This window comes from Porites lutea, chromosome 12 (assembly GCF_958299795.1).
Source record: "Porites lutea chromosome 12, jaPorLute2.1, whole genome shotgun sequence".
Taxonomy (NCBI): Eukaryota; Metazoa; Cnidaria; class Anthozoa; order Scleractinia; family Poritidae; genus Porites; species Porites lutea.
Genome location: NC_133212.1, coordinates 3359292 through 3483012, shown reverse-complemented (window position 1 = coordinate 3483012; position 123721 = coordinate 3359292). Strand labels below are relative to the sequence as shown.

General features: G+C 38.5%; 8 protein-coding genes and 3 long non-coding RNA genes across 13 annotated transcripts in view; 10 read left to right on the top strand and 1 right to left on the bottom strand.

Annotated features, from left to right (window-relative positions):
• LOC140921564 (coiled-coil domain-containing protein 152-like) overlaps window positions 1-525 on the top strand; it is a 10946-nt gene extending 10421 nt beyond the window's left edge. Inside the window, exon 8 of the mRNA XM_073371566.1 lies at window positions 1-525. This exon is cut by the window's left edge and continues 92 nt beyond it. Coding sequence (XP_073227667.1) covers window positions 1-31 — 31 coding nt within the window. The 3' untranslated portion in view covers window positions 32-525.
• Window positions 526-4029: 3504 nt separating this feature from the next.
• On the top strand, window positions 4030-13068 carry LOC140921365 (uncharacterized). Its single transcript, XM_073371365.1, has 9 exons — window positions 4030-4091; window positions 4191-4282; window positions 4425-4602; window positions 6823-6972; window positions 7605-7844; window positions 8407-8553; window positions 9759-10013; window positions 10846-10998; window positions 12824-13068. Exons 1-9 carry the CDS (start codon window positions 4049-4051, stop codon window positions 12826-12828), a joined length of 1263 nt encoding a protein of 420 aa, XP_073227466.1. The 5' UTR covers window positions 4030-4048; the 3' UTR covers window positions 12829-13068.
• A 2035-nt stretch (window positions 13069-15103) lies between these two features.
• On the top strand, window positions 15104-19471 carry LOC140921911 (E3 ubiquitin-protein ligase TRIM45-like). Its single transcript, XM_073371908.1, has 5 exons — window positions 15104-15566; window positions 16121-16468; window positions 16594-16721; window positions 18891-18980; window positions 19349-19471. The coding sequence occupies exons 1-5, from the start codon at window positions 15104-15106 to the stop codon at window positions 19469-19471; spliced, it is 1152 nt and encodes a 383-aa protein (XP_073228009.1).
• Window positions 19472-21449: 1978 nt separating this feature from the next.
• LOC140921363 (uncharacterized) lies at window positions 21450-31190 on the top strand. Its single transcript, XM_073371364.1, has 10 exons — window positions 21450-21516; window positions 22054-22119; window positions 22219-22310; window positions 22413-22590; window positions 24858-25007; window positions 25626-25865; window positions 26484-26630; window positions 27839-28093; window positions 28944-29096; window positions 30936-31190. The coding sequence occupies exons 2-10, from the start codon at window positions 22077-22079 to the stop codon at window positions 30938-30940; spliced, it is 1263 nt and encodes a 420-aa protein (XP_073227465.1). The 5' UTR covers window positions 21450-21516; window positions 22054-22076; the 3' UTR covers window positions 30941-31190.
• Window positions 31191-33210: 2020 nt separating this feature from the next.
• On the top strand, window positions 33211-36168 carry LOC140921910 (E3 ubiquitin-protein ligase TRIM71-like). Its single transcript, XM_073371907.1, has 5 exons — window positions 33211-33664; window positions 34219-34707; window positions 35107-35365; window positions 35752-36088; window positions 36151-36168. The coding sequence occupies exons 1-5, from the start codon at window positions 33211-33213 to the stop codon at window positions 36166-36168; spliced, it is 1557 nt and encodes a 518-aa protein (XP_073228008.1).
• A 2216-nt stretch (window positions 36169-38384) lies between these two features.
• LOC140921253 (uncharacterized) lies at window positions 38385-46588 on the bottom strand. 2 transcript variants are annotated; one of them, XM_073371237.1, is made up of 4 exons: window positions 46135-46588; window positions 42694-42756; window positions 40826-40933; window positions 38385-40684 (listed from the first exon to the last, which is right to left on the bottom strand). In XM_073371237.1, exons 1-4 carry the CDS (start codon window positions 46515-46517, stop codon window positions 40492-40494), a joined length of 747 nt encoding a protein of 248 aa, XP_073227338.1. In that variant the 5' UTR covers window positions 46518-46588; the 3' UTR covers window positions 38385-40491. The 2 variants fall into 2 exon arrangements, with proteins under 2 accessions (XP_073227338.1, XP_073227339.1); XM_073371238.1 differs by having other exon boundaries at window positions 40826-40930.
• A 140-nt stretch (window positions 46589-46728) lies between these two features.
• On the top strand, window positions 46729-62597 carry LOC140921685 (general transcription factor 3C polypeptide 3-like). Its single transcript, XM_073371692.1, has 21 exons — window positions 46729-46953; window positions 47945-48379; window positions 49390-49466; window positions 50078-50195; window positions 50492-50601; window positions 51133-51195; window positions 51404-51491; window positions 51878-51936; window positions 53341-53580; window positions 54072-54156; window positions 55400-55461; window positions 56047-56224; window positions 56725-56840; window positions 57646-57775; window positions 58193-58279; window positions 58422-58489; window positions 58906-59269; window positions 60062-60186; window positions 60914-61001; window positions 61838-61929; window positions 62252-62597. The coding sequence occupies exons 1-21, from the start codon at window positions 46743-46745 to the stop codon at window positions 62366-62368; spliced, it is 2913 nt and encodes a 970-aa protein (XP_073227793.1). The 5' UTR covers window positions 46729-46742; the 3' UTR covers window positions 62369-62597.
• A 9749-nt stretch (window positions 62598-72346) lies between these two features.
• Window positions 72347-75982, top strand: LOC140922105 (uncharacterized). 2 transcript variants are annotated; one of them, XR_012164075.1, is made up of 3 exons: window positions 72347-72406; window positions 74907-75171; window positions 75814-75982. It is a non-coding gene; the product is annotated as an uncharacterized lncRNA (long non-coding RNA). The 2 variants fall into 2 exon arrangements; XR_012164074.1 differs by lacking the exon at window positions 72347-72406 and having other exon boundaries at window positions 74905-75171.
• Window positions 75983-84300: 8318 nt separating this feature from the next.
• On the top strand, window positions 84301-86669 carry LOC140921633 (uncharacterized). Its single transcript, XR_012164030.1, has 3 exons — window positions 84301-84428; window positions 85064-85271; window positions 86478-86669. It is a non-coding gene; the product is annotated as an uncharacterized lncRNA (long non-coding RNA).
• Window positions 86670-96827: 10158 nt separating this feature from the next.
• On the top strand, window positions 96828-98983 carry LOC140921713 (uncharacterized). Its single transcript, XR_012164035.1, has 3 exons — window positions 96828-96933; window positions 98016-98218; window positions 98751-98983. It is a non-coding gene; the product is annotated as an uncharacterized lncRNA (long non-coding RNA).
• Window positions 98984-117583: 18600 nt separating this feature from the next.
• LOC140921306 (PR domain zinc finger protein 14-like) overlaps window positions 117584-123721 on the top strand; it is a 7006-nt gene continuing 868 nt past the window's right edge. Inside the window, exons 1-5 of the mRNA XM_073371300.1 lie at window positions 117584-117709; window positions 120886-121048; window positions 121934-122211; window positions 122797-123064; window positions 123571-123721. The exon at window positions 123571-123721 is cut by the window's right edge and continues 868 nt beyond it. Of these exons, the coding sequence (XP_073227401.1) occupies window positions 120904-121048; window positions 121934-122211; window positions 122797-123064; window positions 123571-123721 (842 nt within the window). The 5' untranslated portion in view covers window positions 117584-117709; window positions 120886-120903. The remainder of the gene's footprint in view (window positions 117710-120885; window positions 121049-121933; window positions 122212-122796; window positions 123065-123570) is intronic.

The following is a 123721-nucleotide window of genomic DNA, read 5'->3' as shown; positions in this document are numbered from 1 at the left end:
GACCCCTGTGGCAAAAAGAAAAAGATTTTAGCTTAATTTTCTAGTTGTTAAGAAAAACTATTACAGAGACTTGAATGGATTTCTTGATACCCTGAAAAAATGTATAATACGTTCTTCCCTGCCCCAAAACGAGTGTTGCTTGAGAATCAAGTATGAATCAAACAGGTGGTGGGTGGATCTACAAAACAGACTGATGTTTAAAAAGGGGGGATTATTTCAGAATTGATGGCGTGTCCCTTCCTCTTATCAAACAAATCGGGTAAAAACACATTTTTCAAGGCTATAAGCCGATTTACATCTCAACGCATTGTTCAGGCCTTATTGAATGTTTGCGCGCGTAATAGTTAAGGAACAATTAATGGACAGATCTAGAGATGAAGTGGGCACAGAACATGACACTTCTCTTTTTCCATATAATGCTATATTTTACCTGAGTCTTTTTCATGAAAGATTAGTCGTTCATTTCCTGACGATTTCACTTAATGTTAAATGATAGTTACGGAAATAAATTATAAATGGACATGACTTACGGCCAGTGTGTTCGATCGACTTGTGATACAAAGCTTCCTGTTTGCTTTTTATTATAGAGCGGTTTTCATTTGAGAGTCGAAAAGTAATTGGTTTTGCATTTTCTACACGGTGCGATTGGCTTAAAAGATTCGCGCCACCTTTTCATCCAATCAGAAGTAAAACCAAAGCCAATTGTGACGCGCTCGCATGCATTTTCCCGCGCTTTGCGTCAGCCACATGTAATTACTTGGAGTTTTGATTGGTTCAATGTATTGTCTGTGTTCTATCTGATTGGCCAGAGTAATTACTTTGGTTTTGGTTTTACGACACTCAAACGAAAACCACTCTAATTAGGGAAGGACCATTATAGAAAGTTATAGGAGGGCGGGCAAAGTACAAAGAGGAAAATTCCTACAAGGGAAAATAAATGAAAAAAATCCATACACGTAGAGTAGCCCTGAAATATTTTTGCACTGGCCTAAAAAATAAAGTTCAAAATTTGCCCCTCCTCCCCCTAACTTTTCTAATGGCCCGTCCCCTAAGTTAGAGGTGGTATAAATGCCATAACACTGAGAACAGTCTTCGTTGTCTCCTTAGACAATGAACGTAGCACCCTTGGTTTCTCTTCTACAAGGTGTACTGAATTGGGTATCGGGGAAATAATACCAGAAGTAGCCCTGTGATGGATTATTTCCACGCGGACTTACAATTGTGTGCTTCATCACTTTAATGAAACGGAATAAGGTCGACCGTATAGGCTTCTAGCGTTTTCCAGAAAAGCGTAATTTTTTAGCTGCACTCGAATGTCACAGTTGTAGTGACTTGGCAAAGCAATGATCAAAAGAGATATTGCCGGGTCTAAAATTATATGAGATCGTTTTGTTCCTTTCAATATACTTCTCGCCAGTGCTAATTCCAATGGTCTAGTACAGAAGTTAATTATTTCCTTCCTAATTTTTCAGTCACCCAAAACGAGAACGTGGGTGACACTGAAAGCGGAGTGAAAAAGCTATGTTTTGTAGCTTACAAGAGGGAAAAACATAAAGTCAGTTTAATAATTGAATAGATTGAATACGGTATGAGAGAACACACAAAGAGGAGGTTCTGTCTTTACAATTCAAACAGCTAGGACTATCCCATTCTATTGATAAATTGTTTCCTATAATTTGCCTGAAAAAAAAAAAAACTTCCATACAATCAAATCATTACCGGTTGTTTTCCGTAATTGCAGTTTTGAGCTTATCAAATCATCTCAGTCCCAATTTCAGTGATTAAAATGTCTCAAGATGGACTTAATTAAATTTTATATGAAAACTCCTAGATTTTTAAAGTGCCTAAACCATTAGTTTCGCATTTTGTTGTTGTTGTTGTTGTTGTTGTTGTTAATAGTAGAGGGTCTCAATGGGGTGGTAGCTTTTACGGTTATCGGCTAAAATTTTGGCTCTTTTACGGCTATCGGTTAATTTTTTTCAGTTACGGTTAACGAAAAAGTTAAAAATTAACTTCTTTTGTTTCAAAAAGTTAAATATTAAGTCTTCGGATCATCTCGGGATGAAATAAGCTATTCTTTTGAAAAAATGTCAATAGTCAATTTAAAAATAATCTTTGTGAAAAAGCAAAAGCAGACACGCAAACGCCCAACTCAAGGCCGGGGCGCGACATTCATTTAACAGAAATGGCCGTTTTCACACTAAAGAAGGATTATTCGTGTGAGACGGGTTATCCGTTTGATGATTCGCGTCAGATAGGTGATACGTCTTAATTTGGCAATGGAATAGTTTTAATTTTGAATAAACAATCCGCCTGACTTTTGAAGACAGGATTATCCGTTCCAGATAGCCTGTGTACAGCCGCCCCCTCCCCTCAGAAAGAAATCGGAGAAGGGGTGTCTGTGGGGAGGGCACGACTGTACACAGGCTAGTCTCAGACGGATGATCCATTTTTAGGGTCTAGTGTGAAAACGGCCAATAACAAAATTCCCGTGTCCAGTGTTTTTAATGATAGCGAAGGACTGTACGGAACGACTGTCTTGCCGTTGCCTTGTCCGTGGGCCGCATTATTATTCTGCGCGACTGATGCCTTTCGGGTCATGTGGTCCGAGCGAGTTCGCCACTGAAATGCCTTGACCGAGATTGCGTGGGAAGACGCCGAACAGGGACTAGGCATGGCGATGTCTACCGTAGCGTCCGAGAAAAACAGGGAAATGTTGTTTATCGGCAACGTGTTTTACAAACATCTAACATCTCTGCGTGTTGTTTCACTAGTGTTTCGAGGGCACGACCTCCTGAAAATTGCAAATATTAATCCCCAGCAGGAAGCCACACTTTCGCTATGGAAAAAATTAGTTCCCCAAGAAAGCGCCGGAAATGGAGCCTAGGTCTTGGTTAACACCTAAAAGGCGCTTCGCATAACGTACGCACGGAGTCACACTAACCGGGAAATAAAAATCGCAACCATAGGTTAGCACCTTCCTTAAAAGTAGCAAATCTAGGGAACACTTTCTTTTACGGTTAACTCTTTTTTACGCTATTTACGGCTAACGGTTAAATTTTTTTAATTTTTACGGCTATCGGCTAAATTTTTGGCCGTTTTACGCCTATCGGTTAACCCCATTGAGACCCTCATAGTAGCCTATATTCAATTTACTAGGTGGAAGTGGAAAAATTTTGAGAAGGAGAAAACATTGCTCAAATTGGCAAGTGCAACATGTCATTGAAAAATTGCCCTATTTACCTTTGAACAAGGCATTTCTAAGTCATTATGATATCATACACAAACAATCTTTGTGAAAACGTGGGATTTAATTTAACTTTCGGAAATTTGAAGATAAAAATCTACTTTACTGAAATAAATCTTATTCATACTTCCCTTCAGAGATTTCATATAAAGCAAAGTTCTCTTTTACTTTCATTCAGCACACACTCGGTTTGGCTTTTTTACCTCGACAGAGCTGTGCTTTTTCTTGGTGCAGTTTTTGAGGTAACGTGTATACCTTTTTTAGTTTTAGAGTTGTTGATATCTATCGGTTTTGAAAATCAGGCCCGGGAAAATGTTTGTTAACGATACGTAAATCAAAAGTTAAATCAATCCTTATCCTAGCAAAAACCTGGCCAAAACCGAAAGCTTTCCAGAAATACATAATTTTTCTTTCAAACTAAAAAAATATTCTATTTCTGACTGCGATCAGGAATAGAGCTAAGAATTTTAACCTTTATCTGTAAATTTTCATCGATTCTGTTTAACTCAATAAATTGGCATATCTTTTGTTCCTTTTGATTGTGGCAAGTTAAACATAGTTTTAAAAAAAGTATTTAGAGTGTTTTCTGTTTCTATTTTGTTCATTAACTCAAAATTGAATTCACGTTAACGTCGTTAACCTACGTTAGAAAATTATTAGCATGCCCCTTAATGCTGAATCGACTTTATGGGCACTTTTTCGTCTTTTGCCACTTTATCTTGGCCTTTTACTCTAATAAAAGTTGCTTCATTTTGTTCACGACTCGTATTTTGCACAGGTGCTGCTTTCCGAAAAAAAAAAATGAAAACGTTTGTTGCTGTCGTTTCTTGGCTCTCACTATGCAGTAAGTAAACCATGATATTTGTCAAACGTAGAGATAATTCATAAACTGGCGGGGTATCACGTTATTTGCTCAGTCATAAATACTAATTTTCTCTTGTAGGCTTTTTGGTGAATTATGCTCTAGCGTCAAATCTTTGTCGAGGTAGCTGTAGCGTTGACCTAGAGACAAAAGGATGCTACATTGACAAGAAGGTACGTTTTGCACACTGCTATCATTAATATAATGCATGTTTTTCACTATCACTTGTGTGCTTATTTAAATTCCAGATGAATCACTCCTCTTCGTGTTTGATATGTTTCTTATAAATGCTTATTGCCTTTCTACAATTCCTAGGGGGCCGGACGAGCTCTGCCCGACTATATCTACAACGAACGCGATCCTTCCACGGCCACCTACGGTGGAAGAAGAATTGAATGGAAAAACTGGAATCACTATTTTCCTGGATTCATCTGCCGCTGTGCTGAAAAGGCTAAACAGCGTGGGTATGACTTGATCGGTGTGCAGTTCTATGGTAAGAACACTAAATTTTAACCCTTTAATATAAAGATTTTAGTTTTTGTTTGTAACCGGTACAAATTTGCTGTTAAAAATAGTGCGGGAAGGTGTTAAAATATCAAGCAAATTCATCTTCGGTGATCATGTTCATAGTTCTAGTGAACATCCTGTTTTATAACGCATTGATCATACAAGGACAAATTTGATGCCCCCGGGGGACTCCCATATGAAAGGGGGCGGGGATGCTCGTCGTCTCGCTTAGTGGTGTAATTTTCCGATTTTGGTCTCACCTAGGGTGTTCTGGGCAAAACGCCATATATTTAACCGTAAAGGTCTCTTTTAGGGTTAAAACAACGTATGGGTACTTAAAAGTATTTGGTAAATATGTCTTTGCCATCATAAGAAGTCGCCGTATTATTTATTTGTCTGTGTTTTAAAATGGTCTCCTTTAGGGGTCAAAAAAAGTTTGGGCCACGCCCAGACTGATCTCCTTCAGGGTTTTAATTCAAAATGTCCGACTACTATCCCCGCCCCTTTCATATGGGAGTCCCCCGGCCTTAAGTTAAGGGGGAAAGTGAACTATAGCACAAAGTGGACACCAAACTGAGTGAAATACAAAAATATATCTCTTAAAAAAGTAAAACCATTGTTATTCAAGTAACAGAAATCGCAAGAAGACACGTAGTGAGGAGAAAAATGTTGAGCAAAAAACAGGCAGATAGATGTTTCGTTGAGTTGACGCTCATCTTTGAAACAATAGTCCGATAGCCATTGTAATCAACTGTGCAAAATTTTTCGTTGGAATTGACGGTTGGTTTATAAAAACATGACATAATTTTGCCATTATTTTTAACGGGTTACTATTTAGCGTAAATTAGATATTAGGCCTTTGACATAACAACTTCCCCCCTTTCCTCACAGTGAAAAATTATATTACGCGTCCAGGACTTATATAACCATTAGGGAGCTTAAGAAATGAAGACGTCGACGCCAAAACAACAACTTTGCACGTGCATCACACTTTGTTGTCGATTTCTTTGCCGTCGCTGCACGACTAGAAGGTGAAGGTGCCTAATTTCACATTTTGTCGAGGACGGAAACAAGAGACAACAACTTTCCTTTTCTTTTCCTGAACTTTGGTACGGTCCTTCATATAATTAGAATTCAACTCCACAAATATTTGCTAACATTTGACGAATTAAACGAGATGGAATAAGCGCGATAAAGTTTGAAACAGCGCGAATTCACTTTTAAAGTGACGTTTTCGTAGTCGTTGCCGTTAGTGACCAATGGTCCCTTTGCGCGAAACGGTCACATGGGACAAGAAACACCTGGATTGCTAACGACGCAGTGGGGCAAGAAATTAAAAACAAAGAGATGACATCATTCAAATAGCTAATATCCTTTCTTTTCAAGGTACCACTGCGTTGTTTACCTTCCAGCAAGGTGTTTTTTGTACCATGTGACCGTCTCTTGCGAAGGGCCTATTGACCATTTTTGCGCCTAGACTGGATCGGTGGGATGTCGAATTGTATTGTATGCTGTCCCTGAGGGGCTACGCACGCGTGTGGTCTATAAATTTTCGTGTGCAAGTTGTAATGCTTGTTATGTTGGTGAAACCAGCCGATACTTCTCCACACGAGTGCGCGAGCACTTACTTTCAGACAGGTCTTCGAACGTTTTTAAACATCTGCAGGGTTCAGAGCTTTGTAGAGCATCCTGCACACCGGATTGCTTCGAGATCCTAGACTCTGCAGCCACTAAGTACCAAGTGAAGCTTAAGGAATCCATGTTTATAAAATGGGAGAAGCCCGATCTCAACCAGCAGGTGAAACACATTAACCTGACTCTCTCCCTGTAAAGAACTAAGCGTCACTCATTTAACTTTGTTTTAGTACGCAATATTGACAACGCAATGTAACGAACTTTGTAAGATCGCGCGCGCTTTAAATTCAACGGCGATTTCAAAATATGTAACACTGAAGATGACGGATGTACCGTCGAAACATGTCTGGAAAATTAAAGAAAGTTGTTATGTTTATACGACTATCTATATTGTGGGATTGTTTTGAGACGTCATCTTTTTCAAGATTGCGCAGGAAAGGCAGGTCAAAGTTTGTCCCTCGAAACAGTCCCATAGTGCCATTCAACACAACATGGACTCAGTCTCCCTAGTTTCAAGTAAACCCTCAAATTGGCCAAATTATGACTTACGTTTTTTTGTAATAATTGACAGGAGAGTGTTGGGCAGGACACAAAGGGACAGATGATTATTCACAATACGGACTGGATTACAGTGGCTGCATTGAAGATGACTATCAACCCTGCACTAAGAATTCTCGTTACTGCGTCGGAAAGCATTTTCGCAATATGGTCTTTCAAATTGGTATGTTTTATTTTGAGATTTCAAACTTGACTTTCTGATCTATTTATATATCTTCCAATACAGCAACCGCTTTGAGGTTCACTTGACAGAGTGGATATGAAAGGGTTTTCGTCATGTTTCTTTCGCTTCTTGCACTAGAATTTTCTTTACAATACTTGTGAGTTAAGAAGAAATGAAAAATATGAGAATGAGCTTAAGTAAAAGCCTTCATTTCGACACGATTAAAAAAAAAATGAAATAAAAAATGAACAAAAAAACAGCAAGCTGATGTGGTAGTGTTACTGGAAAGACAAAATACTAATAAAAAATTTTAATGTGCTTCTCCACGGGCAGTCTTAGTCACAATAAAAAAAATACAGCGGAGCTGGTGTGGCGGTGTTATGTGAAGCATATAAAAATGCTAATAAAAAGTGCCTCTCTGTGGTTCCTGGAACTGTAGTGACATTGAAAAAGACGGGCATAGATATGACCTCTCGACCAATCAAAACTTGAGGAAATAAAAATAATTTTAATGATAATTTTTTCATTATCAATATCATCATCATTGTCATCATCATCATCATCATCGTCATCATCATCATCAACATCATCATCATCAACATCATTGTTGTTATTATCATTCTCTATTGCAGTGGATACCAGTTGCCCTGGGATCTCCTTTGAAAGGGTTGGTTGCTACAAAGATGCACACAGACAAACGCAGAGACCTTTGCCAGATTACCTCTTCAACGATCGCGATAAATGGATTCAGAACTGGAGCGGAAAGTCGATCGACTGGAGAAACTGGGATGTGTACGTTCCTCAGTTCGCTTGTAGATGCGCCCATACAGCTAAGGCCAAGAACTTCACTTACTTTGGCATGCAGTTTTACGGTAAATTTCAGTTGGTCAAAAGGGTAAATATACACTTAAAATGTAGACTGTAAATTGTAAAAACATCTTACGGTCTGCTCTATTCCGTCAGGTATTTTCAGGGATAATTAAATTGGTTGGGGGACCCTGGCTGACAGTCCGCTTGTTTGCGTAGTTTACAAAAGTATATGTGCAAGGGCTGTAAGACTGGGCCTATGGTTTATCATCCTTGTCCGAGAAGATTAGAAATAGAATCCCGCTATAGAAGGATTAGCCTGAGAAACCAGCCGACATTTGGCCACGGCACCAGTGGGTTTCCCGGCGAAATGACGTCTGAGCAACGAACGCAGAAATTCCTATTGACGCTGATGACGTGTCACTACCCAGATCTGGGTGACACGTCATAAGTATGGAATTTCTGCAGTCTGTCCTCAGTTGTCAGAAACCAGTGATGGCGTCGCAAAATGTCGCGGGCTGTCTTCTCAGGCTATAGAGAGAACTTTTAAGCCAATCAGATTACGGAATTCGTATGCCAGTGGGGTTGTACTAGATGTAATGGTCATAAAGTGTGTCTTTCTTGCAGGAGAGTGCTGGAGTGGTCAAAATGGAGAATCGACCTACTCCCGAGACGGCCCCAGTTCAAGCTGTGTTGACAAATGCCACTCATCCTGCAAGCAATACAGAAAGTTTTGCTCTGGCACGCATTTTGCTAATTTTGTCTACAGACTCAGTAAGAAATTAGACTTCTTGCAGTCCGCATTTTCGCTTATAATCCGTCCATTTCTTATCCCAGCCAGCATGACTGCAAACAACGACGCATGAAGTAACTTTGAAAAGAAAAAAAGAGACTGCTTGCCAGTGGCGGGGCCCGAGAGGCCCACCGGCCCCCCTGTTTTTAGACTAAACTTAGGCACAAAGCTCGAAAAAAATTTTTTGGAGACCGCACACCCCTTACCTTAAGGTCTGGGGCCGGTTTCTCGAATGTCCCGGTAACTTTTCGGGCCCGAAATCAAATCTTCAAATCGAAATATAAAGAGTAAGAGCGCGGGTCCTGGCTAGCAACTACTCCATTTTGTTTCATTAACTGATAGTTTTATCATGTTAGATGCAAAACTATTGAAACCTCTATCTTTCATGTAAACAACAACAGCTTTGCGGGCCCCGTTAAATTATCGGGACTTTCGAGAAACGGGCCCTTGGATCCGGCACTGCTTACAGCCTAGTAAGAAATATATTCAGTAAATAAACTGCCCTGAGATTGTAGTACCTCAAGACTTCACATAACTGGAATTAATCAACATTCTCAGGTCAATGAAGTCACGGCTTGTGCTCTTTCTGGTCGTCCAGCCTAAATTGACGTTACACGGCGTAGCGTTTTCTGGTCTTAATGGTCCTCTCTCTTATGTTAAAGGCGGTCTGTCACAATATTCTGAGTCGTCATGTTTTGCTATAGAGCGCTTTCACTCACGTGGCCAGCATCTGTACAAATTTTTTGGAACAAAAGAAAGCGTTTGTATAAGAAAAGAATTCATCTCCCATGGGATCGCTTGGTACACCAACATGGCCGACGTTTCATTGTTTTGGAACACCAATATGGCCGCCGTGATGTCATGTGAAAACGCTCTATAGCTACTTACACAGTAACCTCAGGGGATCTATTTGAATTAATGAAGAATCTTGACCAAAGAAGCGATGGCAACTCGAAAGGATTTAAGGAAGGAGCCAATGGCTGGGCACTCATATTCTCGACATTTTTTCCTTTACATTTAGACATGGATCTAGTACGTGTTCATCTATCAACCTCATCCCCAGGGCTTTTCCCTCAAAAAATTGAGGCAAAAGCCCTGGGGACGAGGTTGGTTCATCAATCTATCCATTTCTATTTATTTGGCCTTATCATAACAGCCATTATTTTCAATTCTCTACTTCTGTCAGAGCCAAAGGTCATAAACGGAGAAGACGAAACCTGCGATGTGAGTAAAACTCCAATTGGTTGCTACAACGAAAACCCAAAAAAACCTGCTCTCCCTAAAGTTTTCTACAACGAAGCCGACCCGGGAAAGCCAAACTTTGGAGGAAGCCTTCTACAATGGAGTAACTATTTCAAAGCTGATTTTAAAAAGTTCGTGTGCAAGTGTGCCCGTCTGGCGAAATCGTACAGATGGGGATATTTTGGAGTCAGGGAAACTGGTAGGTCAAAGGCGACTGATCATGAATATTGGGTCTGTACAAGAGAGAATAGGGAGATTAGGGAGTTTTACGCAACGACGACGGCGACGACAACGAGAACGGCAACTCGCTTATTCCATCTCGTTTAATTCGTACAAATGTTGGCAAATTTTTTTGGAGTTGACTTCTAAAGGACTGTATCAAGGTTTACGAAAAGAAAAAGAAAGTTATTGTCATGTGTTCTCGTCCTCGACAAAACGTGAAATTAGGCACTTTCACGTTGTAGTCGTGCAACGACTGCAGAGAAATGTACAAAAAAGGATGATGCCCGTGCAAAGTTGTTGTTTTGCTAATATAAATCCTTTTTGCCGTTCTCCTTGCGGTTGCCGTCATTGTTGCTTAAGCTCCCTATAATAATGAGATAGGGAAGAAAACGCCCTTGAAAACTGTAAATGTCACCAAAGTTATACTTAGATCAATTAAATGCTTGAAATTAACCGAGAGTTGGTTTCTGGAGAGGTCTGCAAACTTTTATTCAGTGTTGTCAGGAGAGAATTCAACGGTCGCCATTACAATATTCTGCATTGTTTACTTTGGGGCAGACGCGCGTGTACTTGAATTGATGACGTTTCAAATTTAATTAGTTAAGTAATTTTCATATATGGCAAGGGGTTGAGCCTCCTGACTGAGCCTCCCGTACAAAAACTTCGTTTTAACGGGTAATCCCGCGGGCTGGGGTATCTGACCTTTTCGTCATATGAGTGGTCCTTTTCCAAAACGGGAAAATAAATAGTGATCGCGAAAAGTGTCTGCTAGCGATTTACGTTATTTTTGTGAATACTTCTACCTACAGGTTTGTGTGTGAGTAACCCAAGTAACCCATCGAATTACGATAAGTACGGCAAGTGCACAGCAGGCCCACACACCTATGTTTGCCCGGTTTTAAATGGAATATGCGGAGCATTGGATGACAGTGCAAACTACATTTACCGAATAGATGATCTAGGTATGCAATAGACTTTAGTCAACTAAACCATAGAAAGTCTGACATTTTTGTCAATTGTAACACAGGAGGTTTATGTTCAAATTACGTTTTCGTTTCGGCCTTAACCGTGCATGCACACTACACCATAGCATTCTAATCAAGTTCCGGTCAATAAAGACTTTTTCGTTTATTCAATCCAAATGGAAATTGTTGCATTTTGAGAGGCTTTTACAGTTTTAGATTGTTAATCGCAATAAGTACGGAGGTTTTAGCACAAGAAGGAAACTCCAGAACTGAGTACTCAGAGTTTGACCATTTACCTGTTTTTGAACGTTTGATGTCAGATGGCCATCCTGTTATGTATTGATTGTCTTGTAATACATCTTACCAAAGGTTTTCCTTCCTCAGCTAACAATAACAACCCTCACGCCGACTCTCTTTCATCCCGCGTCTGGGCTAGCAAGCTAAAAAGATCCTCCCAGATTAAAAAGTGTTCAATTGTTTGTTTTATAACCTTACACCGTAATTTTTAGGGAGTTATTATAACTCCAAAAATGGAGTAAAAATTTTAGGTACAGGATAACCCCTTTTTGGGGGTTATTTTAACTCCTAATTTAACTCCGAATTTGGGTCATTTTTACTCCTGAAAAAGAGTTCTTTTTACTCCCAGTCTGGAGTTAAAATAACTCCGAAATGGGGTTACTTTTACTCCTTACATGGGTTGTTTTTACTCTTTTTGGAGTTAATTTAGGTAAGCTAGCTGAAACTGTTATTTGACTTTTCCATCAATTTAAAATAGCTTATTGAATGTCTCAAAATGTCCGAACCAACCAATTACTGCAATTACGGGATCAATTTAGGCTTCTGGGAAACTCCCCACCTACCCCTCCCCTAAGCTAACAAAATGTTGGCTTAGGGGAGGGGTAGGCGGGGAGTTTCCCAGAAACCTACGTCGATCCCAATTACGATAGCGTCCCAAGTATCCCGAAGGTGAAAAGAAACTGCTTACCTACACGATTCAGGAGAAACTGCAGCCTATTCCAAGGCTTCGCTCAAGATAGGAGCAACAACCTAGCTGCATGGCAATTACCTACGCGCTCAAAAGAGAGAACGGGGAAGATAGAGAGCGCGGCAAGAACTGGTGGGAGAAACTTGAGGCCCGGGGGGGGGAACCCCGTATATGAAGGGGATGGGGATGCTTGTAGTCTCGCTTAGGGGTGTAAATTTCGGATTTTGGTCTCACTTAGGGTGTTCTTGACAAAACGCCATCATATTTAGCCGTGAAGGTCTCGTTTAAGGTTGCACGCAAAAAAATATAAAAATATATATTTGATAAGTATATTTATAATTCGTTTTATCCACTCCATTCATATAAATCCAAGTTTTCTCATTTGTCTGTGTTTTAACATGGTCTCTTTTAGGGGTCAAAAAAAGCTTGGGCCACGCCCAGATCGGTCTCCTTTAGGGGTTTAATTCCAAATTTCCGACGAGTATCCCCACCCCTTTCATATGCGGAGTCCCCCCGGGACTTGATGGCATTGGGTGGAATGCCAAGCCTGCAAAACCTGACCATGTCTAATCGATGACAAGTTTCGTTCATTTCGCTACCCTGTTTAAGACAAACAAATTATCTTAAATCACTTCAAACTCACTGAAGTGTATAATTTCTCCGTTTTACCATGACACATAATCTTTGATGCCATTTCTAAGATTAAAAGGATATGCTAGAAATAATCTGTTGCCATTATCATCACCATAATCATTATCGTTATCTTTATTGGTATCGCTATCGTTATCGTAATCATAACCATTTTCTTTCCATTTGTTTTATGAACCGAAACTCCAGTTTGAGGCCAAAGCTGAGGCACCCAAAGAAGATCCCATCACTCAAGAGTAAGGATGAACAACAGTCTCATACAGGAAAAAAAAAAGAGATTCTAATTTGACTTCGAAGTTCTAGGTTATAAATCGAGTATTTTAAGTTAAAGATGTAAAAGTGGCGGGAGCCCACAGGGGATCAGTCTATGAAACCGTCAAATATAATGTATGTAACTTTTAAAATAAGCAACAGCTATTAAAAAAAACAGTACTTTCCTGTCTAAATCATTCGTTTGTTGATATCATTTGTATCAATAGAGAGGAGAACACTGTACCCAGGGTGCCAGACGCTTTTCATGCGCGGTTTCCGTTGGCGGTCAAGTCTTAAAAAGTGACCCGCCCGAAAGATGTTGGCTTTTTTGGATTCGCCGCTCGTGTCTTCGGACTTCGGCCGAAGACGTGTCGGCTTGTGGCCAACGAAGCTCCTCGTCGCACGCGAGATAACCTCTTGTACCCGGGGTAGGAGAGGTGCGACGTCACTGAGTTCCCAATTGCTATTTCATCCCGCTTCTTGCCTTTTCCCTTACTACAGAGCCTGTTCCCAGGCTACATATATCGCCTACCTCAATCCGCTTGCTAGAAGCACGTTGTCGCTTAAAATTATCTAAATCCTAGACTACAAGTAGCCCCATAGTTTTCCTCAGGGATAGTAGGGCGACGGAAACGCAAGCGCGCGTGAAATCACCCTACTATCCCTGAGGGAAAATGGGGACTACTCGTAGTCTATATAAATCCATCCGTTAGGAACTACAGGCCAACACGTGATTGAATAGAAAATTAAACTGACTGCTTTATTAGCTGCTTAGAAACATGTAAATGACACACTGCAAATGTAGAAGAAGGCGCAGGTGGGAACAAATGAAGGAGATCAAGACGGATTGCAACTGGGGTTTTTGAAACTGTCCAGCACTAACCGTTTTTCAAAGTCAATCTCTCTTTTCTAAGTGACTTGGGATTAATCGAACGTTTGAGTTACCTCAGAGGGCTTCTCATGACAAGTAATTTCAGCACATGATTTTAAGTTAATTTCCGCAGCGAGAAACGGCGATAAATTGGAAAACTAGATAAAACTGGGGACGGTCGGGAAACAACCATTCTTGAGAAAATAAAACCAAGGTTACCATGGATATTGAAGGTTTTCATGCAGCCGCTAAGCTTAATTATTAACGGGAAAACAAGGGGGTAGCGATGAACGCTAAAGAACCTATAATATTGCACGTGCTATAGATGAGCCTACAGGCTGAACTATAGCTTTACAAGTTCCATTTTAGCAAGCCATCCCAGCAGACTTATCAACTTTTTTTTTGTTCAAAAGTCAGCTGAAAAGATTATATGGTCATGTGAAAAAATATGGACTTTATCACGTGTTACTTTCCCAAGCCTTCTTGGAACAATTAAAGCTTTTGACCTTTTAAAGTGTCATCAAAAGACTGCTGACATATACGCCAAAGTTACTGTATTTGAAAATATGCATATGGCCAATTTACAGAGTCGGTACACAACTGAAGCCAACTGCCGCGTCCCGTGAAAGCCTCTCGACCAATTCCCATAGGCGACAACATAATCACAAACTACAAAAGCGATGCTCTTTGTTTTTGGTCGGTTTGGCGTCTAAACGACTTAATTTAAATGTTTGCAGTTATTGATTGCCGTTGTTCAGTTATTTGATTTTCGTGGCTGTCACACGAGCGTACTAAACTCTGCAAAACCGAGAATAACTTGAACTTTCCACTGGAAGGAGATCGGAGCGTCGAAAGGTGAGTTGTAGCTGATTGTGACTGATTGCCTACCGAACAAGTAAGCCTCGTTTTTGGGCCTTATTGGAAATGTTTCAGAAAATGTTGTCATAATTTGTGGGTGCATCAAACAAAGAAATTCATAAAAAATGTCAACAGGTTGGACAGCCACAAGAAAGAGTAGGAGTTACATTGTTTGTAATAGGATTACTTTACATTTCTGACGGATCAAACAGCTAGATCTCCGTCTGTATTTTACAATTTTCAATTAATCAAATTCTTATTTTAGCAATATCTGCCTATTCCTGAGAACCGTCTTCTTCACAAGTCTCATTCTTAGCCAGTAACCGGAGAATTTTTTGGGAATTTTTTTTTCACATTTCAGAACCACAAGAAAACTCCTCAGCCGAAATTGTTGGCTTGATTTTTAAGAAGAGCCTCTAGCAATTGGAGAGCTAAACTGTGTGGACATTGATCGGCAGAACTGCTTTGGTCTGTCTGATTAACGCAGCATGTTCGTCGAAGAAGTAGACGCAAATACAGCGGAGCAAGACGATGTGGTTTCCAACATCAAAACGAATCTAACCTGTCAAAGTTGCGACAAACTGTTCTTGGATCCGCGAATTCTGCCTTGCCTGCATACATTCTATACATTCTGTTGCCAGTGTATTGAATCCTTTGTGCGAAACCGACCCATGAAGGACAAAATACTCAAATGTCCGACTTGTCAACTGGAAACGGGGCTGGATAGTCGCTCCGCCGTGAGAAAGCTTCCCGCGAATTCTCTTCTTGTTTCACTTCTTGATTTGCTGCTTATTCAACAAGGTGAAACTGTTAGGTGCGACATCTGCGACGATAGCGAGGAGGCATCAGCTCGTGTCCGTTGTAAGGAATGTTCGGTTTACTTGTGCGAGCTCCACGAGGAGGCTCACAAGAGAGCGAGGGATACAAAACAACATGTGCTTCTCTCATTGGGTAAGTTAAAGTTTTCCCTCTCAACTAGAATGACAATTTACCTATTTTGGCAAAATTACATACTGCATGAAATAATAAATCAAGAACAATACAGGCAAAACAAAGAAACAAAATTTGGAATCCGATCCTGTTTTAAACGAACTGCACTTTAGTGGTCAAATACTTTTAACAAGGAACAAAATTCAATTCGTGAAGAGCGTTTCACAACAATTTTGCCTAGGCCCTAGTCCTCATTATACCGCGCGGCCTATTCGTTTTGAGTCACGTGGTCCGAGCGAACGTCTTGTATTCTTCGATTTGAAGGTTTTGAGAAACTCCGTATGGAACTACATGTAATTATAGATAGAGGCAATTAAAAGTACAATTATGACGCTGCGGGGAGGGGTTGGGGGTGGTGGGACGTAGAAAGCACCAGGGGGCACTGCAACGTCTTTTCTGGGACAGTCAAAATTCACCAGCCAGAATTAAACCGAAAGCTCAAGGATCCGAGACTGGTGACAATCCGCACTATCTAGTGTGCCACTTGTCTTGATCAACTGCAATTTATTCAACAGATCACTTGAAAAGCATGTCTCTCAGAGAACTTAACCGCCCGACTTACTGCTCAGCCCACACGGATGAGAAACTAGCTCTATTCTGCGACACCTGCAATGTGAGTATCTGCCGTAACTGCGCCCTTGGCGATCATAAACAACACGACACTCAGTTCCTTGAGGACGCCTACTCCAAACTTCGACCACGACTTTCAGAGCTGCTTGACCAAACAAAGAGTGTTTGCATCAAGGTGGAAAATGCCATTCCCATGTTGGATTGGAGGTTAGCACGAGTCAACTTGAAGGCTGATGGTGTCTTGAGAGATATTGAAGAGAGCATCAGTGCGAAGATTAAAGCTTTAGAACAACGTAGAAAGGAGCTACGATCCACGGTGGAACTGATAAGGATAAACAGAAAAACTATTTTGGAAATGCAGAAGAAAAAACTAGAGGCATCCCGGGATACCTTTTCCCTAGGGATGCCTTTTCCCTAGGCAGAAGAGAAATTACAGAATTACAAAAGTCCTTACAAGAGAAAGCAGATGAAGTGCGACAATTGCAGAAGCAATTGGTTGACACAAATCATGCTAACCACACAGAAATAGTCAAGATGCGTTTAGAGGTGAACGCGTGTAAAGAAGTTGCCCCACAGGTGACCCAGGCTCTTTGATAGCACCACAGTACAGTTCTAGAAAAATTACAGTGTTTGTATGGGGTAAAATATTCCGACAGAATATGAATTGCAATAACTGAGACGAATGTGAAAGGCATGTGCACCAGTAAACAAAGAACTAGCACTATTAACATATTTAGCGATTAATGCTGCCGTAACACGCCGACTTCTTGTCAATACAACTGAACGTTCTATCAATCAAATGTGTGAACCATCGTGAGTTTCGTGACACCTCTCTTTGAATTTGGTCCTGTTGTACAAATGCCACGGTAAGAGCCAAAATTCACTTATATCTTTTGCTCGTTATAAGTTTTGTTAACCCTTCTTCTTTGTTATTTCCTTTGCACTTATAACCTTGCCCTATTGATGTTTGATAGACTCTCTGAGGACCAGCGCCAGGTGCTGAATATAGTTCGAGAGGGACACAATGTCTTTATAACAGGTCAGGGTGGTACGGGGAAATCGTTTTTTGGTTATGTAAATATATAAAGAGCTGACGAGATCGGGAAAGCGCAAGGCGATCATTTGTTCAAGTGGAATCGCAGGAGCCATATAGTGATGGGCATGCATCCACTGTCCACTCGTTCTGCGGACTAAAAACAGCCGAGCTGCCTTGGTTTAAGGGGTTAAGAGGTCAGTTTCAAACAGTATACTGTAGTTTCTGAAAACGCCAATAACATAAACTGTTTAATCTGGGACGAAGTTTCAATGTCTAGCCGGAGAATTTTGGAAGTCGTTAATCACATACAAATCGAAATCTCCCGAGGTATGAAAAATTGTGGGTCCTGTTCCGAACTTAATGGATGATGGACAATTCATGTTTCGGTCTCCTGTGCTAATCGCGCTAGTTCTTTGTTTACTGGTGCACATGCCTTTCACATTCGTCTCAGTTATCGCAATTCATATTCTGTCGGAATTTTCTGTATAATTTTTCACATTATTTTGTAAGCTTCACCCGTTTATTTACGATCGTTTCGCTCGAGAGTTCACAGTTCAACCTTGTTTTTAGCCCGCTTTGTAAGTATTTAGCGTTGTTATTTCATAGTTTCATTACTGTTATTTGCATTCCTTAGTAAAAGAAATGGGGTGCCTTGTAACTTGGCAGACTATTCTGTTTTATTTAATTTTTGTAGCCATTTAAATTTAGGCGCATGTGCGGGGTTTGCTCTGGCGAATTGTGATTGGCTAGGAAGAACAATTGCCTTCTATCAAGTATTTTTCCAGCAGGGGAGGGTGGCGTTGGGCAAATGATGTATCGGTCCCCAGAAAGGTCACCCCAGGACTCCCGGGATGGAATTTTTTTGTAGAGTGCCCAGGCCTCATTTTCTTGGCCGCGCGTTGATTCGGCGAGCATATTCTAAAAGCTCGGTCTGTTTGGATTATATCCTTCGAGTTTGTCAAAGTCTGTGGGATTCATTTCTCTATCTGGGAAAGCTTCACTGGTTTCTATATTTGTTTCTATATATTGTTTATTTTACCGTTGGAGTTCGAATTTCGTGGAAAAAGTTCTGAAAGTTGTGTTGAATGAGAGCGAAAATGGCATCTCGTGTCTCCTACCTTGTATATTATTATTGTATAAACATGATAAAGAGTGAATTTGAACAAATTAATGCAAATTATCACGAAACTTCGTTGGAGCAATAAGGACAACAACAACTAACTGCAGAGTAAGTGTCATTGATCTTTATTTAGTATTTCCTAGAAATTTTAGGATGATATTTTTACCCCATACAAACACTGTAATTTTACTAGAACCGTACTGTGGTACTATCACAGAGCCTGGGTTACCTGTGGTTTCCCCTTGACTTTTACTTTGTTCTCGACATCCTTTTTTTGTCTGTTCCCGAATTCAAATTTTATTCTAATCAGTATTTTGGTTAGAAGTGTGTGTTTGAATATCCCAATCTTAACGGCTCAATCCACCACTGAACTTAAACTGCCACTGAGGTCTTCATAACGGCCGTAATAGACTATCGTGGAACCGAAGGCATGCTTGCTATATAGTTTCTTATAGTTTGGATAGTATTTGCAAGGTAAAACCCAAAAATAGATAGCTGTTCAAAGGTCCTCAAGCAAAGGACTTAAAGTATCATCAAGCATGTAATTTTCACGTTTTAGTATGACGCAAAACTATTGACGCTCCAAAGAAGCAACGCAAAGGCTCAGGGAGGTCAAACGTCTAATGCCAACAGCGACATATTTAGAAAGGTAACCATGTAAAAGCTATCGTCCTTTACTATGTTCAGAAGATATAGTTCCTCGCGAAGAGGGGCCAAAGGCCTGGCGAAGAGTGTTTTCTTATATTCATACTGTTGGTCTATTACAGGCTCAAGCTAGGCTCACGAGGTTGTGTGATAAACGTATTTTTAGTTCATACTTTGAAGAGGCCAATAATACTGGGGAATTTAGGCATAAAGGGTGAAAGAGAGGAGAGGTTCTCTCTACCTTTTATTTTCTCCACGCATGTCCAAGAGATAAAGTAGGGTGGGCCGGGGGAAAAATTGGTTTCCTAATCTATGTACAACAAATCTCCGTTTACAGTTATATATTTTCATCGTGTATTTTTTTTTGAACAGAAACTCCAGTCTGCCAAAGCTGAAGCGCAAAAGGAGATCACATCACTCAAGAGCAAGGTTTCAGAATTGGAGCGAAAGCTTTCAGCTCAACAGACCACCGTGGCAAAAAGAAAAAGATTTTAGCTTTTCTAGTTATTAAGAAAAACTATTACAGAGACTTGAATGGATTTCTTGACACCCTGAAAAACTGTGTAATATGTTCTTCCCTGCCCCAAAACGAGTGTTGCTGGAGAATCAAGTATGAATCAAACAGGTGGCGGATGGATCTACAAGACAGATTGATATTTAAAAACGTGGAATTATTTCAAAATTGATGGCGTGTCCCTTCCTCTTTTCAAACAAATCGGGTAAAAAACACATTTTTCAAGGCTGTAAACCGATTTAAATCTTAACGTATTGTTCAGGCCTTATTGAATGTTTGCACGCGTAATAGTTAAGGAACAATTAATGGACAGATCTAGAGATGAAGTGGGCACAGAACATGACACTTCTCTTTTTCCATATAATGCTATATTTTACCTGAGTCTTTTTCATGAAAGATTAGTCGTTCATTTCCTGACGATTTCACTTAATGTTAAATGATAGTTACGGAAATAAATTATAAATGGACATGACTTACGGCCAGTGTGTTCGATCGACTTGTGATACAAAGCTTCCTGTTTGCTTTTTATTATAATTAGGGAAGGACCATTATAGAAAGTTATGGGAGGACGGGCAAAGTACAAAGAGGAAAATTCCTACAAGGGAAAATAAATGAAAAAAATCCATGCACGTAGAGTAGCCCTGAAATATTTTTGCACTGGCCTAAAAAATAAAGCTCAAAATTTGCCCTTCCTCCCCCTAACTTTTCTAATGGCCCGTCCCCTAGGTTAGAGGTTGTATAAATGCCATAACACTGAGAACAGTCTTCGTTGTCTCCTTAGACAATGAACGTTGCACCACTTGGTTTCTCTTCTACAAGGTGTACTGAATTGGGTATCGGGGAAATACTACCAGAAGTAGCCCTGTGATGGACAATTTCCACGCGGACTTACAATTGTGTGCTTCATCACTTTAATGAAACGGAATAAGCTCGACCGTATAGGCTTCAGCTTTTTCCAGAAAAGCGTAATTTTTTAGCTGCACTCGAATGTCACAGTTGTAGTGACTTGGCAAAGCAATGATCAAAAGAGATATTGCCGGGTCTAAAATTATATGAGATCGTTTTGTTCCTTTCAATATACTTCTCGCCAGTGCTAATTCCAATGGTCTAGTACAGAAGTTAATTATTTCCTTCCTAATTTTTCAGTCACCCAAAACGAGAACGTGGGTGACACTGAAAGCGGAGTGAAAAAGCTATGTTTTGTAGCTTACAAGAGGGAAAAACATAAAGTCAGTTTAATAATTGAATAGATTGAATAGGGTATGAGAGAACACACAAAGAGGAGGTTCTGTCTTTACAATTCAAACAGCTAGGACTATCCCATTCTATTGATAAATTGTTTCCTATAATTTGCTTGAAAAAAACTTCCATACAATCAAACCATTACCGGTTGTTTTCCGTAAGTGCAGTTTTGAGCTTATCAAAACCCCTCCCAATTTCAGTGATTAAAATGTCTTATGATGGACTTAAAAAATATAAATGAAAACTCCTAGATTTTTAAATTTTTCCATAATTGCAGTTTTGAGCTTATCAAATCATCTCAGTCCCAGTTTCAGTGATTAAAATGTCTCAAGATGGACTTAATTAAATTTTATATGAAAACTCCTAGATTTTTAAAGTGCCTAAACCATTAGTTTCGCATTTTGTTGTTGTTGTTGTTGTTGTTGTTAATAGTAGCCTATATTCAATTTGCTAGGTGGAAGTGGAAAAATTTTGAGAAGGAGAAAACATTGCTCAAATTGGCAAGTGCAACATGTCATTGAAAAATTGCCCTATTTACTTTTGAACAAGGCATTTCTAAGTCATTATGATATCATACACAAACAATCTTTGTGAAAACGTGGGATTTAATTTAACTTTCGGAAATTTGAAGATAAAAATCTACTTTACTGAAATAAATCTTATTCATACTTCCCTTCAGAGATTTCATATAAAGCAAAGTTCTCTTTTACTTTCATTCAGCACACACTCGGTTTGGCTTTTTTACCTCGACAGAGCTGTGCTTTTTCTTGGTGAAGTTTTTGAGGTAACGTGTATACCTTTTTTAGTTTTAGAGTTGTTGATATCTATCGGTTTTGAAAATCAGGCCCGGGAAAATGTTTGTTAACGATACGTAAATCAAAAGTTAAATCAATCCTTATCCTAGCAAAAACCTGGCCAAAACCGAAAGCTTTCCAGAAATACATAATTTTTCTTTCAAACTAAAAAAATATTCTATTTCTGACTGCGATCAGGAATAGAGCTAAGAATTTTAACCTTTATCTGTAAATTTTCATCGATTCTGTTTAACTCAATAAATTGGCATTTCTTTTGTTCCTTTTGATTGTGGCAAGTTAAACATAGTTTTAAAAAAAGTATTTAGAGTGTTTTCTGTTTCTATTTTGTTCATTAACTCAAAATTGAATTTCACGTTAACGTCGTTAACCTACGTTAGAAAATTATTAGCATGCCCCTTAATGCTGAATTGACTTTATGGGCACTTTTTCGTCTTTTGCCACTTTATCTTGGCCTTTTACTCTAATAAAAGTTGCTTCATTTTGTTCACGACTCGTATTTTGCACAGGTGCTGCTTTCCGAAAAAAAAAAATGAAAACGTTTGTTGCTGTCGTTTCTTGGCTCTCACTATGCAGTAAGTAAACCATGATATTTGTCAAACGTAGAGATAATTCATAAACTGGCGGGGTATCACGTTATTTGCTCAGTCATAAATACTAATTTTCTCTTGTAGGCTTTTTGGTGAATTATGCTCTAGCGTTAAATCTTTGTCGGGGTAGCTGCAGCGTTGACCTAGAGACAAAAGGATGCTACATTGACAAGGGGGTACGTTTTGCACTGTGTGCTCATTTAAATTCCAGATGAAACACTCCTCTTCGTGTTTGATATGTTTCCTATAAATGCTTATTGCCTTTCTACAATTCCTAGGGGGACGGACGAGCTCTGCCCGAGTATATCTATAACGAGCGCGATCCTTCCATTGCCAACTACGGTGGAAGAAGAATTGACTGGCTAAACTGGAATGACTATTTTCCTGGATTCATCTGCCGCTGTGCTGAAAAGGCTAAACACCTTGGGTTTGACTTGATCGGTGTGCAGTTCTATGGTAAGAACACTAAATTTTAACCCTTTAATATAAAGATTTTAGTTTTTGTTTGTAACCCGTACAAATTTGCTGTTAAAAATAGTGCGGGAAGGTGTTAAAATATCAAGCAAATTCATCTTCGGTGATCATGTTCATAGTTCTAGTGAACATCCTGTTTTATAACGCATTGATCATACAAGGACAAATTTGATGCCCCCGGGGGACTCCCATATGAAAGGGGGCGGGGATACTCGTCGTCTCGCTTAGTGGTGTAATTTTCCGATTTTGGTCTCACCTAGGGTGTTCTGGGCAAAACGCCATATATTTAACCGTAAAGGTCTCTTTTAGGGTTAAACAACGTATGCGTACTTAAAAGTATTTGGTAAATATGTCTTTGCCATCATAAGAAGTCGCTGTATTATTTATTTGTCTGTGTTTTAAAATGGTCTCCTTTAGGGGTCAAAAAAAGTTTGGGCCACGCCCAGACTGATTTCCTTCAGGGTTTTAATTCAAAATGTCCGACTACTATCCCCGCCTCTTTCATATGGGAGTCCCCCCGGCCTTAAGTTAAGGGGGAAAGTGAAATATAGCACAAAGTGGACACCAAACTGAGTGAAATACAAAAATATGTCTCTTAAAAAAGTAAAATCATTGTTATTCAAGTAACAGCAATTGCAAGAAGACACGTAGTGAGGAGAAAAAATATTGAACAAAAAACAAGCAGATAGATGTTTGGTTGAGCTGACGCTTATCTTTGAAACAACAGTCCGATAGCCATTGTAATAAACTGTGCAAAAATTTTCGTTGGAATTGACAGTTGGTTTATAAAAACATGACATAATTTTGCCATTATTTTTAACGGGTTACTATTTAGCGTAAATTAGATATTAGGCCTTTGACATAACAACTTTCCCCCTTTCCTTACAGTGAAAAATTATATTAGGCGTCCAGGACTTATATAACCATTAGGGAGCTTAAGAAATGAAGACGGCGACGCCAACGAGAACGGGAATAACGCAATAGGTTTAATTTAGATCGGCAAAACAACAACTTTGCACGTGCATCACGCTTTATTGTAGATTTCTTTGCCGTCGCTGCACGACTAGAAAGTGAAGGTGCCTAATTTCACATTTTGTCGAGGACGAGAACACGAGACAACAACTTTCCTTTTCTTTTCCTGAACTTTGGTACGGTCCTTTATATAATTAGAATTCAACTCCACAAATATTTGCCAACGTTTGACGAATTAAACGAGATGGAATAAGCGCGATGAAGTTTGAAACAGCGCGAGTCACTTTTTAAATAACGTTTTCGTAGTCGTTGCCATGAGCGTGACAAATGCATGGTCCCTTTGCGCGAAACGGTCACATGGGACAAGAAACACCTGGATTGCTAACGACGCAGTGGGGCAAGAAATTAAAAACAAAGAGATGACATCATTCAAATAGCTAATATCCTTTCTTTTCAAGGTACCACTGCGTTGTTTACCTTCCAGCAAGGTGTTTTTTGTACCATGTGACCGTCTCTTGCGAAGGGCCTATTGACCATTTTTGCGCCTAGACTGGATCGGTGGGATGTCGAATTGTATTGTATGCTGTCCCTGAGGGGCTACGCACGCGTGTGGTCTATAAATTTTCGTGTGCAAGTTGTAATGCTTGTTATGTTGGTGAAACCAGCCGATACTTCTCCACACGAGTGCGCGAGCACTTACTTTCAGACAGGTCTTCGAACGTTTTTAAACATCTGCAGGGTTCAGAGTTTTGTAGAGCATCCTGCACACCGGATTGCTTCGAGATCCTAGACTCTGCAGCCACTAAGTACCAAGTGAAGCTTAAGGAATCCATGTTTATAAAATGGGAGAAGCCCGATCTCAACCAGCAGGTGAAACACATTAACCTGACTCTCTCCCTGTAAAGAACTAAGCGTCACTCATTTAACTTTGTTTTAGTACGCAATATTGACAACGCAATGTAACGAACTTTGAAAGATCGCGCGCGCTTTAAATTCAACGGCGATTTCAAAATATGTAACACTGAAGATGACGGATGTACCGTCGAAACATGTCTGGAAAATTAAAGAAAGTTGTTATGTTTATACGACTATCTATATTGTGGATTGTTTTGAGACGTCATCTTTTTCAAGATTGCGCAGGAAAGGCAGGTCAAAGTTTGTCCCTCGAAACTATCCCATAGTGCCATTCAACACAACATGGACTCAGTCTCCCTAGTTTCAAGTAAACCCTCAAATTGGCCAAATTATGACTTACGTTTTTTTGTAATAATTGACAGGAGAGTGTTGGGCAGGACACAGTGGGATAAATGATTATTCACAATACGGACTGGATTACAGTGGCTGCATTGAAGATGACTATCAACCCTGCACTAAGAATTCTCGTTACTGCGTCGGAAAGCATTTTCGCAATATGGTCTTTCAAATTGGTATGTTTTATTTTGAGATTTCAAACTTGACTTTCTGATCTATTTATATATCTTCCAATACAGCAACCGCTTTGAGGTTCACTTGACAGAGTGGATATGAAAGGGTTTTCGTCATGTTTCTTTCGCTTCTTGCACTAGAATTTTCTTTACAATACTTGTGAGTTAAGAAGAAATGAAAAACATGAGAATGAGCTTAAGTAAAAGCCTTCATTTCGACACGATTAAAAAAAAATGAGATAAAAATGAACAAAAAAACAGCAAGCTGATGTGGTAGTGTTACTGGAAAAACAAAATACTAATAAAAAATTTTAATGTGCTTCTCCACGGTCAGTCTTAGTCACAATAAAAAAATACAGCAGAGCTGGTGTCGCGGTGTTATGTGAAGCATATAAAAAATGCTAATAAAAAGTGCCTCTCTGTGGTTCCTGGAACTATAGTGACATTGAAAAAGACGGGCATAGATATGACCTCTCGACCAATCAAAACTTGAGGAAATAAAAATAATTTTAATGATAATTTTTTCATTATCAATATCATCATCATTATCATCATCATCATCACCATCATCATCATCATCATCATCAACATCATTGTTGTTATTATCATTCTCTATTGCAGTGGATACCAGTTGCCCTGGGATCTCCTTTGAAAGGGTTGGTTGCTACAAAGATGCACACAGACCAACGCAGAGACCTTTGCCAGATTACCTCTTCAACGATCGCGATAGCTCGATTCAGAACTGGAGCGGAAAGTTGATCGACTGGAGAAACTGGGATGTGTACGTTCCTCAGTTCGCTTGTAGATGCGCCCATGCAGCTAAGGCCAAGAACTTCACTTACTTTGGCATGCAGTTTTACGGTAAATTTCAGGTGGTCAAAAGGGTAAATATACACTTAAAATGTAGACTGTAAATTGTAAAAATATCTTACGGTCTACTCTATTCCGTCAGGTATTTTCAGGGATAATTAAATTGGTTGGGGGACCCTGGCTGACAGTCCGCTTGTTTGCGTAGTTTACAAAAGTATTACGTTATCAGTACGAACAGCGTGTGAGTTCTTTAACATTACACATAATTTATTATATGTGCAAGGGCTGTAAGACTGGGCCTATGGTTTATCATCCTTGTCCGAGAAGATTAGAAATAGAATCCCGCTATAGAAGGATTAGCCTGAGAAACCATCCGACATTTGGCCACGGCACCAGTGGGTTTCCCGGCGAAATGACGTCTGAGTAACGAACGCAGAAATTCCTATTGACATTGATGACGTGTCACTACCCAGATCTGGGTGACACGTCATAAGTATGGAATTTCTGCAGTCTGTCCTCAGTTGTCAGAAACCAGTGATGGCGTCGCAAAATGTCGCGGGCTGTCTTCTCAGGCTATAGAGAGAACTTTTTAGCCAATCAGATGACGGAATTCGTATGCTAGTGGGGTTGTACTAGATGTAATGGTCATAAAGTGTGTCTTTCTTGCAGGAGAGTGCTGGAGTGGTCAAAATGGAGAATCGACCTACTTCCGAGACGGCCCCAGTTCAAGCTGTGTTGACAAATGCTACGCACCCTGCAATCAATACAGAAAGTTTTGCTCTGGCATGCATTTTGCTAATTTTGTCTACAGACTCAGTAAGAAATTAGACTTCTTGCAGTCCGCATTTTCTCTTATAATCCGTCCATTTCTTATCCCAGCCAGCGTGACTGCAAACAACGACGCGTGAAGTAACTTTGAAAAGAAAAAAAGAGACTGCTTGCCAGTGGCGGGGACCGAGAAGCCCGCCGCCCTCCTGTTTTTAGACCAAACTTAGGCACAAAGCTCGAAAAAAATTTTTTTGGAGACCGCCCACCCCTTACCTCAAGGTCTGGGGCCCGTTTCTCGAATGTCCCGGTAACTTTTCTGGCCCGAAATCAAATCTTCAAATCGAAATATAAAGAGTAAGAGCGCGGGTCCTGGCTAGCAACTACTCCATTTTGTTTCATTAACTGATAGTTTTATCATGTTAGATGGAAAACTATTGAAACCTCTATCTTGCATGTAAACAACAACAGCTTTGCGGGCCCCGTTAAATTATCGGGACTTTCGAGAAACGGGCCCTTGGATACGGCACTGCTTACAGCCTAGTAAGAAATATATTCAGTAAATAAACTGCCCTGAGATTGTAGTACCTCAAGACTTCACATAACTGGAATTAATCAACATTCTCAGGTCAATGAAATCACGGCTTGTGCTCTTTCTGGTCGTCCAGCCTAAATTGACGTTACACGGCGTAGCGTTTTCTGGTCTTAATGGTCCTCTCTCTTATGTTAAAGGCGGTCTGTCACAATATTCTGAGTCGTCATATTTTGCTATAGAGCGCTTTCACTCACGTGGCCAGCATCTATACAGATTAATTGGAACAAAAGAAAGCGTTTGTATAAGAAAAGAATTCATCTCCCACAGGATTGTCTTGGTACACCAACATGGCCGTCGTTTCATTGTTTTGGAACACCAATATGGCCGCCATGACGTCATGTAAAAACGCTCTATAGCTACTTACACAGTAACCTCAGGGGATCTATTTGAATTAATGAAGAAAATTGACCCAAGAATCGATGGCAACTCGAAAGGATTTAATGAAGGAGCCAATGGCTCGGCACTCATATTCTCGGCATTTTTCCTCTTACATTTAGACATGGATCTAGTACGTGTTCATCTATCAACCTCATCCCCAGGGCTTTTCCCTCAAAAAATTGAGGGAAAAGCCCTGGGGACGAGGTTGGTTCATCAATCTATCCATTTCTATTTATTTGGCCTTATCATAACAGCCATTATTTTCAATTCTCTACTTCTGTCATAGAGCCAAAGGTCATAAACGGAGAAGACGAAACCTGCGATGTGAGGATAACTCCAATTGGTTGCTACAACGAAAACCCAAAAAAACCTGCTCTCCCTAAAGTTTTCTACAACGAAGCCGACCCGGGAAAGCCAAACTTTGGAGGAAGCCTTCTACAATGGAGTAACTATTTCAAAGCTGATTTTAAAAAGTTCGTGTGCAAGTGTGCCCGTCTGGCGAAATCGTACAGATGGGGATATTTTGGAGTCAGGGAAACTGGTAGGTCAAAGGCGACTGATCATGAATATTGGGTCTGTACAAGAGAGAATAGGGAGATTAGGGAGTTTTACGCAACGACGACGGCGACAGCAACGAGAACGGCGGCGGTAACGAGAACGGCAACTCGCTTATTCCATCTCGTTTAATTCGTACAAATGTTGGCAAATTTTTTTGGAGTTGACTTCTAAAGGACTGTATCAAGGTTTACGAAAAGAAAAAGAAAGTTGTTGTCATGTGTTCTCGTCCTCGACAAAACGTGAAATTAGGCACTTTCACGTTGTAGTCGTGCAACGACTGCAAAGAAATGTACAAAAAAGGATGATGCTCGTGCAAAGTTGTTGTTTTGCTAATATAAATCCTTTTTGCCGTTCTCCTTGCGGTTGCCGTCATTGTTGCTTAAGCTCCCTATAATAATGAGATAGGGAAGAAAACGCCCTTGAAAACTGTAAATGTCACCAAAGTTATACTTAGATCAATTAAATGCTTGAAATTAACCGAGAGTTGGTTTCTGGAGAGGTCCGCAAACTTTTATTCAGTGTTGTCAGGAGAGAATTTAACGGTCGCCATTACAATATTCTGCATTGTTTACTTTGGGGCAGACGCGCGTGTACTTGAATTGATGACGTTTCAAATTTAATTAGTTAAGTAATTTTCATATATGGCAAGGGGTTGAGCCTCCTGACTGAGCCTCCCGTACAAAAACTTCGTTTTAACGGGTAATCCCGCGGGCTGCGGTATCTGACCTTTTCGTCATATGAGTGGTCCTTTTCCAAAACGGGAAAATAAATAGTGATCGCGAAAAGTGTCTGCTAGCGATTTACGTTATTTTTGTGAATACTTCTACCTACAGGTTTGTGTGTGAGTAACCCAAGTAACCCATCGAATTACGATAAGTACGGCAAGTGCACAGCAGGCCCACACACCTATGCTTGCCCGGCTTTAAATGGAATATGCGGAGCATTGGATGACAGTGCAAACTACATTTACCAAATAGATGATCTAGGTATGCAATAGACTTTAGTCAACTAAACCATAGAAAGTCTGACATTTTTGTCAATTGTAACACAGGAGGTTTATGTTCAAATTACGTTTTCGTTTCAGCCTTAACCGTGCATGCACACTACACCATAGCATTCTAATCAAGTTCCGGTCAATAAAGACTTTTTCGTTTATTCAATCCAAATGGAAATTGTTGCATTTTGAGAGGCTTTTACAGTTTTAGATTGTTAATCGCAATAAGTACGGAGGTTTTAGCACAAGAAGGAAACTCCAGAACTGAGTACTCAGAGTTTGACCATTTACCTGTTTTTGAACGTTTGATGTCAGATGGCGATCCTGTTATGTATTGATTGTCTTGTAATACATCTTACCAAAGGTTTTCCTTCCTCAGCTAACAATAACAACCCTCACGCCGACTCTCTTTCATCCCGCGTCTGGGCTAGCAAGCTAAAAAGATCCTCCCAGATTAAAAAGTGTTCAATTGTTTGTTTTATAACCTTACACCGTAATTTTTAGGGAGTTATTATAACTCCAAAAATGGAGTAAAAATTTTAGGTACAGGATAACCCCTTTTTGGGGGTTATTTTAACTCCTAATTTAACTCCGAATTTGGGTCATTTTTACTCCTGAAAAAGAGTTCTTTTTACTCCCAGTCTGGAGTTAAAATAACTCCGAAATGGGGTTACTTTTACTCCTTACATGGGTTGTTTTTACTCTTTTTGGAGTTAATTTAGGTAAGCTAGCTGAAACTGTTATTTGACTTTTCCATCAATTTAAAATAGCTTATTGAATGTCTCAAAATGTCCGACCCAACCAATTACTGCAATTACGGGATCAATTTAGGCTTCTGGGAAACTCCCCACCTACCCCTCCCCTAAGCTAACAAAATGTTGGCTTAGGGGAGGGGTAGGCGGGGAGTTTCCCAGAAACCTACGTCGATCCCAATTACGATAGCGTCCCAAGTATCCCGAAGGTGAAAAGAAACTGCTTACCTACACGATCCAGGAGAAACTGCAGCCTATTCCAAGGCTTCGCTCAAGATAGGAGCAACAACCTAGCTGCATGGCAATTACCTACGCGCTCAAAAGAGAGAACGGGGAAGATAGAGAGCGCGGCAAGAACTGGTGGGAGGAACTTGAGGCCCGTGAGGGGGTGGGGGGGGGGGGGAACTCCGTTTGTGAAAGGGATGGGGATGCTTGTAGTCTCGCTTAGGGGTGTAAATTTCGGATTTTGGTCTCACTTAGGGTGTTCTTGACAAAACGCCATCATATTTAGCCGTGAAGGTCTCGTTTAAGGTTGCACGCAAAAAAATATAAAAATATATATTTGATAAGTATATTTATAATTCGTTTTATCCACTCCATTCATATAAATCCAAGTTTTCTCATTTGTCTGTGTTTTAACATGGTCTCTTTTAGGGGTCAAAAAAAGCTTGGGCCACGCCCAGATCGGTCTCCTTTAGGGGTTTAATTCCAAATTTCCGACGAGTATCCCCACCCCTTTCATATGCGGAGTCCCCCCGGGACTTGATGGCATTGGGTGGAATGCCAAGCCTTCAAAACCTGACCATGTCTAATCGATGACAAGTTTCGTTCATTTCGCTACCCTGTTTAAGACAAACAAATTATCTTAAATCACTTCAAACTCACTGAAGTGTATAATTTCTCCGTTTTACCATGACACATAATCTTTGATGCCATTTCTAAGATTAAAAGGATATGCTAGAAATAATCTGTTGCCATTATCATCACCATAATCATTATCGTTATCTTTATTGGTATCGCTATCGTTATCGTAATCATAACCATTTTCTTTCCATTTGTTTTATGAACCGAAACTCCAGTTTGAGGCCAAAGCTGAGGCACCCAAAGAAGATCCCATCACTCAAGAGTAAGGATGAACAACAGTCTCATACAGGAAAAAAAAAGAGATTTTAATTTGACTTCGAAGTTCTAGGTTATAAATCGAGTATTTTAAGTTAAAGATGTAAAAGTGGCGGGAGCCCACAGGGGATCAGTCTATGAAACCGTCAAATATAATGTATGTAACTTTTAAAATAAGCAGCAGCTATTAAAAAAACAGTCCTTTCCTGTCTAAATCATTCGTTTGTTGATATCATTTGTATCAATAGAGAGGAGAACACTGTACCCAGGGTGCCAGACGCTTTTCATGCGCGGTTTCCGTTGGCGGTCAAGTCTTAAAAAGTGACCCGCCCGAAAGATGTTGGCTTTTTTGGATTCGCCGCTCGTGTCTTCGGACTTCGGCCGAAGACGTGTCGGCTTGTGGCCAACGAAGCTCCTCGTCGCACGCGAGATAACCTCTTGTACCCGGGGTAGGAGAGGTGCGACGTCACTGAGTTCCCAATTGCTATTTCACCCCGCTTCTTGCCTTTTCCCTTACTACAGAGCCTGTTCCCAGGCTACATATATCGCCTACCTCAATCCGCTTGCTAGAAGCACGTTGTCGCTTAAAATTATCTAAATCCTAGACTACGAGTAGCCCCATAGTTTTCCTCAGGGATAGTAGGGCGACGGAAACGCAAGCGCGCGTGAAATCACCCTACTATCCCTGAGGGAAAATGGGGACTACTCGTAGTCTATATAAATCCATCCGTTAGGAACTACAGGCCAACACGTGATTGAATAGAAAATTAAACTGACTGCTTTATTAGCTGCTTAGAAACATGTAAATGACACACTGCAAATGTAGAAGAAGGCGCAGGTGGGAACAAATGAAGGAGATCAAGACGGATTGCAACTGGGGTTTTTGAAACTGTCCAGCACTAACCGTTTTTCAAAGTCAATCTCTCTTTTCTAAGTGACTTGGGATTAATCGAACGTTTGAGTTGCCTCAGAGGGCTTCTCATGACAAGTAATTTCAGCACATGATTTTAAGTTAATTTCCGCAGCGAGAAACGGCGATAAATTGGAAAACTAGATAAAACTGTGGACGGTCGGGAAACAACCATTCTTGAGAAAATAAAACCACGGTTACCATGGATATTGAAGGTTTTCATACAGCCGCTACGCTTAATTATTAACGGGAAAACAAGGGGGTAGCGATGAACGCTAAAGAACCTATAATATTGCACGTGCTATAGATAAGCCTACAGGCTGAACTATAGCTTTACAAGTTCCATTTTAGCAAGCCATCCCAGCAGACTTATCAACTTTTTTTTTGTTCAAAAGTCAGCTGAAAAGATTATATGGTCATGTGAAAAAATATGGACTTTATCACGTGTTACTTTCCCAAGCCTTCTTGGAACAATTAAAGCTTTTGACCTTTAAAGTGTCATCAAAAGACTGCTGACATATACGCCAAAGTTACTGTATTTGAAAATATGCATATGGCCAATTTACAGAGTCGGTACACAACTGAAGCCAAGTGCCGCGTCCCGTGAAAGCCTCTCGACCAATTCCCATAGGCGACAACATAATCACAAACTACAAAAGCGATGCTCTTTGTTTTTTGTCGGTTTGGCGTCTAAACGACTTAATTTAAATGTTTGCAGTTATTGATTGCCGTTGTTCAGTTATTTGATTTTCGTGGCTGTCACACGAGCGTACTAAACTCTGCAAAACCGAGAATAACTTGAACTTTCCACTGGAAGGAGATCGGAGCGTCGAAAGGTGAGTTGTAGCTGATTGTGACTGATTGCCTACCGAACAAGTAAGCCTCGTTTTTGGGCCTTATTGGAAATGTTTCAGAAAATGTTGTAATAATTTGTGGGTGCATCAAACAAAGAAATTCATGTCAACTGGTTGGACAGCCGCAAGACAGAATAGGAGTTACATTGTTTGTAATAAGATTACTTTACATTTTCTTACGGATCAAACATCTAGATCTCCGTCTGTATTTTACAATTTTCAGTTAATCAAATTCTTATCTTAGCAGTATCTGCCTATTTCTGAGAACCGTCTTCTTCTCAAGTCTCAGTCTTAGCCACATAGCCGAAGAATTTTTTGGGAATTTTTTTTTTTTCACATTTCAGAACCATAAGAAAACTCATCAGCCGAAATTGTTGGCTTGATTTTTAAGAAGAGCCTTTAGCAGTTGGAGAGCTAAACTGTGTGGACATTGATCGGCAGAACTGCTTTGGTCTGTCTGATTAACGCAGCATGTTCGTCGAAGAAGCAGACGCAAATACAGCGGAGCAAGACGATGTGGTTTCCAACATCAAAACGAATCTGACCTGTCAAAGTTGCGACAAACTGTTCTTGGATCCGCGAATTCTGCCTTGTCTGCATACATTCTGTTGCCAGTGTATTGAATCCTTTGTGCGAAACCGACCCATGAAGGACAAAATACTCAAATGTCCGACTTGTCAACTGGAAACGGGGCTGGATAGTCGCTCCGCCGTGAGAAAGCTTCCCGCGAATTCTCTTCTTGTTTCACTTCTTGATTTGCTGCTTATTCAACAAGGTGAAACTGTTAGGTGCGACATCTGCGACGATAGCGAGGAGGCATCAGCTCGTGTCCGTTGTAAGGAATGTTCGGTTTACTTGTGCGAGCTCCACGAGGAGGCTCACAAGAGAGCGAGGGATACAAAACAACATGTGCTTCTCTCATTGGGTAAGTTAAAGTTTTCCCTCTCAACTAGAATGACAATTTACCTATTTTGGCAAAATTACATACTGCATGAAATAATAAAACAAGAACAATACAGGCAAAACAAAGAAACAAAATTTGGAATCCGATCCTGTTTTAAACGAACTGCACTTTAGTGGTCAAATACTTTTAACAAGGAACAAAATTCAATTCGTGAAGAGCGTTTCACAACAATTTTGCCTAAGCCCTAGTCCTCATTTTACCGCGCGGCTTATTCGTTGTGAGTCACGTGGTCCGAGCGATCGTCTTGTATTCTTCGATTTGAGGGTCTTGAGAAACCCCGTATGGAACTACATGTAATTATAGATAGAGGCAATTAAAAGTACAATTATGACGCTGCGGGGAGGGGTTGGGGGTGGTGGGACGTAGAAAGCACCAGGGGGCACTGCAACGTCTTTTCTGGGACAGTCAAAATTCACCAGCCAGAATTAAACCGAAAGCTCAAGGATCCGAGACTGGTGACAATCCGCACTATCTAGTGTGCCACTTGTCTTGATCAACTGCAATTTATTCAACAGATCACTTGAAAAGCATGTCTCTCAGAGAACTTAACCGCCCGACTTACTGCTCAGCCCACACGGATGAGAAACTAGCTCTATTCTGCGACACCTGCAATGTGAGTATCTGCCGTAACTGCGCCCTTGGCGATCATAAACAACACGACACTCAGTTCCTTGAGGACGCCTACTCCAAACTTCGACCACGACTTTCAGAGCTGCTTGACCAAACAAAGAGTGTTTGCATCAAAGTGGAAAATGCCATTCCCATGTTGGATTGGATGTTAGCACGAGTCAACTTGAAGGCTGATGGTGTCTTGAGAGATATTGAAGAGAGCATCAGTGCGAAGATTAAAGCTTTAGAACAACGTAGAAAGGAGCTACGATCCACGGTGGAACTGATCAGGATAAACAGAAAAACTATTTTGGAAATGCAGAAGAAAAAACTAGAGGCATCCCGGGATACATTGCGCGTGTCATGTCACTTTGTCAAGAGAGTCCTAGAGGAAGGTAATATTGAGATACGTTTTAGATTTTTATCCCAAGGGCACTCACGAGCGTACATGGGACCTTCTCAACTTGTGCCTTTGATTTTCGAATGTTTTTTTTTGAGTAAAGAATAAACTGATCCCTCTTTAAGTTAGCAAGCTACGCGATTTCATCCAGGCTCAGTTCTTGATTTTTCCGGCCTCTCCCAGCCTACCTACGACACAAAGACTGTCTCTGCAGAAGAGAGCTAAGAGGGCATTTTAATTACAACGCAATCTCAAGTTTATGTGTAACAAACTAATTTGAGAATTACTCGGCACGAAATCAGTTCTTATTGATAGTTCGCTTTACTGAAATTGATTTTCCTCAGTATCTTCTTATGCTCAACCGAGTTTCTCTTGATTTATTCCTACCGATCAGGTGATTCAATTTATCTTCTGTCAGCAAAAGATCTCATGTCTGACAGACTAAAATCTCTTGCAACTCAACATTACGAGCTGCAACCCCGGGAAGACCATTCGATGAGGTTCCTTGCGGATGACCAGACACTGCATAACATGATAGACTCGTTTGGTTCCATAGAAGCATCATACGCTCATTATGCTACCTCTTCGGCAGAAGGGCGTGGCCTTCAACAAGCGGCTGTCAACCAGTTGGCTTATTTTACGGTTGTAACCAGGTGTGTAAAGATACATCCTTTTCTTGCCGATTGATCATTGGCAAAGTTAAGCGAAATTCTAATACCGACCGGTTCTGATGCCGAGAAATTCTGAAGAGAAGCGATTAATGTTGAATGTGTTAATCACGTGTTACCAGTTGTTCAAAAAGTGGATAATGCTAGCCACTGGTTAAATTTTGCAAATAGAATTCCACTATTAATCAGGACTGCACAGCCACATCAGTCTAAGACCTAAATAGTATGCACAGCAAAAATGAGTTTTAGCCAAAATTTCGAGAAGGAATAAAGATTTTATTGTTCACTGTGACTTTTGAAAAGCGCCTTTATATTCTGGCGAGGATGAAATTTTTGTTCAAAAGATGATATTAACGCAAACATTTTTTCAGGGACAGAAAAGGAAAGCCAATCGCATGTGAAAATGGTGACGTAAATGTTCAGATTCAAGCTCCGGATGACACCATCATCGTTGGTGATGTAATCGCACAGAATGCTGGGAGACACAGCGTCACTTACAGTCCGTCCTTACCAGGCCTCCATCTCATTCAAGTCACCATCCGGGGATTTCCAGTAAACGAAAGCCCTTTTGCTGTGCACGTGCCTTGCGAAGCACGTGAGTACAAAGACATAAAGGAACCGACGTTGGTGATAGGAAGCTCTGGGGAAAAACCCGGACAGTTAAAAGGAGCAAGGGGAATCGCTGTGGATAAAGAGAACAGGATAATCGTATGCGACAGGAACAATTTTCGCGTTCAAGTGTTTGATTCTTCTGGCGTGTTTTTGTTTAGTTTTGGAAAGAAAGGTGACGGAAAAAATGAATTCAAGGGTCGTCCTTTGAGTGTCGCAGTGAGCAAAGATGGAAAGATTTACGTGTGTGATTGGGGCCGATCGTCAGTACTGATGTTCGACTCTAAAGGAGAGTATCTAGGAGAATTGAAACCTCCCGAGGGAGTCTCACAGACCGATGGAAGGCTTAACCATGTTGTTGTTGATGAGGAAGGGGGTGTCTACGTTGCTGATTGTGATAACCGAGTTATCTACCTGTTTAGTAGCTCCGCAGAGTATTTGTCACATTTCAAAGTCGGCACTTTGGACGATGACGATGGTCTTCAACGAAAAATGTCCGGTATTGCTGTAAACAGCAAAGGTAAGTGAAAGAATGAGAATACAGTACCTTTTTTCCGAGCACCTGTTCTCAGTTACGAACCTTGCGACTGGAGCCAAGGAGACTCTTCCTGACCCCGAACTTCTGGACTAGTCAATCCTGTTTTCTCTCGTCAAACTAGTTTTCCTTGTCCGAGCATCCGTTTACTGACAAATTGATGGTCATAACGAAGGGGAATTTCGGGGACGCGCGTGCAGAAGGAGAGAAAAGAATTAGATGAGAGAATTTGGTCTTTGCTGATCATTGTATCAATTCTCATAACTTTTTCTCTTGATGATGTATTGATGTTGATTTGAAAAAAATTGATGTTAGTCACTCTTGGGTCTGAGAGTTCATAGGACACTGAACTAACAGGTCGGATAAGATGGAAATGATGTCTTGTACTGCAATGCTGCTAATGAAAACTTATTATACAAGTATCCATAAATAAAATTCACTTATTAGAAGCTTTCTTTTGTCTTTAGGCGAGATCGTGGTTTCAATGGCCAAAGATGCCGGATTTAAAGTGTTTAAAAGGGACGGTAGCATGGTTCGAAACATCGCACTTCCCTTTACGGAGCTTAACTTGCTCACCCCGGAAGCCATTGCTGTTGATGGCAATGACAACATTCTGTTGGTTGACAGTATGAAGAACAGTCTACTAGTCTTCTCAGCGGAAGATGGCCACCTGATTGCGGAATGTGCAAGAGAGGGTCTATGTAATCCATGTGGAGTTGCGGTAGATTTAATGGGAAGAATTATTATAGCTGATGCTTCAAATCAGATTAAAGTTTTTTAGAGCAAGTAAAGGAGACGGAAAGAGTTAGAAGCTGAGCTCTTCCGTCTAAAAAGCGGGAACGTAAATTGTTTACACCAAGAAACGTCGCTTTTTACTAACAGCGACAACCATTTGATGTATAAAATTTAACGCTGCGCAAAAAATCAAAAGGATCGAGAAGATTAGTTGTCATTTATGTTCAATTAACTTGTTTAAGGTGATTTTCTTTGAAAAAGTGGAGGCGAATTGAACGAATGTTAGCGGCGGCTGCGTAAATGTCACAAAAAATGAATTTGCGCACCTTCACACTATCGCACTTTTCCAATCTCGTTCAATTCGTCAAATGTTGGCACATTTTTTTGGAGTTGATTTCTAAAGGTCTGTATGGAAGTTCAGGAAATGAAAAGGAAAGTCGTTGTCTTGAGTTCACGTCCTCCGAAAGACGTGAAATTAGCCACTTTCACTTTGAAGTCGTGCAGTGACGACAAAGAAATCGACAAAAAAGCGTGATGCACGTGCAAAGTTGCTGTTTTGTTTATCTAAACCATTCTCTCTTGTCTAAACCTCGCTTTCTTACCGTATTCGTTTCCGTCGCGGTTGTTTAAGCTCCCTGTTAAGGCAGCTGAGTTACCCGCGACTCTTTAGACCCCTTCAAGTCAGTATAGACTATAACACATCCTCTTACACTGTAACAACTTTCCTTATCACTACTTTAATCTAAAGAGCTGATTATCATTAATAAAGCAGTAATATTACAAGGAGAAAGTAAATATTGATTCCTTATAGAGCGGTTTTCATTTGAGTGTCGAAAAGTAATTGGTTTTGCACTTTCTACACGATGCGATTGGCTTAAAAGATTCGCGCCACCTTTTCATCCAATCAGAAGTAAGACCAAAGCCAATTGTGACGCGCTCGCATGCATTTTCCCGCGCTTTGCGTCAGCCACATATAATTACTTCGAGTTTTGATTGGTTCAATGTATTGTCTGTGTCCTACGTGATTGGCCAGAGTAATTACTTTGGTTTTGGTTTTACGACACTCAAACGAAAACCACTCTAGGAATGTAAGGGTCAAGGTTTTAAAGTGAACGAAGCTGAGCAAATAATGCAATACATGTAATAAAAACCATAGTATATGACTACATACAACTTGTACTAAGCCAGAAAATACAAACTTTTGCCCAGTGAATGTTACAAATATTACATAAACTATCAGTAACCAAAAATTTCGAGATTAAAATAAAAACACCACATTAAAGAACAGCGCCGTAGCTAGTATGAGGCCAACCGAGGCACTCGCCTCGTTAAAATTTTGACGAATTTCGCCGATCATTTTTATTTTACATAAGCGATCATCGGATATTTTTAACGCATCATGACATTACAAAGAATTCAGCAATTCAGTCAATATACTATGAAAAAATTACCATATCATCGATCTCAAGGGGCTACGAACGTTAACCCAAATTTTTTTTGAACAAATACTGATCAAAACCATTGGCGAGGTTAACGGTCACCCAGATTATGTAGCTTGTTTCTGATTATTGCTTTTTAAATTCCACTTAAATTAACTCGAAAAAAAGTTACCGAAAGGCCCAGAAAACGCTGCAAATCGCATTTCCGAGAGACTAAAGTTCAAGATTTCTCGGGAGGGGGGGGGTCGGGCGGGCATGCCCCCGAACCCCCCTAGCAACTCCCGCCTGCCTCGGTTGGCCGTTTGGTCTGGCTACGGCACTGAAGAAGCGAGAAATGCTTTCTCGCTTTCGAAACGACTGCATTATGTCATTTATTCAATCATGTAATCATGCTGATGGTTACTTACTATAAGACAATGGGCATTTGCATGATGACATCACTTGACTAAAAATACCCAAATTAAAATTCCTTTACTAGTTCAGCGTAGCAATCTCGATGAACTTCAACCAACCAAATCCTTCATTCGGAAAAGACAACAACATCCTCAAGGATTCCGGTAGTTGTAGTCAAACGGTGATTTGGGCAAGTGCTCTGAGGTCAACTACCCTATGTTGTAACCAAGGGGATTTTTAAGAAACTAGGCTCTCTAGTGGACCATAAGGCAAGTGCTAAGAAAGTGCAAAAGGATGGAGGAAGGAAAAAAAACTCAAGGGGTGGTGCGGGGGTACTGAGAAGGTCTACGCTCCCACATGTCTCCAAAATTTCCCGGGGGTCTGTTCACAGGATATAACAAGTGAAGACTGTAAAAGGTGCATTTTGGAGGAATTGCGGGGAAGATTAAAATTTCTTGTTTTGAGCACATCCTTCACAATGGAGAAAAATCTTTTACAACAACATGCAATCATTCAAAATTTTGGATTTACAACTCGTGTGTATTAAGAACAGACTGTACATGCATAAAAAAAAGCGCAATTTTTTTCCCTTGTCTTCTCCGACTTCCTTGATCCTGGGTACTATGACTGTGGTTGCCTGGGGTCCCTAAAAACTGCATGCATTGGTCAACATTTTGATAGTCTCAAGAAAGAATAATGGGACAGAAAAGGAATCTTGGTGTGTTGGCAGGGATATGTGAATTTCACTTACGTTATTTTAGAGGTTGCCGGTTTAAGGGAAGTCGAATCCCTAAGACGGCCGCAACTTTTAATTTATTGTTGAAACGTGATCAAGTCCATGGGTGACTGCCTCAAAGCAAAAAATGCACTGAATATTGTAATTTTGACTGTTGAATTCTCTCTTGACAACAATGAATTAAAGTTTGCAGGCCTCTCTGGAAATCAACTCTCGATTGATACAAGTGTTATAATTTGTCTCAAAATAACCTTGGTGAAATTCAAATATCCAAAGAGCTAGACAGGGCGTTTCCCTCTGTTCCATTACAGTAAAAACCCGCAACTAAGAACCTGTTAGGCTAAAATTTGCCACTGAGATAGGCCCCCTCTATACTATAACCTGTTTGGCCTAAAATTTGAAACAAGTTGTCATTTTCTAAAATCTAAAAAAATTTTTTACTATTGGGCAAATAAGATAAGTCAACATTTAGGATCTTCTTTGGAAACACAGCTGCCTTATCACTCCAAAAATGCTCTAAGAACCTATTTAAGAACCTAAACAGCCTAAATCATGTTGTGCTAATTACCATTTAGGTACGAATCTGTTTAGGCTAACTTAGTAAAATGAAGGGTCTTAGCCGCAGGTTTTTACTGTATTCTCGTTTCATTGAATACAGTCTTATTTAATCAGCGTCAGCATTGGCTTCAGCTTCATCATCATTGTTCTGATTTTCCTCCTCATTCGGTGCAGGCGAGGGACTGCGTGACTTCTGCTCCAGTTCAACTTTCTTCTCAGTGCCCTCTTTAGTAGTTTGCTCTTCGGCATCTTCATGTTCTTCTTTCCTTTTCTCCCGGCTCTTGTCTGGACTGGTACTCCTAAAATCAAACACAACACAGTAAGTGAAACAACAAAACAAGTGATACAACAAAACAAGTGGCCCTTAGGCTGACTTTAGATTTCATGAGTCATTGAGGTTTTAAGCAGCTTTCAAGTGAATCATGACTCTATACATGTACCTTTCTTTATTGGACTTCTCCTTGCTGTGGCTGCGACTGCGAGAACGACTCCTACTGGGAGATTTCGAGCGAGATTTTGACTTTTTTTCATATGATCCTGAACGCCTTCTAAAAGTAAAGGTAAAAAATATCATAAGAAAAAAATTGGCCTTCTATTACTAGCCAAGCATTAATCACCTGAGCCCAAAGGTAATACATGCATGTGAGAGGACTTGGTGCATCACTAACCCACTAACCTAATCTGGACCAATCCCAACCTGAACCCCTTGCAAGGGATGCCATCTAAAACAAGATTGCTCCATCATTATTTGAAGGAATGCTTGGAATATGAGATTCTCTTTTTAAATAGTCTTAATGTTTGGGCTTTGCATACAAGCCTTTGTTTGCCCTTGCAAAGTAACCTCAAGGTGAGAAGAAAATAATAATATAAAAATGTTTCCATTCACGCAGGCTGTGGTTAACTAGCCTGAAGCAGTCATACGGGCCTATCCATCCCCCTTTACCTAATGCACCTATCAATGTAAATCCCGTGGGGGGGGGGGGGGGGGGGAGTGCGGGCAAGGGGAGGGGATTTGATGCCTGGGGCTAACCCCGCTGTCGGGCTTTTGATTGTGCGAAGCGACCCCGGGGTCGGGACATTAGACTTTGACCGACAGAAGCCTGGTATCAATTCAGAAGCATTTACCAAGTCCGTCCCTCGAGGCTTCCTGAAAGTCACGTTGTTGGAGAAAGGTATGAAGTTTTCATTTGTTTTAATCGCCATAATCCGATACTTTAAACTGTCATCTAAACAGATAAAGTCTATTTTGAAGAAGTTTTAATCTTCAAGTTCCCATCTGATTGTAAAAATCGATTGAAATCGAATTACACCATGAAAGTCAGAGGATTTTTTTATGGGTCACTGATCCGACCTGTTCCGACATGTTGAGCAGATGTTATAAAGCATTTTACGTTTTATTAATATGAAACAGCACGGTCAATCTTCCTGAAGTGATTTTGTTGTTCAAGATAAGAGATGCTAGTGGAGAGAGAAAATACTTAATTACAGCGAGTAATTTAATGGAGCTTCCGTTAACCGTAAATAAAAGTAGTAACAACGTGTTTGAAATGTTCTTTTATTCGTTTTATATAGTATTATAGCATTGTTGTTTAGATTTTTTCCCCTGGGGTGGGGGCTTTTTTGACACTTTTGATTGACCTTTCGTTTCCCACCCTGGGGAATTTGATCGCAAAATTTTAAAATTTGTCAAATCCCCACCCCTTGCCCGCACTCCCCCCCCCCACGGGGTTTACATTGATAGGTGCATAACATTTGCTTTGTTTTGGAAAATGTTGCTTACCCATCTGACAACTATAAACAAACTGACACGCTAGTCAGACCAGGTCGTTACTTTAGCCCTGGGCTATTAGACAGCACTTTTGTCATGTTGTGGAGGTACCATTTAGAACCTCAGTTCACAAAGCTATCCTTCCTAAGTCAAGACATATTTCTGCGATTGTCCCTTAACCCTTTAAGCCCCAATATCCACATACAAATTCTCCAACTGATCTCTATAATTATATTTCCTTAAAGAATGAGTTAAGAGAATTTGACAAAAGATCAAAGCATTTCCTCTTAGGTGATCATTTTATAAATTCTCATAACCTAAACTCTTGACAGTGTACGGATATCGTTGGGAGAAAATTGATGTTGGTCACTATTGGGGCTTAAAGGGTTAACAACAATACTTTGGGTGTTCTTTAGGATTTCCAATGTGGCACTTGGTTTGTACAGGCATCTAAGAAGAGCAAAAAGCAAGACTAATGCATTGATTATGAAGGTGAAAGATTTGCGCTCATCTCTACTGGCAGATTTGGAGTTTACTAACCTTGGTGACCGACTTCTGCTTTTGCTTCGACTACGTCTTCTTCTGGGAGAGCGAGATCGGGATCTAAAACAATCAAAGATGCTTCAGGTCAAAAATACTTTCTTTGCGATACATAATACAATAATCTGTTAAAAACAAAATGAAAAGTAACTTTAGAAATGTTCTCTTGTTGTTTGACAAAGTATTGTTCCCATATAACATAAATCAAGGCAAAAAGAAATAACTCCAATCGAGCATTTCTTATTAAACATGTCAGGAAAGAGACTCAAAAAACAAAGATTTTAGACATATTATTGAACTGTTATCATTGTATGTATAGTCAAAATGTGGGAATATTTTTCATTACAGCCTTATGTAGATTACACCGAGCTGTCTAAAAATGTTTGTGACAGTACATGATTATCAAGGCAAGAATAGCAAGAACAACCAGTATTTTTATTTCAAAAAGAGAATGTTTCATTTTAGTTGGGTGTTGACAGAGTATTAATTTAACCTTCTAACATGTCTTCTCATGATTATTTTATTAAAGGACATGTATTAAAAACAATCAGAGGAACAACTGTTTTAGTTTTGTTCTAAACGACAAGTTTAAACACTTTATTCAAACTGTAGTTATGTTATGAATACAACCATAAAACTGAAGATGCAACTACACAACAGCTTTCCATTTTCACCAACTCTTATTCAAAGGGTCTGCACCCTTTTTTTTAACAACAAATTGAAGGACTTTCAAGGACATATTTCCCATTTTTCAAGGACTCCACTGAGCGCAGAAAAGAGCGGTCTTGAGTCTAGTCCTTCCAAAACATGTGCAATTTTATCCTGAAGGTCTTTCTGTGTTTGCTTCTCTGTTTTTGCAGTTCTTGGGATGGATAAAGTTAGCGCCGAAATTCATGGACTTTCTAGCACCAACTGCCATTTTCAAGGCCTTTCAAGGAGCCTGCAAACCCTTTATTCAGTAGGCTTTGTTCAATCAACTCTTTTTTAAATGCAGTGTGGAGAGCAAACTTTCAGACTATCATAGTTTCACTAACTAAATATTCCACGTACAAATTTAACAAAGAAATAACATTAATTTACTTGTTTTTAATTTAAATTTAACAATGGTTCAACCTTACTTTACAAACTTAAACCTCTAACTTGATGAGTGAGTTAATTTTTTTGCTTAACACAAAATAATAAGAAACCTGCACAAGAGATTCAATCCTCAAGTCTTCAAGGATTTCTATCTCCAAAACACAACAGGGCCATTTATACAAGGAAAAAAGACTTGTGCCAAATAAGACGCAAACTATCCCATATAAATGGCACACTAAGATGTGTATTATCAAAGACCATGTGTAAGGGCTGTTATTAGATAAGATGCATCTTAGCTAAATTTCAGAACAAATATGCCATTTATATGGGATAGTTTGCGCCTTATCTTTCCTAAATAAATGGCCCTCAAAATTCTTTCCTGTCTCAATGATACAAAATTTACCCGGTCTCTCCTGATGTAATTCATTTACTGATAAGTCAATTACAACTTGATTTTCTGCCTCATTTTATCAGTGGGTTATTTAAACAGTTAATATAACGACAAGATATTACTCTATACAGAGAACTAGCATGAGCTGATTATTATTATTTATTCCTTTAAAAAATTATTCTTCAAGAAATGTTACATCTGCATTTTATACTATAAGCAACTTTGAATTCAAATGAGATTCAAAGCAAAACAAAACCCTAGCAGCACATTTGGAAAATCTTTTTTTTACTTGAGATTACATGGCATCACTGGGAAAAAGGGCAGGCAAAGTCATATCTGTAAAAAGTCTGTCTCAAACAAGATCGAACTGCAAAATATACAGCAAAAAATAATTGAACATAACAATCAAAATGTTTAATTTGACTTCTGCATGAAGGGTTCCAGGGTTCCCAGCATATTCCAAAACACTGTCTTATTCCCAACTCTAGGCGGAGGACTGTGCATTATATTAGCAGTGCCCTGTGCTGCCCTTGAGAACTTACTTTTGCTTTTGGGCAACAAGGACATCTTAGTTTCTGAACAAATATTGAATGTTGAACATTAAGAGCTTCTGAGCCCATGAAAATTTTCTTAGGGCACAGCATTGAAAGATGGGTTCAGAAATTGAAAAACTAGTTTAGAATATACAATACAATAACTTTATTTCAAGAGGGAGACGTAATAACCTTTTACAGTTTTCTAACTTACAGCCCTCTGAATATGCATGACATGTAAATGAAAATAAGATGACATTAATAAATAACTGCCCTGTGGTTTAATAGCTTGAGTCAGACTTATGTGGATAATGAGGCATTACTTACTCACTGCTATAAGTACCAGAGAAGAGACGCTGGGCAGTAATGCTAGGGAAGTGATTTGCTAAACCCGGCACGTTCGTGGGTAGAGAAGCTATAAGCTATATGCTTGCAGTTGCGATGGAAGGTCGAAAGCGTGTCACTCGTAGACGCCGCAGGGGAGAGTAGAACAGAGGCACGCACCCAGGGTAGGTAGAATCACCTCTGGAAGTGTGAGAGATGCATACATTGTTCATCAGTTGAATTGACAACTGACGCAATAGTTTAACTCCCTGATGTACGAAACAAAACTCTGTATTATTAGTTTCATAAGTTCCTTTCCAAAATATGATTAGAAGTTATCACTTGTGATTGTCAATCAAATGTGTAGCAGTTTTTGTGTCAACCCACTTTACCCACAAAAGAACTCATTCCTCGCTAGGTTTGCACATTATAAGCACAAGCTAAAGTATTGATTCCCATGTTTGTGCTTTTGTCCTTTGAGGGCACACTCAGTTGCCATAGGAATCGGTAGGAGCTTTACTACAGTACTGAGCAAAGATAAAACACTACAGGTAAACTTTACAAAAAAAAAATGCAATGTAAATTTGCTAACAATGAATAACACTATTTTTTTCTAGAAACGTAACCATACACTTAATGCTTTGCAATCTACAACGAAGGAAAGGATTAAAAATTAGGGCTTCTTCTAAGTAGTCAAACTTAGTTTTTATTAGCTTGACTAACATATGGAAATTGTGGGAGAAGATTAATTAGCTAGTAGGCTAAATTTGCATAAAAGGAGCTTCATTTGATGGACTAGAAAACAAAAGCTATAGGAATATCTTCGCTTAGGACTCCAAGCGCTGGAAACTGTAGTACTTCTTGCTGTGTGTTACCTTTGAAATGAATGCCGGAATCGTACTGATTCACCCCGATCCACGTAAAAACGAAAGCTAAGCTACCAAAACCAAGAGTATGGGATCCGACGTGTTGAGCTCTACGATTTACCTCGATTTTTACCGCGTCGCATTGTTAAATCCCTTATCAGGATCGATAGCCCGAAAAATGAATTCAACAATGGTATGAAACGAACATTATTAAATGTTACTTAACCGAGGAAAAAGTGTTGAAACTCACCGACTGCGCGAGTAGCGTCTTCTTCGGTCTCGAAAGTCTCGACCTCCTCCACCACCTCCGGGGCGTCTTGTACACTGCCGAGCGTAATGCCCGACTCTTCCGCACTCGTAACATTTTTCAGTTATTCCTGATCTTTGAGATCTTCCACCCCGGGTTGGCCCTCGAGCCATTTCCACGCGAACTTTCTCTCCGCAAACATATCTTCCATCCATTTCACGGCAAGCATCTTCCGCATCGCGAGAGTCTTCGAACACAACAAATGCAAAACCAGGCGGATTTCTAGCGACCCATACGTCGCGGAGAGGACCAAAATGTTCGAATTCTCGTTCTAGCTCGCGTCTAGAGCCATTATTCCCTAGATTTCCGATGTAAACTCGCGACATTTGGCACCGAAAATACAGGTACCTTCTAAATTCACCAACGAGATGAGAACGAAAACTGAAACGCGTAGAAAACGGCGTGCTACCCACAAGTCCATGCAAAGGGAAATTCAAAACATTCCCGGATGACCTTAGCAGCCGTGACTTCTTGCTTAGCATCCAGGCCAAATATGGCGGACGCGAAAGGGTGAAAAATCGACATAGCTTATTTTTTTCTCAGAAGCTAAGATGGAGGACGATCGGATTGTCGCTCTTATGAAGTATGTTCGTGGAGAGATAAGCTTTTCTGAGTGGATCGAAAGCGGTGCAGGATCTGCCGATGTGGAAGATGAGAACGAGACGCAAGATGGAAACGGAGATGATCAGGGAGATGGGGAAACTGGAGGGCTACAAACCACAGAGGTTAATACTCTCAGTGAGCATAGAAGTGAACCCACAGGTGAGGAGAAAATATGCTTGTCCAGTTCAAGATTACTTATAGACATCAAGTTTCATATCATCGACTTTTGATTTCTGGTTGCCAGTCATGACACCTACCAAGTCTTCATTCCTCCTGGAAGACTTGCAGTTTTGGCAAAGATCCCCCAGTCCCCTAGTCACTGGGAGACTGGGGAATCTTCTCCTGAGTGAGCTGCAAAGCTTCCAGAGTGGGACAGCATAATCCACTTTTGAATAGAGAACTAACAAAGTCTACCATTTTCCCGAAAAATTCATTGCCAGTCTGATTCTCTGTACCACAAACAGGTGAATCATCCTGAGTACCACTATTTGACATCTTCTCGCTCATCACAACTGTAAAATTGAGCCACTCTGTGGGTACCTGCAGACCTGTGAACAGTGTGAAGTCTACCATTCCGCTCCAAAAAAAATCATTTCCAATGTTATTCTCTGTATATGTAACAGGTGAATCATCTAGACAAAGTACAGCTATTTGACCTCTTTGCACTCTGCACAGATGTAAGGGCCATTTCCCAGAAATGTATAATGATCCAAATGGAGCCCCTCAATTAGTACCTAAAGACGTTGTTCAAATCCCTGGATTTTCATGACCTTTTTGTGTATCATGGAAATGAGGAAATAAAAATATAGAAGCAACAGATTTAATAAGCTAAATAGAAAGTCTCAAATGTGCAGTACACTTTTTTACAGATTTCTTTACCGTCCTAGATTTGATCACAATGAGAATGCTATTGTTACTCTAAGGTCGTTGTTGCATTAAAAGTGATGGCTATCCAACCAAATCAGTTAATTCCAAAATGGTATGCTTGACAGAGATGGTTTTTGGCAAAAGTTTTAAGAAAAGACCAATATTTCATTTTCAAAATGACCGCTCTGACCAGCTAGGAAATGTGCCCTTAGAAAAACTCAACAGGATAGTCACTGCTTTTTTAAACACTAGGGTTTTATGTGTTTTGTGTCCTATTCTCCAGATGTTGCCTCGACTACTAGTAATCAAGAAATGGTGATTCTTGTATCAGAGCCAATATTCACTCAGCTGTCAGAAATGGGTTCTCAGGCATTAGCCCTAAGCTCTGCCACAGAGAGTCCAGTCCGGGACTCAGGCAAACCAAACAACATTTCATCTTCTTTGCAACAAACAGCAACAGCCCAACCACCAATTAGAATGACAGATCTCCTATTACAAGGTTCTGCTGCAAAAAGTGCGCAGAAGCCTGGGGGAACTGGAGTGGATGAGTTTATGGAAGAAATCAAACAGCTCAGGGCTCCACGGCGCAGGGCTGCACGGCGTAAACTTTGTGAGCTACCAGCGAAACACAAGCATACAATGGGCCATGTTAATATGTTGTGGGCCAGAGGAGAGATGGAAAAAGCCAAAGGAATTTGTATGGACTTGATTCGACAAGGTTGGTCACATATTATTTACTACAATACAATGTAAGAATCGATCACCTGTAATACCACTATGATGTGTTTCTACATTTCTTTGTCATTTCATTTACTTACAGTCAAACCAGGTGAAGCGTTCCCGTTGCTAACGAACTAATGAATTCACTCACAGAAAAATGATTTCGTTTGTTGATTCAATAATCCATTCCTAAAATGAACAATCCAATAGTCATATTTAGCCTCGATTCCATAATTGAATGTTGATTCAATTACTGCTTTTTTAAAAATTACACTTTCCACAAGTTGACCTCAGAATTTTGTTTTTTCCTCTTTTTTTTCTGAGAGTCGAGTGCTGGTGAGTTCTGAAGTTCAAACCCAAACAAACTGTTGCAGGTACGCCAGTTTGCTGCCAGTAATCAGTGCAACAGACCTAAGCCTGACCTCTTAGAAAACCTAACCGTCAAACTGAGGTCAGTGTATGTGCGGTGATTGGTGGATTTCGATCCTCGGCCTTTGTCAGTTTCTTTGCGTCTGCGGTCTGTCTATTCTAGCTGTTATTTTGATTAAATTAAAGGCAATGAAAAACGCAATCGTAAACGGCAGGAAAAGGGAAGCAAATATGATTGAACACAACAGACAAGAATAAAGAACAGGTAGATTTTGTTCATAAACCAAATCAACATTTGAATATTGAATCGAGGTACAATTTGACTGTTGGATTATTCATTTTATGAATGGATTATTGAATCAACAAACGAAATCATTTTTCCATTAATGAATTCATTAGTTTGTTAGCGAAGGGAACGCTTGACCTGGTTTGACTGTAAAATTTTCTGTGACCATGATTATTCCGCTCATTATATATATATAGTACTAATAAATATAAATATAAATATATTGTTACTTCCACTGCTTCCAGTGTCATCTGATAAGATGTTTGTTTAGAGTTTGTAAATAACGAAAAATTTAAAAAAATAAAAACTTGACATTTTTTACTTTGTTTTTGGATGATGTTTTTTTTGGGCAGTTCCAAAATGCTCGGAACCTTTTCAGACTTTAGGAATGATGTTTGAGGAGCAGGGAGATAAAGAGAAGGCTCTTCAGGTAAATTATTTGTGCATGTAAGACAGAAAGCAAAATACCTTAAAAAAAAATGCATGTAACTCTGACTGGTAAAAAAGGTTCTCGTATTTTGGGGTTATTATTGGCAATTTGACCTATAAGTAAGTTCTTTTTGAGTAAGGATCAGAAAAATACATATACTTGTGTTTGGTCTTAAAAAAAAAAATTACTGACTATATTCACGACTGTAAATTGCAAACTTCCTTTATGCAATGTCCATGAAGGAAATTAGTCTGCACTTTACATGTATATAAAACTGTTTTTGTTGTAAGGTTTTTACAATTTCTGGTAATGTTAAATAATTTGCAAATCTCAAAGTCAATTTCCCTTGGTTAAAATTCTCATCATAATTTAACTGTTACCCTGGCTAAATAGGTGGTGAACTTATATTTTTGGTCATTGAAATGGCAGATTTCTGCCAGCAGGTTCTTAAATCACGAAGTTCTTACACATGGGGTCTTACTGTAACAGGATTGCTGATTTAGTATCACATATGTTTTTCCCTCACCTGGCCCTTTCATGAATAACGACCATTTCTTTTGATGGTCAGAGGGGTAATGCTGACAAGCCACACCCTTTTTCCTACATTCTAGTTCTTTCTTATTGCGGCATATCTCAGTAAGTCAGGAGACTCTGAAGAATGGGCAAAGCTTGCAATGATGTCAATTGAACAAAATAACTTAAACCAAGCACTGACTTGTTATAACCAAGGTGAGTTTTTATGACCAAGGTGAAACTTAACATATCTGTTGTAGTTAATTTTTTATCTCAGGTAATTTTTGTTTTTCGTTTGTTTTTGGGTATGGTAATGTACGCTAATGAAGTTGAAACAAAGGAAAAATAAAAATTACCTGAGATAAAATATTAACCACAACATATCCATCTCTAAGTAAACCCTTTGATGACTCATAAGGGAGATGGGGGAGATTGCTGCCATATCCAGAAGACATCTTGTTTGGTCCTTGTGGGAATTTCACATTTCCAACTATTTTAATTTCTTTATGCAGCTTTAAAGGTGGATCCAGGCAATGCAAACATCCTTTGGGATCGTGCAGCTCTATACTATCAGATGGACAATCCTAAGAAAAGCTTGGAAAGTTATGAAATGGCATGCCAAGTAAGTACATGTTCCCCCCTAAAATTCAAGTTTAGGGTGGTCTTTACCTTACAACGTAGCCTAGCTTATGCTAGAATTGTATACCATGTTTTACATGTATCCTTGAAATTGCATGGCTCCCAAAAGAGCATTGCACCCAGGAGCAAAATTATTAACAGGCATCACATTAATTAAGGGCCACACCCTTTCAGCAACTATGTGGCACATACATTTATTAATTTGATGTGTTTTGAAAATGTTTTTATTAACATGTTTTGGATCTGGAAGGAGAAGATTCTTTTACATAATAATGTGCAAAACAAAACAGAAAAATAGAAAGAAAGATTTCATTGTAAGCTCTTACCTGAATAAGTGCTGCCCTCAAATAAGCAGCGCACCATCAAGTTGAAAACTTAGATAAAGGCAACAGTGCTTCTTTGAGTAAACACGCTAATCCATTAGCCACTAAACTTACTGTTCTGTACTGTGTCGCGTGACATAATTTTTGTTGATTAAAGTAAGTAATCCTTGATCATTTTCTTTGTCTTGTAGGCTATGGCATTAAATTTTGATGACGGGGCAAAGTATATGGACCTTGTGTGTGAAATGGCAAAGGTAGGACAAAGTCGAATCATTAATTTTGAGATTCTGGGAAATTTGTATCTGGGTGATGCGGCTTGAAGGGTTGTAATAATAATAATAATAATAATAATAATAATAATAATAATAATAATAATAATAGTATTAATAATAATAATAATAATGATATTATTCAATAATATTAAAATATTATGTAAAATTAATTATGACTCTTTCATTTTAGCTACATCATGAAAACAAGAACTTGGAAGAAGCCATTAAGGTTCTTCAAGCTGCATTTTCACAATATCCAGAGCATTTTAATAATCAAGGTGGGTACTTTCAATTGCAAATGAAACTAATTATAACACGTGCAGATAACGGGTATAATTATCTTGAAAAAGTACTGTTACCTCTCATATAACCCAACCACATAATGATTTGTGTAAAGCTGAGCACTCGGGGTTTTTTTGGTGCAATCCTGTGATGTGAATATAGTTTAAAGTCGTGGCCTTTTCTTTTCGTTGGGCTTGGGCAACTTTGTACGTTTGAAACGGCCATAGTAAGCATCGTGGCGGCGCGGTTAGAGCGCTGGACTGGTAGTCCGGAGGCGCCGAGTTCGTACGTCCCAAAACCTTGTCCATCTTTTGGGAAATCGGCAGTTTCGAGGCAAACATCTTTTGCTGATATATTAACACGTTGGCAGTTTCTTTTACAGCCACTAACATGCTCGCTGATCTACTCATGTCATCGAAAGCGTACGAGGAGGCTTTACAGGTAATTCTTCATCGGACAAGAAAGTCTTTTAGTTTTGTCCCAGTCAAGCCTGAATTTTTTCTGGTTCTTTTTCAACTGCTTAGGTTGTTTATTCTGTTTATTCTACTGCGAAGACCATGTTCACTTTCATAGGCTTTATTCCCAGTTTAAAATGATTCATTTCATATATTCAGTTAGGTTTGTCACAGCATTGGATTGAATTTGTCGTGATGACTGGTTACAAAGGTGTTGAGCTGAAGTTGCTGTTACCGCGATTAACATATGATGGTGGTGATGATGGTCACGGGAGAGCTAGTAGGAAACTTAGTTGGCTGTTTCATAGAAGTCTGAAGGCAAGACTAAGGAGAGAAGCTAAAAAATACTTTGAGAGATAATGGCTTAGAGCTTTGAGTAATCCGGTGAATGTGATTAGCAGTCGAACTTCCACAGGCTGATTTCAGGTTTTAATACTAGAGGTTGAAAATTTCTCGTTTCCAGGAAGCGTTTGTATCGAAGACTTTCAAATATAATGATGATGATGATGATGATGATGATGATGATGATGATGATGATGATGATGATGATACGGACCTTAAGCAACGACGACGACGACGGCAGTGAAAACATCACTAAAAAAATGAATTTACGTTCTTTCAAACTTTATCGCGTCTATTTGGAACCGTTCAATACGTCAAATGTAGGCGACTTTTCCCGGAGTTGAGGTTTTAAGGGCTTTATCCATGTTCAAATAGAGAAGGGAAAATTTGTTGTAGTATGTCTATCTCCTCCTTCAAACCTCGCATTGGGAGGTTTCACGTCGTAGTCGTGTAGTGGACGTTAAAGAAATGTATTAAAAAGCGTGTTGCACAAGCAGAGCATTTGTTTTGCTCTTAAAACTGATTGTTTTTTTACGTTGTTGTCTTCGTCGTCGCTTAAGGTTCCTAGTAGAGGCTTTAAGATCCAACGACGCGACGGCGACAAGAACATCGCTTAAAAAGTGAATTCGCGTTCTTTCAGTCTTTGTAGTGATTATTCCTACCCACTTACTTTATCAAGTGTAGGCGAACCCTCCTGAAGCTGAATTTCAAGGGACCATATTCAAGCTCAGAAAGAGAAATAAAATTTCGTGGTTGCTTGTTTACGTCCTCCATAAAACGCGAAATTAGGCATTTTCACGTCGTAGTCGTGCAAAAACGGGAAAGAAATGTACAAAAAAGTGTGATGCACGTGCGAAGTTGTTGTTTTGCTAATTAAACTTTTTTTTTTTCCCACGTTCTCGTTGTCGTCCGCGTCGTTGGATCTTAAAGTCCCTAATGATGATGGCGACGACTACGACGACGATGACGACGATGATGATGATGACGATGACACTGACGCGATGACAATGGTGATGACGGTGATAAAACACTCAGTCTTTCATTGCAGATTATTTTAAAACACTGTGGGGCCAAGAAAGAGACCAACACAGAACCCACGAATGAGTCACCTCTGACAGCATTCTCCCTGCTCCTGAGTCCAACCCGTCAGGCAAGCACAGCGAGATCCCCACAGAGAGACAACAGCGAAACTCCAGTCAACTTAGTTCTTCCTCAAGACTTGCCGATTGATCTACGTGTCAAGATTGTTGTTTGTCTTATTTATCTACGGCAGCTCGATCTTGTCAAGGTAATGGTTGCTTAATAGAGACCTTCAGATTCTGAAACTGCGACGACTGCGTGAACGAGATTTGCTTAGTACTAAGTAGTGCGCGTGCGTGAGTCAGGGTCATTTTGGCGGGAAAACGCGGTAGCCTTTGTCACTCTACTACGAGTTTTAGAATGTCGAGAATGTCGTAGTAGTGGAAATAAATACGAACGACATTAAGAGTTGCTTAAATTTTACGCTACCAATACTGGTCGTTTCGCTACATTACAATGACAAGTGCAGTTTAGTCAATTTACTACATGTACCGATACGATAATACGTACCTTTCACCAACCACCAGTTCGTTACAGTAAGCTAGGGGCCACGTTTTCTTACGTTGATTTATGACTTCAGCGCGAAACTTGTTACTGATATTTTATGTCGCAGGTAAATCGGGCGCGCGGGAGCAATATTTTACCAATTTAAAGAAGTTAACACATTTATGAGGTTTTGACTTTTTCACTTTTTTGCAGAAAATTCTTCATCCATTATTCTTTCAATCTGTGGAGACTGTTGGTGACTTGTATATGGATGTCGCTGAAGCTTGCGCGGAAAATGGTACCAAGTTATATAAGATGACCTCGTTAGGCTCATTTATTGTTTATGTTAGGCTGCGTGCAAACGGACGCAACAACTCCCAACATTGTTACGCCAACAATGTTGGGAGTTGTTGCGTGCGTGTTGGCAGTGATGTGCAAACGGATGTAACAACTTCCAACAATGTTGGGACCTGCAGTGCATCGTGGGAAGGATACAACCCATAAGTCTTTGCAAACCATGCGTATTGAGCGTGCGTGGCCCCAACAATGTTGGAGGAGTTGTTTGCAAACGGATCTAACATTGTTGCGCTACGCTTCGGCGATCATGGAACAAAAGAAATGTTGGGAGTTGTTGGCTGAAAAGTTTAACCGGTTTCAAACTTTGCGCAACAACATCCAACAACATGCAACAGGGTGTGCAAACGGACGCAACATGTAACATCCAACAATGCTGGAAGTTGTTGGCCAACAATGTTGCGTCCGTTTGCACGGGGCTTCACGATAGTAGGCGTGTGTGGCCTGTCAACAGCTCGCTCTCCGGACCTGGAGGTCTGGTGTTCGAGCCTCGCCCGTTGCGTTGTTTCCCTATACAAGGAACTTTACTCCACTTTGTCTTTCCTCACACTGGTGTATAAATGGGTACCGGCGACGTACTGCTGGGGGGTAACCCTGCGATGGATTAGCATCCCGTCCAGGGGGGAGTAGCAATACTCTTATGCATGCTACCGGGATAATCAGCTGCTGTTTGGGCCTTTGGCTTGTGTGCACCCGGCTTTACCTTACCTTCACCTGCGAGAGTCCTGTAGGCATTGATCGCGACGTTTCGACCTCGTACTGCTGGTGTTAATAAGGCGATAGTGTCAATTTACTGAGCGGGACTATTTATATAACACCATGGTACAGCATATGATTGGCGCATTACGAAACTCACTCGTGGTTGGTGGGTTTCGATCCGAAGTATTGTTGACAATGCTGAAGTAAGAATCTTCATTTGCCCTTAGTTGTCCACTGTGGTTGTGTTATAAGATGACTTTTTCAATTCAGTATGTATTACTGTAATTATTACTTTTTCAACTCAGTGTGTATTGTAATAGTTACCTTCGAGGTCACTTCCCAAAATAGCAGTTAGTAATAGCTCGTAGGAAATTGCTTATCTATTGGACTAACATAATCCTACGCACCATAACCCTACGTAACAGGTCTTGTGTTTCTTTGCACAGAGTTAGTTGGGATTTGATTTTTTCTAAACAACTGTTTTTTAGGAGACTACGAAGAGGCTCTACCCATTCTCGACATACTCATCCGATCAAAGAATTACAACATGGTGGGTGTTTTTAATTTTGAATGCCATTTTCGCGGCTGTTAAATCATTCTTTCTGTTAAATCATTCTTTTTATGTATTACCGGGGCTTTTTCTACTGGCATTTTCATCTAAACAGGGTTACGAAGTAGCTTACTTGACAAATGCAACTTAGTATGAACTCAAGACAAATCAATGTCATTTTTAATGATGAGACAAAAATAAATTTCAAGATTCAGTGCAACTTCATCCCGGCTATTGGTAGTGATTTGGAACACTAAACTACGTAATTGTACCAGTCAATGACAGACTCACGCAGTTCACTAAGCCAATCAAAACTTGAAGCGAATCACATTTAGGACGTACCTAGCGCGGGAAAGCTTGTGAGCAGGTAACCAATTTTTTGTCTCTTCTGATTGGTCGAGAAAATGGCGCGAGATTTGATCACCACGGTTTCTTTCTTTTCTTTTTATTGGTCAATATAGCTGGTGAAAAATTGTACCGCTAATCAAAAAAATAAAGTTAAAGCGGAATAAGGCTATGGTTATTTGTAAACCGTTCTAAATGAGAGAACGCTATCTTAACAATCTGTTGAATTATCTCACGCAGGCAGGTGTGTGGTTAAAGAAGGGAGAATGCCTACACTCTCTTGGAAGGTTAGACGAAGCTGCCTTTGCTTACGCGCAAGTTGTCAACTTAGCTCCAAACCACCTCGATGCTCGGCTGATTCTTGCATCTCTTCATCAGCAGCTGGGCAGACCCAACCAGGCACTGGATATTTTATCGGGTGAGAAGTCGAACATTTTTTACTATGTCAGCGACAAATGAAATCATCGTGAGAAGCATCATGTTTTCTTTTGGAAAGAACTTGTTTCGTGGTTAGAGATGTAGATGTTGATGATAAGTATTATATCGTTCTAAAAAGAAACTGAAAAATAATTTAGGTCTGACGTGGATTAGAAACCAGATCTTTGCAATGAGCGGACGCAAAGCTGTATCCAGAGAACTTACATGTATTAAGCCCACTGGAGAGCAACTCAATGTGCGTTTTCGTAAATATAACCTATGGTGGTAAGTGGCGATATATTTGAACTGAAGACCAAGCAAATGACAGGTACCATAAAAGGCCGACTTGGCCGTTTTCCAAATAGTTTACTACAACGTAAGACACAAAAACAAAAAACTGTGCCAGTGGTCTGGTTTCCTCGTCGTCGCGAGATCAAGAGCGTTTTGTTTGGGAAAAACGTCTGGGGTGTAAATTTCTTATAACGTTTGTACGTATTGCAGACCCCAGAGGTATAGAAATCCCTCAGGATGCTTCCGGTCGAGAGGTTTCCATGGATACCACTCACAGCCCTGCGTACACTGAAGAATCTGATTCAGAGCCTGCAGTACAGCCACAGGTTGGTCAGTTGCTGAGATTTTTGCTGCAGTGATGTCTCTTGAACCTCATAAAAAAGATGGACAAACAATACGCTCTTCTCACATATGGTAATATGCCCGTCTAACCTCGTTTACGGGTAAAAATTCTTTTGAAATTCAAATACGAAAACGTCGTCTGATTAGCATTTCAAAGGATTTTTTACTCAAAAACGAGGTTAGACGGGCATATTACCATACGTGAGAAGAGCGTATTGTGGTAGCAACCCAGCGTAGCTGATTAAGGTCAATTCTGTGCTGAAGTTATTATTAAGTGCCGTTACACATACACAAAATGCTCCTTTTGAGTCGTGAATGAGTTATGGCTATTTTTACAGGCATAGCATTCAAACTTGAAAAAGATGGCGCAACTTTTTCAAGTTTTAATCCATGTCCATCCTTGATATCCTTTGCAACAGACGACAGGAAACAGTTTCAATGCCTAGATATAGTCTTAAATAATAAACCTAGGCTTTTATTTTTGGAATTCTATTGACGCAGAGATACGTTTTAGCTTATTAAAAAGATAGCGAATAGCGCGACATAGTCCCTTCAGCCAGCCTGGCAGACTCTTGAAACGAGAGGGAAAATAAGACAACGCGGAGGCGCCCTTCCACTACTAGCGCTAACGCCCTTTTCGTTTTTCTTTCAAGCGCCCATTACTTACTAAATTTAAAACACTTGGAGAGTTCCAAGGAAAACCGTAATGACCGCTGGTTGTTGTTGTAAAAAAAAGATGCCATAGTAAAAATGTCTATTTACGCGGTTTTCTCTTCTTTCTCAAAACAGGATTTCAGGCTTCTTTACCACAAGTGTGCACTTTTGCAGTCGCAGGATCGTGTCGACGAATTTGTTGAAGCAGGAATTGAACTGTTTAAGTTATTTTTCAACGATGTGTACCACAATAAAGACCTGATGGGTAGGCGAAGTTCTTTGTGATGTAGTGTGTTGTGCTTTTCTTTCTACTCTCCCTCCCTCCTTCCCTTTCTCCCTCTCTCCCTTCCTTCCTCCTTCCTCCTTCCCTCCCTTCTCTCCCTCCCTTCCCTTCCTTCCTCCGCCCTCCCTCCCTTCCCTTCCTTCCTCCTTCCTCCCTCCCTTCCCTCCCCCCTTCCGTCCTCCTTCCTCCCTTCCTTCCCTCACTCGCTTCCTCTCTTCCCTCCTTCCTCCCTCCCTCCCTTCCTCCTCCTTCCTACCCCATTCCTTCCTTCCTCTTATCTTGAAAACTGTCTCAGAGATGGCAATTTTTTAGAGTATGGTGAGGAAAAAAAGGCCAGCTACTTAGGCTAGATTAGTGTCTACTTCTTCCATAACACATTTTTCTTGTTTTGCTTATTAGATATTGCCTTGAGATCAGCAAAGTACAAAAGAGCAGAAGCGAAGAAAAATGAACCATCAGATCAAGAGGGAACTAATTTGAAACCATGTAAGATATTATTAAGTCTATCATAACCCATGGGCCTGTGTCGAATTGAAGAAGACTGTAAAAAGTAACAAAAGCAAATGATTGTCATTGGAAAAACCATGATTTTATGATTTTTGATGATTTTTTCCCTTTTGTTTGATAGCTTCCCATACCAGGAGTAAGGGTAATACTGGAATTAGAAATGAGGAGTGGTGGGAAATGTTAAAAAAGGTAAGTAACAGTGTTAAAAGCCATTTTTCCCCACCCAAGGTTTTAGGTCATTTTGACACCTTTGCACGCAAGACTGGGTGGGCGTTGTTTGGAATTGCACTGTGTAGCTATTTTATAGGATGAATTCTAACCCGGCACAACCTCAAATAGTCTGAAATGTCAACTGTCTTCACCCACTAACCAATGGGGGTGCGCTCCCAATGAGTTAGGGGGTGGGGAAGAGTGACATTTCAGACTAGCCAATAACAGTGACTGTACAGAGGATAAAAGGCGAGAGAGGACTTTATAATTCTAATAATGATGATGATGATGATGATGATGATGATGATGATGATGATGATGATGATGATGATAACAATAACAAACAGACATTTTGTTTCAATACTTGAACTCCTTTCATTTTGTTTTTTTTTTAGGTTGTATCGGCTCTTAGTCATTTAAAACGTCATGCAGATACTCAGCACTTGCTGCTATGTGCCTTGTCGTCTGACCGCTTCTCAAACTCAAACTTCCAAACTGGACTTCTTTTCATGAGCGTCGTAGCTCTGTACCTCAATAGGGAATACAAACTGGCGTTCGACACTGTGAAAATACTCATTGCCAGGGACAGGCACAAACCCTTATACTGGAACTTGATGGCCAGAATCACCGCAAAGTCAGGCGATACGAGGCACCAGCGATACATTCTTCGACTCTTGATAAAGCACCCAGATGAGCTGCCACTTGTTTTATACAGCGGTCATAATGCTGCTGTCAGCGCAAGTTATAAATTTGCAATAGGTAGGTAGGGTTCCACCGCACTTCTAGCTCAATTGGATAAACGGAGGTCTTCCGAGCGGGAGGCCGCTGGTTTAAACCCCAGCCAGACGAACACTCAGGGTCTTTTAACAACACAGGAGAAAGTGCTGCCTTTGTAATATCATCTGCAAATAGTTAGACTTTCTAGTCTTCTCGGATGGACAATAAACCGTAGGCCCCATCTCACAGCCCTTGCACTTGTAAATTCTGCGTGACGATAAAGAACTCACATGCTGTTCGTAAAGAGTAGGGGACGTAGTCTCCGGTTCGGTGATCTATCTTTTATGGAGGGTTGTGGGGGGGGGAGGGGATGTTACGGACTCACAGTAATTGGCGCCATGCGCTGTTGCGGTGACCCTGCCAAGAATCGGCGCACCCAAATAAAAAGGTTCCCTTTTTGTAAAAGGATCGAGACGCAGACACAGACCAGTTTATTTTTAGATCAATTTTCCTGCGAATTTTGATGTGAAGAATAAGTCTTACAAATCAGTCATCAAATCCCAGAGACTAGAAAAAAGTATTTCTGATGTTTTGATAGCATTTGCTTCTACTTCTTGTAATTATCGTACTATGGATGCATACGCATAGGGAACGATGCTTCCATTTCCGCGGGAAAAAGTGCCCCAAAAATCATGCTAAAGGGTTAAGTAGGGCAGTTGCAACCTCCGGGTTATGGGCTTCTGTTTTGGTCACGCTCTGAATCGGTTCCTGGTTCCCAAGTATATTACGTTACTTTCTTTGTTTTCCATGACAAGATTTTATTTTACAATGCAGGCGAATACATCAGAGCTTTTCGTCAAACACCCCTTGACCCGCTAGTTTCTTTATGTTTGGGCCTTCAGTACCTTCACTTGGCTTCTCAGCGGTTCCCAAGACATAGACATACTTGTGTTATACAGGTAAAAAAAAAAATAATAATGATGATGATGATGGTGATGACGATGATCATTACGACGACGACAACAATGACGATGACAATGACGACGAGGAAGATGATGATGACGATAGCGATGACGACGACGAGTTGATGATGATGATGGCGGCGATGATAATTTTGATGACGACGGTAACGAGGACGATGACGACGATGATGACGATAAACACGAAGATGACGACAACGATAACGATAACAATGATAATGATGATTTTGATAGTAAATGATGTTGATGATGATGATGAACACATTTGCCTTGCTTCCTCTTTTCAGTAGACCTGCACCGTTCTAAACCTCTGGTTTCACTGGTCCCCTTTAATCTGCACTTCCATTGTTTTCAGGGATAGGGGCATTGTTATGTGACAATCCCTACTGTTTTCCCAGCTAATCAAAAACAATCTTTCAAATACGTGCGGATCGCCCCCTCTTTTACGCTCATTCAACTCAAGAAATACTGGATTGTTTCTGGTGTTCCTCCTGTAATGTTGTTCACGAGGATGGAGAGAATCATGATAAAGCTAGCTATTTTACATTTAAGGTCTAGGATGTTTAACTGTCTCTCGAGACTTTCTGTTTTGGGAATTTTCTGGTCATTCTCAGCTAACTAGCCTCAGTAGCAGTAACTGGCTGTCCTTTCTTATTCTCGGTGTAACTCCAGTCTACCATTTACACTGATTATTTCTTCTTTCCAGAGCATCGTATTTATGTTTCAATACCTCGGTCTCCGTGGAGAGTGCCAGGAAGCATTTTACAACTTAGGGCGAGCATTCCATCAGTTAGGTAAGTAAGCTCCTTTATCCATATACAAATTCTGCAGACTGATCTCCATACATTTCCTTTAAGAATTAGATGAGAGAATTTGGCTGAAGATCAAAGTATTTTCCCTCGGCTAGGTGCGTCACATGCCGCGAGTAGGAACAAGTAACTTAAACACTCCGCTTGTCACGAAATCATTGTCCCGTCTGTGTATATGAAACTGAGCTTGTCGGGCGTGTAAACATCGTTGTTATTATGCTTTAGGGGAGCAAGAGTGGCGCGGTGGTGAGAGCACTCGCCTCCCACCAATGTGGCCCGGGTTCAACTCCCGGCGTCGACGCCATATGTGGGTTGAGTTTGTTATTGGTTCTCTCCCTTGCTCCGAGAGGTTTTTCTCCAGGTACCCCGGTTTTCCCTTCGCCACAAAACCAACACTTCCAAATTCCAATTCTACCAGGAATCAGGTAGACGAAGAACCACTTTGTGGATGTGCTACCTCTAAAATCGTTATTTATTTATATGTCAACATTCAAAGTAGTACAGTCAAACTCCACTTTACGGACACCTCATTATCACGGACAGTTTGCTTTGTCCCCGGGGAAAGAAAGCCTTTACATTTTCTCTAAATTCAACCCGCTTAATACAGACGCTCTCTAGCTACGGGCCCCCTTAGTGTTTGACTGTAGTAATTCGAATTTCTAAATTTATCCGAATCTCTTAATCTTTCTAAAGTCGATTAAATCCTGAACGTCGTGCGAGTTTTAAGTGGGCACGCTTGCGAATTTTCGTTGGTTTCTAGCGCATAACAAAGCCCGAGTATACCCTACAATAGCTTTTTTGTGTTTTTATTTCAACTGCAGGACTTCTTCAGTTTGCTGTTCATTACTACCATAAGGCATTAGAATTTCCTTTACACGAAGCCTCACTTGGTGATGGACAAACAGCGGCCAAGGTAAGAGTCCTGTATCTTTACCAGGTTCTAAGCGGTCTGCGTAGGCGAGAATTTTAAATAGTCTGAGAAAACAGCCGACCTTTCCATCACTGGTTTCTCCTCGAAATGACGTTTGAGGAACGAGCGCAGAAATTCCATACTGATGACGTGGCACAACCCAGACCTGGGTAGTGCTTTTGATTGGTCGTGCCGCGAGGGAAATTTGCCTCAGCCAATCAGAAGTGCTTACTAGATCTGGGAATTACAGGTCATCAGTATGGAATTTCTGCGCTCATTTTTCATTTTGCGGGGAAACATTATTTTAACGCGTGGTTTTGTTTAGTTTTCAGGAAAACACGATTTACACAGGGAGACAGCGTTCAATTTGTCATTAATTTATCGCGCAAGCGGAAACGAACTCATAGCAAGAGAACTGCTGAGGAAACACTGCTGTATTTAAAGAAATTTAAATTGTAAAATTACACAGCAAAAGGCCAATTTATGTTGTACATATTGTATATTTTACTGACGTTAGAAGAAGTGTTCTTTCAGAGAAGCTGTTGTGTTTTTAAATATTTCCTTCTGAAAACTATAACTGTAAAGGTATTGTCGCGAGCGTTAAACGGCTCACTGAAGCCACCTTCCCTTAATTTTGTTACCCACATTCTTTGCTTACTATACGCCTTTAGCCTGTCTACCCACTAGAAAAACTCACTTTCCTTTCTCCATCGAGTCATCACCACCATGTTGGTGTACCAAGACAACCTGTGGGAATTGAACTCTTTTCTTATGTAAAAACTTTCTTCTGTTCGTATAAATTAGCATAAATGCTGTCCACGTGGGTGAATTCGCTCGGTAGTCGTCTAAGAAAAATTCGATACTATTATCAAACTTGGGATGATGTATTTCTTCTGCAATATTTTACAAAATGAAATTTAGGATTTTTTTTCTTTGAAATGTCGACTTAAGGAAATTTTTAAGTGAAAAAGAATATCAGAAAATATGTGTTCAGATGATGAAGATTTGTTAACAGGTGAGAACTGATGTCTGGCTTTTGAAATGCAGACACGGATATCGTACCTGAAATCTCGTCCTTATTCTGATGAGCACATCATAAGCGTCCCTTTAAGCTTTGTTCTCTGTTATAACCGCTCGCTTTTCAGTCAGTCGAACGAAGAAAACCCATCACCAAATCATCATTCCTCGCATTAGAAAGAAGAAGGAACTGGGTCGAGTTAAGTTCCGCAAAGAACTCTGGGACTGTTACTAGGGACAGGGGAAAAAATTGGCCAATGGCTGACCAGCGCGTCCCCATTAACGATCCCATAATAAGGAGCGCGACGCAATCCGGCAGCTCCCTCTTCCTTTCTAAAGTGGTGAATGAGTAAAGAAATCTGCTAGGCCTGATCAAGAAACCAGCCAACAGAGACTGAACCTTAGAGAGGCGGAGCTCCTTTAAGCTAAGAGTTTTTCGCTACACTCCTCCGTACCTCTCTGTCGAAAATCAATAGACCGTCACGTTCGGAGATCCTGCCATGTTGGATTTTGTGGGGAGGTTATGGTTGCCCCTGGTAACCATTACGGGGTTGGGGTGGCGAGCTTCCGACGGCAGGGGTGATTACGTGTATTTCTTACGGCGTATTATTTTGCCATAATATAATTAAAAGGAAAGCAAAATAAACAAAGTACAAATTATTTGTATGATGTGGTGTATTCGACTCTATTAAGCTAGTTTTTTTGTCTTAAATTTTTGTAACAAGTGTGCCTGAGATGGTAAGCCTTGCGATTGTCCTTCAGGATTCTCATGAGACTGTAATTTTTTCATTCTTTGATTTTGCTTTCAGCAACAAATAAAATAATGGAATAGTAGACATTATTTCCCATAGAGACATTGACAAAAGATTGCTATTTTTTAAAACAGAAAGTGTAGGAATACAAGAAGAGACATTTTACGCCAAGCAAAGGTCCAGTTTAATCGCACAGTTGCTGCGGCATTGATTTCAAGTTCGTAGATTCTATTTCTTATCTGTCAGTTGTCGTTTGCGCGGGCCTTTGTCTCTAAATCTGTGTAGAGAAGAAAAGAAATCAGTGAAAAAGCTGAATTCATTTTTTAAAAGAATTTTTTCCCGTTGTCGTCGTCGTTGCTTGAACTCTTAAAGGCTCAATTTAGGTTTCTGGGGAAACTACCCACCTACCCCTCCCCCAAGTCATCATTTTGCCCTAAGTGAGAAGTAAGTGTTAACGTTAGCTTAGGGGAGGGGTAGGTGGGCAGTTTCCCAGACACCTAAATCGATCCCCTTTAAGTCCCAAGAGTGACCAACATCAATTTTCTACTAAAAACACTTATTCGTTATTTAGAGAAAAAGTTTGAGAATTTATCAAATGATCAACAAAGAAAAATGCTCTGATCTTTTATCAAATTCTCTTAACTAGTCATGAAGAAAATGTTTGGTGAGCAGTCTGGAGAATTTATGTTTTGATATTGGAGCTTGAATTCAGACTGATCTTGAGCTGCAGTTGATATACTACAGTCAACTCACGCCTTATGGACACCCCGATATAACAGACACCCTGATAATATACGGACAGCAGTTAAATCCCAGGCCAAAATAAATTACAGAGATTTGACGGAAATAAACTCCTACTATTACAGACTCTCGCTAATGTGGAGACTAACTCGAGGTCCCTACAGTGTCCGCTATGATGACAGTACACTGCATGTACAACCAACAACTGTCAAAAATTAATGTCACGTGGTTGTATAACTTTTTCACAAGCTTTGCCGGACAACTCTCACCTCTGATGAATTGAAATAAATATCCATCAAAAAAGTCTCGCTTCTCGGTTGGAACCTGTCCTCTTTTGAAAAAACTTGGCCTAAAAAGTTCTCCTTTTCTTCTCATATGAAGGGTCCTTCCTTCCCGTATAAACCCTTCTCCAGGTTGACTTACAATGAAAAGAACTGTTAAGGCAGTGACCAAGACTGGTGTTATATTCATGTTGTCTCTCTAAAATAGGTTTCTGTGGCGGCAAAAGTTAAAAAAAAACATAATTATACAATAGATAAGTGATAATATCTACAGTCGACGACAAAATGAAGTTGGATAGCATAACTCTTAGCTGAGTTTTCAAACTCGAAATATAGGAAGTGTAGGGATTGGTCAACGTTTCTCAATGTCTATTGCCTTTAAAAGTTTCTCCTCGATAAAAAAAGCACTTAGAGACGCTAAAAAATTGAAGTGTATTCATCCCAATTATAATACATTAATGTGCAAGTTGTTTGTATTATTTAAATAAAAGACAGCATTTTCCACCTGATTAATATATCTTCCTCATTATTTGAAAGGGATACAAACAAATACCGCTGTTTTGAGGAGGCGAGCACTTATGTAATTATCAGAACGAGTGCCGCTGTTTTATCGTCATATATCGGTCACATGTTTTGGCGCAAAACTGTAAAAAGTGTCGTCATGTAATTTTAATTTTACTTTGCCGCACTATTTTCTAGTGCAAAAAAGAAAGAAACAAAAAAACGTGGAGAAATGCCAGGCACAGCTTACTACTACTGAAGTCCACTCTTAATGTTAGAAGTTCCTTTCGATTTCTTGACTAGCGTATAATAAGTGAAACAGGAGGAAAAAAATGAGTACAGCTTATTGATGTGCAATTGCAGCATTTGATCAACGGCAACTTTCAATTTTACTAATTCGTTCCTCCCTTTATACTCTCTAAGAAACGAGAGACTGTCGCAAAAACTGACTGTACTCTGATCAACTAGCATCTTCAAGCGTTTCCTGAAAATCATGTTTACCAAACCATACGGCAAACATAAGGATGCTTTGAAAAACAAACGCTTTTAGAGGTTACACACAAAATTTTGACGGAACTGCCAAGTCTGGGCTTCAATTCTCGATCCCGCAAATTAAAATGACATCAAATGGCATTCCGATTGCTCTTGAATGAGAGCCTCTGTATCATGTTGTGACTCAATTCTATCCTTGGTTTTAATTTTATTTTGTTTCAAACTCATTGTTATACAATACCATCCACTAAAACAAAGGGGAAATAGTTTTTAAACCAAGGATAAAATTGAATCACAACACAACAGAGGGCTAACCCGTAAACCAGGAAAGGGAGTGTTATGCAATCGCAATGTTTTCCTGTTCCTCAATCTTGCTTTATTCATTTCTAATGTTTTGAATACCATGATCAAAGCAGCGATGGCTGACAGCTTTTGAATATCGATTGTAACACTTCTGTAGTGTTCCCTACAACATTTCGTTGAGCTTTTAACAGAAATGACTTACCTTTACTTAACACAGCCTTCCGGGTTCCCCAGCAACAACGCAATCGGCTTACTTCATACCGTTCAAGCAGATTTATAAGCAGAAAAATGGCAATAAACCTCTGTTTTCGTGAAAGATAGAAGCTACGAATTTCCTGCGTTTAGATTTTAGGATAAAGAATCAATATCACTTTATTGACGGGTCTTTTTCAAGCTGTTCAACCACGGCAAAGTTTCTCATTTTCAAATTTTTAATTTGAAAGCTGATTGGTTATTGACCAATTTTGTCCGGATCAGAAAAAGATGTCAGCTAAGATACAACAGCTTGGGATCAAGAAAAGAAAAAGTTATCAGTTTTCTTTAGCAATTAAGTTGTGAACAACTTAATAACCAGAATTTGATCATCGTAGTCAATCAATGTTCATTAACTTATTACTTTGCTTTGATCTTGTTTGCAAAACAATCAAATTTTTTTGTTATTTTTCTGGACGATAAACACTAATTTTATTTCTCCGCCATTTTTTCTTCCTTTTCCTCCTATCCTTAACTACTGACAGTATTATCAAGAGTCGTGTTTTATTCGAATATGAATCAGTTTTATTTTCTATTCTGTCTTTTGTTGATTCTCTCTTTGTGTTAGCACGTGTTATGGGCGGCTTATTGAATAAAGAATCGCGATAAATGGCGTATAAGAGAATTGTTTTACTGATAAAGATTCTCCCACTCCATCGATTGCGATATAGGGCCGGGATATTTCTTCGCGTGAAAAGGCAAATAAAAAAGGTACAATGTCTTTCGCCGCTAATTAAGGTCGGAGGTGGAGAGGGGGTGGTTCCAAAGTATCCCGCAAAGAGGAAACGTTTTGTTATTTTTCCGTTAATAAGACAAATGTAAGAACTTGTACATTGTAGCTACAATTCATACTTTGACCGATTAAAAACCCGGAAAAGACAAGAAGAAAAAACAAACAAAGAATAAGGGGGGAAAAAAATACAAATTCAAGACGTTCAGCATAAACAGGCGCTTGTAGCTAGCGTGGCTGCAAGAATTGCCTGTAAGTTATTTTTATCATTTTCGTACTGTAAAACCTTTTGCAATGATTTCAACTGATCTTGATGAAGAATTCTTATTAATCTCTCAGCAAGGGTTGGAGAGAAAATTAAACTTAGTTTTCCCCCATAGTAGACTCGTGGTTGATCCTGAAGACCTCCCCAACGCTTCTCATCCGATCTTAACTTCAATCATTAAGAAAACAAAAAATAAAACACCCCCATGAAAAGAATTTTGCAGGACTGGTGCTTTTTTGCTTAAAAAATATTTCGTAATGTTGAAAATCACTACCCCATGTAGCTCTGTTGATAACAAGTTAAAACGCTTACATTATTATTGTCTTCATTCAGGCATTACATATGACCATTGTCCCGTAACCCGTCATATATAAACACTTGGGTTTTCATAGGTTTTTAATTTCTCCCGATAGTTGATCGTTCCTTAATCAAACACAGAAAATCAGAGGATTTAGAGAGGCGCAGCCCCCTTTTTGTCTCTAAATGTGTTAAAACTTGAAAGAATTCTTGGTAAAATCTGTCCTCTGGGGTCTTTCGAATTTTTGAACGAAGAGTATATGCCCTAGGAGTTTTTTTTTGGCCGCCAAGTCTCCCGACCCTCTCGTTCTGAATTTTTCTAGATCTGCCCATGATAAATATCATGTGAATAAGGCAAATGATCTATCAAAGAAACTCCTTGATTGTTAAACGAATTCCACCCCATAAGTATCACGAAAGAATGGTGTGAAAAAAGATCAAAAGTTTCGGAAATCTTTACCAAACAGCTCCTCGTGAATGACTGGGGTCGCTCACTCAGTCTTCTTAAGAATGTGTCCATGAAAGTCAAGCGGGGTAACTTTCAACAAAGGATCGATAATTCGTAGACTGATTTACTAAATGATAAATATGGTCCAACCCTATTATGATAGTGGAGCGTTGATATATATATACGAATCGTTCACCCTTTTCTCTTAGTCGATAAAGCGAAAAAATTCCAAAAACGGAGCAAAGTGGTGTCTTCAAAGCTGAGATAATCATTATTATTTTCACTGTTTAAATTTTGATGCGTTACCGTACGTTCTTGAATTACTGTGCAAATGTCTTGAAAGTTACCAAGCAATACGCTGTTGATTTACAAAACGCGTTACGTTTGGAAACTTTACTACTAAAGGTTCTAAGCTTTTGAAATATAATCTGTTCAGACATTTTCGTATCGACAAGATTGTCATTAGGCGGGTGGAGCATCGGTCTTTCTTTCCTTTTAGAAAGGAAAAACTATTTTTAATTTCATACTTATTCCGCATATTTTAGAGTAACCTAACCGGTCCCAAGGTCTCTCTCTCAATTTAAATAATAATCACTATCGGATTTGCTCCTAAACACCTTACTAGATTAAAACGGACGCAAAAATTTCGCGCGTCTGCTTCACATTGTTGATAGGATTATAAGTAATATTAAAATTTATGTTTCCTGCATCATCAGAGCCCAAAAACGAAGACAACCAAGCGTAGAAAAAGACGAAAAATGGCGCGACGAATGTTTCAAAGAACGCGCGACAAGAGAGGAAACACCTTATTAGAGCGTAGCTCTTTCACGCGTTCTTGAAATATTTCATAACGGGGAGTGATTTTTCATCCCAGCTGAAAACCTCCGAGGGCGAATTTAAATTTGCAATTTAAACGTTGTTCATCAGTCTGTTTGTCATTACACTGATTTCATTTGTTTGGCAATTACTGAAACGATATATATTACTCCTCTTTTGTAACAAGAACAAAAACTGACGAAAGCTAATTATGTCTTAAGGTGACCGCGTATTGTACATGCACTTTGCCAAGTTTTAATTAAACTCACGAACACTTATATTACCCCTTATAACGGTTTTTACTTTCAAATCCTCCACGGACAAAGCGGGTTGGTCTTATCATTCAGCCTTCTTCATATATTTCTTAAACGTGAAGAAAAACAGTAAAACTCCAAGCCGTTTAAGGTAAGTGAGAACGTAATCTTTAAATGGTTTTGTCTGCTAAGTTCTTTTTATGATTACGGTGGAAAAAATTCATATCTGTTTATATGCTAGTGATTTACGGAATCTACTGTTGACTTTAGTTGTACTTTTGAAGGGATGTACTTTTGTTAATGTACTTTTCAGAGACGCGCATCCTAGTCAACTTTATTTCGTTTGAGGCGTTTTTCAACTCAACTATAACAAGCCGGTACACTAATGAAAATATTACAACTTACGTTTGTCATTTCTTCTTTTAGCAAGATCCCTTCTATCCGACGCCGTACACTGAGATAAACAATGAACAAGACCCTCGTAGCATTTTTAGTTACTGTGTTGATCGCTGGCTTCTTTGTTGGAGAAAGTTGTTCACTTCTCAGAGGCGGACGAGACAAAATACCAATGAAAGATGCCGCAGATAGGAGCGAAAAGCTGAGAACTTTTTATAACAAGATAAAGTCCCCTAAACACGATAGGGATAGTCAGTACAAACGAGTGAAACCTTGGATGGAACAAAAAGGTACGGTAGAAATATAGTTTTAGAGTATAATTCCCAAGCATGCCAAAATCCAAGTTCAGAAACACTAAAATGTCATGTCGAAAAGTTTTGAAACAAAAATGGCGCCACATGAGAGGGCAGTCTTAGGATAACAGTTTCTACTGATCACTCGTTAACGGAAAACCTTACTGATGGTGTTAACGTCCCGAGCTGTTACTGGTAACGTGGCGAAATAAGAAAAGCCTGCTAGCAAGCTCTCCCATTGAGGTTCAATCGCCAGAGTCGGATATTTACGCGAGAGTGGCGAGTGAAGCGAGACAGTCTTTCGTGGCTCTCAAGTGCAGCAGGTCTTTAAGCATACCAACTAATATTTGTTTATTATTGATACTTCCTCACTTAAAAAATGTACTGATGTTCCCTATTTTTGCTTTTTCTTATTGCAGAGAAGAATCAGAGAAGTTAATCATGAATCAACTTACACAAACAGCGGTGATAAACATTGTGAACTTATGCATCTTTATATTTTTACCACTTAGCTGTTGACTTATTTATATATTTATTGTTGCGATTAGCTAGCATATATATAGATTTATCCAGAGCTACAAGCGAAGGTCCAGTTTATGCATTTTTAATTTACCTTAAACCATTTACTTTAAACCATTCCAAAGAAACCCGGAAATCTATACTTAACTTTAGGTAAAAACATAAACTGAACTTGAGCCCGAGATCAATTAAAGGCTCTTAACTGGTCAGCGGAAAACTAAAAAAAAAAACGTGACCTCGATTAGTTGGCACCTGAGCTTGCGATATGGTCATGTGACTCTGGTTAGCGGATACCCTGTTTTGACAGTTGTCAATTGACCATAATATGGATGTCTATCATCAAGTTAAACACAGGTACAGGTTCCCGCAATGGCTAGAAAGTTTAACATTTCCAGAAGCCCATAATCGGGAGGGTGCAACTTTCATACTAGGTCTACGTCACGTATGTTACGGCGTTTTCACAGACCGGTTAGTTTTAGATGCATTTTACAGCACTTTTTACCGCGAAAAAGGAAGCTCCGCTCCGTTATGAGCGCGTTATAAATATAAGAGGTGACAAAGGAAAACCAAACGTCATTAAAAGATCAACAATGCCATTTTCAGGGGTTTTAGTTTTGATGATCTGTTTGTGGAACCTAAAAGATATTCTTAATTCGCTCCAAAATCGTTCTAAAAATAAACTGGTCAGTGAAAACGCCGCTACACGAGTACATGGGAATTGCTAGCTCCGGGTCATGGGCTCCTGACGTTTCACATCTTCATTTCACATCTGGTTTCCTTCTGGTCCAGACGGACAGGCGGAAGGACGGACGTACGGTCACGTGATTACCAAAATTTCTCGGATGGACAGGTTACCAAATTTTCTTAGGTGTGGGTTACGCTCGCTCGCACTTCGCCCGCGCATGGAGCTCCGCTACGAAACGTCAAGTTGTTATAAAATGCACCGCTGTAGTGTTTGTGTTTTATTTGAGTAGGCTACAGAGGCCGAGGAACTAAAGCCTTTATGAGTTTCAGTTAAATTGATGTTGATTTGTAATCCGTTTAGTTTAGAAGGAAACTCCAATAATGGAAATTAAAAATAATAATAATAATAATAATAATAATATTGACGCTGTGTATTTATTTTGTGTAACTGGTATAATCTGCTCAATTTCAGTGTCAAAAGGAGGCCTGTTTTCTGTCTTTTTGTTGGTTTCTCAAGCGTCGAGCCTCAGTCCGCATGTTAAAAATACCTCATTTTGTTATCCTCACAAGGCAAATTTCGTGGAGTGCGTGTTACCACAACTCTCAGGTTGATTTCCAAAAAAGCTCTTTAACGAATCTCGAAAGTTAAATGGTACCAACAAAAGAGAGGGATCATTAAGACTTTTCTCGTTCCGTTTCCTTCATTAATAAGTCAGTGGCTTGGTTAGCGAGACACTTTCGAGGTTTCATTATTAAAAAGGCCACGTATAATTTTCTTGACTTGTTTAGGTTTTCATTTCTTGAGGTTTTCTCTTAGCTGTTTTATTATTCCTTCCTTCGTGCAGTTCGTTTGAAGATTTACCCTGGCTCAGATTTTTTTTAATCAAAAACCTGCAAACACATTAATTAAATTTTATTGTCAGAGTCCAAAGTACGTATGAGTAAATTAGTTGACTCGCGTAAATCTTGTGTGCACTCAGAATTTTTTACATTTTCTCTAAAACGCAGTAACAATACTTAGAGTGAGCCATGTGTTTTAGACAGACTGGTGTAAAGATCTTTCATTGACAGTTTCTGAAAAGTTAAAGCTTTGCCTGTACTAACTATAAGCCACAAAGAATGAATTCAGTCTGGAACCGGATTAAGGCAATGCTTTTCAAGCATAAGCAATTGTTTCTTCATCATTTATATTATACTGTAATTGTTGTTTGACAAACTTAGCATGAGAAATACTCCTCATTAGCGAGCACAAGTGGAGTGATTATGTGTAATAAGATAAGCTGTGAAAGAAAAAAATAATTAATTAAAGCTGAAATTTCGAAGCAACGCACGCGTCAAAACTAAATATTTAAGAACACTTTAACAGCTGTTGAATTAACGCCGTCTGCCCCAAACAGCAAAGAGCCTTTTTACTTGGGAGCGTTGAAGCAGTTTTAAAGGTGAGAATTATTCAACTATAGAACAGTGAGGGTTTTTGCCTTGTTAAATTAAAAACTTCAGTCTTAAAGTCGTGGAAAAAACTTTCCCAGCTAGTGTGATTCACTGGACATTAAAGACAGTCATCAAGTTAGAAGAATTAAGCCGTTGAGAAAAATATACGTTCGGGAGAGAGCTTACGGTGAAGAACATCACTAAGCCTTTTTTTGACATAAATGATTATCGTCAAGTTTTCACTACTATGTCGGATGTTAGATAGACAACGCATATTGAAGGTTTAATTGTTTGAAATACTTCTCTTTTAAAGGCAAAATTAGGAATTGAGGAAAGAAAATTCGTCCTTCTTCAATTCGGCTTCCCTTTTTTTACCTTTGCGTAACCAGTGGTCCTCCAGACCAGTTTGAGCGCGTTCTACTCCACGTTAAAAGTTCTGAGTGTCGGCTTATGAACAGGCCATTATGATTTGAAATTTTTCACTTGGCAAAAACACAATAAAATGGCTGAAACCTTCCTGAATTTCAGTTCCTGCAGTATGAAGTCTGTTGACCTCGCCACTGTTGAAAAATAAGAATAAACTCTTTTATTAATTTCAAAAGTGTTGTCACACTAAAACTAATGATGCACACCGGTTCCTCTCCCTGTCTTCTCAAAAATATATTCGAGAGAGAACGATCGATGGCTGAGGGTTAAAGCACTCTCAGAAAAAGTAGTTGATTTAAATAAATAAACCCTAAAATGGTAACTCTTTTTGCTTGTTATAACAATTATTCCTTTTCATTGTCGTCCTGAAACAAAAAAGGCAAAAAAATATAAAAGGAGGTCATTGCCCTCTGAATATTTTAATCGTAAAACAAAAATATTTATAATGAGTGAATTGCACTGTGAAAGACCTGCTCGGAAAAAAAAAGGAACATCCAAATATCTGACGAAAATAAATCGACTCCGATATCTCGTTATTACTTTATCGATTGTACGGCTTTCAGGGAAACCGTAATAGCGAAGCCAGGCACTCATTGTAAATTGTTCATTTTTAGCAAAATAAATGATGCGTATATTTTAAGGTTGACAAAAGTTCTTTTCTATTCTCAGGATCGAACATACTTTAAGCGTTCTCTTTAGCGACCTTTCTCTGCTTTCGGTCGAGCAGGCAATTGAATCGAGGTTCGCAGTCTCCCTTCTAGTCTGACCAAGCTTTGGTTTCAGCATAATTACTGGACTAACTGCTAGCATTCTGTAAACTCCTCTAAAGTTTGATGACTTCGATTAAAGAAAAATGCATTAAGACTATTTGCAGTTCATTATTTAAAAGCGCACTCACATCTTATGCACTTTTAAAAAGACTGAAGTCAGTTTTCAATCTTCTCGGCGCGGTCCGGTGCGTGCATGAGAAATGTCAGTCACTGTGTTTTCTGTTTTTTGCCAAATCAAAATTTGCATTTCATGGTTAACGTTGTTCGTTAGTTGGTTTATCATTACACACTGAGTTCTTTTGTTTGACAACAACTGTAAACGATATCTATTATCCCATTGTAGAACCAGGAACAAAAAGTTAATGGAAAACACAGACATGTGTATTCCCTCGAGTCACCAGTTTGTGTTTGACACATAGATTACATCGTTTAGTTTTAATTTGAAAACAACACTGAGACGCTTGTTTATAACGGTTTTACTAGTCTCAAAAGTTTCATAGACAGTAGCCAGCTTAGAGTGTTAAGCGTAGGGCTCTTAGTATAAACGGCTAGGTTCGCATATTTGTTACAGCAAAGACGTCAAATACCATACAAGGTAAGGGTGTCATCGCGTAGTTTCTTTAACGAAGTTTTTACAAATCTTAACAGAACAGTTCGGAATCTGCTATTGACTTATTTGCCGTATTTGTATGACAAAAACGTTCGGTTGACGCTTGTAATAAATAATAATTACAAAGTAAGGCATGCCAAAGAAATAAAAGTTTTAACTTTAAGGGCCAAAAAACGAAACCTTTCTTTTTCAAATCCTGATCAGCTTCGAGGAACGTGTGACTAAAAACAAAGCAATTAGGTCGGCTGTGCGTCGGACCTGATTAACTTTGCATAAAAAAATTCTGGTGTTGACTTCTCAGTTTTCTATCTTTTCGTTATTTGTTTTTTGCTTTCTATGCAGTGGTAGATTAACCTTATCAACCCTTTCGATAACAAAAAAAAAAGTTTTTTTTTCTCTTCCTGATCGAGCCAGGAACATTTTTCATCTCACACTAACCCAATAACCCAAAAGAATAGAATGAGTAAAGCCATTCGACATTTTAAAAACGAGTGGGAACTGGAGCTGAAATGCCTCCCGCAATTCTTTCTGGGATTGTTACTGAGGACACGCCGGTCAGTTTGGTCACTTCCCCAGTGTCCTTAATAACAGCCTCAAAAGTCTTTGCGAAAGTTAACTTCGACCAAGCCTCCTTCTCGTTTCTAAAGTGCCGATTTGACGGGAGGACGATTGGTTTCTTTCCTTTTTCATGTCTGTTTTAAGGATCAGCCCTCTGTCCTGGGCAATACTCTGAGATAACAAGCGATGAACAAGATCAGTGTCCTAGCCGTTATACTCGTTCTGCTGATTGCTGGCTGCTTTGTTGGACGAACCAACGCATATCTCAGGGCAGGAAGGGATAAAATACCAATCAAAGATGAGGCACAACGGAGCAACAAACTGAAAACTATTTTCGACAAAATGAGGTCCGCTCAAGTCTATAAAGATAGCCCGTATAGATTTTTGAATTCATGGAATAACGAGCAAGGTATGGTAGAAAGATAGTCTAATGACTCGTGGAATTTATTTCTGCAGGAAAGAATCTCAAAAATCCAAATAATTAAAGGAACTCAATAAATAAATTTTGGCAGATATCGAAAATCAGATAGCGATGCGCGAGAGTATGGCACGTATATTTTCATTGTTGAAGACAATCTCAGTTGAGACAAAACGCCCATTATTTAAGTCGCACTCTAAGGTTGTGCAAAGAAAAGGTATTCATTTGCTAATAGGCTTTGTACAAGCTCTCTTTAGTGAGAATCATGAGAGGCCTGTCACAATCTCCGGCAGATAGCTTTAGCGTTTTTGCAAGCTTGCTCGCAGGCTAATTAGCCAGATTTAGCAACGACAACGTCAAAACATAACGCGCGAAAGCGCGCGGAAAGGACTAAACCCGACTTCAGGTCCTTATCTAACGTTTTGCCATTGATTCTAGGGCCCTTAACCGCTAAAAACGTAGAATGCCGACAACGGTAATAGTGGGACGAGAGGTCCTGGGGCAAACGAAAATGCACGTTTTTGGAGCTTTAAGATCTGCGCGCGCCATGGCCTTTATCATCACGTTGTCTTTGCTGATTCTGCTTATTAAATATCACTCAGCTCCTCATAAATGTACCTTTCCTTGTTTCAGAATACGATCAAAGGAAGAAAAGGATTTCCAGTTTACTTGGGATTGAATAACGTTTAGTTTTCAAAGATAGTGAAAAGCAATTTACATAAACAGCCTTTGACGCTTTTGTTTTTGGCTTCCCGGCTACTCTATGTACATGTATTGTAATAAAGGCAAAATCTGTTCAGTGTTTCTTTTTTAAAAGACCGACATCTGTGCATTTGCAACACTTTGACAGCACTTTGGCATAGAACTGTTTCCAAACACTAGACCTTCAGATAAAGGGGAGGGGGTGGCGGTCATCCAGATCCCGAGATAAGTGGGAGGGGGGCGGTCTCAAAACAATTTTTTTTCACCCTTTGGGCCTCAGTTTGGTCTAAAAATAAGGGCGCCGCCCCCCCCGGGCCCCTCCCCTGAATCCCCCACCGCACCGTAAATGTAACATGCCTTTGCATGATGGAACACGATTCGCCAAGAGACGAGACACATTAAAACACTCAATAAGCGATTTTGACACTTTCAGAAAAAAAAAAGAAAAGAACAGAATACCGCTACTAAAAACATTTTTTATTTACTAGAGCTCTTTTGTCTATAGGATTAGACTTGTTCGGCAGCCTAAAGGATAACTGAAGTGTACATTCGGGAATTCCATAGCGCGGGAAGTCCGGACTCCGCAGTCATGTAACTTGGTATAACGTAGTGACTGGGAGTAGTACTCGCGAGTGAAGCGGTAATCTAAAGAAGTGCTCGGCCTAAGTGGCCTGTTGTACAGTCAGACCCCGTTAATACGGACATACCCTGGGTTCCAGAGAATATTTTTTCTTTCGATACTGATGGTTCGCGGCGAAGCCGCGTCGACGAGGCACGAAGCGCAGAGAGAAAAAAACAATCTCGGGAGCCTTATCAAAGCACGGTTTACTTCATATCAGGTATTCTTAGAACGGTCCTCTGGAGCCAGGCTAATACGGACACTGAGGGCGTGTCGGTATTAAAGCTTTGTCTGTATTAAGCGGATTGAATTTAGAGAAAATGAAATGGCTTTCTTTCCATAGGGACAAAGCAAACTGTCTAGTGTCCGTAAAGCGGGCATTGACTGTATTATAACGCCTTATGACTCCAGATCCAGCCCAGGATAAGATAACACGCACGAGCATTCTCCCTTAGTGCTGTTGACGCTTATGCGTTTCCATTTAAGGAAGCATTAGATTAACAAGCAATCAGCATACTCAAAGTCTTCTTTGTGCAAAGCGGTTGGCGTCTTTTCGGCATCTGTGCTCTCTGTGTATCTTTCCGTCCTTTCGATTTCTGCTGTGAAATGACGCAAACAAAGTAAATAAAATTATCATGCAGGAAGTCAGTATTCGAACTGCGCTACGGGATGAGAGGCAAAATGTCAAAAACCAGTCGGGCTTCGTACTTCCTAAGACGTTCGCACATTTTAATCGGTTGTTTGAAGCCAAGAGGGATCCTCTCTTGAATGTTTGAAGTCGTTACATTTTATGACCTGTTGTGATTCGATGTAACTGTCCGTACCTGAACTGTGGCAAACAAATCGACGTCTCATGGAAGAATAAAACTCACTTTGAAGCTTCTTGATTTGGTTTTTGCCAGGATAATATAACGCGTGACTTTGCGTTAGAAGATAACCAGCTACTGTCACGATCAAAAGAAGTAGAAGAGGGGACCTTTTCATTGTAACAAATTCCTGAAGACTCAGCCCCTTCTACGATAAGACTGTAAAATGAAAAAAAAGTGGGAAAGATGAAGAAATTACAGTTGGCTCCCGAACTTGAACCCTCGCTAACTCGAATCGAAGTCGATTTCCCCTGGATTTCCTTCAAACATTTACTGTAATTTTTATATACCCTTGGTTACTCGAACCCTCGATAACTCAAAACTCCCGCTACCTCGAAGGAATTTTTGTTTGCTTTCAGATCATTTCTATACAATTCTACCCTCGATAACACGAACCATGTTTTAAGCGCGTGACAAGTCGAGAAAAAACAACAACAACAACAAACAGCTTTATTGTCACTCCACCTGATTCACGTTCAGTGTTCATCTCAGTATATTAATCAAGCTTTGTTGCTTAATTCCGTTTTCAAAATATTAATCTATATCTCTTGCTGCCCTTGAAGTGAAATGTGCATGATACTTGCATTCCCTCCCCATCCGGCATTTGATTATTTGTTTATTTCTGGTCAATTGCTTCGAAATCCCGATAACTCGAACTCCAGCTATCTCGAAATTTTTTCGATTTCACTTGAAGGCTCGAGTTATCGGAAGTCGACTGGAGTTGAAAAACTGAAAACTTTTTTGCAAAATACGCAAGGCTGAGTGTTCAACTATCATAAGATTTTAGTTCACACCAAGCACAGATAAGCTAGTTTATCATGCCTGGGAATAAACGCTTTATAAACGGTGGGTAGTGCTGAAATCCTCCAAGTCCAAGCTAACATTTATTGACTTTGGTTTCGTGTTCTTTATAAAAAAAGTTATCATTTCGCAGATCAAGCAATTGAGCTTTCGGCAGCTTAGCATTTCTTTAGCGCTAAAATTGACTTTGTGGCGTTGCGAAGGCCAAGTTTTGATCTTAATCAGCCTTATTGGTAAAATTAGAGCACGTCACTGCATGTTAAGGGGTTTCTGTATATTATGCTTTTATTTCCCCACAAATACGCTCCACCTTAATGCTCCATTTTTCCACACTAAAATGCTCGGTCTCCCCCTGACAAAGCCACTAAAAGCTTGAAAATGCGCATCATTCAGAGAGGCATTTTCATTAATTTTAACGCTAACAAAAATTTAAACATATAACAACATATTCAAGGTAATGTTTTAAATACAGCCAAAGATAATCCTCTAAAAGACTGTATTAGGGTGCCATTTTGTTTTTTTCTTTAAAATTTACACTTTAAGTATGCGATTTCTCTTGAAAAAATATTAATCTTCATTTTCTCTGAAAATGATTCAGGGAGAAATCCACTATAACATTCAAATAAAGCTTAATGTCTTTGCTTTAGATAGATAGATACTTTTTGTTTAATGAGAGTTTCACTTGATACCTACAGATAATATACGCGTGGCCCTCGACCAAAAATTAAACATAAAAAAATTAAACAAAAATTAAATATACAAAATTCTAGAAAGTCCTACTTTCAAACAATAGTTTCAAATGAAAGATTATGGTCGGGAAAGGTACGTTTTAAGTTTTAGCGAAAATGTACTGATCGACTGGGCCTCAGTCTTTCATGTCTTATGGGAGTTCCTTCCAGCTCTTAACTGCTCAAAACTTAAGCATTTTTGGCCATACTAGTCCTAACCTTTGGTAGTATCAAATACTAAAATGTTCGAAAAATGCTATCTTAATGTGCAAAAGTCTAACTAACTGAAATAAAAGTTCTCGTGATCACAATTAGCTTAAGTTCAGGTTTGATATGTTTTGTTGGTTCGTTAGTGTAACTTATATGGACATATCGTAAGAAAACCGGAAAACGTGGTAAATTTCAAACAGCAGCATAATGAGACAAGCTTTGTATGACTGTAGCCGTACGCAGGTGACATATGAGTAATGTCAACTTGTTTTGTTTTTGAAAATGTTTGAAGATGACATTTTTGTTCCGGCGTAACTTACCAGTTGTCAAATCCTGCTTGGTTCGGAGATCTGCGATTAGCCGGAGACGACGGTTGGAAACATTAAACATCATATGAAATGTGGGGACGCGTGGTTTGTATCATTGATAAGAATATTAATAAACAAGCAAATGTACATTTCCGCTCACTTTTTTTAGCTTGAAAAATCACTGTTGGGATTTTCTAATGAGCTACTATCTCAGATGAATAAATCTAAGTATCTTACCAGTGTTTTGGGATCTAAAGGGAAGATGAAAACTGTCATTTGTTTCAGCATGAACATAAAAAAGTTAAGACACATTTAACAGATACTTAATATTCACTTTATGTTTTATTCAGAGATTCAAGAAATTCCTAGATTATTTAACTTCTTTAGGTATACGAATTTCGACCCAGGTTTTGAGGTAGATTTCAACTTTGACCTTCAAATATTCTTGTTTGTGTTTTTTTCTTACTTTTTTGAGATAGAAATGCTCAAATTTCACAACATTAGTTAAAAACATAGATGAAAAGATAACGCTCGTTGTGCACATGAAGGAATTATTTTTACGCCACATGCTCCTGGAAAGCGGTGTACGCGATATTGTATGTTCTCTTTAAACCTTTCAGAAGGATTAAGCACATTCATGACATTTTCATTTAAACATCATCAAGAGAATATGACGTTTCTTCTTGACCAGAAAACAAATGATTCTTAATCGCAGGACAGTTATCACAACCTTATATGTCACGGAAGCTCCGCTTAAGTCATGCACGATGTATCTTTTTGGAGTTATGAAATTGTTTTGTTTTGAATTTCATGAATCACCCCCGATAACGAGTTGCCTTCACTGGAAGCAAATCTGATAAAATTATAAGGCGGAATATGCTAGGATATTTAATTTCGTGATCCATAAAAACCAGTTTGAGTCTTTCTGAAAAGGTCCCATAATAATGCCAAAATTTATTTTGATATTCGCCGTAATGTGGTAAAAAGACCAAAAAATCAAATAAATGCTAAAAGCTGCGTATTTGACCGCTTTGTAAAGAATGATAAATCTCTCATAAAGTTTCTCGAGTTTGTGTTGCTTTTTGGTAAATGTTTTGGTCTCGCCATAAACCGTGGCAGGTCAGAAACATTGTTGCTTTATTCCTGCCTCGATCTTAAACGAATTCTCCTTTTATAAAGAAGATAAGATTAAGAAATCCGCGCGTTAATTTCACCAACGATCATCAACTCAAAAGCAAAATTAATCGCGCCGAGACATCTCAAGCGGCGAGGGGCGACTGATCATTCACCCCCTGGGGATCAGGTACCGGTATATCAAAGGGTAGGGATTTCACTTGTCAAAGTATATGAAAGTGTAGGGAGCTAGGTATTTGGATTGGTAAAAAGTCATAAAATGGGCTAGCAGATGCATTGTATGGATGTGAAAAAGTCAAGCAAACGTTCTTATATTGGTATATAAAAGGGTATAAGGAGTTGGACTTCAGTTCGGAGTCTACCTGTATGAGACTTTTTTTTTTACCCCCCCCCCCCCCCCCCCGGGTGATTCGCCTGCTAAACCTAAACGAGCTTGGGCTTAGTATATTCGCTAAGAACGTAATATAACAATACCACTTTATAAGCCGACAAGATCTTGGGTGAATAATCACGAAACTTAACTGATAGCACGCAACTGACGTTATATAAAGGATGATTATGCAATGATCTTAGACCGAAACAACACGCACGGCAATGTTTGATCACTGTTAGATGTTACTCAGTTTTTAGGAAAACAAATCAGTACAAATTTGGAGCAAAGTTATTAAGAAAATAAAATCCATATATTTATTACTTATAGGGATTTTCCTTTTCTGCTTGATTCGTGCTTTCAAACTTCATATAAAAAGCAGGTTGATAAGAAGCTACATACTGACTGAAGGATACTCGTGTGTATCACGGTAAACTTATCGTTATATGGACAGTCTTAAATTAAGTAGGCCACGGAGGAGGACATTTTTTTTAATTACCCTGTGAAACAGAACATTTATTGAGGGGACTGACAGCTAAAAATGACAACAGTCTGACAATTCTAGAAACATGTCACTACTGTTTTCCGAAGAACACGAAATATTATCGAACCCAAAAAGAGAAATACGATCCATGTCGTTCAATACATAAAATAATATACATATCACAACTTATCACACATTTTCATTCTGTCACCCCAACTCATCCTTCAAACCTGCTCAGAGTCGGGAAAGTAGCGAGTCAAGATGGAGAATTTTAACACAAAATTTCCAGGAAAGCACGATAAAGAAAAAAAGGAAAGAAAGAAAGAAAAAGAGATCAAATTATTGTTTGGGCGTGTTTCTTCATTTTTGATCAATTTAGGTCCAAACGGTTTATCTTCATCTACATCTACATATATTAGGTCGGTAAAAATCGCTAAGACATCACACCGACCGTTATCCTCTCTTAATTTCAAAACGTAGATATTCAGGAATTCACCCATGACATCTCCTTTGTTTAGTTTTTTTTAAATTTATATAGTGATTTTCGAGTAATCTAAGATTATTTAAAGCAAAAAAAGCATTTTTAGCACTAATCCGTGCATGGCTTAAAATTACCCCTCTACCTCGTACAAGCCCTAATTTTCGAAGCGGCCAATACAAAGCCCCCTTAATCCCTGTTAATATGAATTTTCACTGCAGTAACCTGAGAAGCCATTTTAATAGGCAAGCTCAATTAAAGTCAGATCCGTCTCAGGATACTACGCAGTTAAACAGTACCACACGAAAATATTGCTCAACTAAATGTTATTTTAAGGTCATACTTTGAAGGGACGTAAAGATCAATTGTTTTCATTTATATTCAAACGTACATATCTGACTACACATTATCGTCAATGGAGATAGTTGTTTGCCATTTTAAAAAAGCTGATGGAACACGATTTTTTGGTCGTTCCAGCAGAAAATTTCCGGGAGCCACGGAACATCTGAAAAGGTAGTCCTGTTTTTCCGTACGGAATGCTCCAAACGGAAATTCGTGTTCCATTTCTTCAATAAAGCTATCTTTAGCTATCTTTGATACTTGTTTCAGGCTTTCGCGGCGGTTTTTCAGTAAATGGAACTGTAAATGTACAAATGGTAAACGCGATTCCAGGACGAAAGTTACGAGTCTTAAATTTTGTTTACCATTTACGCAAACCGTTCACCGACCGGTTTGCCCAGGTAAATCGTAAATTGAACCGATGCCATAATACAGAGCTCGTCACTAGCAGGGAGTTTGTTTCTACTGCTCAGCTGCATTTTGGGAGATAGAAATTTACTATAAAAGTCGAGGAACAAAGGAAAAAGATACATTACTCACGAGCAAATGTCAAAGACTTAAGTTTTAACCGACTGCAAAACTTCGGAATACTTAATAATCTAGATATTACATATCTCTTATGTGATCTCAGGGACACTGTTTCGCGAATTTCAGCGAGAATAATCTGACTTTTTCAAAAACAGGTTATTAAATTGTGCAAAGTAAGCAATGCTTGGTGTCAACTGCATTGTTATCTTTCTGTAAATTGCTAAATAATGATAACAAAAGAAAGACTGTAATTAGAACTTTATTAGTAGGGCTTTTAAAAATCCCCCGCTGATGTCAACTGTCCAAAATTTTGTTTTGAATTATCTTCAATGTTTCAAAACTTGCAAATTTTTTTCCATTTCCGATGCTGTCGACTTCTTATGATTGAGTACAAAAAGTAAATATCCTTGGCACCGTAAAGCGAACAAATTTAGCTCACACACTGCTATCTGAAGAAAATTCAAGGAAGATGTTATCAAAGAGATGAAGTTAATTTTAAATATTAATTAGCACACAAAATTTTCGATTATTTTCAGATTACCCTCAATAAAGAGTAGCTTGATCGGTCATATCACAGAGGAAGCGAATAAAGAAAAATAAAAGAAAAGAAAAAGAGTTTTTTGTACGTAAAAAAGACTAACTAAAAGATTTGTTGAAAACGAGATCATTTCACTGTTAGCCTTACGCTTGAAAGCTTGACTTAAGTTTCGCTTTTTTTTATTTAATAATACTAATCTTACTTCCTGGCGAGTTTCTATTTCGTACAGAGAGATTTCTTTCAAAGATTTTAACTATCATCTTTGTTTCTTCTGTTGTAATTAGGTAAAAAAAGGAGACAGCTGTAGGTCTCTCACAGCCTCCTCTTTTCGTTGTTAGACTTCGTTCTAGCAACCTGAGTTACCGTAAAATTTGCAATCATACTCATAAACTGTTTCATTTTGAGAAAAGACGGTACAAAAACGTGAAAGAACTGTCCTTTAAAACAAGGAGTTCGGTCAGTTTGGTCTGTGCATAGATCGAGTGTACTTTCTTCGTTGTTAGCCTTCGTTCTAGCCGTAAAGAATGGCTTTATTCTATAAGAACAGAGATTACCTTAATACACAACTGATCAAGTCTAGTAAGGGCTTAATCATGGAGCTCGGTCAATTTGATCTAATACATGGGATTCTGGCGCTAATGGCACTCATATTTCCATTCTTTTTACGGTGACAAGACAAAAAATTAATTGAAAAAAAGAGAAAATGGTGTTTCAATACTCCTCCGTTAACGCAGTTACATAGCATACAGTTTCTCTCTAAACTATCTCCTTTATAAAGTCACTGAAGGCAAGACTCTTGCACATTACATGACTAAAGAATCAGGGCACAACAGTTAAAAGCTTAATGAATTAAACAATTAAAACGACTCAAAGAAGTTGAATAAATGGAAATAAATCAAGGCTAAAATACTAAAGAGCGTCTTCAGCAGCGTGGCGCCATTAATGTGCAAAAGAATTTACCTACTTCCTCGCGTGTTTACGGAAATTAACTGCGTAATATCTGCTTCTTATCTTATCAATAAGCTCCACGCATCGGTTTTGTTTCATCGATAGGGGTGTATCCGCAGCATGCTATATAATAAAGACTCTTAATTCAGTTCCACACTTGACCAAGTTGCTTGACGAATACAGTTCTACCACAGGGTAAGTCTAGTCTCAATAACTTTACATCCCTAATTTCAGCCTTTTTAAATTAAATACCATGGAGGAGGTATTTTTAGTTTTTACTTTTCGAACAAATGAACAAATTGTTTGTAACTCTTTGTGTCTGAAATTTGTTTTTCCGTAGCTAAATTATCTTTGAATATAACGAGGAAGTTAGAAAAACGATTAATCCGACGCCACGCTTTTGGTTTTGACTGTTCTTCTTCTTGAAAAGACAGAAACGTTTTCATAACCTATTACAGTTGCCTTTAACGTTTTCGGTATGTTTCGTGTTTCATTAGCTCGATAAACCTTTTTTGCACCCTTCTTGGTTGCAAACACAATATACCTGACGGTCTGGGCCCTCGATCTGTTTATCATGACTTATACGTTTCTACGTAATCATCCATAAATTTTACATGCAAAGCCGGAAAATATCTCACCCATAATTTCTCCTAAATCTCTTTATTGAGAATATGACCTAAACGAAAAACAGTTTCTGGTATTAATTGATAACCAGTCCGATACGGCCGAAAAACTGACTGGGTTATTAGTTTGCCGATAAATTAAATAGTAAAAGCTCAATACTCGCCATTACTAAAAATGCTTTACCTTCAAAATTCCTCGTTTTTCAGATTTGACCTCACAGACAGTCCCTCAACATGAACAAAGCACTTCTGACAGTTCTAGTGGTGGCAATAGTAGCTGGTGTATTTGTAGAGCAAAGCAGCGCTCTGCTACGGGCCGGAAGGGACCGGATCGAGAAGTTTCAACGTGAGCTGAACTCATACAAACAGCAGGAGGCGGAAATGAACCCACCTATGGAAGTTTACTACCGGAGAAGTAAGAACGCTTTTAAAAGTTAGATACAGTAAAAACCCGCGACTAAGAACCGGTAAGGTTAAAATTGGCCAGTTAGGCCCCCTCCATACAATAACCTGTTTAGCCTAAGATTTGAAACAGGTTCTTATTTTTCTCAAATCTATATAAAAAAATTCTGTATATTTGGGCAAATAAGATAAGTCCTGACATTCAGGCCTCTTTTGAGACATAGTTGTCTTATCATTCCCACTGTAATTGTAATGGTATACAGGTTTTACCTAAGGAATGAGCTGAATACCACTAAATACTCTTAGCTGCAATGTATTTTTTCTTCACAAAATAAGAACCTATTTTAGAACCTAAATAGCCTCAATTTGTGCTAATTACCATGTATGTCATGTGTGTAGGCTAACTTGGAAAAATGCAGGTTCTTAGTCGCGGGTTTTTACTGTATTAGACTTTGATCCTTTCCGCGCACCTTGTTATCACGGACAGTTTGCTTTGTCCTTAGCGACAGCCCTTTCTTACATTTTCTCTAAATTCAACCCGCTTAACCGCTTAAACAACACCGCGTTAATAAGGACACTTTCTATGGACCCCTTAGTGTCAGTTGTAACGGGGTTTGACTGTAAAAGATCTTTTTTTGTTGTTACGGAGCGCTACGTAGAACATGATAGAACATAAAAGAACAATACGTAGAACATGACAGGAGAAAAGTCAAGGGGTCACTTTCTGGTCTCTGGGTTATCATCTCATTCAAACCCTTGACTGAATTTTTTTCCTAGCCCAGTTGTATAAATATTGAACTAGTTCTGATATTTAAAATATCGAGGATAGCTTTTTAACGAAGTGGGACTACACTCTCACCCAACGAGGATAAAGAATTCTAAAAGAAACTTTAACTCTTTGATAAATCTGCATTCTTCCCAGGAGAATTTAGGGGAGAGTAGCAGTGCTGCAGAGTGGTTCTTGGGAAGCGCCAGGCTTAGACGAAGACCTATCTAAGAGACCGAGATACCAGTAGAGTCCCGATTTTTCGAATCTCCCGACAAAAAACAATTAAAGTAGTTCCAATTTTCCGGAGGTCCGAGAAACCAATTTTTCACTCTTACTACTCTTTATGAACTCGCTCCACAGAAACCGGGTTAAGTCTCGTTAAAGCTTGGGGGAATTTACCGTATATCAGTTTGTCAAAAAAGAAGCACTTTTTTTTCGCTTTCTTTTCAGACAAGATCGAAAGATCCGAAGAGTAAAGAATTTCAAAGAAGATCGGGAGACAATGTTACACATATTGAAAAATCATTCGTAGGTGTGGTCAACTCAAAAGTATGGTACAACTGTCACTTAGTGGAGCTAAACTCTGATACACTTGTAATATAGAGAAAAATGCAGAATAAAATATACTGAGTCGCCATCATATGTATTATGCTTGTTTCAATGCCTCCGGTTCTCCAGTTTTCAAGGGTTCCCAATAGGGCTCATTAACCTTGTCCTTCTGAACCAAATTTTCGCTCAATCAGGTAATTCCGAGGGTAATTGGCTGTTTTTATACAAAGGATGCATTATCCGTCTGGACGAACTTGGACAAACATTTTGTAGTTCGTCTGGGTTATGCGTCTCAAGTATAAAGACGGGCACGAGACGCATTATGCGTCCAGACAAACTACCTTTCGTAGTGCGTAGTTCAAGACGTATTACGAGGGAAAATTCGTCCAGGCGGCCGAGCGGGGTACATTGCTTACTGTATCCCGATCGGGATACATTTGATTTTAGTCAAGGCCACGTGACCAAGAATCAACCAGTGGCACTCCCTGTTTAGTTGAGTGAAAGTCTAGGAATATAGCAATTAGCTATTGAATTCTGCTTTTTAAAAAGTCACAGAAATAGTACAAATCGGAGATTTTTTTCCCTCTCACTTATTTTGTTGAACCTTTTCTCCAGCACTATGCAGGTATAGGTTGTCTTATATGATATAAAACTAAATGCCTTGGTAGAGACATAATGTTTCACTTATTGAGGCTAGTTTTCTTGCTGTTATCGCAGATGAAGTCGGTCCAAACTGCTCCTTCCGCAGATGAAAATCTTTAAGGTTTGTTCAGTTTATGGCGGAATGCGATATTACAGTGGGCTTGAAAGAGGATTTTAATGCCACAACTCTTCAATTATACCTTGGTTCATGACTTCACTGTTAGGCAAATCAACAATTTCAAAGCAAAGACGAATGCTCGCAAGGAATTGCAGCTACAAAAAGTGTCTTTTTTTAGCTCTCTTTAATCTCAGCAAGATGTGTACCGATACTTGTCAAATAACTCAGTGCCATTAATTAAATCACTCTCCGGAACTCAATTCACCCATTTATGCAGTTGTGGGGAAAAGATGACAGGTAAACAGATTATCTTCTTTGTGGTCACCGTGAGTTTGCTCTGTTGTTAATGTAAGCTATAAATCATTTCAGACGTCGCAATTTCCTCCTCTTCTAAAGACATAATAAATTAAAGTGATTAGCAACCAGAGAAAGCTTGCCGAGAGTAATTTTTTGCGATAAGGCTTTCTCAGCAAAACCGCCTAAATACTAAATGAACATTACACAGTATTTCAGGCAATCGGGGTGTACTTCCTTCGGAGACTGATGATCAATTTTACCGACTAATGTTATTCAAATGCGCGAACAGATCACAGCCCTTAGTGCAGTTTTATTAAACTTCTTAAGAGTTAAGTCTTTTAATTTGAAACCGTCGACCACGTTTCTAACTTATACATGAGAGCTAAGAAACATCAATTTCTTCACGATTCTCTTCTTTTGTTCTTAATTTTACCGGATAAAGTTTTGATTTAGGAAGCTGAAAAGTTATTGACTTGATGTGATATTTCAGATTTTTTTCAAATTCACGAAAGCTGAAGGTTAGAAACTCTGAACTCTTTCTTTACACTTCCAAGGAAAAGAAATATAATTGCCTGAAATTTTTACATTGGCTGAAATTAACAGCTGTTCTTGACGCATTAATGTTAAATGACTGTAAAATATAAATCTTATCGTTATCAATGTGATATATCATTTGCATGAATCTTGCCAGTTAATTTCCTGAGCCAATGAACATGCAATTTACTATACTTGCCTTATACAATGAATTATGATTTCTCTCTTTCAATGCCTCAACAATTAGAAAGAGTTAGTTAACGAATTAGCGGTTTTACTTACAGAAAACTCAGTTGTATTATTAATATGATTACTGACAATTACTATTGTTATTATTATTACTATTAAATTTTTTATGAGACATTCTTTTTAAATTTGTAACTATAACTCCAATCTTGATGATAGCCATAAGTAAACAGTTGGCTCTCTCCGTTTTATTTTATTTATTTCTTTCAGAAAAAGAAGATAAATGTTAAAAACCTTTATAAATGTTGTTCCTTGAAACTATAGCAGCGACTTTTTTTGTTGCTGTTTCACAGGTGGATTGTTTTTCGTTTAATTACTGTTCAAAATTATATATGATAATGAATGCTCGACAACAGGAATAGAGAGCGAATCATAATAATAATAATGATAATAATAATAATAATAATAATAATTATTATTATTATTATTATTATTATTATAGTAATAAACCATATCAGTTTACGCCGCTATCTATCTGCCTCAAATCCCCTCTTTTTAAATCTCAGCAAGACTTTCAACAAGTCATTTTCTTCTTCTGAAGAAGACCTGACCCCGGTTGTTCAAAAGGTGGATAGCGCTATCCACTGGATAAATCACCATCCGCTGGATGACGCAATTGGTTTTCGTAATACGTATCCACTGGATGGCGATTTATCCGATGGATAGCCCTATCCAACTTTTGAACAACCGGGGCCTGGCGAAGTTAAAGACAGAACAAATGGAAGTTCTGTTTTGGCTGACCATCAAGCGAGGTCAAATCTAAGACACGTTTCCTTTATCCCTACCTTTTTACGAAAACATTTGTTTTTCTTTGACGGGTTGTGTAGTCTACAATGTACTATCGAGCAAAACTACTTTCAGACAATTTAAATGTTAAAATATTTAAATTGCTAACGAATTCCTAATCAATGATTATAGTCGCACTCTTTACGGGCATTAATTTTCCAAACAAACAGCTTTATTTCTAAACTTTCTACAACCGAAATCGGCCAGCAGAAACGAAGCGAAGAGGTGCTGAAAAATAGCAACTGACAAATACAAAGTCTAGTATATAAAATAACTTACAAATCTGAATGAAAGCAAACAGGCAAACTGAAAATGCCAATAAAACAAGAAAGACACTCACAAGACGATAGCGAACATCAAGACAAAACACACGGACGAGCCAAGAAAAGACTTACACACAAAAGTTAAAAAATGAATAGCAAAAGATTCTTGGCGTTTACAATGGTAATAGCAGATACAAAAATTACATACAGAAAAAAATCTTTAAAGAAAAATGATTCGATTTACAAACTTTGTAAAAAGTAGCATCTAAACTGCTTTTTCTGTTCATTTTTTTCTAATTCATTGTAAATTTTATTTGCTAAGAAATTTCACCTGTGAAAAATGCTTGCTGACATGCAGAATTCTATCCTTCATCGGATAAAAATTGCCACATATTCACATTTCCCTTTTTCCGTTTATACAATCTACATGCTTCTCTCGGTTTTAAATAATAAGCTTCGTTAAACCTTTAATGGAGTATGTGTCGAGATTCACTTTTATTTGATAAAGAAATAAACCTCACAAGCGTTAACTGTAAGCAGATAACCCTTTCTTGCTACTCGTATGAAGAGCAAAACGATCAGATATATTATCTTTTTGGATTTAAAAAAAGAAAATAAAAAGGCGTTGATTCTAAAAACGGAAAGAGGAAATCTGAGGATATGGCAATTTTTTTCCGTTTTCCACTTCAGTATTTTGTGAATTCACATCCAATAGTGATGAGACTGTAACTTTCTTACATAATCAACCAATTTTCCATTGTGAAATTTTCTTCAATAAATTTGAAAAGGCGAAAGCAAAATCCAGCTAAAGTGACTGAAATTCTACTCTTTCTAGAGCTCGAGCATATCCTTCGAAGCTTTTGTTTCTCTTATCTTATTTTTGTATCCGTTTTAACCACTAATTCCTAATTCGCTGGATATAAATTAAGCTGCGTTTTGCTCGTTAGCACATTGCAGAATACAAAGTCAACCGTTCAAAGAAGAAAGATCTCTTAAAAGGTGAGAAAAGAATAATTTTTAAACTTCACTGTTTGGTGAAATATAACTTTTCCTTTTAATTTTGAGGTACCTAAGTCGTCCCCATAATTAAAGGATTATCAAGGTGTCCCCTTAATAGAGTTTTCTAGGCTTGTAATACGAACAATTATCACACAAAAGATCGAGAATGTTGGTCTGCGACCTTCAAATGCAAATATCAATTCATGTACACAGGCAACAATGTTCATATAATGTGGTGAAGTGTGCTATTACGTACAATATACATAATGCAATAGCAGATATAAGTTGACAGTCCATGTAGGGTTCTGAATCCCAGACAGTGGTGAGTGAATAAAGAGGGTGCCAAGAACCAATACCCCACTAAATGCAACAAAATATATAGATCATCCAGACTTAGTACTTTGGAAAAATAATAGGTGCCTCGGGTATCTCAAATAAATGCCATGTAATACCTTAGAAATCAAATGGGGCAAGGTTGGCGCAGTGGTGAGAGCCATGCTGGCCTCCCACCAATGTGACCCGGGTTAAAATCCCCGCGTCGACGCCATAGTGGGTTAAGTTTGTTGTTGGTTCTCTTCTCCGAGAGGTTTTTCCAGGTACTCTGGTTTTCGGACCCTCTCCTCGAAAACCAACACTTCCAAATTCCAATTCGATCTGAAACGCACGGACGCGTTTAAACGAGTTTCTTAAGAACTCCTACGTGCTTCGTGGGTAAATGAATTACAAAACTAGGAAAATTCAAAAAGGGCGCTAAAGAAGTTAGAGTGGGGACCTGAACTCTTGAGAAATCCTTGATTGATCTGTTGAAATATTTGAAAGATTAAGATGGCTATCGATTTACCATCTTCTTTGTCTGCTGAAATTATGTATGATGTTCAAAACTGTAAATGGAAGTAGCAAATGTCCGAACCTCAAACGCGTTTGTTAAGACGTGTTATAGTTATTGTTTGAATTTTACCCTCTTAAAGACAATGAGTTTGAAATGAAATTTGAAAATTTGATACAGCATATTCACCTAAAGTACAAAGTTTAACCCCACACTGTGGCTTCTAAACCCAGGCCTCATACATCTTCATAAGGGGTTTTAGGAAGGTTTATAAACGGAGGAACTTATATATATTAGCGCTTAACCCAGGGTTAATTATTTAACCCGGGTTTGTTTTTCCGGCGTTTTTTCAAAAGCATTTTCTCGGATAATATTCTCTGTTATTTTTAAGAGCATCCAGTTATCAAATTGTTGATTCAAATTTCGCACTAACCCCGGGTTATCTAACCCAGCTTTTAACAACCCGTCCCTAGTCAAAATACTTTTTACATTTACTGTTATTTTTTTTTAAGCTTCACAACGTCATAATAAATCGAATTCCTATAAAAATATTTGGTGCGGGAGGGGGGGGGGGATATGCAGGGGACGCATTTTATCGGATGTATTTTTTTGTTCACAGGTAGATGGGCCTATAACTGAAGGAAGGAGGGAAGGGAGGGAGGGAGGGAGCTTATAAGTGGGGGATTATAGTACTTGCGGGGGATACTAAGATGTGGGCGAAAATAATTACAGCGTCAGGGAAGAAGTGCAGCAGATGCAGGTTTTGGACACTGAGGGAAGGAGGGAGGGGTAAAGAACGAAAGTCTTAATGGACCTCTTGGGGCATGGATGTATAAGCGATCTGAAGACGGTATGGCAGTGTAATAGTAAGCTAAATACCCAGGGGTGATACCAGGGTCCCTAGAGGGAAAACGTGGGGATTTACGCAGCGCGCAAGCATATCAATGAAAATAGTGACATACATTTTTACCTCTTACAGATCTGAAAAAAAGACGTCAACTTTCACAATGAAGAGATCACTAATAACCGTTTTAGTGACTTTCATGGTCGCTGGTCTTTTTTTCGATCACTGTGACGCAATACTTCGGGCCGGGAGAGACCGGATCGAAAAGTTTCATCGTGCCATGGAAGAACGATCCCAGGCTCCTACAGCGGTTGAATGTTCAGGTCCAGACTGCTATTACAAAGGTACAGATGGTTATAGATTAGCAAAAACATTGGAAATATTCGCCATTTTGAGGAAATGCACAGGAAACTGGTCCAATTGCGCCCCCATAAAGAGTCCCATGATGCAATTCCACACAAGACAGACCCAGTCTCCAGCGCGACCTCAAAATTCTATATAGACCTCATCAATTTCATATAGACCAGAATGCACCTTGTTTACCCCCCACCCCTTCCCAAATTTCGCATAACCATTCTTTCCAATTTCCCCTGGGTGTCACAGTCGTCTTAAGAGAAATCAAAGACAGTGGTTGTCCAATTTTTTTTAGGGGGGGCGGAGGAGGGGGGTAGGAGGTGGGCAACAAGGTGCATTGTGGTATATGTGAAAATGGTGAATGGCAGATAAAACACTGACAAGAGTGTTCGCTATCCGAGGGAGGCTGGGGAGAGTGAGGAGAGAGGGAGGGGGCGTGCGCGCTAGGGTCTATTTGCAAATTCGCCCCCCTCGCGCATAGCTTCTCTACCGCCTAAGTGGTACATTCACGCACGCTACTCGGCCCCTTCCACTGAGCATCAAGGAGAATATTAAGGCCATACATTTCGGAGTATCCATAGCTTATAAACAAGATAGAAAGAAAAATCCAGATAGCTGAGGATGATAGATCACGACCATACAGGAGAGACAAATTACTGAAAAATCTAACAGAAAAAAATATCATTTTGACTTCTTATTAGACACCATTACGATGAGGCAGTTAAACTAATACTATCAGAAAAACGTTTTCGCATCAATAGAATTAGTATAGGTAATAGCATTATTTGTAGTGACATTTGGCATCAATACCACGAGTGATATTTCGAAATTGTTATACGTAATTTCACGAGAGACAATTTTGAAATATCGCCAGTGGTATTTATGCCAAATATCACGTACAAATCATGCTATTATTTGCTTATACTACTACCCGCAAAAGGTTTGTAATTTTCAAATGTAGGTATTTCAAAGTAAGCTGAAATACCACTGCTCTAAGCGAATCAAATTACAGAAATTTATCACGTAGTAGTATAACAAAAGTAATGGTCGAGATTTGTTATTTAAGGCTATATTTAGGCATCGATTCTGTGTCATGTTGTCTGTTCTAACGGATACCAAGGATGGACATGGATTAAAACTTGAAAAGTTTGGGCCAACTTTTTCATGTTTTAATGCTATGCCTGTAAAAATCATCGACAACGTTATCATGGTTAGTTCTCCCTGATAAAATTTGTTCGTTGTCTTTTTCGCAGCTCTACAGGAGAATTTTGTGAGTGGCATGGGTAAAGGCACTTAGTAATCAAAAATGACTTTGAGAGACTTTAAGAGTGACCAACATCAATTTTCTCCCAACAACATCAGTAGATCATAAAGAGTAAAGGTTATGAGAATTTCTAAATTGATTACTGAAGGGAGAATGCTTTGATCTTAAACCAAATTCTCTCAACTATTCTGAAATGAAATGTACGGTGATCATTCTGGAGAATTTGTATGTGGATCTTTAGGCTTTCTTTGCTGTTTTAGATCACTTCAAAACAGCAGTATCCTTGACAGCCCCTTTAACGTATCAATGATTCGTCTTTATTGCAGTCTATATAAAGAAGAGGAAGGAGGAGTGATGCAAGCGATGGAAGAACATCAAAAAGAAAGACGAATAATAATAGGTTAAAACGTTCTCAAGTTGTCAAGTTATGTTATCAGTAGATTTGAAACACGAAGAAGAATAAAATTTAAAATTTAATAATAAAAATAAACTTTCTTTCTACAAAACGATGACCTGTTTACAGTTTCATTGTGAGGGGTGTATTTTCAGATTTTGAATTACCTTTTCAGTTGCAAATCTTTTTCAACTTTTTCAAATGCTGAAGACGATGAACTAAATATTATCTTTACTCTCTAGGGGATACCTCAGTAAGTGATAGCTAGTGCGTATCTGCGATTTGTCGGTTTCGCTGTAGTAAATGAGAGCACTTGTAAGTCACTTAGGAATGGCTTAAACTTAAAAAAACAAAAACAAACACCCAAAAAACGATGATTTATTTACAGTTTAATTGTGGGAAGTGTATGTCAGAGTTTGCTCTCACATTTAAGTAAAGTACATGTTTTAGTTGACTTTAATAAAATAAAATCAACGCATTTTTATCTTCTTGCATTATCAAATGTCCAAAAAGCTTCTGTCGCTTTATTTCAGAAGTGACTAAAAAAGGCAAAGAAAGGTGACAATAACAAAAAACAACGACAAATAAATGGAAAACACGAACGGCGGATCTTGAAACCAGCGAGTTGCCAGATCATAAACTAAATTAAAAAAACCAGCAAATTCCTTTTTAAAGAGAAGAAGTTTTCTCGGTTAAGGACGGTGATTTATCGATTACTCGTATCTAATGAAGAAAGTAAAATGAAATTAGCTAACTGTATCAGGGAGAATGCCATTCTGATATGAAATTTATACCGGAAAAATGAAAAATTAACGTCTTCTTTGCTTTTGTAACAATGTCACTGCAAATTTCATCTTGTTGCGATAAGACGGAAACTGAGCCAATCTCAATTATTTACACGTGTAGTCGGTGACGTAACTAATCTCACAATAAAAGAGACGAGCATTTAGTTCATGGAGATTCCGCAGTAACCATTAGTTTATAAAAATACACTCAGAAAATTTATTTTTTTGTCTCCTCCAGCACCGAAATACAGATGCTCGCTATCGAGACGATTTAATTATTAATAAATTTATGATCTGTTTTAGCCCAGGATAATGTATTGCAGATAGTGTGTCACCATTCCTTTCGATTGGGGCCTCATTAATTGTTCTTTAATTTGAAGTTAACAGTTTTAGCAAGCCAATATATCTTCTCTAGACTATTAGTAAGATGAACCACAGATACAAAGCGAATATTAACTGTTCACTGAATGAGCAGTCAAAGTAGGAACGCGCTTTAGAATCGTATTGAAATAAGGTAAGACTGGCAGCGTTTCACTGATTCCTGACTTCTTACTTACAGCCCATCACGCGTTCGAAAATGCATTGAAGGTTTCCTAACATATTATCTGTAAAAACAAATCGGTGTTTAGCGGAAAACTATCGAGGCTTCTGTGGGTGTCTGCTTAATATATTTAGTACGCATTTTCACTGTAAATATACCATTTCAATTGCCAAGCTTTTCAACTTTTCAAAAGCCGAGGCAGTAGGACACGAGGAACTACATATTTCTTTACTCCTTAGGGGATAATTCAAGTAAGTGATAGCAACTGCGTATTTGCAACGGAAGTTTGTCAATATCTCTACTTACTTACAGAACTTGAAAGTAACTTAGGAATCACTTCTGACGCATTTAATATAACGCAATCTGACTAAACAAAATAATACTAAGACAGTTAGGATACATCCCATGAAATGTTTATAAAATAGAAATAAAGCGCCGCAAACGAAACAAACGCTTGCCGGTTAGGTGAAAGAAAAGATTTATGACACATTTTGATAACAGCACTTTTCGTCTTCGGTGAACAATGTATTTATCAAAATTCACCGGACATGAATCAAAGCAAAACAAAACTGGGTGAGAATACCTAACCATTTCAGATTTTAGTTGAGGAGAACGGTAGATTTTATCGTCACAATTATTACTTTTGCCTTTCCGTTAAACGGAAAGATTTAATTATTACCTATATTTTTTCTTAAATGTAGCAAGTAATATTTAAAAGTTGTCTGATACCTAAAAGTAAAAGTACCGCAAAGTCGAATCTTGAGCTCAAATCGTCGTACTGAAAATGTACTAAAAATTATTCTTCTCAGGAAATGTCAAAAAACATTCAAATCTCTTCAGTTCTCATGTTTAAAGGGGCTACACTAGGTATTTTAAACCAGATGCAAAATTTCTTAGAACATGGTCGTAATTTTGTCGCAGAAAACGACGTTTACAAAGCACCAATGGAACACAATTGAAATCAACCAATCACCTTAAATTTGCCGAAATACGTTCAACAATTGTCTCTCGGCGTTTAAGCTTCTCCGTTGTTTAGTAATGCCATATCTTATATTCTAAAATATATCATAGTTACTGTAATAATTGATTTCCTTCATTACCTTTATAATAGCTCTACTTGATTTACGGCCTCTGTGGTAGACCAGCAAATATTAGCTAATGACTGGGATTTGAAACAAACTGATACAAACAACGAAAGTAACCCTTTATCGAAAGTGTTATTTGTGAGTTAACAAAGAATATTTTCAAACCTATTAACCTAAAAGATAAATCAGTATTTTTCCGAGTTTCTGTTATCTTTAAAAGAAATTGTCCTTCAGGAAGTCAATATCCTTTCACGTACATAAAAAGATGAACCATACAGATATAACTTAACAAAGTCGATTACAAATATTTCACTCAACATTTTTCGTCAGTGCAGGCTGCTACACACAAATAAGAGGACGTCAACTACATTTGATTTAGGTAAGTTTGTTTTTCACAACTTGTGGCAGGTTTCCTTGGATTTCAAGCGCAGATAGAACAAAAGAAACAGTCTTCAAGCTGTTTTTCCAAATAAAATCAACAGAAACTAATTAAAAACGTTAATGAATCAAACGGTTGATTTTTAGATCGATCATTTGTCCCAATAGCTCAACAACAGAACGGTTTTGGGGGAGTAAACAATCCCTTTGGGAATCAAAACCGTAATTGGACCTTTTCTCAGACACAAAACGACAGTCTTTTTATTGCAAGAAGCTGCAGGCGACATTTGACTGAAATTAAGAAGTTTGAATTTATTTTGACCGAGTAATCCCCCATAAGACATTCCACTAGAGGGTTTTGTGCATCTTGGTTTTGTTGCTGTTTTAACTTGCATTTCTTCGTATGTAGCTCTCGACTGCTTTTGAGTATATAAAGCCAAATTACGGTAAAAGGGATAACTAAAGTATTTTGGTAAAAAATAGGGATATGTAATCGAAAAAAGAAATGAAACTGAGAAGGGAAAAGCCTTAAACTGTTAAAGCATATCTAACATTCGAAAGAACTGCTCTTTCCCATTTTCAATAAAAAAAGGTTTTGCTGAGAAGCTTTCATAAGTAAACACTGCTTTCCAATTTAAACTTAATAACTTGATCTACACGTAGAAAAGTAGGTCAATCTTGTGCCGACCGTAAACGTTCTTGCTTTTGTTCCTTTAACCGCATTAAAAATTACCATATAAACAGCTTTATTATATTACTTTATTTATTTACTATCTATTGGAATATTTCAATATCCCAATAATATTTTTAAAAAAATGATACTCGCGAAAAAGAGCCTCCAAATTTGGGCTTCATCAAGTACGCACAAAAAAGCATGTATGACGTAAAAAAAGCCTCGAGGCTCAATCTTTCCCTTGGGGCCTGTAATACTTTGTTTAACGTGAATTAGGCCATCCTACTGGAATTAGTAGAATCTAACGTAAAGTTTTTCATCAGATGTAAAATCGCGTTGCAAGGCCTGCCTTTGAAAATGCAAAATGACGGTTCAACAATGAATATCTCAATTTTCTTTATCAACTTTAGCCAGAAATATCATTCGACCGCCATGAACAAACTATTGGTTATAACACTGGTAATTTCACTGCTCGCCGGAACATTCATCCATTCAGGAGAAGCGCTTATCCGTGCAGGGAGAAATATGGTTCCTTATCCGCTCGATGAAAGAGACACTGACACTATGTACCACTTATACAATCGAGAAGAAAGTCCTCGATATTTCAAACGAGGTAAATGAAGGACAGTTCATTCTCTATGGTTGGCGATCATGGGGAGATACCCTTCTGATTATTAAAAAATACTTCTTGCATTTTACCTATTTCATTACCATATTCGTTAAGGCAGTCTGTCAGGCAGTCAGTAAGCCATTCACTTCTATCCAATCAATCAATCAATCAATCAATCAATCAATCAATCAATCAATCAATCAATCAATCAATCAACCAATCAACTATTCTTTCATTTTTGTAACATTTTACACACATTGGGAGCCCTTAGACATGATGGGAAGAGGAAAGGGGCAGAACTGGGTTTAAGACATTTCAGTTGATACTTTATTTTCTCTTCACCTGTTGTAGAAACAATGGAAACAAGTTCATTCGTGCCTTCCTTCATTCATCCAGTCAATCAATCAATCAATCATTTTTACAGCTTTTTCATTCATTTTTCAATTGCTCACACCTCAGGGGTCCTTTGACATACATAATTTAATTAAGGGTTGAATGTTTGGCTAATATCTTATTTTTTTTTGATCTATTTCAGATAGAATGGAAAGGCGAGGAATTAAAGCATAAGCGCTATACTGAAAACTCTATAAAAATCATTTACAAAGAAAAGAGAAGAATAGGAAATTAATCAGAAAGCATTTAATGCTTAGATGAAGTAGTTATTTATAATAGTTCATGTATTGGATGACGATAAAGCCAGAAATAAATTGCGTTGATGTTATCATACCAAGCACTAACGAAAATAAAACATTTGATGCGTGAGCTTAATTATATTGATTTGTTTTTACTTGTAATTTTTGGTCTTCTTCGTTATAATCCAAATGTACCTCCCTGATCAAGACGCCCAGATCAAAGAGATCGACTCGAGTGTTGGTTGCCTATCATTGTGGCAGTTCAATACACCATTCGCGTGCCTGAATGCGAGGCCTGAGTGACGTTGCTTTAGCTTTGCTTTAATACAAACCCCTTTGCTTTGCTTTGCTTATGGAAATGTTGCTTGAAAAAATAACTGCCAGCAATTAATAACAGAACTTAACATAACATAATAAACCAGGAAGGGTAGATGAAAACAAGGTCCATACCAGTCTCGCTTCCAACAACAACTATAAAATTGGCTGCTGAACGTTAAGTGAAGACGCGTTAGTTAAAACGTTTATTCTAAATGCGATTTTCAGCAAAGGTGGGGCGAACATTTGGCCAATGGCTAGACTAAATTACTACGTTATACGCACAGAATACACTGCCGCAAAGACGGCAAATTTGGATGTCGGCAGGGTGGTGATTTCTCCAGAGCTCATGTTGTCGCCGTAATGGTGAAATTAAGAGATCAAGTTAAATTTCTGCTTTTATCGCTTATACAGCTATTTCGAGAAAGGTTGTCGGAAAAAAATGAGCACGCGACATTCCCGAAAGGTAATATGGGATATGATTAACACACTGTTCCTAACGACTGTAGCTGTCGAACCTACTTTTGTTGCTTTCCTTAAGAACTCGCAAACATTTGTCCATGGCCTCCGTGCCATTCTTTCAAATTTCTTTGAAGAACAGAACACTCAAACCACCCACAATACCTTTCGGGATTGTCGCGTGCACTTTTTCCGACAACCTTTCTCGAATAGCTGTATACTAAGGTGAAATACTAATGCTGATAGGAGGCGGAGAAAAATCAAAACACAACGCCTCACGCACCATTGCTTCGGTATAATATAAATTGTTAGATAGCCCTTTCACTGCCAAATGTGGCCAAAGGCAAATTTCGACCAAATTTCCAAATTTCATTTTGTGAAATTTTGACAAACAAATAGCATCATGTGAAAGTACAGGCAGAGAGCTTTCATTTGAATGGTCACATCATAGGATTTCGTCCACAGACTCAAAAGGTAGAGTTACCTTACAAAACTCAATAAAACACTCTGGCAGTGAAAGGGATAAAATACACGATTTATGATTGACCAGAGTGCATGGAGTTGACAAAAGGTTCAAATACACAAGAACACAAAAGAGGGAAAAGGAAAAGTTGAAACAGGGAAACTTATCATAACAGCAGGAAAACTTATCATAATACAACCGTCGACGAATTTTCTTTTCAAAATTTAATGAATTTTTTTTCTCACTTAGCCTTTTGGTGTGCGAATGTTATTTAAAAACACTTCTAATAGCCGTTAAATTATTGAGTTTGTATCAAACAATTAATGACTGGTTCTGAGGGAAACAGTTAATTTTGTTTCCCTCGGATCTCGCTGTTTCCCGAGGCCCCGAGTGACCAGTCTATAAGTGATTTGTTATGTAGCTGGAAATTCATTAAACCTCACTGTAACGGCGGTCGGCGGTCAACTTTCGCGGGCAACAGTGCACTGTTACCCTCTGACGTCATGGATCTTGCAATGTGCCCCGCGCAGAGATTTTGGCGGGAAATAGCTTCATTGTTAGATGTCATGTAACCTTGAAGTAACTAATGACAGCGCGCGCTGTTGGGAAAAAATTTCCAGCTATATACCGTGAAAATTCCGAAAATAAGCCCCTCCATGTATAAGCCCTTCAAATATAAGCCCCCCAAACTCGTAACGCAAAAAAACCTCCGTTAAATCGCCCCTCCAAATATAAGCCCCCCCCCCCACCCCCCAGGGGCTTGTACTAGGAAATTGCCCTCAAATACAAAGTAAAGCAGAGCAAAAACGGTAAATTTCCTTCCAACTGAAAGGCTAGCCCAATCGATTTTGAAACGCAAATTTCCCTCCATAGATAGGCCCCTCCGAATATGAGCCCCTCCAAAAATAAGCCACTCAAAAAGAGCCTTTGAAAAATATAAGCCCCGGGGCTTATTTTCGGAATTTTACGGTAACATAAAAGGTTGATGTCATGAATGATATTAATCATCGTGGATAATGTGTATAAAAGGTTTAGTTTATCGTTTGTCTCACGATTGTCACTTGGATATTGATCGCGACGTTTCGACCGCACACAGCAGGTCTTCATCAGGCGATAGTGTCGATTTGCTGAGTCGGACTATTTGTACCACCGTGGTTGCCCAATAAGACCGGGCATTATCCGCTCTGGGACGAAGTTAAGTTTATTGACCGAGACCCTAACTGCTACTCTCGTAGAGTTAAAGAGGCTATTCACATAAGACTTCAACGTAACAACATCAACAGGGACAGTGGAATTGAAATTCCTGAAGCATAGATGCCTACAATCAGACAACATAACAGCCAATCGCTACCACAACGGATCGCTGAGGGATCAGTTTTCTCCTCTGATACTACCAACAATGCTTTGGATCGAAACCCGCCACCCATGAGCGAGGTTCGTGATACACCAATCACAAACAACCACGGTGGTACAAATAGTCCGACTCAGCAAATCGACACTATCACCTGATGAAGAACTGCATTGAGTGGTCGAAATGTCGTGATCAATATCAAAGTGACAATCGTGAAGACAAACGATAAACTAAACCCTTTATACACATTAAAGGTTGTCACATTGCTAAGACCTTTGACGCCAGCCAAGATGGCCGCCTAGTTGACCGCCATCTTGGATTTTTCTGAGAATTCCGTCAGTTTATAGAGCGATTTTTTTTCAGGAATTTTTTCAAGTCCAGTTAAAATTGACTAAATATCAATTCTCATTGATTTCCATCCCACTTAACAACTTTCTTATATGATTACGTAAAACATGGCGTTTCCAAGATGTCGTCCACTTGGAATTAGATAACGTCCCATAGCTTCATGAAATACCTGCCCTTAGACATTTCCTGGGGTGTTAGATATCCTCAAGATCCTGTCATAGCTTATTGCTAGGGGCAAGTGGAATGAAACACCGGTCTCACCCTTCCCCCAGGCAAAACGAGCCCAAAAGGAACAAACTTGTCCGGACTCTAATTTCGCAAATTCTGAAAAGCACAATGATCAATAATTGAAGAAAAACGAAGATATTCAAGATAATGCGCGTTCATCTAAATTTACTTTCCCGACAAGTACTGTTGATTGTATTTTACAAGACGGTTTTATAAAAGTTCACCGTTTAAAGATTTCATTTCGCTTTTAACGAGGTCGAAATATTATTTGTGAATGCCGAGAAGCGAGAAACCCTAAAAATCCTTCTGAACTTGAAGTTGTAAAAAGAGAAGATGGGTATAAACCAAAAATGACAGAATATGCCAGTTTTCAATGGATTGGACTCACGACCTGTGGATTGGAGATCTTAATTAGATCCTACGCAGCGTATAATCTAGAGCAAAACCAGTCAAAGTAAAAGCGACTAAATATAGTACTTCCTCTTGATGTAATTTACCACGCTGTCATTGTAGTTCGCACTTTGAACCCGAAGAGAGGAAATTCTAAATGTAACTGCTTGACCAATAGCTACTGAGTTCTTATTATGGTGTACAAATTGTTTCGAACTTTAATTTTGCATTGGTGAATGAGTTACCATTTAAGACAAAAGCGACCGATAAATTTAAATTACTTTCCTGTAGACGTTTGATGAAATTAGTTCTATTGTAAGTAGTTTTTCTCATACAAATGAAATCTTAAACTGATATCGCCTAGATCTTTTGACCAAAGTAAAAATTCAGAACGGCTGCTGACACATTTTGCTATTCCAATCCTGAGAATTAACGGGCTTTTAATCAAGAAAGACGGTTATCTTAGCCTTGAAAAGACAAACAGCACGTCTTTAACTCTTCACACAGCTTTTCGTCGACGCTATTCGCTAAACCGGTTCCGCGTCACGCATGACGCACAGATATAACCACACGCTTGATGTAACAAATAAAGCTTCCGTAATCGCGAAAGCTTCAAAGGATCTCATAAGAAGTCCTTCGTAAAGCCCGATAAAAATCTCGAGAATACGAAATGAACGTCAGAACACGATCGATATTATTAATTACTTAAAAAAAGTCATTCATAAGCGACACTTCAAGTTAATTTCATCTTTTGTGTGAAAATTTGTTTCCTCGAATCTTCCCTAATCTTATCTCTAAGAACACGCTAATGTTTTTTGCTGACCGAAAATTAAGTGGATTAGCTTTATCTTTTTTCATTTTGCAAATGTAGTTTGTTAACGCATATACAAAAAAAGGAACTTAAATAGAGCTTCGAGAGAAGCCGAAATGTTTTTAATTTTTTCTTTCTCCTAATCCCACGCGTTTTATGTTTAATACATCTTAAACCAGAAGTTTTATGTTTTGAAGAATACTTTCTCCGAAGAACTCTCCGAATCTCACGGAAATCTGGTGATACAGGTATAATCGTCTACTATTTATCGAAAGATCCTTCCTTTTTAAAATCGAAATCATCAGGTGGCTTTCCTTTCGTTTAGCTGAAAACCCCTTCTTGATAAACGAAAGTGCTAGACTAGGGATGTTCTTCGCACTGGACTCGTGGGCACAGAATCCTCGCTTTGGCAGGGTGTAAAATCTACAGATCATCGATAACTAACTTTCCTCGACTTCAGCTGAAATTAGAAATCTTTTGTATTCTTATCAACCTAGGCAATAATCCTTCACTAATGCATCCGCTTACTTGATTGAAAGTTATGAATTGTATCTGCCTATAAATTATCTAGCAGGGCATCTCACCGACTTAACATAAACGTCCCTGGAAGAAGTCGCAAAAAAAAACAAAAGAAAGAAGATTCAGGTAGGGATTTTTTTCTAGCTGCTAGATATTTTAGTAAATTACTTTAACTTTTTAAACGATGGCGCATTTAAAGTATTCGTCCCGTGCAGTTAGGATCAGGCGTTGCCTCTGGCTCCTTTTCATCCTCAGAATCGTCTGTTTACAAAATCAAAACCATCGTTTTCACCATTATTTAAGCAAGGCAAGTTTTGATATTTAGAATTGGTGTAACGCACAAGGTTGAAGCAAGGATAACTGCCAAAATAATTGTTACCATTTTTTATACGCGGTTTTGGGATGATAATGTACAGATATGCCACGTTTTAGCTGGGTTATAGATCACTTTGAAATTGTAAATTCTTCCTGCAAAGCAACGAAGAATAATTCTGAACTGAATCAGTTTAATTTCATGTCCAGTCAAATTGTTCCATCTCACTACATGTTAATTTATCTACTTTCTCAAGAGCGTAATTTTTAAAGACGACACAAGAACTAAATAATCTTTGTTAATTATCTGTTTTAATAACCGACGCTAGGTCGGTAATTATTGATTGACGTTTGCTTTCGAAGATCTCTTTCACCCCTACAGCGAATTATTACTTGCTCCAATTAGAAAAGAAAAACTTGTACTAGAGCAAAACTTCATCGACCTGTAGAATGCGCCGCTAATTAAATCTATCTCTTTTAATTGAACAGAACTTGAAAAAAAGAGTCTACGATTAAACTTGACGCTAAAGTGTAGAGGGATAGTAATTTTAATGAGCACGGATACTTATTATTCTCAGAGTAGTATATAAATTGCATTTGACACAAATGAGTCCGTTTAAATAGAAAAGATCAGTGGTGAAGTATATGTCAACTTTGAGGTAAAAGTTACTATGTCTGTTATTTCGCTAGAAACGTCTTAGTAACACTGGAAGATGGTAGGACCAGTAGTCTTTTTTTTAGTTGGTTTGTTTTCCTATGTTCTTTATTTCTTTATTTCCTATGTTCTTTGTTCTTTATTTATAGATTTGTTTACTAAACAGGAACAAAACTTAAAGATTTCTGAAAAGCCTTAAAAGATGTGACTACTTGAGAAGCTCCTAAATGTAGTCAAAACTGAGAAGACGAATTCTCGAAAATTTACATACTTCAAGTCGGAAAAAAGAAAGAAAGCAAAAGGGAAAAAAGAAAAAGAAAAAGCAAAAATAAGAAAGCAAAAATCATTTCACAGTTTAAGAAAAAGCGACGAGGAGAAAAGGGAAGACAGCGGTTTTTAATCCACAACCGCCATGCACAACATGCATATTTTGGAAGGACAAAGAACAAAGATGGATACGGCCACTAAAACGTCAAAAAGCTTCGGGTCAAATACGCAAAACAACCATTTTCTATGCGCAGCACACTTTTTCTTGGTGCCAGATTTATTTCCTTTTTTCTATTTCTTAATTAATAATAATAATAATAATAATAATAATAATAATAATAATAATAGTAATATTTTTTTTAATTGAGGACGAAAACGAAACGAAGACGATTTTTCTTGCTCTTTCGTATTTAGATGCGTTAGCTAAGATTTCAAATCCACGACAAATAGTGCGAGTTGGCAGCAAAACTAGAGATTAAGTTTAAAGGAACAGTATCGTGCTCCGTAAGAGACGTTTACGCTACCGTTTCTGTGGAGGTTGTTACTCTCCCTCCAGACTGTTGAGATTCTCTACAGTTGTTAAAGGAGCTGTGTCACGGTTGTCTAGTTCATTTTGTTAATTATGCCAATTGCGAAATTATGCAAGTTGCGCGTCCTTGTTCGCTAAACTTCGAGGGACTTGAGAAATTACTTGTAATTGGAAAAATCAGTTTCGTATCAAGCAAATATGTCGCCCAAGCAGTACATCGTTACAAACGACAAAAATGAAATTTGAAAACCTGTTAGGCTAACAAGGTTTCAAAACCACCATAAGAATTGCGACCCGTTTAAATCTTCTTTAAGTTTTTCCATCCGTGCTTCCTTTTTTATTTGCTGTGTTATTTGCGTATACCAGTTCGTTTCATTTTTTGAGAAGTTGTATTTGTACTTTCTTTGCCACACATAACACGATTACAATTACAAAAAGATGCAAAAAATATGTAGGAAGAAATGGCAAGGATGCCTAAAGGAAACTATAAACAGCTTGTGTTAATTGTGCCTCCTCAATTACAATTTTTCAAAGATGGCATAAAAACTACGGAGACGGAAACGGCCGCCATAAATATGTAAGTTATTTTTGTTTGAATCTGTGCATGTTTGGTGACGGTTCCTGTTTGAATTTTGATAAAATTCGTGACACGGCTCCTTTAAACAGCAAACATCCGACGGCCATTTTCATTTTCAATCACTGAATATCCTTTTTGTATCTTTAAACAGGTCCACAGAATTCATCGATCATGAAAGCCCTAGTATCCGCCCTCGTCATTCTAATTGTAATGGCCGCCGTTGTAGAAAAAAGTGAATCATTTATTCGGGCTGGACGAGGAATGATTTATAATCAGGGAATGCAATTGCCTCAACATGTTGATCTTCCTGAAAATTATGAAGAATATTTCTCAAAATACATCGATGCCAAGCGCGCAGAACAAATGAACTCAAACAGAGGTTAGTTCAATAATTTAACTGTCATGCAAATCAAAAATATTAAGATCTACCTTCTTGAAATGGTTTTAGAATTAATTTCCAGTTTTATTGATCGACACTATTACTACGGCGCGTTTCTATTGGGCGCAGCAATGCTGGTATCAAACAACTGCCCATTGATAAGTGCGCAGGTTGTAGTAGTTTTTTGACCTCTTCCTGGATATCACCATAGCAACACCATGACAGCAGTCTTAGTTTTAGCTTTTACCACTCACGAATTTAAAAAGAGTTAGTGACCCTTATTGTACCTTGAATTTAGCCGGTCAATATTATTTTTTTCCAAAGTTAAAAAATTGTACGTGTCGAAATGTTTCAGAGCCCCCTTAAATTTTCGACTCCTCGATGTGGCACTAAAGACACTGTTTAATTCTTATATACCATATTCCTATATACTTTGTGAAAAGTTAACACAGGGCTTGATGATGCACCTCGATGATAATCAGCTTGACATTGACTTGTCTTTTATTAATATGTCACTAAAATCTAATATTAACTAAAGGGAGTTTTAAACAGCCTATAAGTTATACACCTTGCTATAGTATTTTGAAATGCCAACAAATGAATATGTCGTTTTGTCAAGCATTTGTATGATATCATCTAGTATAATTATATTACATACATAATACAGGACCTGAGGCACGATTCACGATCGATATTTAATACAAACATATCCTAGGAATCGCCTTATAAACAATATAATCGCTTCTTAAGGTGACCCGAACTTATTTATATACGTGATGGTTAAGGTTTTGATTCGCGTTTTTCAGCAGGAGGGGTTTAACCAATTTCTATGATTTTTGGTATCCTTAACAAAGAGTGGTCGAACCCTAGAAAATATTATTTGTAGGTATAAAAACTTCTCAGATATCGGCAAATATTCAAAACCGCATGCACTCTTCCACTATTTGTGCGTCAATTTTAAAAAAAATGTGTCAGCGTAGCATTTTAAGGTTAAATTTGACCAGCATTTTGTGCAGCTAGACGTATGGTCACGATTGACTTCAAACTTGCAGATATAAAACTAGAGAGCTCAGAGACTTATTTGCTGAAGTTAGGGAAAAATCTGTCAAAGGAATTTAAAGTTATTTACACTTTTGCAAAAATGCGATTTTAAATATATGCCGATATCTCTGACGTTTTTAGACCTACAAGATATTTTTGGACTGAAAAATGCGATTCAAAAGCATAACCATCACTTACATATAGGTTTGGACCACCTTAAATGAAGAGAAGATCATCTTCGCAGTGAAAGACGCAACTTACGCAAGACTAGCAGGGATTCGCACCCTGACAAACCCCTGATGCAGCGCTCTAACCAACTGAGCTTATAGCAAGCCAACTGGGAGCTCGTCATTAAATTGGTTCGTAATATACCCAGGGAATTGATGACGACGAATAAAAATAAATTCATACATTCATCATTTAACAATTACTTCTTTTTTCAGATAAAGTCATGATGCAAAGAAGAAATGGAAAAAGCCGAACGTGATCATGCCACTGAACTCAATAATCTCATTCAGACACATCTTGAAAAATGTCAGTGGTGTTTGAATGAAAGCTTATCCAACGAAAATGGACTACATAAATTGCCATGTATTTTTCAGAAAAAATAGATAAAATAAAATAGTGACTTATTCACTTTCACCCTGCAAATTAAATGTTTTACTCATCGATATGTTAAATACTTGTGGAATCATTGTGTGATCGTTGTACCGCGACGACGCGACGGTATTTTTAGATTAAAAGAATGACTTGTGGAGGGTAAAGAAATGCTATTTTAAGGCACGCCCATAAAAAAAAGCGCTTCGACAAAAAGGCCATAGATTACCAAACGCAAGGGGGACTCTTCAGAGTCGTATCGACGGGGTGTTCGTATGTCGGGCTTACCCTGTACACGTATTTCATCCGGAACATCTGTCCCGCCCATTGCTACCTAAGAAGTACTTGGATCAAGACGAAAACAGTTTCATTTCTATGGTAGATATTAGTATAGACCATGGAAAATTGTTGTCGATAATCTCTTTAACATGCAGAGCTTCCTCCAGTCCCATCTGTCTGTTACACTGAGACTCTTCTTTATTTTAAATTTTCTTTTGCTCAAATTGCAATGCACCAGATGCTCTGTAGCTGTACAGCGTTGCGATGAATCAAGTCAATAACAAAAACAGTCAGCGAATCATATTAAGCTCAACAAGCTGAATGACTTCTCAATGGAGAATCCGTGCTATTAAATATATGATCTGTTTTACCAGTGAAAGACTAGTATTTGCCGCTCAGAAAGCCAATTTTCCCCTAAATTCATTGGCGTCTCATTCTATTTCCACGGCCGGCTTTTTTTAAACAATTAACAATACAAACATGTTTACTCATTTGCATAAGTCTAAAATTAGAAGGGTTTATTTTCTACGCTTTATTAGACCATTATAATTAGATGAACACCTATTGAATGCTGCTATTTCAAGTTACCAGTATTATCGTCAAAACAGATTTGTCTTTTTCAATGTAAAGTTCTGTTCCCCAAAGAAAAGCATTTTGCCCCAAGGCTTTCTGAGTTATTTTTGGAAATAACTGATTGGTTCTAAAGTATATTCTTTGGTCCTGTTCAACCCTTTTACAAACTATGCCATGTAAATCGTATTAAATGTAATTATTTGAATTTTCCAAGTTTGTTTCTATTTCGTGATTGAGAAAAATATTCAATTTTCAAGTCGTTTCAAAACTGCACTAAAATGTAAACGTTAAGAAAGCTATTATAGAAGCTTATAGAGTTTGTTTTTTTATGCCACGTGTCCCATGCAAACATGTCACTTAAGGGTCCTGCTGTACATTTCAGCATGATTTAAAAAGAAAACAATTTATCTCACAAATCCATGTAAGTTACCTCTTAAAGGATAAAAAGGTGCGATACATTCTACAAGACTTGAAAAAAACAAATCCACAAGAATGTCATTTGATTTCATGGTTTAGTTTTTACGAAGTGTTTACACAATCTAACTCGAAAGTAAAATTGTTAACAGTGCAATGAATAAAACAGATTCTTTTGTTATAATAATAATAATAGACTGAGAACAAATGGACTCTAAAAAGGTTTATTTACACAATTCTTTGCTTAAACAAAGAAGGAAGAAATGAAACAAGCAGACCAGATGTTTTACGAAGCTCAAAACAAAAGATGGTATTTACAAAAAGTTATTCGATTACAGTTAGTAAAGTTTGTTGTTTGTCGTACTTAATAAGTATAATTCAGTTTTAAGGGTTAATTATGTCTCTAAAGATAACATGCGTATATCGAATCTGTATATTTTTAATTCATCGTAACCTAGTACAGATTAACAGCATCTGATGTAATACAGTAAATCGAAATTTAAGTGAAGATGAAAGACAAAATACTGCCTTTGAAATCTGGACTAAACAGATGAGAGAAGGTTTTTTTCCCGTAAACTTGAGATTTTTATAGAGTGCCAGACGAAAGTAAGACTGTAGAATGGTTTGGTAAAAAATATCATGCTCCCATAGAGAACTCCATTAGGGAACTGCCAAAAACTACGAGACAAGTTTACGCCAAGCCCACAACATTTAGCGACATCTCTATTCGTCGTGAAAATTTTAGGAGTTCACCACTCGCGGACAAAGGTGGAAAGGGATGGCAGATGTTCCGTATTTCAAAAATCTATTTTCTGCCGTTTGGGAATTCTACTGTCGGTATAAAAGTTTAGAATCACGTTTACGACAAACGTCAAGTTAAGTTGACAATTTTTCAATGTAGGAAATAAGCAGATAAAAGCTGTCCAAAATAATTCTTATGGACGCACGAAACTGGTCATTGAAAGTGAAGGGAAAATTACTTCGTCACGCGAGTGCAAATTAACAGTTGCCTTTCGATTAACCTTTCTTAAATACTGACATAAACTTGCAACGGGTGTTTTGAAGACGTATAGGTAAACCAGTTTTGACTCCCAGAATAATATATGCAGACATGTTAAAAAGAGGTTTTAAGGCTTGTTTAAGTGCACTCAGCTTATCCAGCTACTAGTTTAAAGGCACTCTACTCAAATACTTAGAAACAAATAATTCAAATACAACATAACAGGATTTAAAAACCCCAACTGGCAGGAGGCAACCAGTTAGCTACTTAAAAGAATCCACATGTAATCCACTGCTGATTTTTGCGTCTCAGGATGAAATTTTTTGATATCACCGTGATAAATCAACTGGCCCTGGTCGTTCAAAAGATGGATAACCTTATTCACGGCATGGTTGGATAAATCACTATCCACTGGATAGCGTAATTGGTTCTACTAATACTTATCCATTGGATAGCTATTTATCCGGTGGATAGTACTGTCCAATGTTTGAACAGCCAGGGCCTGATAAATCACTATCCAGTGGGTAAGTATTAGGGAAACCAATTGCACTATCCACTGGATAGAGATTTATACTGTGGATGCGCTATCCTCATTTTAAATAACCTGGACCAAGAGGATACTGAGCAACACGAGCAGCATTTTCTTGTTTATTATGCTGTACAAGATGGTACTAACATTTGAGTCTGAAGACGAAATTATTGTGTGACCACTGAAATGAAAGGTTCTGAGTAGCACTTTCCTTTGGTACGGTTTATTATGCTGTGTAAAGTGGTTCTAAATTTGAGTCTGCATGAAATCCTAAAGTGTGACCATTCAAACGAAAGCTCCTGAGTAACTTTGCTGTGGTACTCGCAATTATGCTGTGCAAGGTGGTTCTAACTTTGGAGTCTGTCGATGAGATCCTATGAAATAACTACGCAAGTGAAACCTCATTAGTTTAAAGTACCTTCACTATTCAGCACACTTCCACCGAAACAACCTCAAAAGGAACGGATCATGAAAAATCACGTTTCTGGGTAACTGACAACCTACCCCTCCGCTAGGTCACAATTTGGCCTAAGTGAGAAATAAGTGTTAATGCTGACTTAGGGGAGGGGCAGGTGGTCAGTTGCCCAGAAACCTTATTTTGCTGATTTACGAAATTACGTGTTGCTCTACTTAACAATTGTTAAAATGCTGAAAGTATTCAAAGCCTTTGGTCATTTGGTCTAAGAAAATAAAATTCTACCAACCCTCCTCCATTCCTATATACTGATATATCATTGTTTTTGCCTCTCGTCGTAGTGAACATAACATATCAACAAGAAATAAAAAGAAAAACACCATGTAGGCAGATGGAAAGTTTGCGACATCGCTCCCGGCCGCGGCTATACAACCAAGGCTTGTTTGTTCGGTGATTCAAAATGTAGACATAATTTCAATTTTTACTTAAACGATAAGAAAGTTAAACGAAATTTGCCTTTAGATAGAAAATGAAATCAAAGAACACCGCAAGGAAAAACGATGAATTTTTAAAACTCAGAAGTTTGCAAAAGCGTGATCGTTTAAATATCTTTGTTTTTTTATTATTATTATCATTATTTTATTATTACAATTTTTTTTTGGTTGTTTTCTTTTTTTTTGTTCTTCATTTCAACAAACTGGTTAATATAGCCTACGGAAATGTTCCCTTTGGAACCTCTTGAAGTTAACAAGTTTTCATTTTTGCCATTTATTATATCACAATATTTCGCAACGGCAGCTTAACCATTGTTTTTTAAATTTAAGATTTAATGCCTGGTTTGTCAATTTTGATTGTATTTCTAAATCATTAAACGTGGAGAGAAAAACAATTTTCCCCACTGATTGATATTGCTTAATAATGTATACGTGCATCCTGAAAACAGCAATTAAGAAATGAAATTTTTTATCCCCGATAGTTTTTTGCAATCTCCATTTTTCTGGCGAGTTAGTTCTTACTAGCAACCGAATCCTTTCCTGCCATATCATCCAACTCTAGCTCTAACTCTAAAGGATCAGTTACTGCTGGACTAGCACCAAGTGTTTTTTTTTTTGTGAGTTTGGGTGCTTACTCTTAATGAAAGCTTTCCAAAAACTTACGTAAAGACGAAATGCCAAGTCAGGCTACTGAGCAGTACTTTGCTGATGTGCTGTTTTTGTGGCTCTAACTTTTGAGTCTGTGGATGAAATCCTTAAGTGTGACCATTCAAATGAAAGTTACTCAGCAGTACTTGCCAACGGCGCCGTTTATTATGCTGTAAAAGACTGTAAGTTACAACCTGAGGAAATTTGGAAGAAATCCGCGTGCATATCGATCATTTCAACTCATTTAAAATTGGGCAGTTTTCTCTTATCCCGCGGATTATTATTCCGTTTAAAGAAGTTATAAATTGTAAATTACGTTGCAGATAAAATCTACAGAGAAGCTAGTAAAGGTGATAAAAGTGAATAATACGGAACTATGCACACAATAGTTTTCTCTACGCTGTGGGAACAAAATCCAAAAATCAAAAAACTACAATCTCAAGGCAGTACAGCTGGACTGAACAAGTGGTGCCTGTAAACATCTGAACATTGGACGTAATATTGTTTTCCTTTCACCCAATGTTCTACAGGTGCATTTTTATTTTAATTGTGCGCATGCCCGGAGACCTTAGATTCCGGCGGGAATGCAGCCAATTGTTCAACTACATTGTTTGCTGTTGTGACTACGTATGCGTTTGGCGCATCGCAGAAAGGTCTCAGAAAATCGATTTTTTTTTCACAAAGATAGTGATTTCAAAGCTTAAGGTATTTTTGCAAGCCTCCTGATTTTAAGGGGACACGTGCATCTCAGCGAGAGCTAATGGACGAAGATTTCAGGAATTATAAAACTGTCATTTTCTCATTTTCATTAACTAAGGTGTGTTCCTGTTTAAAAATTTTTCAAAAATTTTTCCTCTTTCTGCATATTCATTAAAGGGGGTCAAACACTTTGGTATCGACGACATTAGAGTGGTTTTCGTTTGAGTGTCGTAAAACCAAAACCAAAGTAATTACTCTGGCCAATCACATAGGACACAGACAATACATTGAACCAATCAAAACTCGAAGTAATTACATGTGGCTGACGCAAAGCGCGGGAAAATGCATGCGAGCGCGTCACAATTGGCTTTGGTTTTACTTCTGATTGGATGAAAAGGTGGCGCGAATCTTTTAAGCCAATCGCATCGTGTAGAAAGTGCAAAACCAATTACTTTTCGACACTCAAATGAAAACCGCTCTAATGTACAGCTCGGCCCCTGATCGACTGATTTTGCATCCAGCATTTATAATGTAAGCAAACGAACCTGTGATGGACTAGTGTTCTATGCCCTGGAAGAGGTAGTTATACTTCAAGTTGCTTTATGTTCAGAAAACCTAACAACCTTCACTACCCGTCTTCATCCAAAGATGACGGAGGGGGAGGGGTTGGATAGTAATAACCCTAGCTGCTTTGGGTTTGGTGGTCACATGTTTGGTCCGTATGAACCTCGGTCGACCTCCGTCTTGTGTTTGCATTCTCCAAGTGCTATCTCGTTATAAACAAAATCTCTCACTTGTTTCAGAACATAAAACTTTACTTCCTCAATTAAATCGCACATTCCAAGGCTAATTCTGGAAAAGCCAGTCAGATACTAATATGTAGACCTTTAAAAATTAATCAAACGGTTTTCAGTATACATTTCGGAACCTTTTCTGCCGAGTTAAGGTTTTAACCAAGGGAACACAAACAGTTAGGGCATACTTTATTAACCTCACTAGTGTAGACCGAATTTGTAATAGACCGTGTATGTCACGTAGCAGTTAGTAATTTTAACCCTTAACTATTTCAACGAATTTCATATTCTCATAGATTTTCGCCTGTAAAAATTTATACTTTCCAAATATATTAAAATTAAAAAAATCCTTGGTTTCGTGTTTTCCCAAGCAATGTTTATAAACATTAAACTAGCCAATTTAATAAAAATGAATTTATAATTGATTATTACTCTTGCAAGTACCCCCTCGACCAAAACAAAGAGAAAATTCTAAATTTATCCTGAAAATGGTTATGTCTTAGGAGAAAAGTGATGAATAATCTATAAATCTATGCGAAATGGTTAATTTTTGCTATCCATGGAGAATCAGAATTTTAAATCTCGACAAACGTTTATAGTTTCACTTCGAGAGCAAAGGGCCTAACAACGAATCACGTTTAATGAGGCAAGCAATCTGTTTATCTCGTAATACTCCTGAAGTCCTCTGCTGAAGCCTGAGTTTCGCACTCATATGTATTTCAATCGTCGACGAAAACAAAAAAAGAACTGTAACCAGGAGAACTAGGAAATATTTTTTTATCGTGCAGATAGTACGTAGTGATAACAGGTAACTAATTTCAGTTTGCAGCCATGGTCGAAGGCCATATCACAACTTGATTTGCCTAAGAGTGCGACGTAATAGATAATTCATTTTGAATATTTTGCGAAAATGGAAAGAAACGGGCCGCACGATGATACCGCAACGTGATAGCAATGAACATGTTTATCATTTTACTTGTTCAAGAATGATCTAAGTGTCCATACAAAAATTAAAAAAATTAAAGTCATCCTGCATTATAATATAATCCGTTTTTTAATGTTAGAGAAATGTACAAAGCACGGTTTTAATTTGACTTTTAACTGAAATGTGCGTAGACGAGTCGTTAGATAAGTTTATGATAATCTTAGCAAGGCAATGTGATAAACCACGATATTTCTTGGCTTGTCGCTAACGGTAGGGCCATATTGGCGGTTATTAAATGGTTGCCTTTTTCTTCAAGGCTTTGTAATCCCTTAATTCCGAGTCCCCAACTTGAAAATTATTTCTGAGGTTGTAACTCTATGTCAAAATAAAATCCTCAAATATGAGCTAATATAAAAGCAACCTGGAACCCGGAATGAAACAAACTTTGAGATTTAAGGTGAAAAAGAACAGAAAAGATAGAAAAAAAATTGAAAATCAAAATTTCATCTCTATCGATATTAGAAGTAAAAAAGTTTACGTTAACAAATGAAACAGAACAACGCCAAACAAGGGAGAAAGGATCATCAAATACTTTTACAGTCACTACCCAGATTGTAAGCTGGTAAAAACTTGAAAGCGTAAAAATTTCCTTATCTCCGCAACAACATTCACTAACACGTCAAAAGGCATCCAATGTTTGCGGTTTATTGAATTTAAATTTTCTCGTCACTTAAACAACTCACACATGTATTTTGTTCGATGCTATCTACTGAGAATAATCTTCCCTTTTCTTACCACGATTTAACATTAAGTAAATTGTTTATGAGAAGGTTTATTAGAAATGAAAATCAACATGACACCTTTTCCAATCTCTTTTTTGCCTTTGCACAAATTCTTGATTTTTTCGGAAACAAAAGGAAAAAACTCTGTCTTGAGGAAAAATACAAAAACTAAAGTTTAACAAGCTGCATCTCGATCTAGATCCTTAGATTGCTCTAAAAGCCGCGGTTTTACACACAATAAATGTTCACAAAGTTTGCTTTTGCCTTTCTTTCTTCTGGGGACGCAACAAAAAAATCTAATTGCCTCATCCATTTCTGTTACATCTGGTTCTTAGTCAAAGTACTGAATCAATTTTTTTCTCTACTAATGTTTTTATTGTACACTGAAAAATTTCTTTCCAAAACAATGGGAGAAGAGAAATGGCCTCACCTCGAAGTCAAAAATTGATAAGCCTAATTCGAATATAACCTTGTTCTATTTAAATTACCCTTAAACTGTAGTTTAATTTTTATAATATATCATCCTTTTTTATACCTTAATTACTTATATTTTCGCCTTACATGTTCTTTCATTACCTCCTCGTTTCTCGCGAAGAAAAAAATAGAAACATTGGGAGTAAATTATTATATTTTGTGGAAATAAGGCGTGTTGTAGTTAACTTCAATTGACCATGCTAATCCCCAGTAAAAAAGTAGTTTAGACACAATAGAAGCCTCATGAGACTACTTTCTTTAGATTTCCATTGGAAACATCAAAGAGTTCGTCGTTAAAGAGTCAGATATCACGATTTATTTAATGACAAATGGAACTCACAGATATAGTTATCTTATTTATTCGCTGGTATTCAGAAGTCTATAAATGGTTACCTCGGAATAAAATTTATTCCACTCCTCGTTTACTTAAAATAAGTTGTTTTTAGATGCTTGAGGAACAAAAAAACTAGAATTGGTGACCTTAGTTAGGATCACCTGAACGCGTTCTAAAGGTAAACACGCTTTTAATACGTTTCTAAAGATGCCGTATATTTTTCATTTTACGTTTTCGGGCATATGCGCTAGGTGGTGACGCACAGGCCATCTTGATTCCACGGCCGTGTTTTGTTTGTGATGATTGTAACGCATGTGTTTTGAACGATTGAATTTTCACCAAAGCGAGAAGTTCAATAAATAATTACAGTGATCGAGTTATTTTGTAATAAGGAGCGTTTTGACGCCGCATTACTGAGACATAACTTCTCATTTCCAACGTTTTTCTTATTATATTTTTAATCAAAGATGGTGCTAGTGATAAGTAACATTTTAAAATGCTGGGTCATGACTGAGGAATTTATAGGAACTGTGAAAAATTGTCCAGTAGTGAAAAGAAGAACAAAAATAATAATAATAATAAAAGTAATAATAATAATAGTAACAAATGTGTTTGTACGCAAAGTGGTACAAGGATTGAAAATTCAACTTTATTAGCATCCTTAATTTCTGCACGTTTTCAAGGCCATATTATAGATAAGGCATAAACGCATCGAAGCTTCCCACAAGCGGCGGTTTGTAAACGCCAGGGAAACCTTACTAATTATTAAAAATGTTGGATAAGGATCAAAGATCATGAATTTTTTACAAAGTTTGATACCAGAAGGAAGTTTAAACCAAGAGAAATCCAATTTATTCCAACAAAATTCGCGGAGTATTTCTTTAGGAGTGAAAGTTAGGACAAATTCGGAGATGCTTTAAGTAGCCAATTACTTCAGAACTTCTCAACAACCATTACACGTGAAGAAAAAGTCAACAAAAGAGACTTTGCTAATTTTCATTATATCGCTTAACAAAAACAAAACTGACGTTATCGCTGTCGGTGGAGCAAATTTACTCTCCGCCATTAAATTGCTGTCTTTGTTAACATCTGGAGTTACCTCGCATTATTTAAATAAGGCTTTAAAAGGGAAAGCATAATCTTGCCGAGATTAGAATTCGCTAGATTGGCCTTTAAGGTGTGTTAAACGAAGACCTTCAATCTAACACCCAAGCCTAAGTAACAGAGAAGTCAACTAGAACACGCAGAGACATTTTGAAAGGTAAGAAGAATAACTGATAATAAAGAATGAATTTCTTTCGAATATGACATATTTTGAAGGGTTAATTTACTACCTTCCACAAGAAAAAATTCAGCCCTTAAGGCAGTAGATACAAGGTTTTAGCAACCCTGTTTTTGAGCGAAAGAACGAAAGACCACCTTCTTAGTTCCAATGTCTAGTAAACATCCGCTGCGAAGTTTATTTAACTGCTTAAATTTATCTTTAAACACCATTAATGAGCTGATTATATACAGAGATACAACTTACATTTCAGCAATGGGAAATTTAGAATTGCGCTTCCCTTTCAAAAGTCTTAGCGCACGCCGTGGTGACCAAATCGATGTTGCCTAATACTTTATATCTGATTCGCAGTTTATTTAGCCGATTTAATTTGCGTTATCATCGGGCTAATAGGTTGTAGAACAAAAGTAAAAGAGTCAAAAAAAAAAAAAAAGAGCAAAGAAACTGGCCTGGCACTTGCGAGTATTTACATTAAACACAAAATTGTTGAATATTTGCTTCGCTCGATTGTTTCGTTTAAACAAAGTTATTGAGCCGTATATCCCTTCTTGGCTTGCATCTGAAATAAATGTGAACTTCATTTAGCTTTTGTTTCCACACCTTGCATAAAACACATTGTAAGGCGAAAAGAAAGAAAAAACTGCTTTTTCATGTTCAAAATTAACATTCAATCATCACGACTTTTTCGAAAAAACTGCTATTTTAGTTTCGTTAAAGCGATACTGACCAAAACTAACGAAATATTAAACCCAACAGCTCACATAGAAATCTTTTAAGATTGTCAGCGTGGTTTAATTCATCCCGACACAATTTTAACACCTTTGTCAAAAACTGAGATATCCACAAATACTTAGCTTTTTACACATTTATTTATTTTATTTTATTTTTTTTTTTGGCAAAAAAGTGATCATTAATATTAACGTTATAGTTCAGGAAAAGACGGTGCCGCCGGTTACATTTCCGGCAATTAATATTAGAAACAGTTACTGTTATAAATTGTAATTTTTCCAATTGTCAGGAAATGTGCCAAACGAATAGTCAGGAGCTAGCCTAACTAACGAAGTCAGAGTTCTGTTCATGAGTGTTTTAAAGAGCGGAAGCTTTTCTGACTGACATTAATAACTTACAGTTCTAGTGTTTAGAATACGATAATTTATATTTCGACTGCTTTAACTGTATAGAGCTGATTAAGGCTGTGGTTCCGAAAATCCTTGTAGTTAAAAAGTGAATACAAAAAAAGGAAAAGAAAAAGGCACTTTTAAAAATATAATTTATTAAGGCAAAATTTCAACCAAAGTTTCCACTTTTTCAAAAATTTGATTTAGGCTGAGGAGTTTATTTGAGGATCTGAGATGTAACTCCAATATTATTGAAATTTGTTAATCCACGAATAAAAATTAAAAGAAATTAATACAGCGTGAGTTCTGAGGATGTAATTAAAGAATATAGCGGCGAAACCCAAATACTTCGTCGAATGCTACACTGCTACAAGCGGCGTTACAGACAGTTTGAAATTTTGTGAAATTCAAAAATAACATTTGAAAAATATACTGACGACCGTTAAGTCTGCCAGTTCAAGGGATGTTAGCTGGTTAAAAAATAGTAATAAAGCAGACACAGTTGTCATCGGATTATGTTACATAGCAACAAAATTAAGACAGAAGTGATAACAACAGCTGACATAAAGCGAGGCAGTTTATTTCTTCTAGGTTAAGTCACCACGAGTTATTCAGGTGTTCAGAGACATGTACTGCCATAACACGAGAATTTGTATTACGATCGAGATTCACCAGTGTCGTATATTTTTAGAAAGCATTTTTTTTTGGTAACTGAGTTGAATTTTATCTTCCTTAGTGAGTAAGCTAAAAGTTAACAAATCCATTGACTGCTCTATTCTTAATTCACAGTTGCTTTTATTGTTATTATAATTAATCCCTTTGGGTTTGTTTAAAGAAAATGACTTCCTATCCGCATATTAACGAATTATGTGCAATTTTAAAATCATGTATTAAATTTTCATCACCTGCCAAGATCTCTTCGCAGTTTTTTCTTCAAATAACGTATTTTCTGCATATGCGACAATAAATAAATAGATGAATGAATAATGGTAAGTAAATAAATAAATGAAAGACTAAAACTGAAAACAGAAAGAAATGTAGGAGCAGTATCTAGAATGAATTAAAAAGCAATTGCTCTTTAAATGATAAATAATGAATATATTTTAATGACTTCCACCTGGTTTAGGCAATGTTTTAATTCAAACGCTATGATAATCATGCTGTATCTAATAACGCACAAGTTAGAACTGGGTTCTAACTTTTAAGTCTGTAAGTAAATAAGGTTAAGGTGGCTTGATAGGGTTTTTCAGGGTCAATACCTCCCAAATTTGAGCATAAACTACGTCGCCATTAACAAAGACTAGGAAAAACTACCACCACAGCTGCATTAGATAGAGATCACAATTTGTTATGATCAGGGTGGCATTGACATCAGAGTTGTCATAGCAACGAAATGACGCCATTGCTTATTTCGCTTTCAGCCATATTTCTCGGCATTGGGAACTGTTCTTCCAAAATCGTTCACAGGAGCTTTTTCTCCAATAGCCGCCATTGTGTTTGTGAAGTTTCAGCGAAATCTGTTAGAGCGTTATCGGGATATTTTGGGATGAAGGTATTTGGTTGGAAATAAGGAGAAAAGTGGACAATCTTTATGTTCAGCCGTTATCTGTAGAAAGCGAAAGGCGCTTTTGAAATGCAATTTCACCTCATAGTAGTTTCAACCTTTTTAAAAACATGTGTGAAAGATCTTTATCCAATACAGCTGTGGTGGTAAATTTTCCACATCTTTGTCAATGGCGACATAGTTTATGCTCAAACTTGGGAGGTATTGACCTTGAAAAACCTTATGGAGCTACCTTAACTGAACTTTGCTTTTCTGTGGTACTCCTTAGTTTTCGGTACCAGGTGGTATTCTTTGTTTGCAACCACGTGACATGGCGGCCATGTTCGTGGTCAATACAATAAAGTTCCCAGCGCAGAGAGATGCTATTGGTCTTCACTAACAACACGGCCGCCGTGACGTCATGTAAAACCAGCAATAATTTGGAGTCTGTGAAAGTATTTATTACTGATTTGGGACTATTGTTCGTGTTTCAGCTCCAAGTCAAAGCAAGAATGGAGTACGGAGACTCTTCTGTGTATTTTCCGTTCACATTCACTCAACAAGATATTGATAACGTGCTTTACGGATATATTCGCACTCCAGAAAAGTCCACTAATGGTTTTGCACTCTCTGGTATTTATGTTACATTGGCAAATGGTAGGTTTGACCACTAGGTATTTAGTGTAGTTTCTCAAATAAGCGCCCACGCCCTAATAGGCCCTTTGGGCCTCAGTTTGGTCTAACATTAAGGGGGGCGGCCCCCCCTGGCCCCTCCCCTGGATTATTTCGAATGGGGGAATAAATAACACAGAAAACCCCATAAAGTACTGATGGACAAACTTTGAAGAAGCCAGCTTAAAACGGTCATTGCAATTGTGGTTTTTGAAAACTTGATAGCCTAACAATTTTTCAAAGTTCATTTCTGTTGTTTGTAACGTTTGATTTAATCCTTCGGAGACACATTTGTCTGTCGCGAAGCTGTGATTTTGTTATTTACAGGTAGTTTCTTCACTAATGTTGAGTTCCAAAGCGAATAAGGGGCCAGGTTTGAATCGTGCGGAAAGAGAGTCTAATAACAACGTTTCCTCCACCGCTAACCGTTATGTTTTCTGCTTTCTCAACGCGCGCTTTGTCGGTTGTTTAGCGTAAAGTTCGTTCCGGACCGAGTTAGCTTTCCCTTTTCAGCGCTGACTCTCTTTCCAGGTCTGTTCACTGTGCCCGTGATGAGAATGACAGACCTTCTTAGCAGACTATAACTTTTAAATTACTATCAGTCTTGAACTTAATAACAGTGTGCCGTAGCTATTTCTCAATTTAGTTCTTGTTTCGTTGCTAAATGAGTATTTACCACTTACTAGTTTAATAATGCTACACATTCATGTGAAAAAATCTAACGTATTTATGGATATTTTTCTCGCAGCTACATGTAGTTTACGTTCAACGAACTAATGTGTGGTCATTGAACTACTGGTGCGGTTATTGAACTAACGAAAAAGCTATGAGGTGACTGATAATTGACCGGTATTTCTATTCTTTATTTAGAACAATGGAATCCATGGCTTCCTAATGTTTTTAAAGCACATCACGAACACACCACGGGTCACCCAAGGCCGTACATGGACATGATTCAGGAAGAGCAGTGCGTGCAAAACTTACCAGAAAATCTCAAGATCGTCGAGACGATCCTGCCTACTGGGAGGCATCGAGGGGTATTTTGCGGTCAGCGGAGAATAGCAAAAGGAACTCGATATGGGCCTTACACTGGAAACATTGTTCTACCACAGCAAATGGGCCCTCATGAAAACAACAGCGTATGGGAGGTACGTAATTATGGGAGATCTAGAGGAGCGGGCTTCCACCTTATTTTTGGACTAAAGTGAGGCCCACAGGGCAACCCCTTATCCTAAGGACTAGATGATCGAGCGGGGGCCCTATTTACTAAAGGATCTTAATCCGACCTTAATCCATTTTAACACAGAGCAGGAGTCCCTTTAGTAATTATCGTGAGGCGAGGGGTCATTTTAATGTTCTCTGCATTTACATCGAAACACAGCGAGGTTGATCAAACAGAACACGGCCTAACTCCTTAAAACGATTTCGAAGTGTCTAAGTATTGGGTGATATGCCATCTCACACGATCAAAAACTCAAAAGCAGAAGTTCCGAAAAATTTTACGCCAGTAAGAGTCCGGTTGACATTCACACTTCCTTCATAGAAGAAAGTCATTCAAGAAGCCATTTTCTCACTCTCTTTTTCTTGATTGCCATTAACCACTTCTAAGTGTGAGAATGCTTATTTATTTATTCATTTATTTGTTTATTTATTTATTTATTTATGTATTTTACTAAGAGTTCTATTTAATCAACTAAGTTAGTTTTACTGTCCGTCTTATCGTTATGTTAAAGGTATTCCAGGATGGAGAACTGACTCACTACGTTGATGGAGCAGGAGACCAGAGAAACTGGATGAAATACGTCAACTGCGCAAGACATGACGGAGAGCAGAACCTGGTTCTAGTTCAAGAGGATGGAGAAGTGTTTTATGAAGTGTGCAAAGAAGTGCCAGAGGGATGCGAGTTATTGGTTTGGTACGGAGATACCTATCTCAAGTATATGGGAATTCCAATCACTATGAAGACTAAACTGTCCAAGATAGAAAACGATGGAGGTCTTGGTAAGTACAGCTGTTGTTCCGTACGAAAATCGAACCCCCTCAACCCCCACGTGAACTGGACACGGGCTCCACCCATAACCGCTGAGCCGTGTATCATTACCATAATCAAAAGAGAAAAACTTTCAATTTCGCTCACAGACGGCAGAGGAATAACGTGTGTGCTGTCATCTTGTCGCGCTATCGGGTGTGCAAATCATTCGTGGTAAATGCTTTTCATTAAAAAAAAAAAATCGTTTTGCTGAATTAAGTCCTTCGTCTCAATGTGGATTACACAACCTTTTACGCATAAACTTTCTTTCAGTATCAAGACAAAACCAAAGAGGAAAAAATAGAGTGGCCGTAGAAAGTGACGCGTACGGCTTTGAGCGCACGCTAGCTTTCGCCACCATTCACCCATGGGTCAAATAGTAAATGGGTAATTGACCAATCAGAGCGCGCGCTTTACTTTTGTTATGTTATAATGAAATATTGAACATGTGACAATGTACGTTATATTTCCAATACAGGTGGAGACAGCTTTGCTTGTGACCGTTGTGGCAAAGTGTTTGCTTATAAGTACTACCGAGATAAGCATTTGAAATATACGCGGTGCGTGGACCAGGGCGACCGAAAGTACCCGTGCCACCTATGCAACCGTTCCTTTGAGAAGCGAGATCG

Excerpts from the sequence above, each read along its gene's own strand:
- LOC140921365 (XM_073371365.1), top strand. The coding sequence starts at position 4,049 with ATGAAAACGTTTGTTGCTGTCGTTTCTTGGCTCTCACTATGCA. Across the intron at positions 8,554-9,758 it reads TAATTTTGTCTACAGACTCA|AGCCAAAGGTCATAAACGGA; the intron begins GTAAGAAATTAG and ends TACTTCTGTCAG. Across the intron at positions 10,014-10,845 it reads TTTTGGAGTCAGGGAAACTG|GTTTGTGTGTGAGTAACCCA; the intron begins GTAGGTCAAAGG and ends TTCTACCTACAG.
- LOC140921911 (XM_073371908.1), top strand. The coding sequence starts at position 15,104 with ATGTTCGTCGAAGAAGTAGACGCAAATACAGCGGAGCAAGACGATGTG. Across the intron at positions 16,469-16,593 it reads GATTAAAGCTTTAGAACAAC|GCAGAAGAGAAATTACAGAA; the intron begins GTAGAAAGGAGC and ends CCTTTTCCCTAG. Across the intron at positions 16,722-18,890 it reads TAGTCAAGATGCGTTTAGAG|TATGACGCAAAACTATTGAC; the intron begins GTGAACGCGTGT and ends TTCACGTTTTAG.
- LOC140921363 (XM_073371364.1), top strand. The coding sequence starts at position 22,077 with ATGAAAACGTTTGTTGCTGTCGTTTCTTGGCTCTCACTATGCA. Across the intron at positions 22,311-22,412 it reads GATGCTACATTGACAAGGGG|GGGGACGGACGAGCTCTGCC; the intron begins GTACGTTTTGCA and ends TACAATTCCTAG. Across the intron at positions 25,008-25,625 it reads CAATATGGTCTTTCAAATTG|TGGATACCAGTTGCCCTGGG; the intron begins GTATGTTTTATT and ends TCTCTATTGCAG.
- LOC140921910 (XM_073371907.1), top strand. The coding sequence starts at position 33,211 with ATGTTCGTCGAAGAAGCAGACGCAAATACAGCGGAGCAAGACGATGTG. Across the intron at positions 34,708-35,106 it reads CAAGAGAGTCCTAGAGGAAG|GTGATTCAATTTATCTTCTG; the intron begins GTAATATTGAGA and ends CCTACCGATCAG. Across the intron at positions 35,366-35,751 it reads TATTTTACGGTTGTAACCAG|GGACAGAAAAGGAAAGCCAA; the intron begins GTGTGTAAAGAT and ends ACATTTTTTCAG.
- LOC140921253 (XM_073371237.1), bottom strand. The coding sequence starts at position 46,517 with ATGTCGCGAGTTTACATCGGAAATCTAGGGAATAATGGCTCTAGACGC. Across the intron at positions 42,757-46,134 it reads AGACGCTACTCGCGCAGTCG|ATCCCGATCTCGCTCTCCCA; the intron begins GTGAGTTTCAAC and ends TGATTGTTTTAG. Across the intron at positions 40,685-40,825 it reads GAGAAGTCCAATAAAGAAAG|GAGTACCAGTCCAGACAAGA; the intron begins GTACATGTATAG and ends GTTTGATTTTAG.
- LOC140921685 (XM_073371692.1), top strand. The coding sequence starts at position 46,743 with ATGGAGGACGATCGGATTGTCGCTCTTATGAAGTATGTTCGTGGAGAG. Across the intron at positions 50,602-51,132 it reads GTTATGAAATGGCATGCCAA|GCTATGGCATTAAATTTTGA; the intron begins GTAAGTACATGT and ends TTTGTCTTGTAG. Across the intron at positions 57,776-58,192 it reads CCACAATAAAGACCTGATGG|ATATTGCCTTGAGATCAGCA; the intron begins GTAGGCGAAGTT and ends TTTGCTTATTAG.